The following is a 143,692-nucleotide window of genomic DNA, read 5'->3' as shown; positions in this document are numbered from 1 at the left end:
TTTCCACGATGATTACAAGTTGCTAGCTCGACATCATCGTCATCGTTGTTCTTGCTAACAGCTTCGTCTTAGCCGTCATGGACAAAATGAGCATTGGAAAGCAAGCTGACTGCCTTACTTACTGGTTGGACCAAATGGCAAACGGCTAAGGAGATGAGGCCACGAAGACGGATCGTACAGAAACAGGCTCACACGGGAAGACTTGTCAAGGGGACAAAGGATGCGCCAGAAGAGGCCTAGCGAGTCACTAAAGCAATCGTTACACATCAACTTCGTCGTTAGGTGCTGCTGTTACCATTGATGAGAATGCAAGTGGGAAAGATAACTAGCTTAGACATATGGGCTAAGTAAAACCTATCGTTCTTATGAACCTAAACCGTGAAACACTAGAAAGCTACAAAAAAAAATATTAACTAAATGTATGTACCTTTGCCCTGATATATATATATATAGGGCGAATTGGTAGTAGTACATACATATAGAGAAAAACACCAAAAGAATACATCAGTAAGCGGAAGAGAGACAAGACTATTTAACTTCAAAGTCTTAGACTTCTTGAGGTGTCTTAGCTATACTGGCACGTGAATCATGCTCAACTGCGCTGCGTGTACACACAGATCTTTTAGAAACTGAATACATTAATCTGTCCCTTTTCATCGGTCTTTCTGCATTTAGTTAATTCGGTCGTCACCTGCGCTTCGTACTAAACGAGTTCGCCTTGTAGCCAACGTGGCAGCTCATCCTCGGCTTGCCCTTTTGTCGGCGACTGAGCGTAGAAGGGAGCTTTTTTTTAAACTAAATCCCAAATTTAATCAGAGTTCTAAGATGTGATGCGGCCCCGGTGGCTGCAACGAAGACGACTTCGAGAAAAAAGCAGGTGATGCTGCTTACCCGTACGGTTGCTGTTGCTACAGCTGCTTCTGCCGCTGACGGCAAGCCACGAAACCGGAATTGGCACCGCTGCCATTCCGAGTATGTTCGCTTCTCGCCCCTTTCGCAGCTGCTGGACCAGGACACGAGAAGGAGGACGATTTCATAAAATTGTACGCAGGACACCCACGGACTCGAATCCTTTCTCCTTCTCTCTCCGTTCTCGATTGTGTGTAATCCCTTTGCACAAAGGTTTCCGCCCCTCCTATCTCGTTTTTCCTGCGTTTCCTCGGATAACGCTTTTCTTCTGTACGGCCATACCTGCCAACTTTTTCTTCATGGCCCTTACTCATGGTCGCGAGGCCAGGCGTGCAAATGAAGAAAAAGGACGAAAGTTGTCGTCGTTGTCAACGGTGAAAAACGCTACGGCGAAAATGCGTTCGTCCGCCAACCAGCCCAGTCCGCGCTGTTGCCGCGCAAAAGAAGAGATTTCGTCAGCGTCTAGGAGTACTCTATTGAGCAAATCTGGTCAAGAAGAAGGTAACGGGGCTTCGACCAAATGCATCGGCCGGTGTTACGTTTCAGCCTGAAGAGGACTACGATGGCAGTAGAGGGCTCGGGTAGGCGTTTCACTGTCGTCTGACTTGAGAGACGACCCTTGCCGACGCGAGAGGCTCTACAACATGCGTCGACGAAGACTGCTTTATCGAACGGTCGTTCTTCCGTCAACAGGCAGCACCGTAGCGCACCCTTGAGGAAACCCTGCAAGGTGAACCCGAATAGTCCTGCAACGCTTCTCCTCAAGCGAGCCTAGGATTGTATTAAGCCTGTTGTCATCCTATTTTCTATTGGTGTGAATCCCTGAGCTGTCTAAAGAAAGGAGTGTCGACCTATCTAATATAAGGAAGTTAATCAAGCTTTTTCCAGGAGAGAAAATCATTAAAGAAGTGTCACGTTTGTATTATAGATATATTTCATTGTGTAAATCAATAAGGTGTTACATTTGCCAAAAGTCTAAGCCCAGTAAAAGTATGAATGGTGATGTCAAAAATCTGTGAGGCGTTTTGGAAAAAATTAGGTTCACGTTAGCGCGTTGTGACAGTAGCTAAAACCCTATTACGCCATACAGACATGCGTGATAGGCGGTGCACGATATTGTTTTAGAAAGCTTTATTAAACACTTTGATCCCTAAATAGTAGACACTGATACTTGAAATGTCAAAATAATCTCAACAGCATCGCTCTAGAAGATAGTAGTTGTGGGTATTTATCTGTAAGTTAGCCTGTCAAACCCACGATTGCCGTATACATATATATGCTTTGTCTTTGAGTTTTTCCGACGATGGCCGTACTGGCCTTGCAGCCACAGGAAATATTGGCCCACATGTTTTGATAAGTAGACCACCCACCTCTTCGAGGTCAGCCCGTCTGATTTATACCCAACGGTGTTACTTTCCATTCAAAAAAATTAAATTGCATTTTTATGTTCCTTATATACATTTGAATTTCCGTACTATCCGGTCGAGTTTGTTCTAGTGGGTACCTGTTTTTTTTTACATCATGGTCTCACGATAGGCAAGCCAAATTAATTGTGCTGTTGCATTATTATTATGCGTTCCTTATAGAAACGAATCCGCTAACTTGACTGTCGACGCGCTATCGCCAGTTGCTCAACCGGGATTGTTCTATTATACGAATCGTTATGTGTGTCCCGCCTTCTAATCGACAACAACGGCCAGTCGAGAAAAAAGGTCGCAGCCCGTTACGGAAGCCTTGATTCTTACTACATCTCTACGGTTGCCAGCTAAGCGTATGATCCGTGGAAGGCGACAGGGTATGGGCCCGACGAGCAACCCTCGCAGCATACGATTGAATACAACAATCGCCTTGTCCGAAACGGAAATTGGGCCCCCTCCCCACCCCGGTCGGATGAACGTGGATAACGATATCCAAACAGAGACAATCTCCCGCACACAAGGAAAAGAAAAGAAAACTGTCAGGCCCCACCCGAGTACCCCATATTCCTCATCGGCCGAAAAGCTGCTGCCTCTGCGAAGACCTCACAAATAGTAAAAAGACGATAAGTAGGAAACGAAGCAAAGCGAAGTAAGGACACGAAACAAAGAAGCGTACGCGCTGTGTCCAGACTGCAGGCCTTCTCCGGACTTCAATCAGACTACGTCGGCTCGTCCGCTTGCTTGGGCAGCGTGCTGGCCGAGAAGGAAATGCAAAACTAAGAAACACGCTAAAACTGGAAAATAAAGGAATACTGACGGACAGTTGTAACGGTGTTTCAGCCATTCGTCAGCCCCGTCACAGGAGAAATGTAAGAAGGAGGAGACCAGTCGAGACAACTAGCGCTCCTCTAGTAGTCAGTAATATCCGAGGATTTTAGTCTAGGCCAAGCTGAAGACGGCAAAAACGAGTCAGAGGCCGATTCCGGGGGCGCACACAATAGCAATAATAAATAAATCAAGTAACGAGCCAATGGGGGAGAGTGAAAGAAGTTGGGGACATAGCTCGACAGAAGAGAGACAGGAGTAAAGTGTGCGTCTCGGGTGAGAGGAAGATGACGCAAAATGACGCAGTTTGCCTCTTTTTAGAGCAGGGGTATTCTGAGAGCAAGCAGGAGATGCTTTGCGTTGTGGAAGAAAGGCGGAGGAGGGAAGGATGCTTGAAGGATGTGAAAGAAAAACTAAGATTCCCAAAAAGGAGACGTAGAAAAACGAGCCTGAAGGCCAGCGAGGTCGAAAGAGTTCCAGTGCTGGCCAATAACATTGAAAGAGAACGAAACATAAAAGTAGGACAATTACAGTGAAAGAGAAGATCACTCGGAAATCGGACACGCAGAAGAGTCGAGTGGGCTCAGAGCAACGGAATGGGGGTGACGCGAAAGTCGCATACAGAGGGATCATATGTGATCCTGTAGTTGATGACCGTGATGCTTACATGGTGCTCGATATCTGAGCTATGAGACCTACGAATGCTTTAGACTCGTACACTTTAGATATCGAGTATTCGCGCGCTTTATACTAAGTCGCTGCTTACTATTGGTCAAGAATACAAACATTAATGGTTTCGAACATAACGACAAACGTAATTACGTTGTCGCATAAATGTTCTTCAAGCGTTTCAATATAATTGTATGGTCTCTCTGTTTTGTGTATCACGTCTAATATCGGCAATAGGCATTCCATCAGACGGCTCGCTCCCGGTACAAAGCAATGTGTGTCTATGCCGGGATTTGAACCAATCCTATAACGTGTTCCTAAGATTAGCAGGCAAATACGTCACCCATTAAGCCATCATTGGGAAATATTTATATGAGCTGGATTATACGTTTGACCGTTTAACAAGCGGTCTAACTCACTTACAAAATACAGTCACTTTTCGAGATTTGCATCAAAAGGGATTAGGGCATCCCTGAAAACACTCAACTCGAAATACCGTGGTGTACGGGTCGAATTAAATGCTTTGAAAGACCTCCTTTATCTAGGGGCCAGGCGGTAAAAGATCGACTTTCGGTTAAGAAAGAACACGGAACAATGATGTTCTTTCATTGGTTTCGGATCGGAGCTGTTGATGGTCGAATGTTGAAAAGGAGGTAACTTTAAAGTTTCAAAATGATCAGTACGAGTGGTAATAGTGGCCACGGCAAACTGAGAAGCTACGGACAACCACTGCCCAGCGTCCTGGATAAGGAACAGCGGAAAAACACGAGAGGACATCGAACAGCGGCGGGGAGGGGGGAGACAATGTCTATCGGTTGGTGACAAGGGAAATGTGATTTCCGCTAGAGGATTTTCGCGATCTGTTCTGTCTGTTTCAAAGACGGCCAACAAGACGTGGTCACCAAATTTTTCCTCAGGTTGAAATGACGATCGACGACGACAAAAAGTGAAAATCGAAATATCTAAAAATGAAATCTGCACTGCACTACCTTCGCCTACCAAAATTAGTCATCGAGGCACATACGACCTGCCGTCGCTTTAACTTTGTAAACACATTTTTTACGTCTATACGTTTAATGCTTACAAGGGCATAGCGTGTGCCGTCTCTATGTACAAGCAATCCACTTTGTAAACGCCCGACTTGAAATTTCATATTGCGATTAGTTCGCCTATATGTAGTTCTTTTCTCTGTTAAGGAGACCATACTGTTTATACACTTTCCGAACTAACGGCTCCATTAGTTACCCCACACCTGGGTATTTAAAGGAGATTGTCGTTCTGTCGCGCATGTACCAGTTGAATCATCTTTACTGACTTCCTCAACCTTCCCAAGTATTTCATAAATGGGATCATGCGGATCACTAACTCCCGCACATGTAGAAATAGGGTCGGGCACGCTCTGCTGTTTTCCGCTTTAGCCGTGGCGCTTGCGCAAAGTAGCTGAGCGAAGAGGAAACATTATTACGACGGACAAGCCAGACAGAGGAGTTATAGCAAGCATCTGAGAGAGGAAGAAAGAGCTATAGCTACTGCCAATTGTGATCTTTGACGAGGGCCTGGCCCTCTTTACGGATCGGACGTGTGGCAGAAGAAACAGCTTTTATCAAATGGCTATTTAAGTGGCGTCAAAGCAAATCTCACATTAAATCGCTTGAAGTTTACGATACTTGGCGGATTCATGTTACGTGGACAAGAATTAATACTTAGATCATTTTGGTTATATCTAACGTAGAAAATTATAAAAACGTAACATACCACCAGTTACCGTTGAAAACTTGGATTACGTGCTGCTTAAAAATACCGGTAAGAATGTGAATGTTTTTGGCGACAGCATGTTTGACAGGAATCTTGTATGTTTCTACTTATTAAGATCGGATTATTATTATTAAGACGGATGAAGTGAAACGGAAGAAACAATATTTAACCGTACCTTCGAATGATTGTGCTTCACGCTTGTAGGTAATGAAGTTGCACTGAGTTGTGTGCCTTCATCGGTAGCCCAGACACTATCGTTTCCCGTCGAGCTGGAAACTGTCCTTTTCTCTCAAATAAATAATGATACTCTCAAAAAAAAAAAAAAAAACGAATAATAATCTATCTAGAAGCCTAAAACTTACATATGTATTATTTAATATCCGGGCGTGATCCTTTTGATAGGGACGTAATGATACGCTGGCGCGGAAGATGTGTCTTGTGAAGTCTTGAATACTTTCAGTAGTGGCAGTGGTGGAACGTTTCATAGTTTCTAGCCATAAAGAGTTCTAATGAAGATCGCAAGCGACGCTAATCCAGCATGACAAGTCAAGATTGCCGGAACTTCCGCGGGAAGTCGTACGTTTTGTGAGGTCGAAGCAATGAAACAGGCGCCATAAGCAGTACGATTTTAAGTGAGAACTGACCGGTCATGTGTCGAAATTGTAACCAATGCATTAGATCAGTCCTGATATGATTTTTCAAATAATATCCGGCGACAGATGTACGTATCCATGAGAACGATGCCGATAATGTTAAATAAGCAAATTACCCCAAGCGTTGCAATAAAAATATCAAGCTGAACACAATTAGCATCGAATTTAAACTGGAACAATCGGCGCTAAAGGTACATTCATCCAACAAAGGAAATTTCCAGGAATTCTCTTGCGGCACAAGAGAGACTAGTCCGGCAGGTGGTTTGTTACAGGACGTCCATTTTATTGACCCAATTGTCTGTGTGGTAAGGTTAGCAAAATTTTGACCACAGCTTCACTGGGTCGCATTCACATACGTTTACACTGGCTAGCGACAGTTTGTGGGGCGCTAATGAATAAGCGTTTATCACTCAAATTCAGATATGTTAATATTTGCTGATCTACTTCTAGCACGACCTTGACTAACGGGGGGATAGGGACTAGGCTGCTGGTGTCACGGACCCCAGCCTACTGACGTAATCTGTTCTGGGACTTGTAGATCCCCTGGAAACTTCGTCTGTTTACTCTATACATAACGCGACATATGCGCAGTGATAAGGAGGAAGCAATATTCGTTGAATACCATTGCCGTATGCAACGTAGCCACACAGAGCACAGATTGAAACCTACGTACCCTTCCATCTATAGCATGTCTAACGTATGATCGGTTAATTCAAATGACTATCTTAAATGGGATCCCGTTAGGGTGTTTTGATTGCATATCAATATATGCATAAGCGACTTCGTCGGTGAGCTTACATTCAATCACAAAAGGTATATATATGAAGCTCACTCGAATATATTGGTGTTGTCTCCAATAGCACGTGTCTATTATCTGTTATTGTATCGGCCTGGTTTCCGAGAAACAGTGTAGTTCACTGTTTCTGATCCAAATCACATAGTTATCTTAATTTGTTGTTAGAGAGACTGTCGTGAGAGTCACAGCAGGTGGAAGAGCGGGCGTGTGTGGAGTGTCCGAGACGTCTGTTTGTCTACGGAACGCCTAACATCTGTTTCGTATCAGGGACAGAAGTTAGAGGTAGTGTGTGTGATCCGGGAGATGGCGCCGATTTTGTTTGAGGGGTTGATAAGCTAGCGCTCTCAATTTCTCGAGTAGGATGTCTGAGAGCATGTATCTATTGGGGATGAAAGGGGTATTCTCAAACATATATGTGGACAAAAGCTGACGTAGAAAAACAGTTCAGTATCCATGGTCAAAGATCAGATTAACGTAATCGGGTGCTTGTTTGACGCAGATTATGCTAACTGGTAAAAGGTGCCAAAGAACTAAACATGAACACTAGACGGAACAAGAAAATGTATATAGTGGCAGGGATATTCAGAACGTACGCAAAAATGCTACACATATATACACACTTAGATGTATCTAAGTGCTTTGACAATCGTTTGATAAGGATATCAACAAATCTGGCGTTATTGAATTTTTAGCCGCACAGCAATTTTAGGTCGCTCTACGTGTGCAGGCCTTTTTCATTATCACCGCTATCCAACCACTTAGCTTCTATCGTATTCTGATTCGACCATCTGAATGGCAACTCTTCTATTTAAACCGGACAGACCTTGCCTGTTTCTCGTCCCCTCTGCTCCTTCCTAGACAAATCTTTTCAAGCCGGTCGATTGATGAGCTGCCAATGGCGCCTTCAGTTCTTCGCATCAACTATTGGTAGTCCAGGGGCCTCCATCGTCTGGTGCTTCAATGTATCGAATCCAATTGCCTTGGCGTTTCAATGAGCGGGGGCGATTCTCTTTCGACGAACGAGCCGCACCTCCGTAGACTCCCCCACAAACACGTACGCTCACCCAAACGCACACATTCTATCCACGGTCCAGACAGGGATACGCGGGCATACACAGTTAGCTTATGCACTACATGTAACCTTTTCAGGAGTCCGCACCTCCTATTGTTATCCTTCTTGCTGATGCATTATTTCTACTTTATATTTGGGGCTAATACCGGTGACGGTTTGCTTGAACAAGGTTGTCGAATAGTGTTAATAGGAATAATATACGAGAAAGTAACTCAGACGGCTACTGAAAATAATTTAAACCTTGCTATGGGACGCAATGCTTTGTTCTACGCAACGCAAACATCAAAAATACAGCGATCTAACAACGTAAAGGCAACATAACCACACATGGGGCGAATGTTAGGATTTTCAGGAGCAGTATTTTATTATTGCAGTTTTCGTCTAGGCTCCCAATGGAACGTAGCCTTATGTGTATATGACGTATGTATCTAGGCCTTTATATTTCGAGCTCTTTACGTCCGGTATCACCACCAGGGATTGTATCGGACGGCTGGCTCCCAGTGCGGAATTGCCTCGGCCTACAATTACTATACCCCTGTAGTATATGTCGCTTCTATATGAAGACCGTACACGAGGTTAATGAGGAATTAAGCCCGATGGCCAACGAAAACGTGTTCCGAAGCTGACGAGGATCCTAGGACAAAAAATAAAATGCGATAAGCGAGCTACCAAAGAGGGTTGGCGTCTCCAGTAAGAGGAAGCGGTAAATGCAGTGGGATTGTGTGAGCGTATGGGAAAAAAAAGACAAAAAAAGTTTTTGCAAAAGTTTGGGGGAGAAATCGAGGTTGCGTAGGGATAAGAACGGTCCGAGCCCGAAGCGCGTTACAAAACAAATCCTCAAGTCCAGTTGGGGCTGGGCAACTAAGAACCGGTCGACTTAATTGTTTTATTGCTTGATTGACCCTGAACTGCTAGGCTCGGCGGGACAATTTTCTTTTACGAGATGGAACTGTCGTCAGCGGCCAGTCACCAGGGGGAGCGGACATTGGTTGATGGTAAAGGAAGAGCCGGACACCAAGTATCCGAAGGCAGGACTCCACAGTTGTGGACATCACAGACATAAAACGAGCGGACAGGCCAAGCGAAATATCAATTTCGTAGAGGGGAAGAAAGTGACCACTGTTCTAAGGCTACGACGACAAATAACGAATCAGAGGGGTTCAAACGAATCGCCTAGGTAACACCAAACGAGACATGAGGAGTAATTCTGAGAAAGAAAGAGGAGAATGGACGAGAAAAGTTTAATGAAGGGATCGCATGACGGCTAGGATTGTTTATGCTACTTCAACTTTAGTGCTGAAAGTTGGATATTAGCTATCTAGAAAAAGTTTATTGGCTTGTTCTTTTGGAAGAATGCGAAGTTTCTCTGCTAAGAACGTATTAATCTTTGCATTCAAAAGCTTAATAAAATCCTCTACCGGTAGTAGTACAATCTAAAGCTCTGTGAAGTCAAAAAGATTCTACACTATATGAATATCAATGCTCTACTAAATAACATGTGAACCTAGACTACAGACTCACGCTCACAATGACTACATTTTAAGATGGTGGAATTGAGAAAGTGCATTTGAGCTGGTGGTGTAGAACTATACCACGAACGTTGAATCAAAATGTAGGAACTAAGGTATTCGTTGTGCTATGGGGCTTCATCAATCATCGCTCAAGAGCAGTAATTTTGACTCCTTATTTAGGCTTTCAAGCCTATTTAGAGCTGTTCATTTCTCACTAAAATGTACTTTATGATAACGTAAAGGCATTTCGTATCTCTAATTTTACCAACTGGTGTTCCGGGGCTTTTCTGTACGTCAGTATCGTTATCTCCGTTTTGTGCCTGTCTCAACTAAAAGCGAATATTCTATGCTCATCTTTAATAGAATATCAGGTAACGGTAATACACAGGTCGGCCCGAACAGTTTGTGGGGGGTCTCCGTAAAGTGTACGCTTGTCTGGGCAAACAGCTACACAAAAGTGAAAATGTCTTCTTCATGTGGAAACATCATATTATGATGGCAGATTTTAACGCGTCTAAATATGTTTTCCAACTGCGGAATTGACTGACAACAAGGACCGTGAGTTGATTGAACAACAACTTACCATTAACTTATCACCAATAGAAACCGATTGCTTCACAATCGATAATGTTCTGTTAAACAAAAGATTGTTTAACATGTAATAAACATTGAAACGATTTAGGAGTGACATGTAGAATAATAGGGGCAGTCTGCTTGCTTATGGGAACAGACATGCAGAACACATGTGCTCTTTCATGACTGTGCTGTTATGATAAAAAATTATCCACTGATTGATGCTCGGCCTACGATTATTATACGAGCCCTATATGTTTTATGTGAAGGAGTACGATCGAGTACGAATTTTCCGCCTCCTCTAACCCGCTTCTTGGTTTGCAAGCATTTGAATAAAAAGACCCAGATCTTGCTTCCCCATTGTTCTAATACATGTCGGCTGTATTTAGACCGTTGTCACAAGTTGTCACTGGTAACACTCGTCCCTTGCCCTTCTTCGCTGCGTGTAGGTATAAAGGAGTAAGTTTATCCGTTTCCCCTGAAACAGCGCAGTCGATGTCCGCTAGCGTTACACATCAATGGAGAGGCGACGATGAGGACAACGTTCTACGCTCGGGAAAGGACATCGCCAGGACTACGATGCCGTGTGCGTGTGAAATAGCGCTCTAGTCTCCGGAGACGTGGGCGATCTTTGCCACCCCACCAAAGGAAGTCTATTAGGCGAGCCAATGGAGCGTATCCACAGCTTGCTCATGAATTGGCAGAGCTGCGCCACCTACACGGGCAACTTCGCGTCTAACGACAGGCCCAAGGGCGACCGCTCACTCCATTATAGACTACACAACTACATATGCTCACATGCGTCGACATAGACAGCCGGCACTATCACCATTACCAGTATATGCTGGGCTGGTCATAGTTCGTGCATCCCAACTTCAAGATCAAACTACATTTCCTTCGACGTCCTCCTTTTGCCGCTCCCCTACTTTTAGCAACGTGTTTCAAGACACGGCTGGATCAGTCTTGGCAGAAATCGCTAACTGTGATAGACTCTCACCCTTCAAGATTTCGCATCCGCCACATCCTATGTCCACGCGTGCTGCAAGCGGGGTTCAGAGGTCGGCTGGCCGGCTGTTCAAAAGGAATAATCACAGAGACAACTACACACAAGCATGTAGACACAGTCTACACATGCGGGGCGCGCACTCTGATGTACCTCCAGACAAATTTGTATTTCCTCTCGTTTTCGACAAATGTGTGCACAAGCGGTACATCTACTGTACGAAATGTCAGTCTATCTTGCTCGCCTGTCGGGGCGATTCAATTTCTTAGTGAAGAGTATTCTTCACGGGGTCGCTTCGCGTCAAAGCAATTAACGACAGTGGTAATGGTAGTCCCCGGTACCTTCACCCTCTCACTTTACACACACACACACACACACACACACACACACACACAGGAGAAAGCACAACGAAAAAAAAGCAAGGGTGAAAGGCCTATTCCACTGTTCACCGGTTGAAACATCAATCGTTCTACGTTCTATGTCCTTAAGCATGTGCAGCAGTTCACACGTGGAGATGCCGGTAACGACAGCGGCAACATGGACGCCAGTTATAGTCATTGGGTTGGAGTCGAACTGGTAGACGCGTGTCTGGTCGTAGCGTTCACTCGCGGTCCTAGTGATCATTATGCTGTAGTGTTTGTACTTGATCTCTGGGTTGTTTTGGTTGTAACAGTACATTATTACTTCTTCATCGTTACGCCCTAACCCATCCCTATGAAGAAGGTATGTTAAACACATGGACAGTGGTTGCACTGTTGTAGTACGTCGTTCCACTAGACCTCCGTAGACTGCCAGCACATTCAGACACATGCCACACAGCTGATAACCAGCTGCAAAAGATCGCGCAGGAACATTTTCAGAGCACCTCCATTGGTGCCGCTGATGGTGCTTCACGGTGCGACCCGAGTTCGCTCCGATTACCCACAATCACCGCTGAGCGATGCATGCGCTGCTTTCGGTTGCTATTGCTGTCTGCATTTTCTGTCTAACATGCAGCCTAATTTTTCCCTTGCGAGTCACGATACGAGCTCATTTACTGGTCGCGAACGCCCGTTCGACCGCCCGCCCTCCCACGGAGTAACAATCTGCCATTGTTGTTACTCTGCCGCGCACAGAAAGCTAGGGGAGCTGATAGCTATCAGCAACACCATCATTACTACTACAACTGTTACTTCAGTTCAAGTGAGAAACACTGCGGGCTGGCCAACGGGAGACAGGGGAGATAGATAACGGGAGAGGGAAACGCGCACAAGTGATGCCAACAGATGACGAGGCACGAATGAAAGCGCAAAAGAGTGCAGTGTCTTGGATAGTACAAATATGCGTGAGAGGTCACACTAGAGTCTCTGTGAGCAACGGAGTCCCACGCTTGAACTGAATAGGCTTGTGGGGAGCAGTTGGCCACAAGTGAGAGCGACTACTGACGATGGCTACTGTGAATAGATCCGTGAAGTTTGATAGGGTTGCTTGTATTTATGGATTTAAAATCCCGTGCTATCTGTCCATGATATATAGATCTGTACGATCATAAACGTATCGGAGGAACCTCCGTGTGGGTTTTTCAAGTAAATCTTAATTATGTTGAACTGGTCATCGTTCGGAAACAATTTTCATAGTGTTTATATAGGAACGTTTCTGAACTCAAATCAGTAATTGTTTCAAGTTGACATACTGTTTCTCTTCGAACTGAACCGATATTATACATTTGTACATGTTCACGAAGCGGCCAAAACTTGATCTTATTTTCGGTTTCATCAGACTCAAAAGGAAAATTGTCCTAAATGCTTTTGAGTCTTTGGAAGCTTTTCCCATAGGACAAGGCCAGTCTCCGCTGGCGAAAGAACATTGCTTGCCGTATGTTCTGTGGCGACTAACCGAAGCGGCCTGAGTCAGTACGGACCGTGCGTACACGCCTCTGTGGCTCCCAAAAGGTAGCGTGAGCAGAACTCGCTTCATCCACATTGTCGGTCTACCATCCTAGTAGCCTACGAAGGCCATGCCATGCATTAAAGCTGGGATGGAATTTCATGAATATGTAGAGGTGGTTATGATGTGTGCCTGTTCGATGTCGTTCGGCCTAAGAGTGTATGTTGCTATGCTTGAAAGTGTGCGCTCCCCTCGGCAGTCGGAGTGGCTAGATAACGAATGAAGCGAGATTTTCTTCTTCTTCTTCGTGCGTTTCGTCTTCGTGCGTTGTTTTAGACGCACCGACTACGTGGGCCGCAGTAGCACAACAACTTAGTTTGTTTTAAGTGAAAATAGAAACCAACTCCATTTAGGCTACACAGTACAAACGCAGCTGGCAAACGCTTAAGTCGTTGCCCGACAACGTAGACGCATACACACAAATATTGGTAGATAGGTAGGTAGTGTACAACCGGGTCAGCCCATCCGAATCGAAATGGCCATCGAAGACGTGCAAAGAGGAGGCCCCATACGCAGTTGTCTATGTAGCTCTAGGTGGAAAATGTCCTATGGAAGTGATTCGCAGCCTTTCTGTCAGATGTACTCGATGAAGGTTGATCTGAAGATTGAAAGTCTATCACTGAAGCAACACGAACCCACGGAATAGATAGTTCTAGCACAAACAGCTGATACCATCTCTACTAGTAACTTTTATAGGGTTGGCCGCTTAAAAATACTAATGGATTCAGGAGTCTGTGTTGATTTTCGCTGATGTAGATTGAGTAAAAGCAGGCAATCTTGTACGAATAGCTAATATGGCTCGCTTGTTTGAACTCAATCAATTGTAGATAGTAATGGACGGTTTGACCTAATTGAGCCGACAAACGACTCTTGTGCTCATATATTCGTGATTGTCGCCTTCATTTCTCCAAAACTTATATATATATTTTTTTTCTAGGGTTTTCGGTAAGTTTAGTATCGAGAAGCAGGCTACCTGTTGTGCGCGGACTGTGCCTGTATATTGCTTAGCCGGCCTATTTAGCAATCATCATCCTCTTGTACTTTTAGGCACCGCTGATTTTCTATAGTTGATATCCTGTGGCGTTCCGTTCGACAATATTTTAGAATGATATATTGGATTTCAAAGATCTTTCGGATCGTTGTTTAATTAACTTTCCCATCTAACTGCAATGTAATATGATACGAGGAAATTATCAGCCTTGGTATGCAAACTCCTATTATAATTAAGGATATTTTCAAAATAATCTATCCCGTTTGACCCAATGCGGCCAAATAGAAAATAAAATGGCCCTAATTTCATCTACTAATTTCATCCCTAATAACACCATCGCAAGGCGTTTCGTCAAATGGCTGGTTCGTAAGACGCGAAATGAAGAATGTCTACTAAGATCTCTAAGATCGGCAGAAACCTGAACTCAACTTTCGTACTCAATTATTGTTGTAACTAAATCAATCTACTGATAAAGCGACAAGTAGTAGCACACACTATTTCAAACTTGTCCATGACCCCATCACTGTCCCTCTATGTAATGTAATAATAATGTGCCCCGACCCAAATACTCAAACGGTCTACAGTTACTATCTATCTTTCAAGTTTAATAACGCACTCACCTTGGATAATCAGAATCTAACATACGTAGAGGGCACTTCCGATCTCATCCCATACCATATATTCCCGACATTGTTTGCTTGGGTGTCTATTCAAGATTCCAAAATTCCGTGCGTTGGAAAAGATCACAGGTTATACAGTATCATAGCTTATGCTACTTTCTCTCTACAACGATCCTACCTTAGCGCGCTCGGTAGAGTACGAGCGTGCAAAATGTCCTGGTGCAGTTTCAAGAGAGAGAGAGAGAGAGAGAACCATTTTCATTTCTCGGTCATTGCGATGGGAATTTCCTCTTGGCACACGACAAATGCTGACTGCGTACGCCTAAGGGTATTGATGTAACCAATGAACTGAGACATCAAGCTAAGCTACGACGATGCGTTGTCCTCTGCTGTTCGTCAGCGCATACGGTTTCGCCTGACGCTTAATTAGAGGTAAAAAGCTGAAAGCAAGATACCTACATATCCGCATCAGATGCACGATGCGTATGTAAACCTGGATAGCTCGTTTGGCCTTGGTTACCGTACAAGCCCCCGTACACGGCCTGACTGCGCAGCTGTCTGCTGGACAGCCACAGTGGCGCTTGCCGTCTTATCATGCAATCGAAAAATTAGCATTGGCCTACATTTCAAAGAAAACATACATATCCTGATGGTTTACAATACAGATGCTGAGCGGCGTCGGTAAGAATGTTGCGGATAGGGCTGCGAGCAGGTAGGTCGACGGTGTCCAATGGTGAAACAGAACTTACAGTTTTGTATATCAGAGCCAGAGAACGACGAGAAAAAAGAATATTAAGCAGTGCACTGGTAGCTAAGAGATTTTACAGAGAAACTATGGTACGTACATGTGACATCTTTAAACAATGCGTTCAACCATTTTGCTGCAGGATCGTATGCTCATTAATTTTATTCTACTGGAAAAGACGGATATTTACCGCCTCGACTTAAGCCAACGCTTAACGTATTGTGTAGTGTTAATCACTCAAAAGCTACGACGTTCCAGTTTGAATAGGGTACCCCAGGTGAAGAGCTTGAATAGATCAGTCTCTGATGGGTGATGATCAATACATTGATGGAATAACGTATTCGGTCATCGTAGACGCATAAATAGGACAACTATTTCTGCCAAGAAAACGAGCTATTTAAATGGTAAGTAAGAAAGATCCATATGCCAGCCTGTCTTCGAAGACAGGACTAGGCCTTACAGGTATAGACGTTATCTTTTGCACGTTACGGACAGCAGTGGCGTAACCGGTATACTCTTCTTTTGGAACAAGTAATCAGGCAGGTGACAACTAGCACGCCGTGAACAGGACTAAAAAAACTTGTAGTCAAGGGCACCAATACATTAATGCAGCGAGATGTTAAAACTATGGATTACTCAAGTTCATTGAAATCTCGAACATTTGCTTCGTTATCAGCACCTCAGTATTACAGTACTATCAGTATTATCAAACAGGGTGAAGCACATATTTTGGAAATCAATAACCTTTTAGTAATTAAAGCTTTTCGATCAATTATTTAGGTATTTTTGTCATCTTTACCGAAGCCACTTGTCCAAATCTTCACCTTTTTGAGTTTTCTTTCTATCTTCATTTTGAAAAATACGTTTCGCTATTTATACAAAACGGAAAGACTACAGGGTTTACAAATAACGAAAACGAGCAGCATCGTACACTGTCGATGAAAAGGAACTAGTTCTATTACCTTACTATTATTATTTTTCTTCCTAACATCGTGTGGGATTTTTGATCATTCTATGCATCTTCCTTCCCGTTACTGCCGTTTGCTGGCGCATTAAGACTGAACTGAAGATCAAATCAAATGTTTATTTCTTTATCTGTCTCAATCATCCAGACAATTGCCGTTCATCGTTGGGTGGTCGATGCATACCACAAATAACTAGCGATAACATGCACTAGCATTTAATTGGCCCATGCCAGCCAACGTTAAGAAAGATCAGGTTCATTAATGAATCAATCGCCAATGCTTACCTCGAAGGTTTTCTACCCCTGCGCGGCTTATGCCGTCATCCTTAACTACCTAACTTCGCAGGCTTACGGCAGGCCTGTGAAGAAATTACATGGTTACACAGGATATACGATCACCACATGCACGAGAAACAGGTCATCCAATTCGGTCACTGAGCATATCATGTTATTTTATCCTCAAGCGTTTAAGCACAGGCTGCGTTGACAGATCTAAGTCTTAGTTTTTTTTTTTTTATTTCTTAACATTCTCGCATTGCCGCTTATGGAGCTTCTATGTATGGATATCGGCGTCGAAGAGGCACGCCACAACATTGTAAGCTTCATCGACCGTGTCTCTCCCAGCTTCTACCCCACACCCCCACATTAAACACACACCTGGCCATCCGGCCAACCCGACAATCGAGGTAAGTGTTTAAACTTAGCTACTCCCTTTTCAACCACGTACTCCACGCAACTTAGTAATGGCCCGTCGAGCTGCTGTGATGGATTGTGGGAGCTAGTTGCCCGCTCCTCTCTCTCTCTCTCTCTCTCTCTCTCTCTCTCTCTCATTTTTTACAAAAGCCCCTCGTGAGGGAGTTCTACCTATGGATGGCCCGTCAACGCGGTTTTTTCACTAAGTACATGCGAATTGTCTACTTATCTACCTGCCGTTGCTGGATGCTTTTATGAAGAAAATAACAGTGAGTCAGTTGCAATGCCTCTCTTATTGGACGACCTCCTACTGTCAGGAATGACTTGCGAGTTTAGCTAGAGACAAATATGGACGAGTCAAACTCAACAGATATGTGTTACGAGTGTAAAAGTATTTGCCAATGTGTTAAGAGAACTATAACAGTACCATAACACATTCTTCCATTATAGCTTATACCTATGCAAAAACATCCACGAGGGTATTTGGCATCCTATAAAAGACCGTGAACCTAATGTACACTGTGACAGCTTTCTCAGCGTGACAACGATAAATGGACAGAAATTAATCAGCCCAGTATGTTGGGCAACCTTTCTTTAACACGATCGGTTCTACTTATTCGTTTTCTATATAAAGAGTAAATATCTGCCTGACGACACCAATCTTGCCTGTTATCATTAGGTTCATTACAGGTGATGATACGAAAAGGCCGTCTTCAACGGTTTGTTAACATATGCCAACCTGCCAATCGCTGTCGTCTCCTGGCCTGGCGTACGTGTTTCAAGGCTACGTTTGAGAGGCTACTGAAGCTTGCTGTTATTGAGACACATTGACGTTACTATAAACTCGTTCTAGATAACCAGTTACATATGATTGTTCTACCTTCGAACTCACCATCATCAGAAATGATGCCTAGAGACTCCTTCGCCATGACAACTAACAGCACAACGCTAGTAGGCCACATGATGTTGAAATTGTTTGGTAAAAAGCGCATGACAGCGGTGGTAACAAACGACGCTTGAAACCTCAGCTGTGACAAATTCCGGCCGGCCTTCAAGGCACGCTGCGACTTGGCACCTTTTTCTTAAGATATCACAAAACGCCACATGCACAATCACGCAATTATAATCGCCTCAGCCTAGAAGATCAAGTGGTGTTCCAGGTTAATGGACGTTCTGCTGTGACAACAAACGAGCGAGCCGGCGTGACACGACTGGAAATATTGTCACTTTACACTGCATTCGTCATCAACCACATGTTCACATAATATGGTACAAACACCAACGAAGACTAAATGTATGAGGTACTTTGTCACTATTGTTTTCGTTTGTTCGCTGACGTTCTCGTCGGGCGGCCGCCGAGTCATTGCCAAAAACCACCGTTTTAAGCCCTGTGCGTTTGCTTAATCCTGCTCGACAATTTATTCCGTAGTATCCCCCCTGACGGTCCGCAACGCGTTCCGATAAGAGGCAAAATCCTGTGGACTCGAATTCTAGGAGGGGTTCAGTGTCAACGACCGATACATACCGACCAACGTCACTACCAACACGAAATTGCCTAACTCCCAGCACGACGATCGATAGCGATCCGAACAGACGGACAATCAGTTGCGTTCTGCTGTTGACTCTTGCTTTCCTTTCGCGCTACTAACACCACTGGCGCACCACTATAAAGCGCAATCCTCAACGGCGCTAGTTGGTCAGGGGCTAACGCTGACAATCGCCCGCGCACGGTCGTGCACGCCGGCCATTGAAACTCCGCCTTCGTTTGTGCGTCTGCGCATGCGCCACCCAATTTAGGCCACGCCTCCTATCCGTAGGAATGCAGCTAAGAGAAGGTCGGCCCGGAGGTGTGTGGGGTCCGTAACCGCAGGGAGTATAGCCTTGGCAGAGCAAGACACGGCGGACCTGAATTGTGGCACAGGAACGAAGCTTTAGTACTTGGATGAACGGCAATGGCGGAAACGAGCGGTAGTAGCATTCCCGCTGCGTAGACCCTTGCATATAAAGGCCGACTGAGGCGTGCTTGCCATGTGCGCGCACCCATACGTAGAGGGCATATACTCCAATAACCAGATCACATTTAATGCCGCCGCGTTCGGTCTTGTTGAGGAACAGGAGGACAGCGAAGAAGAGGAGCATCCCATGTGCGTTTCGCTACCATTCTTGCGGGTTTCGATGGGGGTTACACCCGCAACTTTGTGGACTAAAGTGGGGTTGAAAGTGGAGAGGGTTTTTGTTTTGGGGAGGAAGCCGAAGGTTGTATCGAAGCATTGAAAAGGCGAGGAACTCAAGAACGGCAAACGACTGAATGCGACTGAAAGGGGGATCATCGACAGCCGATAGGCACTTTGCAAATGTGCGCAGAGACAAAACAGTACCTAAAGATAGGTAAATCAACAGGCGAAAGAAAACATATAAGAGTAAAGTGTTAGGTACGACACCACAAACGAACCCACATGGCTGGCCTACAACTGTAAGCTATGCGTGCTAGTAGTGGAGGATTTCGAGCTTATTTGCGTATATTTTTATCGTACACGCCCCGCAAATGAAGAGGGTTTTAGGGTGAAAGTTAATGGAGACTTCAGAAGCATTTGTGACACTGAGAGGGTCTTGTATTGGCAGAGGAGAACAGGCTTCTGGGGTGTCCTGAGATATCTATATTAAAGAGGACCGCTTGGATTACCCATACACTCCGTTGTTGTCTTCGGTGCCTTATTATTCGTTTCGACTAGAAAATTAATAGTTGTACACTCAAGTAGCCACTACTGCCGTTCTTGTCGGTTAATAGCTTTAGTAACAGTCGTCTCTGTTATGAGCCTGTTGCAGATGAATGGATCGCTCTAATAGTCACCCGATTTGTTGAAGTTGAAGCTGAGCTACGCTGGCTAAATAGTTTTTACGGGCGTTGCGAATAAGAGAATCAATTACAGAATTGAAACCCATTAGAAACAGATGGGCGAGAATCAATTCAAAACGGGATATGCATTTTTTAGGCATCATCTAAGATCCGGCGTCAACGATTCTTGTTACTCAAATCACTTGGATTATTAATTAGTTTCGCGTTCAGCCCTATACCAGTAGAAAACGCTATTAAGTTCGTGTCTGCAAGCGTTACAGTTTTTCTATATTAATATTGCCGCCAAAGGCCTGTTGAAGCCGTCACACTAAGCCTGGTAACAGACTGTAAATACCAAAACCTTTTCATCTATCTAGTAACTTAATTCAAGTGAAGTTTATTCAGTTAGTGTTTAGAAACAAGTTTCTTCTACTTCTTATTACTTGCAGCAATTTTAAAACTGTTTAAGCGTTAGCGTTACCTTGTGCTTTCATGTCGATGCAATCCAGTCGAAGTGTTCTTTCATACGTGTAGACTGCTCAGAAGGCTCAATAGCCCTAACGTTTCATTAAGTATCGATACCTTATGATTTTGCGGAATCTTTTCCTTTAGGAAAACTCTCTTTGACAGGCCGTGTATTCAGACTGTCGTTAAAGTGCGATGGTGCATAGTGGGAACTTGCAAATCTGTTTTCTCGCTTTGCTTTTCTATAAGATTACTGAATATTTGATATGTAATTTGTACCAGTGAATTAATAAAAATTATTATAAAATGCAGTGAGCGTGGCCAAGCTACGTTATCTCGACTGCACAGAGACTCTCAAACTGGTATACTTTACCAAGTAAGTAAGAAGTGTTTTATCTTAACTTTGTTACTTTCTGTTCGCATTAGGTTTTCAGGAAGTGATACTAAATCCAAGGTAGTTTTTAAATCTCAGGCGATCTTTGGTGACTGGTCAGGTCATCTAATGTCATATAAGTCAGAATAATATGTGAGGATTGCATAACAAGTAACGATTGCTTTATGTTAAGTCAATATTTTATTAGAATCACACATTGAAGATGACTAAAGACTGACAGAAGTATTCAACCGACTGAATCACCGCGATTATAAAACCTAGTTACTTGACGAAGGGTATTTACTTCTTCAGTATGCATCTTCACCTATAAAAGGTTGGGTAGAATCTCTGCGCGCGTTTCCGGTGGCATTACTTCATATGTTTCCGTAGCCAGATGTACCTTCTCGAAATAGCCGAGTCCCCGTTCGTCTCATTGAAGTCTCTATTTGGTTGTGATGTTATATACATGGTTTGGTGTTAATAGCGTATCTGCTATAATTGAGATAAGTTATTTTCCAAAGGACTCACTATAGTTATCCTAGATCGCTAATGGCTAATAAGTGGGCCCCACAGACGTAACATAATGAAAGCATATTTTGCACGCAAAAACGTAACAATAGTAGAAGAATCGTTAAAGGTCAAATAAAAAAAAAAGGGCCGACCGCTTAATTCTCTTCCATTCGCTGTTCTCCATCACAATCGAGTCGGATATTTCGGAATATTTCTGCGGACGTTCGCTTTAAGTTCCTAAAGTTGTTCGGTCCAAAAGGCTTCTATTGAAACGGCTGTACAGGTCCTTGGTAAGTGGTGCCGAGTCAGTCGAGAAATATACGAGGCGATTATGGGCCGTTACGTGTAGTCCCAGCGCTTTCTTGAAAAAGAAGTTTTCGACTAGATTTAGATGGTAGAGGTTTTCCGTTGTGAAACCTTTCCAGACTACGCGTATTCTATGCGGTGCGATCGGAACTGTCTAGAGGTCGAGTAAGTTAAGGGCTGTAACGTGATATAGGCGATGAGCCAGTTTACTAATCCGCTAGTTTTGTACATCTATCGAAGACGTGCACGGTTTTGTCATTGACGAAAACAACACCTTATTACCGTGATTAACATAGGCAAGAAAATGCCCCTACGAGATGTCAGTGCTTGCTGTCTTACTTCCCCACCTAAACTTCATTGCCCTCGTCTTCGTGAGGTTCACCGTCGGTCTTAACTTTGTAATTGTCGTAACGAGCCGGACTAGAGCTTTTTAGAGCACCTAGAACCTGCCATGTGACTAAATTGTCGGCATTTGGGAAAAATTGTATGTACAAAAGCCGGGGGAGTTTTGTAAAAAGCGGAGAAACGTTTTTAGAAGCACGTACGCGAAGCTATAATTTTATAACTGGGTGTCGAGGCAAAGACTGTTTTGAGATGATTGTCGAGATGTTGTTGACAGTTGCCATCTATCAGGATCCTGCACATCTTATCTTTGGAATCCATGCCACTCTGTTGGAATAGTATAGACGCCTTCCAAATAGGAGTTCTTAGTCGGCAGGATAAACAGCAACAATAAACGATCATTCACGATTCCCAGACTCAATGACGGCGGTCGAATCTACCTTCTTTTTGAAGACCACTAGTTGCGTTGAGAGTGCTAAAATTGGGATTCATTAAATAGTGCCGTGTACTAAGGAGCCTGTAACGATTGGAGGCCTTCTCATTGCACGGGGTACCGAGGACTTACGTAAGCTCCCGCGTTGTAAATACCTGGCGAAATATACCTCGTTAGTTTGAGATCGCCCTTTCTGACGCTGCGACAAAGAGCGACACTGCGGGAAATATGACGACCCTTGATGCAAACTATTCGAAATTTCGGTTATTAGTTGGGTTATTATTAGTTGGTCAGACAAGCTGTCGAGACGCCCTAATGTGTTTATGACTTCTATGACTATGTCAATGACTATACATTAGCAACCAGACGGATCTCCAGCTGGTCAGAATCATTGGGCCACTACGACTCGCACGGTTCTTGACAGATTATTTTGATAACTTAACGCAATAGGTAGCACACGGGTTACACCTAAGCAAAGTTCTATCTTGGCAAGATGGCAAATATAATAAAGTCACAACCTATACAACTGTTCCTGGCAGGGTGGAAGGGCTGTACGCTGGATTGGAAATTTTTAATTAGATGTTGTGCTATGTTCTGACATTCTACACGGTCAACTGCCGCCTGAAGATCTATGGCTACAAGATATGCATGTTCATATGCTTCCGCCCTGTGAGAGTGACCGATCTTCACTTCGAAACATAACCATATCCCTACGTACGTTCGTTGCAAATATGTCTATAACTAAACCCATGTCTTAAAAATGTTGATGTGGAGGTACCGGTGATTATTTAGAAATCGTAGTCCACGAGCGCGTCTTGAAAGGCCGTAATGTAGCTCGAACTCGCGCCGTCGTGGCGGACGTTGAAATCACCAACAACCTCTGATGTGAAGGATGAGTAAGAGGACCCTGATCTTAGCCAACTGCTTCCGCCAGCACGTACGTTAGTGCTGCATAAACCGGCCGTGTGCAAATTGTTACGAGGTCTAGCCGCTGGCTATGTAAAGCAATTACAACAATTCCTCTAAGCATATTAAATGCGTTGGAAGGGATATTCGTACTCTCTTCCAATCGTCTGCTATTTTTCACTGGAAATCATTAGGACAAAGGATCTATTTTAAAACAAGCATTAGAAAAGAACGGATCTATGGAGAGAAACTAATTAGACTGACATTGAAATTAGGTTGATGCACAGGTGTAAACATTGATTTGAACGCTTGTCATTTGTAGTCTGTGGACACCCTATAATAGGTTGAATTTGACAGTGATCTCGGAGTCCTTGAAACGCAATATGTGAATATCTCCGCAGGTCATATGCCCCTGAGAACTGCATCGATATCCTGCAAGATCGAGTGGGGTTAATTCACGTAGCTTCTGCCCCTGCGAAGTAGGACTTTTAGAATCTACTTCATTCTCAATGGGACAGTGGGAAGATCAAAGCCGTGTCTATTATCACACGCGACTCCATTTAAGAGTTCCCACCTCAGCAGCAATTTTTTTAGTCTGTAAAGGAGGCTTTACTCGAAGCCGAAAGAAGAATATCTGAAGGTAAAGGAGAAAGAAAGCGGCATGAAAATAGTAACGGAGTCTACAGCTTTTCGTTTGCCGTCGCTTATTTCCCTGCACTTTATAATTTCTGCCAATGCGTCTGTTTTGTCTCTAACTCCATTTCTTTGGCAAGGTTTTCTACCAGCTCGCGTGGTTCCCACACTCGCCCGTTGTGGCTTAATGTATGACGCGATAGTGGAGATGAAGGAGGAAAAATAGCGGAGTGGGGTAAGTTAGAGGGGTAAAGGTGCTCAGTGTGGGATTCAATGGGAACGCTCACATCTTTTGTTTTTTTCTCTCTACACCGATTGTACCAGCAGTAATGGCAGCTATGAGCTACTGGCAGGTAAGTACCGGTCCTTCTCCTTGGGTTAGTTGGAAAAGCTAGTGCGCTGTTCCATCTACTTATCTGTAATGAAGAGCTGCAGAAGAAAAAGGAAAGAAGCCCTTAAAAGTGAGTCACGCCAAGACGTCATTAAAGAACGCTTAGCAGGCATGTTACTAGCCAAGCTAGGTCCGGCCAATCCGCCGCGCCACATCGTTGTAACAATAGGTGCTAGGTCCTCCGTAACGCACCAAATAGGGTTGGCCAGGATGGTGGCTACGGTGGCCTACACGGCTACGGTAATGACACAAAACATAAATCGAGACATGGACGTAAACGTGATTAGATGACTAGGGGGACAGGCGGTTTGGGTAGTTCATAAGATGTTGTGTGTACATTTGTTTTTGTGCGTGTGCGACGAAAAGAATAGAAGTCGGCGATTTTGTACAATTGAAGTACGTTCTAGCAGGGACAGCGTCCATGAAATACGGCGGCGGTGAAATAGCTGGTTGTGGATTCAGGCTTCCATCCATTCACCAAATTGCTGATTGCGATTGTATGCAAAACATAGTATAGGGCTGGGAAGGAGCATCTTCACAGTAATTCTAGCGTTTAGGTCTCCTGCGTACAGAAAGCAATAGATGTAGAATACAACATAATTTGAAAAGAGACAATGTGAATATTGTTGGAATCGCTTTTTAACAACCTCTATGTTCAAACAATTTTTACATTAGATTAGTACCGATAATATATAGCAGGGTTTTTGTGTAGCTTGGTGACATATGTGCGTGTCCGCTGCGTTCTTCGTATACGTTTTAGGTGACACCTGAAAGACACTTTAATAAAGTATCATGAACAAGTATGATGATAGAAGTATCCTGTTTGTTTTTTTTTTTTTATAGAAGCGTTATATAGAATCAAGGAAATTACATAGATATGCACACTAATTTTAGCAAAGTCGGCGTCCAACTGACTTTTTATTTGAAGGAATCTTACTGAAGTCAAGAATAGAAAATAGGCATGAGTAATGCATGTAGCATTTCCATGACGCAGTAAGATGACGCAGAGGGAGTAATTGAGTGGATGAAAATTACTGGGCCATACTTAGCTACAAACAACATTAGTGTGCCTTAATCCGACAAATAAGGACCAGCTTGAAAAATAATGTTCGGAAGCCAAACGAATCACGAGCTCTATTTAGCCTTATTTTCACTCTTATCTATCTTAATTTCCTTAAACTAGTCGCATACGTCTTTGGGAGTAAATAGCTAAACTGTAATCATTCTGCCTATTATAGAAATCATATATAGCACGTATTACGTATCAAAAAGGAGCGTGTACTTAATAAAATCAAGACCAAGGGGCTGCCTAACAGGCTTCGGCGACAATAATAATGCACAACGTAAAAGTAAAAAAAAAAAAAAAAAAACTTAAGTCCGAATTAATATCTATACGTAAAGCGGTACAGAAGTTCAGCTGAGTCAAAAATTGGCATGGACTTTTTAAATTTAAAATGAAAATTTGATTAAATGCCTATTACTTCCATTGCAAAAGAACCGTCTACTAATAGAAGTATATGTTACTTAAAAGTAAATGTTACTTAAATGCTAAGTGGATCAACTGTATACCCCCGTCTGTATATATGCAGTAATCAGTACGCAATGATCACTGGCTACCTGTTTGCTACCTGCGAATTGTTATTTCAACTTACCGAAGCTTAAATTATTATTTAACTAAAGCATCTGGGGTCTGACATGTAAGGTGTAGCCTTTCTGTTATCAGCAATTTGAAATCTCATAAAAAAAAAACAGGAAAAAAGATCCAGCAAAAGTATTATCAAATCGGCAATATCCGGCCAAGCTAATAGTTTTGGGAAGGGTCTAATACGAACTTTCCTTTGGGAAAGATGAACAAGATTACATCTGTACGCCGAAGCTGCAATAATAATAATTTTGACAAAAATAGGTTTGTATTTGAAGCTAAGGTGGATAAAAGAAGGTTTGGAAAAAGTAGGCTTAAAAGTTGACGCGGGTATGGGAGACAAGTATTAGTTAGTTATGAACAAGCAATGGGTGTACAACTAATATTCGAATGTCTTTATTGTTGCACAATGATCGCCTTCAGAGTGAGCCGTTGATCATCAAACTTATAATTAATATAAATACATATATTTTACTTATCTAGATAAGTAATATATAAAGTCTGTAATGCAGAAGTTCTTTGGTTTTAACACGGTTCAACTAAGTATACTCTGTTATTGTTACTTGTTTCGTTTTTGAATTTTTTTGTTGCTCAAAAACGGCTTATATCTTGAGGAGCTGAATAGAAGAAAGCTTATTCATATAATTTTTTAAGCATATTCCTCAATCCCCGAACGTCAGGATATTACTAGAATAAGGCAAAATTTTAATACGTATACGACACTGATTCAGTCAGCAAAGAAACAATTTGCTTGTTTAGCTTATGGTAGAGTCGGATTTGAATTTTACACAACAGGCATTAGCAAACAAAGAGGCTACTTAATATGATGACCTATTCTAAGTTCCGGATATTTAAATTGCCGTAGGACAACCGTAGCTGCTGGCAAGCTATATTTGGTCGACGAATAGCTTCAATTATTTCAAGCTTATTCATTGCACAATCGTATTCCTCTGCGGTCACTGAAGTTTCTGCTGCAAGAAAAACTAAAATTGATCAGACTGCCAGCTGTATGCGATATTTTTCCGGGGGAATGGCTTGTTCACAACAACCACCTCTAGATGATCATTTGCACAATTGTCCATCGCTAATGTTTCGTCCTCTTCATTGTATGAAGTTGAAGTACGCGCATTTCTATTGACGATGTCGAGCTGTTCAGCTTTTTTTTTGTCACTCGGCTTGATTCTTCGCGTCAGACTCGCTAACAAATATCACACAATCTAGGTTAATAAATTAAGCTATTTTTCTAAGAGACTTCAGTGACCTCAGTTTAGGTAGGATAGCGAAACGCATAAATCGCTTTCAGTTACGTAAGGTTAGTAGCTTGGGGTTTAAGTAAAATATATCACTGAGTCATTTTCGAAGACTGAAATTTGGGTCCGGCCAGTGCCGTACAGGCCAGGCTTATCGGGTAAGTAATGTTAAAAGTGGTTCTCATTCTGTTTGCTACGTGTAGCCGTAAGTGACAATGGTGCTTCACACCACACTTCATACGACCGTTCAGTGGTGGGGGCTATTGTTTACGCAGCAGTGCAAATATCGCAATTGTTTTGTCTATGCGTAAACAATACTGAAGCGCAATAGATTATAGGCGCTAATTTGGAGATAGTTGACGAAAAGTGAATCAATACCGAAATACCGAATTTATCTAATGTTCGCTAAACTCGAACACTATTATGTTCGAGTTCAAACTATATATAGATATTATATATAATTGTTTATTTGCCAGGTAAAATTTGATTACATAAGTAAAAGAAATAAACTTCGAGCATTGTTTGTGTACTTAAACATATATGCATATATATAAGGACTGACTTCAAAGCGGTAGATCTGCAAAATCGTTAGAAGGACCTTATTCTGGAATAGTATATAGCGCCTTAAAGACGAGTTTCAAGATTTTCTAAATATATCTCGTTTATATAGTTTGATTATAATAAAAGCACTGATGTCACGTCATAATGCGTTTTTGGAAGAGGCGGTCCGAATATAATGTTATCAATAAACGATACTATTTGTGATGATCGACTAATGGTAAGAAAAAAAATCATACAAAAACTGAATGATACCAACACGTAAGTAGCCATAGCATCGTTAAGGGACAGAATTTGTAATCACCGAGCAAAATTAGGCCGTCTGGAAAAGCTGGCTATAAAGAGTACTCCAGTGATTGACGCAAAATGTTACTAATCTGCAAAACTTCACAAGAAAAAAAGACGCACCGAAATTGAGCCTTTCTAAATCAGTCGATCACATACGATAATGTGGGGAAAAGAAGCCTAAAGTGATGCCAAAAAAGGTTGTAACACATTATTGAAAGGAATAAAGCGATATAGACTAGACAGTAGGGGCGACATTTTTTGCTTACATCATACTTATCTACCTGGCACAAATTAAGAGAATCTGGATAGGAAAATTTAATGCATCCGCCCGGGTTTTCGACGATCAGAGTGTTTCGGTTTTTGCCGATCTCTTTTTAATGGATTTCATTCAGTTTCAAGGGAACTATGCGAAAATCTGCACATCACTATTGCAGTGATTAAAAGGTCGTAAGTTATTGCTTTAATTGCAGCGTAGCAAACCGTCGATACTTTTTACCCATGTTTAATAAAGGCTTCCGGATTTTATTCCGGCCGGTCATGGATTGTTGTGAACTGCATTGGTTGACGTATATAGTAGGCGTACCTGATGACTATATCTGCGATTTCGCCTATATCTACTGAATCAGCCCTTCGATAGGGCAATTACAAAATATAGCCATATAGGCCTTACTGAAGTCATTTGGGCTTTTTCAAATAGACCTAGAAAGTTTGCACCAGCTACGGCCGTATGTTCTTCGCTTATTATAGGTGGCCACTTGATATTTGTAATTACACCGCCAGAGGGCTCCATTTCTGACCGAACAAACATCGATGCTTAATTTCATTAGGATGCATGTAAACAAAAGTTAGCCACCGTTCTGCAACTTACTGCGACAGCATACATTGAGTTGAATGATAAACGTAGCGAAGTAACGAGTTTTTACATAAACATTTAAGAGTAATGCGAGTTAGCTCTCTTGTCGTCCTTGTCATTACAACTGGCTGAAGTGACTGCTATTGCAGCAGTAGCAAGGGTTTCTGCTATCCGCGTAAATTTTACGAGAAGAAGCGTACGTACACTTCTGTTGCTCACACTAACGGATACCCCGAATGCAATTGTTGAAATCGTAGCGATGATATCTATTGCTTCCAGCAGCCGCCAGGAAATAGGTCCAGTAGAAACACTACCCAAACATAGACCGGATAACGTAATCCGGCTTTTTCAGGTATCACAGCCACCGAATATGTGCTGGGCAGGTTTATGTTCGTCAGTAGATATTGAAATAACTTGCGAAACATCCCGTCTATCAGCTGTCGATATCGACTTTTAAAGAATCTATAAATTAAGGAAAGGAATTTAAAATTGAATATACATACATGCTAAGAACATGCAATATAATTAAGAACGTTTATCACAGCTCATCACAATGGTCACAATTACACTTGCAGTCTCGAAAGTGCATGAGGATCAAGCCGATTAGTAGGGATAAGACCTGAATTACACGCCAACTTGGCAACATTAATTCGCAAGTGTGAAACAAAGAAAAAACCGCCTTAGAATTTACCAATATACAGTAATCATACCAACGAAGTGTTTCCATTTTGTTTGAAGCCTCCGAACGCCAATACTTCCCCATTTACGGTAGAACCCGGTTTTTAAGAAGCCAAAATTTCCCTGTGATACGAAAAGTTCGCAGCAGCTGCGGCGATCGGAGAGAGGGCGAAGCGAATGAAGCACAACTCCAAAAACGACTTTCCTCATTTTTCGTGCGGATATTTCTAGTCCGACGCAGAGGCACTATTTTCAATAAAAATTAAATATAGCCTTAATAGCAGTTGATATATGATCTCCATATCCGTCGTTAAGCTTTTCCGTACAGTTTCTATAGCTATATCAACGGCTAGTGGTTTTTTGGAAAGCTTTTGTTTAGGAGCAATCGGAGAAGACGCGCTTTCAAAGATTAGTAAATTCCTCCCTTGATTTGTAAATTCAGCCAATTCCACAAAATCATTGAAATTGTTATGTAGTTGATTTGTTATTTGCGAGGCAAGCTCACTACGGCTATCGGCTCACCATGGAGCCAGTTCACCTTTGTCAAACGAACTTCTACTGAAGATACAGCTAAATAGTATAATTCAATCGTCGTATTGACGTCTCGACGAGTTTCAATCGATATTTTCTAGATTACTATGCATGGCTATTAAGGCTTACTGAGGTTTTAGCAAGTCGATGTTCCATTGTACGTCCCAAACGCCATCTTTTGTATTTGCAGCAGTGGAGAACTTCTCATGTCTCACGCCTGCTGTTGTTCTTTCGGTACTTGTTTCGTACACTCGTACCAGATGGATTATGTACACCCTATAGAAATTAGAAACCCGACTAATATCTCTATCCCTGTCAGCCACGGGGTATGGGATGTTCTATGGCAGGTTTATTCAGGCCCAACCAGGGACCAGGTTGCGTCATAACAGGCGCATCAGATAGGAGAATCAGATTCACGGTACAGATTGTGAACAAGTAGAACACAAGACGTGTCTTTTTCATCGCAGTTGCAAGGGCTCGTTCAGAATATGCTTCCTGCATCGGCGGGAGGCATTAAGATTATGTTTTCGCTAATGCGCACCTTATCGCGTGTGCGATACAACCCAGGCAAATATTCCAACCCACAAATCGTTAAAAAGGTACGCATTGAACGGCAAAAATAGGACAAAGGACAATTTGTGTGATGAATTAAAATCAACAATGTAAATGTCTGAAAATGAATCGTCGAATAGAAACGAGCAATACAACCTAATAAAGCATGTAGAAATCTAGAATTATTATGATAATACTCATTTTACTGCTAATGAGGAATGGATTACATATTGTATTCCAGTGATCTTTTTCTAATGAGTCACCATCACTGGGCACAGTTGCAACGCAAACGACGTACGATTTTATTCCTTCGACAGATCAGGCCTCGAAATGATTCCATCAGACGAATGTCAGGTGTTGCTTTTCTGTAGGAGCCGACGTTAGACATTTAACCAGATACCTCACTAACGAAAGCTAAACCCATTGCGCTAGTGTTTCTCGTCGCCATCCAGACGTTGATAAGTGTAACAAACACGTTGACAAATACTTCCTGACAGTTATATAATTGACGAGTGCGTCGAAGTTTCACTGCAACGATAAAATGGCCATATAGCACTTTATAGTACTAAGCTTACCTTGCTTACAATCAACTGCCACAATCTCGCAAGAAGCAAAGAAAGAAAAAGGTAAAAGGATGCACCGTGATCTCACTTACATCGTATGCTGCCTACAAATGCAACCTTCTTTTTAATAGATTTTTTTTTATGTTACCTCACGGCAAATGTGACCGTTAACGGCATTCGTGGCTTCTCTTTGAGAATATTTTCCCTTAGCTTTCATGGCTGTCTGATTGTGCACAGATGTTTGATCTATATACAGATAGAGAATTGCGTTCTTTACGACAGGGTATCGTAATTGAACTTTGAACAATTTAACCAGTGGTACAGTTTCTGAAGTGTTTACCTTTGCCTACTATAAGTGTCTAGTATGCGTTGGCCAATATCTAATACAAAACGCCGAATATGCCCAGTAGAGCTAATCTTTAGAAGAGTCTAATAGAGAGTAATAATCTAAAGGACACATACTCAAAGTTATGTCGACGACTTGTTTTGAAGGCAAAGTGGTAATGTAGGTGCCGTTGCTCCCCATAACTTCGATCAATGCGTAGTGAAGAGCAACACACGACGTACGAGGTGGTATAAGCTTCATAGGGTACGTCCACGCCGCAATAACCACAAGGGGGTACATGTAACGAGGAAGAATACCACCGTCGTCCTCTTTGTATCTCAGCACTTGCTGAAAAAAAACATAAAATCTTCTATTTTATTTATTCACATATAAAATAAAGTATAATATTGATAATAGAACTTGAACCAAATTATTCTAGTTTCAACAGCGCCGAAGGTGCTGCCACCCAAGCGTCACAAATTATATAGTGACTACTATTATACATAATAATCCTGTTCCATATTCATATATGCGCAATGTAAAGAACCGCACGCGTATATTGACCCTTTTCTGAGATTAGTGTGCGCGATTAGTACGCGTACACTATAGTGTGATACCTGCATCACATCGAATCGTAAAGGATAATTCCCGCAGACTAAACCGCATTTGGGATTGTACACATTTGTACATAGAGAAATCGTTTTATAAATCAGTTTTTTTAAGATGATCATCGAAAACCTTGCCATCAAAAGCTTCTTAAGCCAACAGACCCCTATAAACCGCGCAGAAATACAGAAAAGTAAGCATATTTACGGAGGTCCTACTAGTATAGAAAACAATAGGTAATTTCAATATCTAGGGAAAAAGATGTTCAGTCTTAAAAAACCGATAACAGAAGATCAGATTTATCAATGGCTGACCGCGTAGCGCAGTAACTCCTCTATCGCGCGTAGACAATTAATAAATAAATAAATAAATAAATCCACCTTATAAATCTCCCTATACATAGGAAACAAGAGAATCTAGAAATATCTAAGTATATACGGACAGTATAGAGAAAAAATGCTGGAACTATTGACAGCATAAAATGCATCCTCTGAGCGATTGCACGAATTTAGGAAAATCTTGATAAGTTTAAATGTTTAGGGAGCGTATCGAATAGGTTAGCAAAGGTATTCTTAATAAGTTCAAGAAGCGCATAATATTACTCTACTGTCAACTAAGAGCGAAAGTTAGCGCTAACTTAACGCAACAATAAAAGCAGCTTTCATTGTAGCTGCATAGCTTCCGATTACGGCGCAGAAGATAATTCATCAATTTACATATGTATTGCTATCTGTACCTTATATACTATATACGTGATTTATATGGCGATTTAACTTAACGTTACCAGAACTAGATTAGCTCTCCGAAGGAGTCTCTGCGGTTCAGTTTTTGCATCGCCATTAAGCGCTGTATCGGCCTGTTGCACATAGACGGCGGCTTCCAATGAACAGTTTGACACTGTCGGAACACTTGAACTGAAACACGTACTCGCCATTTAAGTTCTCTGAATCCGACCATTTATCTGATCAGAAAGAGTGCGAATATATTTGATTTTTCCGCTAAATCTAATTTTTCCTCACTAGTTTTCTATAGCCACCGTTGAGCGCCAACAGTTGCTTTAACTTAACGGAAAACAACTTACTTGTCTATTATTTCTTTTATTACTGTAGTTGAAATGATTCCTGAAAGGTTGACCCCTGGACAAAGCCACTCAATCGTATGTTTGTCGTCTAGCGTCTTGTCAAAAGAAATCACATGACGAGTAACGACCGGTACGAACGCTATGCAAAAAGTTTCAAAATTTATCTGGCGTATCTCCACATATGGTGGATGTAATGCATATGTTTTGATGAGGTATATCGATTTAACAAAAAGATCTTGAAGGGATAATGTGTCCATGACGGTCGAGTTCGTCAGTGGAACCCTGCGACTTTTGTTAAGACCTTCAAATATGGAGTCGCACAAGAACACCGAGCCGTTGAAGAGGTTATAATCGAGACCCAAACGAACACGCTCTACGAATGGCTGTTCAAGGTCAGTGAATACTTCGCCCAAGCGCTGTTTGACCGAATCATTTTTTGTAATCTCATCAAAGAACCGGTACATGTCGAACCGCCATAGCAGGACCGAGTCATTTGCAGAAATTACGCACAGATTAGCGAATCGCGTTGTTATTGGATAATTTTCATCCTGGAGAGTATCAAAAACTTTTGCCACAATGTACCTTATACCCGCCTCGGTTTTTGGCGAGAATGTATACGTGCCTAGGTAAAAGCTAATGACCATCACAATGTAGAAGGCTGTAACAGCACCAGCGTGATAACTGTAATGTACGATGTCATGTCGAATATGGCGTATAAGCTCGAGACAAACGGAACCGCGAGGCTTCGCGCAGAAGGGCGATAGCATCAAGCCAGGTTGAACCTTAATATTTGACAAATCCTGATTGTCGGTGCGACTTCGACTGGGCGTTAAGGTATCACTACTTGATGATCCACGATCATTTTCGACTTCGTTTTTCATTCTAAATCACATCGGCGGGATGTCACCGAACGCTTTGAAAACTAGTCGTGTGACTATTGGCGCTAGTTTAACTTTTAAACAATAAACCCACTCGCAGATAGAATGTAGGGTCTGCTTCCGTTCTGATAAGCTCGGCTCAAATCGATACGATTCACTGTGGCTGTGCTTCTATATTGTACTCTATCGTACACCCAGTAACCATGAATGCTTCGAACTAAAGTGCTAACTCTGCCTAGCCCCTAGATCGCTAGCTTTCACAGCTAGCTCCACAGGGGTTTTGGACGAAATACAAAAAGCTACCTTGTTGCAGGTTTGCGGTCGATCGAAGCAGTAGATTTTTAATGGAAACATGCGGTGTATTGATATTAGCACAAACTGAATAGTCTAGCTTCAAATGCTAGGCTCATCCCAGACCAGTTTCAGACGACTATTCTAGACGTAGGTGAGCACGAGAATTAATTATCGTTGAACATTTTGGATAAAACACGGAACGTTTCAAAGACTCCTAATATGTTTTTTATTCAAATCAAAATCTATTCTTCGATAACAACCAAAACAGCTTGCAGTGCTGATGTAATATATCTCAAATCGACATTGGACTTATGGCTATTTTCACGTTGACTTCTAGGTCACCGTCATCACTAGTAGCAGCCTATAAGAAATCCTTATTTTTAAACTGGTCGAGCCAACGTCTCTGTTGTCCCAGGACATCTGCAATATACATTTCGAGACAAAAAAAACAGTTAGGTATTTGTCAACGATCGCCGTTCCTTTGAGTTAATAATCGGTGCTACTTGGGTAAAACCAGAAACATTGTATTATCGAACTTATCCTACATAATAGGAAATAGATAAGAAGATAGTAAAATATTCATAATGAAGGGTGGACAAGCAGCTTTTCTCGCAAATAATCGAATCATTTTTTCACAATAAAATTTTTCACAAAAAAAATTACCAATGTATACATTCGTTTAGGAGCGATTTATAGCGTCATTATTGTCTCTAAGGTATCAAACAAAACATCGCAAAATGGAGATAAGCTCTGAATGTCATTTCACACGTTCAGTATGGCCATCAGCGTCACATACAACTCGTGTTGGACCGTTCTGTGTATGATCTTAACTTTCCCAACGGGTAATTCTGCCCTCAAGATTAGAAGATGCTGATCAGAAGATTCGAGTGGCACACGACACGATTGAGATAAAGAGCTAGGTTGATATCACTGAAATGGTACGCCAATATACCTAGCATATCATTAGAGCGCAAATTTTTTTTTTTAATCAATTCGTATTCATTCTACATTTGTAATTCGTTCAGATCAGGGCAACTCTAAATACCCTAAGTGGGGTATTTGTTAGCCTTTTAACGACCTGAAACGGTATTAGATTTGTTTTAGTCTTTTAATGTAGGGTTCCTATGATTGCAGAAGCACTAATTTGAGAGCACCGATACGTTGAGGATGAACGGCATAAAATGATAATTTTTCATCTCATCAAATGTAACGAGTGCACGCACGTAAGAGAAAACTATTTGATTTTCATCGCGTTTAGTGTGACATACGGTGGAACGGATAGATAGGCATAATGCAGACGCCACTCAAAATTCGGCTGTCAACGTTTCCATCTTGCCTTCAATCGTCAACCGTATTATCTTACAAACGACTCACATTTTTGTATTCTACGTACACACATCCGTAAATCAATACACTCGTGTCTTGATTTTTCTCGGTGAGAACATGCACAACATACATGTGCGTGTTTACGTTTGAGCTCAATCCTTAGAAGTTTCGCGCCTGGATTGCCACTTCCTTGATCGACATTTGCTATTTCCATGTTTGGGAAAACAAGCCAAGTGGTACAGTAGCTAGTAGAATTCAGAAACACCAAAAAAAAAAAAAAGAAAAATTAGCGTACGCTGGATCTCTCTAAAAAAACGACTAGATCCACGATTCAAGTGCAATGTCATGGACAGTCATGGTCCTTCGAAGCTCCACTCACCCAAATCTCATACTATGCTGTAAATGGAAGCCAAATTGGACCCGTGTTCTACAACAGTAGCAATAGAGATGAACGCTCCCCGAGTAAATGTTCGTTCTATTATAGTATAGAAATATTTTGGACACCGATTACCATATACCAAATACGGTTAATATGAAGGACAACTAAATTTTAAATGGTTCGAGTCAAATAGATGGATTTTGAAAGCCTAACATAGTTCTACTGACAGCTAACTAAAATATCCAAACCAATTTACCTTAACAGTCTTTACTGGTGTGATTGGTACATGTGATCAAACGTGGCCACAACCATAACGAAAACGATTCGAATATTTCGGTTTCCTTAAAAAGGCTAGCAAATCACTAAATAACGACAAAGTACAGTATGCCTTGTGGCTTTCTCTCGTCGCAAGGACTGAACTGAATCTGAAGTTGTGTTGCTTTGTCGCCATTTGTCGAAAGGTGGGGCCTGGGTCCGACCGTGTCCACCATCGGCTCTTCTCGTTTCTCGGATTGGGCAAACACTTGAATGGCCTCATGGACCCCTTTCACGTCGACCTTTAATCTTACCCCCCTCATCGTGAATCAAGAATCTGTACACAGTACATCGTTCCCCTCAACGAATCTTCGCTACGGCAGAAGTCGCGTTACCAATGTGAGTAAACTACATGTAATCTACGTGCGTAATTTACTTTTGTGTATGTCTGTGAACGTACATTGTATGTGCACGCAAGATTCGAAAGTTCAGTAATGTGAAAAAGTACTTAGATCTCCCGTAATCTTCACCGTTCAGTATTAGCATATAGGGCTGCCTCGTGCCTGTGCGAGACGATTTTTCTCAAACTAGTTAAAGGGATAACACAAATGAGTAGTTGCTTTTCGAGCACTGAACTTACTGCGGATTAGTAAAACTGTCACGTAGCTGGGCTTTCATTGTATAAATTGAGTCTTTTACTATTAATAAATCACTGGGGAGTAGTATAGTGGTACGTACATCGAACGAACAATCGAGCATATAATAAGCACACACATAGTAAAACTTTAGTAAAGCCAATTACTAGCATGAAGTCTGTTAGGTCAGGTTTACAAGATCTCTAATAGGCCCGCTCTGCGCACGTTCACGTCTCTAGGTGACTGAACCGAAGGTCGTCGCGCAGTGTGTTCATATGGTGCCTGCGGGATCGGATCTAGTGCCCGGAGAAGGGCTCGTGTGGACTGGCCGAAATTTCAAGGGTAATCCATGTTTCGGCTTAGCCAGAACGCGAGGCGGTTACCCAGGAGGATGGACGCCGCTGAACTCTTCATTTCAGCTCGTTCATTTGCTAAACACGCCTGATAGGTGTGTCTCCATGACCTGTTGGCAAAGGGACGCCCTGTTAATTACCTCTAATTTGAACGCGTCAGAAGACGGAGCTAATGTTTCATTCGAGCGTCCCGGACAATTGACTTCGTCCGATAGGGGTGCAGGTGATGCACCTTAAAAAATACTCCGACAGAACGGAACCGTACGAGACCCCTCTAGGTGGTTAAATCTTTCATTGAATAAGTTATAGCTACAGGTTATGCGTTTCCGTTTGGTATACGTTCAGTTGCTAATATCATTGTTATTATCATATTACTACCACGTTTGTTGCCGCGAACGAATGAAGTATCAAGCCGTTGCAAAACACAAAATTAATTGAATTGATGCGGTTCTCGTGAGCACGGTAATCGGAAGTGGCAGTGACATTCAATAAAGAGTCCTGTTCTTACAAATTCTAGTATCTTGTGTATGTTATCGTTCGTGTGGTACTACGATTTACCTCGAGACGCAGGGAGAAACACCCCTTCGGCTGCAAAAAACTGAAAACATCATTCGATCTATGTAAAAACAGTATCGAATGTGAAGTTAGACATTTTCACAATCTTAATCTTGTCACAAAAAAGAACTAGCTTGATTTATGTAATTCAAGTTAATTCTTACACAACACTAAGCATCACAGGTTCAAAAGTGAAGACACCGCATAGTAGAAAACGTTTCATATCATCTTATGCAAAGTATGATTGCTTTCATAGGGAGCGGATAGCGAACAAATAGGTAACACAATCTGACCCTCGTCACGAGCAATTTAAGAAAAAGGCTATCATAGTCGACTAAGTACTCATGAGACGCTTTATGTTGTATGTGTGATCAGGTACACAATCCATTGCCTAAATGCTGGTTAGCGCTAATGGAAATCGAAGGCACGCATCGGAAGCCGCCTATAAACGACGATCGAGACAAAAGCGGTCGGAATCTATGATTTTATTGAGATTCAATGAAGCGGCAGATGTTGAATCCATTCAACGGAAGATAACACGAACGTAAAATGTAAACTTGTACATGAGCAGAACGTATTTGTGAGAAAATTATTATACTACTTAAGGACACGCTCAAGGACTGAAGACAAATCAAGGCGCACCTCAAAGCCGAGTTCACTTGAGCTTGTTCTAACGGACCTTCTATCAGAAACGCGGTCCTTGGAAGTTCTTTATAGATGCTTTACTAATTGTACTTGCATGATATATTTGTGAAGATTATTTGGATCCCCATTGTGTTTCAGGATACTACGGTTTCTGACGTGCTATTTTATTGAAATCCGGATAAGAAGCTCGAAATCGCAAAACAACTTCCATCTTCTAACGTTGCCCGAAATTGCGTCCAAGAGATCTATTATATAATATTGATGTTTAAACTACTGGAACACTTTGGCGATTCCTCAACTAGAGTGGGCAATAGCAAGCCCAAATAAGTATGATCTTCCATATTAAATCTATAATAGCTCAACAAAAGCAGGCTTAGCAAAATGTCTATCTGTATATGCATATCAGTATTTTCGAACTGTTTGTTTACAATGGAGTTACAATGGTTTCGACGCTGTAGCAGAACTTGTTGAACATTTTGACATGGTTAACAACAATGTAAGGAAAGCTGAGTTCTTCCTTGCAGGGATTTCGTAATGACTGCAGAATATTTTTCTCTCATTTGTCCTTGGCATTGATCCTTTGTACGTAATCTACCTCAAGCTCCACTACTTAGCTCTAAACTAATATTAACCAATAAAATCACACTTCGTAGGTGTACAGTATTTAATAAAGGAACTTGATATTAGAAATTAGAAGCAACTACCTTCATTAGTCGTATATAGATTTTCGTGTGACATACACGCCAAAACAACAGGTTAAGGTTTAATGAGCAAAAACTACTAGATCAAAAATATGATAAATTCGCTTAGGTAAGTTGTGTTTTACAAGTTTACATACACGTGCTAACGCTTGAGCTGAGTACAGATGAGACAAAGATGAGGCGAACTTTCGCCGGTCGATATAAGTTAGATTAATGGTGACAATTGATTTGTATTTTATATATTGTATTTTTTTCGGGCAGCTTTTGTGCTAGAGCGTCAATCGGTACGCACTGTTGTCATTACAGTATCAGTATTATATGTAACATAAACAGCACGATCGAACCCATAACCAGCGTAGCCACCTACTATCATTCGGTATTAAGATAAACAAATTGACTGCATACGCCATGACGATTTCATCTAATTCGAGTGATATGATGACCTACAATCTATATTACATTCATTACTTAAACTTTTTTCAGAAAAACATATCATTTCACCGGAGTTTGGCAAAATATATGATTGCTGTCTACTAGAAATAGGTATCCTCCGGATGCTATTGCAAAGCAGAAATTAGAACTGTACAGGTAGCCTATCAGGTAAAAACAAGCTACAAATAACGTCTTCAACAGTAAGACGTACACCACAACGTACGTTTGACTAATATCTATAATTTTAAACTGTCTAAAATCGTTTAGCTAACTTCCTGTCTTTATTGTGATGTCTTATCGGTGCGACAAACGATGATACCTACAATGAGGAACTCAATTTTTCTCCTGTATCATCCGGTTGGTTAGCTATTTTGACATTGCAGTCGATACTGTGGCGATAGAAAAACTTGTCCATCGCTTAAATTAGCTGAACCGGCTTTGATACAGATCTGCTAAATGGTAAGTCTTGTTAGAGAGTCTCTATTGATTCCGTATCACGGCATTTATATGGTATCATACAGCATAAGATTGTTTAGGAGAGGACCACTTGAAACGCTATCTATCTGCATAAGTAAAGTTAATAATATAGTAAATAAATTAAATGACGACAAAAGTGACTCAGACCGTTTCGATTTGCGAACGTCTTCGACGAAAGGACTCAAACCTACCGGCCCTTCTTTAAATTGATATACGATGTTATATCCGTGGGCTTTCGTAAAACTGCTTTCTGGTTTATGTAGCTTATATATCATTTTTTACACGGGAGTGAAATTTCCCCTACAGCGTTGCTTTTCTGTGGTGGTCGTTTGCAGTATCTCGGATGATTACCTTCAAATAGCCGTTATCGGCGCTCTTTACCTCAGACTTAAGTTCGTTTTACCCTGTCGCAGGTTCTCGTTTTGCTGTTCACTTTTTTTTTGCTACACTCAAGCACAGTCTGTTGACATAGATGTTGCTGGATTGGTGTTCCGATATGGTATATGTATTGCTGATTAAAAAAGCTCATTTAAGATTCAGGACTCCACACATCTACTTGAAATGAAAGGCACTCTTACAGTAAATGCATGTAATTATTTTTCCTATCACCAACGGTTGGCTTTAAAACGTCTGCATTTCTGGAGTGTCCTGGAAGATATTAGGCAAACCTAAGCTTTGACAAAGACTTCGTCGTTTCCTTTTCCAGTGTCCTTGGCAGTCATAGTCCTTAAAAGTTTTAGCAGGAGTTTTCCCGCAGTGCTCCCCCTACGTGAATCTAGGGCCCCAATGCGGAACTTTTCGATTCGCACTATGATAACAATAGAGTTCACGGTCCTCAGGCTCAGGCTAAAGCTGACTTCTATTTGCATCGTTCTAGGAATCATAGTTGTTTATCAACGATGCTGTGTTATGCAAAGTGGTCAAAATGGTACTCTTACTGATTCAGTGTACCACCGAACTGTCAACGAAGATGGCTTCACAAAATTCATACAACACGCTCACCAGTTGTAAACACTTCACTTTATCTTCTATAGTATGCATTGATAGGCCTAAATATGAATCATGAGTACGAGGCGAAGTTCGGATGATGCCTTTAACAGCAGTAATAACATACACAATACTGAATCGATTTTTCTTTGTTAAGCTTACTGGTTTAATAAGGTTTCTTTTTTTTTTTACCAGAGTGTAAGAATCTCAATAGCAAAGCTCGTATTGAGCAGCTTTCATAAGTTAGAAAGAATTACGCCAATCAGATAATGCAGGCCAAGAAAAATATTTTGCAAATGTAAAATTTACAGATTCACATCTTAGTAACTAGTCCATTAAACAAGATAACTTACATCGATCTTCTAGCAAGGCAAATATTGGAGATGCAATTTAACCAGTAGGACAGTTCGCTTTTATATTGTTTTTAACGTTGTTGTCAACGTTTTTCGAGTGCAGCCCCTAATGATCATTTCAATATCGTTCCATATACATTATTAACATGAAATTTTTCACCAAAGACTCAACATAAGATCATGATACAATCGACATACTAGTGCGTAATAAATATCACAAGACTATCTAACATCCTTTTTTTTGCCACTATGTCAGTGTCTAAAAGAACTGCTTGTCTACATATCAGCGAATGCTGAAACGGATTAAAATATTGCCGAACATAGCACGGCCACCGACAGGATACCGAAGCATCAGCAGAGCGGATGTACATACTTATACTAACAGCGCCAAACATTTGCCCAGTCGTTTATTGTTTTGTAAGTATCGATACGTTATTACGACCGCGCACAGATTCGAACAAACGGACCGTGTCAAACTGAACGATGAGTGAAAATGTATTCTCGTTTAGAAATTAGGATCGATTCTGCGATATATATCTCAAAGCAACATAAAACAGCTGGTTCTGTACGTTCGGCTATACTCAGTCAAACCTTAGCCGATTCTATAAAGTCGTTATGACTCTGCTATACGTTTGTGACACTTAGTAGACCTTTCCGAGCTATAATAATTTTATTTAAGAGATACAAGTTAATCGTCTGTGAATAAATAAATTTTATTCGATGTGGGCCGTATGCAGTCGATAGGTAGTAATTTTGTGATAGATCGAAGTGTCTCGACTACGTCTGTCCATTTTAGACGAACGGCCACCTCCTTTTTGGTAAGTAAGCCAGCGCATGCCATACACTGCTTTATTTACGGTGTGCCCCGTGATCATTTCAGGACATGCATATTTTGAGAACAGAACTATACCTAGCTTGTATTATTGCTGAAAATATCTAGTTTACTCTGGATAGACGGAGACATCCCTTGGGACTTTCTTGCCTGAATGTCTTGAAGAGGTCTTTGCTATTCGAATACACGAAGTAGCGCCTTCATTCGTTTGTTACGAGATGACTCGTTTTTGTCCTATTTTTCCAGCACCAGCTACGATTGATTCTGCTTTTCATTGCTCTGCTTCGAGTTTGGGGTTCTGTTGCAACTATGTATGCCTGTTGCTGAATTGATTAAAAAAAATTAATATCAGTAGGACGTAACACAGCACGTTTTTATAACCAAAAAAAAAGGCTGTCATTGGCGCCTTTCGAAAATATCAACATCTGTGAAATAGAAGGGACAGACTGCTAGACATGTAAATATAAAATTGTTCTATTATTATCATTCTGACTATATATATATATATATATATGTGTGTGTATTTATAGTCATCATCTAACGTACCGAAGCTTGATTCTCATAACCATAGACAAAACGGGTGCGATAAGAACCGAAAACGTGAGCGCTTTGTTGCCCTAAGCCTATTTATACATTAATCAAGGTGTACAGACCCCCAACGAATATTTTTGGTTCGATTTACTCGACTGATATCAGCAGTGCAGCTCTGCACTGAACTGCGATAACAGTTATCAATTCTAACTAAAAAAATACTGGTTTTCGGGTTGTTGTTTCATAGCTATCGTGTGGCTAGTGGTACAAACATAGACCTCTGTACACATCTGTATGTTGGAAGTAATTTTTTTTTAGTTAGGATAGACTTACGTCGAAAAAAAGCAAGCGAACGAAGCATCGAGACAAGGTCCTGAAGCTTCTAAGCCTCTCGCTTCTAATGATTTATTTAACACGATGTGATTGGTCGCATCCGAAGTTTGTTGGCTATTTAAAAGAATATCAAGAAATCCAAAAAGGGAAGAAGCTAAACGTATTATTTCCTGAAATAGATGGTAAAGTAGTTGTTGAGCCTCAAATCTGAATCTTCTCCCATCATATACGTATACGATAAGGAAATGTAGTTTCATATAGACCACTAGCAACGACATATATATTGAGACTTAATTAGCGTAACAAAAGGCCAACGTATGGCTGATAATGATAACAAGAGAAAAGGAAAAAAACGGACGCTATTCATCTAGTACCTTCGGCGATAAATCTGCTTTTCAGAATTTGGCAAATTTTGAGATTTCGCTGGTGAAGTTCTATCGGAATCTTTCAGCGTAATAGACGCCATTAAAATTTTTGTCTGTCGTGGCCGAACAGATAGGTCGAGCATGCAGTACGCAGAACTCTTTCAAATTCGTTTCTGTGTGTAGTTCAGTTATTTTCGGCCAGGTGTATCATTTCTTTTTTTCTATATAGGCGTTTCACGGTCTTCAGACATTTAGACCGTAGCGAGCCTATTCACTCAGTGGCTAATTTTTTACTGTCTAAAACATTTTTCTAACGAGAGCAAACAGTACACATGACCGAGACACCTTGCAACAGGAATGGACATATAAAACACTGTAAATATGTAAGTAAAAACCACACGTTTACGGAAGCTCTATAAATTATTGGTGGCTTTTAATTCGTTTCATTTCCAAAATTATGTACCTGAAAAAACTAAGAAAAATCAGGTAAAGTTGTAGCTTTGTTAATGGGCCCATGCATATCTGCTGTGATATTGTAAGATCCTAGTGGTGTTTTTTCAAAACCAAACATTTCCGTGTTATTTGATTTATAGACAGTTGATCGAAATATCGAATACTACGTCTCACAGAAACTTTCGATGTGAACTCAGTACCTAATATGACCTGCAGTATCTCTCTATCTCTAGCCGACCCGATAGGAGTACGTTTTACAAACAATTTCGCCGAGCTTAACAATTAAAATATTCATTCGTAGGAAGCTCCCCTGACGGCTACTCACTCATCGTTGCATGTAAGGATCGACATCTATAAGGCGAATCCTATAACGATCACAGATAACTTTAATTAATATGCTAACTTTCCAATTGAAATTTCGTGTACACGTTGCGGAAAAACGTGATATCGATTATCATAAAATGATTTCGAACACAATTGCAACCGCTCTTTGTAAATAAAGCTACGTACAAGCAACACGGCGTATCTCGAGCGCATCGAGATATGACAAACTCCTTAGTATTCCTATATTGAAGCGGTGTGGAATCGTGTAAATTTAGATGGTACTCAACTTATAGACAGTTTTGGCGTTTTGCTCGTACTACTTTACATGCAGATCAGTCATTTTCCAGGTCGGAGCACCTGAGAGAACACATTCAAGTTAAAACCATCCTTCAGCAACCGAGCGTTCCGGCTGTCTCTACATATAAGCGTCATCGTTAGCATAGTCACCGTTACATGTACCATGCGTATAATATAATAGATGTGTACAAAACTTGATGTGCACATTAATCATACATGGTGTCACACAAATACTTCAGTACAACTAAACTGAATGATGGTTGAACTCGTGAAGATTGTGTTTAGGCGTACCGGCTGACCGGCTGTCTGCTTTGTCCTTCTTTGTAAATACTGCAGAGACACGTGCGACTAGAGGAAAGAACAAACAAATGGCACTGATAGTTAAACTATTTTGAGTGATGGATATTTTGCTGCATGGGCAAATTACTGGGGCTGCTCTGCTTTATGTTGCCTACCTTGAAGAAAACTATGGCCTCTGAAACTATCACTTACCAATGAGAACAAGCAGCCCATAGTTACGTGGGCACCGTCACGCACTGCTGTGGGTTACCGATTACAATTGTTTTAGCTTATGCACTAGTTTCTTTAGTGATATTCGGCTGTAGCAAGTAGCGAATATTCGACGTAAAAGGGACAATAATCAAGCTAGTAACCGGCTCTTCCAATCGATCACCGACTAATGTCGACCTATTTGATACCAATCAGCGTACCACCAGTGCGTAACGGTGCTAAGCGGTTTGTGAAAATTGTTCGTTCGTCTGGCTACCGTTAGGCGAAGCACGCAATATCAAAATATTTGAACAGTTACATCATTATGGAAGTATAATAATACAGTAAGCAAAATTAAGAAACTTCAAACGATTCCATCATAAATACATGTGCATATATATATATATATATATATATATAGGTAATAACAGTCCTTAAACATATTCATTAACTGAAAACAATCACCTGCGCATGGCTTACGCAATATCAGGAAAGCTGTATTTATACCTGAATGTTGTTCTACGTAAAAATAATATTCCAAGTTGCACGGTAGTTAAACAGGGTTTCTAACCGGTTACGACGCTTAAGTATCGTCGCTACATTATCCCTGTTCCCAACTAGGGAAACGCCGTTGACTTCATATTCACATTCAGACGCATCAATCCATACACAGATTAGGTAATGTTGTACATTATGAAAAGCAGACTCTAGATAAGGAAAAAATGTATTATTTGATAGGTTCGTGTCATGTTCGGATGAAACTGAGGGGTCCGTTAGCTAAGACGCGCCAAGTTTATACGCATTGAACACAGTGCAGATTTCGTTCATTCACGTAGCGATCTATAGGTCTTCTGGCAATAGTCGGTGATAAATCGTAGCAACGTTCGATACAACGCTTCAAAGGTCTTTCCAGACTTCTACTACTCTCATTCTAATTTCGTTGAAGAGGTTTCGCGCCCTACCAAATTTGAATATCCGTGAGGAGGGAAAGAGCGGGGTTTTCGGACTCTGTGATATCGTTCTCACAGACTCAGCTTGCCCACGGTGGGTGGCCCGAATGATATATGGGCTTCATTCACTTCCCCATTCCTAGCAGCCGAACCCGGGTATCCGCACAGGGTAGAATCACCAAACACCGATCGCGTTGAGTGAGGTTGAAGTCTACCAGTGTTTAGGTTCTGCGAGAACTCTTTCGTTAGAATTAAACTCCGATATTATCGAGTCTCTCGCTCGTTCGCTCTCTCGCTCGCTCTCTCTTTTTCTGTTTCTCTGTTTCACCTGCACCCCCCAGCTGTCATTAACCAGCGAACTAGTATGTGGTGGGTCAGACACGCCGTTTTTTCTTTACATTGTGCATCCAAATAACCGATTATATTTGGGGCAATAGATCGAGTGATCGCTGAGAGTACCGTCCGTCATCCGAGGTCTGCTCTCCGTTTCAAGCAAAACCTGTACGAAACTGCTGCGGCTGACATCGGACAGCTGGTACGACTCTACTGTGCTATCACGACGCAGAGGGAAGAGCCAAAAATGAAGTTGCACTGGCGCAGACGCTACCAGCGGAACACCTCTAGAGCATATACAGTTTATTAGATAATGTCTCTGTTCGGTTTCGGTGTGACAGCCTCGAAGCTTTTAAGGTGTTCTCAATTATATAAGTGTTCCTGGTAGAAGATACATCCCTTGAGTAGCATCATCCACTAGGAAGATCGCGCTTAAGCCGTCGTTCATTATAGAGCAGGCGGCAACTCGTTAAATGCACTTCGGTGTGAAAAAAAAACGACGATGCAAATCACCGACTTACACGCGTGTTTTCTAACGCACGTTATCAAAATGCTTAACGACGATCAGAAGTCAATAAGTGGATCCATTTTGAACGTTCCAACGATTCAGTCAGCCGACATTAAGCAACTGGTGTCTATTTAGTGCGAAAAGCTTTCATTCGTACTATCTCATCGTGTTCTCGATTGCTCCACTCCCGAATTAGGCCAGCGTTCAATTAGGAACCTTTGTAGTACGCTGCTTAATAATGGTATCGATGTAAGGCAAGATAACAACAAAAGAAGAGCTTGGAGCAGCGGAACTCAGGATGAGCCTACTTGTAAGATACGAATATTTGTGAGTGTGCAGTGCTGTGAAATTTCACAAGTGAGACCGCGCCTGTTTTTTGCGGTGTACGTCTACGTAGATCATGTATAAACATAAAGTGAGAAACGAATAAAAACGGCATCGTTGTCGCCGTAAATGGAACCCCATTAAAGGAGCTACGTAAATAGAGGCTATTTAGCCAAACCGTTAAACAGAGTCGAAACTCAGACGTAATCGATGAACTAGACGCAACATGGCTCGATCTGATGTGCAGTGAAATCTTTAACGTAAAATGTGAACACATTTGGGAATAAGAAATGAAGCATCGGAGCCGGCCAACTGCAGTGCCCGAGATAAATCGCTAAGTCATACACCTTTGACACAACTCTTTAGCTAATTGACATCTAAAGAACTAAACGAGTATTTAACACTGTTGTTTGGTAACTGTGCCGTGAACTGTGTTGGCTAGTTGTTTTTTTGTTTAGAAAAAAAAAAGTTACCGTTACATGTTATAGTCGGAATGACCGTTTGCATATTCAAAAATAATCAAATCCACCATCAACAGATACAAGTGGATTAGAGATCTTTTATTACCTTTCTTATTATCTATACTTATTTATGTTTATTATCGAAATGCGCGCACTTCTGACCGATGTTGGACCACGGTTGCCATACGCAAACACAACGTTGTAGTTCTCCGGGTACAGGGTAGATATACAGTCGATTTCGTTCCATCCGTAAATTTTATCGATGCATAAACGTAAGAAAATCGGCGCTCATGCCGTTGACAATATGCCTCTTTACCTTAAGGCTTTAAAACTCATTTAAAAAGTTACAGATAAGTTAGAAAAACACTTATAAATTCCTTCACGTGCGCGTTCAATGACGAATATGTCCCGTTACTTTTCGGTCATGCCGCACTTGTAGTACGTATAGGTTGGAATAGTTTTGCTGGTGATATCTTTCATTGCAAGTAGACTTTCCTTAAATTGCATGCGTGATCTTTCCCACAGATGTTATGGTGTTCCATTTTTCCACTACAAATATAGAAAATAAAATCATAGGGATTATTCAAAAAAAAACGCTGAACTCATATTAGTTTTTGTGACCGCGTCGAAAGCGAGTTAAAGCTAGATAGAACGCTCAGGGGCATTGTCATTCCGCCGTTGTGCTCACTTGGCATTAGCACAAAAAGAGAAACTTAACTTTAAAGAGAGACGTACAAAAGAAATTGTTCTAATTGGCCTAGAATTTCCTATAAACGTTGTACGTCGCGGCAAGTTCTTGCTTTTTGTGTGAAGAGTCCATTTCGCAGCCGAACATTAAACTTCATTAATTTACTTAGTCAGTGCATAATTATCATGTTTGCGTTAGGTTGCCGGATCCGTGGATAACTTGATTGCACCAACTTTTTTTTAAGTTTGTCTTTGCACAAACAAGCTTTACTTAGGTCGAAGGGAATTAACGAGACGTCACAAATGAAAATTATCGAAAAAAAAAAAAGGAATAATGGATCATTTTGAATACATTGCATCTTATCATCTTAGTAGCGTGACTTTACCTTGAGTTAAGTTCTGTTAGACGTTGACAGAACTCATCGCCCAAAATTAATTGGGTCTCTATGCTAATTTCTTAATGGTCAACTCAGCCTTAATTTTTGTATTCCGTCCGTCCTGCGCTATTTCTTTAATGAGCTTGTCTTTGTAATTTGCCTCCCTACGTAAAACCGAGTTTCCATTCTATTTCGGTGGTTGTCAGTTTACATCTGACAACAAAGGAAATTTGTTGCTTTGAGCTACGGTTTTTGGTTGCTCTTTTGAATTAAAGATACCATGATATAAAAAGTGAAGGTTCGCTCATCAGGAGTGCATGCCATTATGCCCCCTAACTGTGTTATTTAATTTTGATCAGATAATGGTAGCATGCTCTAAACAGTTCGTCAGGCACATCGTATATCTTAATTCATAGAGATATTGAAAAGTCTCGAAATTGTATAGTACCTAGCGTTTTACGAAGGAGCTGAGATGAAAGATGGGTCAAGTCCTGTTATGGACTGCGCTAGCGCCAGGCAGTGTTACATAATGTCGTGGCTACAAAGCCGTTACTAACTTGCAACAGTCTGCTAGATGGTCGATACGGAACTAAAATGAATATAAACTTTAGCCATGTTGTCGTACATTTGTCAACTACCACTAATGGTATCACAAAAATCGTCTACATGCGAGTTAGCCAAAGAGAGAGGTAAATATCAGTTATTACTAAACGTAACAGACATGTTAAGAAATGTTAACACGGGCTTATTCTTGCAGGTTTCCACGATTTCAGCGTTGGGCTGTGAGGTGCTCATCGCAAATACAAACTGCATATTCGAATTATTGTCTGGGTAGAGTCAACACTTAATATAATAAATATAGTATGCTGTAAATAGACACCCGACATTTTGTCTTTGCTACGATATACTTTCGAGATAGCTACCTAAATGTGCCACCTTGAATGCTCCAAACCTTAATTCCGACTTTTTTTTAGGTCGTATGCATATGAATAGCAGTGAAAATTATACATTTCACGAGAAAACATAGGACAGCTATGTCGAGTGCATGCTTTCAGTTCTAGCTAACTTTACTTTGGAATGAACTTTAAGAACTTGTTTTCTAAAACAGCATAGTACAATAGGTATATAGAAGAAGTGCACGATTTACGTACGAATGAATTATAGAATACTCGCCTATTTCAAATGAAACCACATCTTTGCAAGCACAATTCGACAAAAAATAATATGTGAATAATATCTGTTTGCGGGCAATAGTTCGTGGATGCCATCCTTTGCCTAGCAATATAACGAAGACAATTACAGTATATATCCTCTTCTGTGTATGTTTAGGGCGTGCGTGTTTTCTTTTTAGTCAAGTTAATCAAATTCTAACGAATTTTTATATATTCACTGTATATATGTAGAATTCTAAAAGTATATATATTCAGTAATCAATGGCGAAGAAATTAATTGCCACAGGAGAAGCTAGTTCAACAGCATAGTAATGTTTTTGGCCATCTGCATGTACGCAATTTTGTGCAAAACGGCACGTAAAGGATTTGAGGGTATAACCGAGTTGCGGTGGAACGCTTTGTCACCGAATCGTTTTCAGTGAGGAGCCTTCTATATGGCTTAAATTACCAAAGCTGACTTATTTCGTAACTTATTTATCGGGACCAAAAATGAGGCCTTGAAGTTTCTTCTTTCGTTTAGGAAAGCTAAAAAAGACTTATAGATTGATATTTCTCTGCCGCATGTAGTTGGAAGGTTTATGGAAAGGTTTGAGTTCGATAATTAAAAACCAGCATTGTTTTTTTAGACATCTTTATGCGAAATAAGTGGTTCAAGCAATGAATTACAGTTTGGCCCGACTTCGCCGTAAAGAATTCTCTATATACGCACTCACCCAACACTTTAACTCATGACACATAGTTTTGGGACAGACGATTTCTTTCGTAGCAGAAAAGCACTAATCGCCATATGAAAAATTTAGAAAAAATTCTGTATTTATGCGTGTACGACAGTTGTTTTTCTGCATCCCATGTGACGTTATTCATTAATGAAAAACATTAATGGCGACGGCGTACAAAGCTCATACGGACGCGCGTGATTTGCATCGGGCGTATAATGAAATATCGTTGTGAAAATATCTATTCCCAAGATCATTCCTGTGCGATTCCTCGTCACGTTTGTCAGTCCGGATCCTAAAGAGAAGCACAATACAATAGGTGATTTAACAACGACTAACAAACAAATTGATTGAAATGAAATAACTAAATTACTTTACCTACTACTCTATATAAAACCACCGATCCGCCATTAACGACCAAAATTCAATATTGTTCGCTTCATCTGTAAACACTAAAGAGTAGCTGTTATTACGTTTCTACACAAGAATAGGTGATGTATGAGCAATTCGAGTGTCACTCACGTGTGTCTTTTGAATTTCTAATTAAAACCGAAGAAAAAACTATATGTATGTAAGCCGTATTGAATCTTATGGATGAATCTGATATGCAAAACTATGCATCCGTTTACCCTCTTAGGCCTTTACAGCTTAATGCTAATTTCCTATCGCCATTCGATTGTATAAAACAGCAGCTACCCAGAGGCGACGACGTTATACGATGTTTGGTCATACCTGCAACAAGTGATGCCAATGTGGACATGATGTATCGACTCTAATATTCATTTGTAATAATATGAGGTAAAAAATGATACGGATATAAATTGCCAGTGAATTTTTTCTATCTCAACAAAATACGTAGTTGTAAGTCGATCTGGGTCGATGGTAGTTTACAGTTTAGAACATTATAAGTAACTGAAATTAATTGTCAGGTTCTCTAAGGATGACCAAAGGAGCTAAGATCAGTTTGAATACCATATGTTGTATACACAATGTGTATTTTCTAACGAAGCGCGTCCTCTATGTGGTGAGCAAGTAGCTTTGACGATTTCGTATGTGCAAAATCGCCTTTATCTTTTTCAGGACTAGTTATTGACTTTCGAGAAAAAAATGGTTCATTAATTGTTAGAGAAATGTACATCGGAAGTTTAGAACGTGGTACTAGTTGATGTAATCACACGGCTTCACGTTGTTTCAATTAACAGTCAGTTGCCAAGTCTCATTTTTTAAAATTCACGGCTTTGCCTGTATGCGAACTTTATTATCTCAGTCTACTCCCGTTTTTTAAAGAGTTCGCGTATTTCTATTTGTTATCAATTCTTGCATGGAAGGTCAAAGACCATAGAAGTTGCCTTGTTTTTCCGAAGTGAATTTTTTCTTCCCTTTTATTTGACACTTTATTCTAACGTTTTGAGGTCGTTACTCCCTTTCCCTTTCGTCTGCTTCTTCTACGACAAACATCTACATGCTTTGTACACGCTATGAAATCAATGTGAATTTGCCATGGCCGGGACTACATCCAGAAATTGAATCAAGCACCGTCTTCTGTTCGGGGGATGTCGATGCTCTACTGGCCGGTAGTATTCCGCCGATGCCCAGTTTTCCGCCGACGACAAACGTTCGACGATACAATTGTTCCTACTGTGACTACTCGTCGGTATTTCGCTCGAACCTCGATAAGCATATCCGTAAGCATACGGGCGATAAACCGTTCAAGTGTGCCATCAGTGGCTGTGTCTTCCGAACGGCAAACAAAAGTAATCTCAATCAACACCACAAAGCTGTACACGGGATCGTATCATTACGAAGGTAGAAACCAGACACTGAGAGAAAGAGCACAAAACGGGATGGGCGCGAGAGAGGAAATTGCGAATGGATGAATCGAAAGAAGGACGGGCGCGAAAAAAGAATACGCGCTCAAAACCGCGCGAGAGCCGACCGCGTATAGAGTCCTATAGTCGAGAAAACGAAACATCAAGACGTGTGTATATTTATTTGTAGATGAAACATTGCAATCGGCATTAAAAACGTAAGGCATGCGTGGTGGAAAGCTGAGTAACTGACACATAAGAAAAAATATTGCAGAACAAAATCGTAGCGCGTTGATTTTCTAATAGCACTTAACCGATGATGACTGGATGAGAAGCAGTTTTGAGTGCCTACAGATGTCCAATCTTCTTCTTGGTAGGTGATTTCATGAATTAATGAGAGGTGGGGATACTATACAAAAACGCGCTTAAAGCAGCCGTGGGGTTCCTGGTTATGATCATTTTCACGTCTATTTTTGAGTTAATTTGTTTTTCTGGACTTGATACAACGAAATACGTATTTGTAAAGTGTATGTATACCCTTGGTGAACCTAGTGTACTTTTATTGTCTTATTATCTCCGGTTAGTCATGGCATACTTTAACAGTTCCGATCCAGGCTATTAAAACACGCTACAGGATCTTGGAATTAGCAATAACTGTACGATGTGCTTCTTAACGAAATAAGGAACTTTATGTGGCCCAAAATCCAAGGCTTCGCTTGCACGTGATATACAACATTACCTTGATGGCATGGTTTGTATACTGTTTAGGATGCTGTCCTATTCCGCTGGCTTTGGTCAATAAGTTGTTTAAAGGACATTGAATCGGGTTTGAGACAGTGAAATTGAAAATTAACTTGGGTAGTATAATAACAGCTATACAGAAGTTGCAGAAATTCGTCAAGGACTTCAATTTTTTTTACCTTGGTTAAAAATATTGCAATCGAATAACTGTATAGCTTATGCGGACGCGACGCGACGCAACGCAACGCTAGAGAGCACTTGAATGCCTCACACGTTCTATATATGAAGATAGAGATAGAAAGGAAGCAGGGAGCAAGACGCATGCGCGGAGCAAACTCAACAATGTACAATGTATTTCCGATTTTTTCCCCGGCTTCATTATATTACCTATGTGATAGATTTAATATTTACTCATGTGTAGAAAGCGTTTTATTTTCAAATCTATGTATACTCATAGTGCATACATATTTAACAGTAATATATCATGGACGTAACGCTCGCGGCTGCATAATTTAAACGTAGAAGGACATCGAGAAAATACTCATGTATAAATTTTAGCATTCGTGCCCTGCATGTTGTTCAGGATGTTTCTAGTCAATCAGTGATCTAGTCAGATACCCGTGCTAAATATATTGTGTATCAACACATCACCAAGCTTGTACAGAGTGCACTAATACATTATACATGTGACGTAATATGAAGGGACATCTAAAAAACACCGGAATAAGTATTGATGTAAATATGAAATACACATAACTATATATGCTATATACGTTCGCACGTGCGAGGAGTATTTTATGTAAATTCGTAGAGTATATATGTATATATATATATATTAGTGGCACATCTATGGGATACAGTTTTATTTCTGTATTATTCTTGCGTGATATCTGACGGTCATCCTTGTTCAACATAACCATTAGTGATTGCGAGAACAGCTTCAATTCAGATCCTAAAGCACTCAGAGGTTTGTTCCAAAGGTTACCTTTGCAGTGATGCTAACGCCTTATTGACAGTGGCACGTGTAAGCAAATTAACAATATCATGCGAAGACTTCCTCTCTCATTATATCGTTTACTCTCGTTTAATCACGCTTCTTACATAATAACCAGATGGGTTCAAATCCGGGACATTTGCCGGCTACATGCTAATTCTAAAGTATTCTAAAGCGACCAATGGTAGTGTAGGTCAGTGCGTTACAGAAGCTTTAGCTATTCACGGTTACGTGGCAGTTTGTAAAACATGCCGATAAGTTTCTTTCTTAATATATTCACCTTTTTTTAATAACTATAATGGAATGACATCTTCACTAGACTTTCACTAGATTTTTCATATTCAGAAAAAAACTTCGGCTGCAAACTCGTTTCTAGCCACAATAGTTACATCCTATGGGTCGTGAGCACGCGAACAATATTCTCTACAATTTATCTTTGCATCGAGGATGAAACATTATTAGAAAATGAAGACAATCCGTTTCTTGATTCTTAACAGAATTAATTAAAAAATAACACCGAAAAAATCTTTCGGCCTTCTTGTCCTCAGAAACCAAGCGACTGACCATTATGACATACGACATGTACCTGATACACATCAAATCGAAAAGACACTTCCGGGCGGCATAGATCATCTTTGAAATTGGCGCTATTCTTGTTCTGTTGTGGACTTTTTCTTGTCCTATGTTGAAGTCTGGTTCTGCCAATAGCAGCCATACTGATCTGCGACATTTTGCACGGTCGATTAACAGTAACCGAGCCGTGACCGGGTAAAGTTTATAATCATGCTGACCCTTCTTTCAGTGCATAGGAATTGCATAAGGCTAAAAACGACGCATTGTTGCTCGCCTGGACGATTTTAATGGAAAAAAAATGGTCTTAGGCTGGTGCCAGGAGCAGCGGATGAACGCAGGCACGTTATGACAAACAATTTACTTAAGTTTCCCAGTTTGAAAGCGCCACTCATATATATATATATATATATATATATATATATATATATGACGATGTATTTACGCAATGTGAACTTAGTAGCGAATATAGAAGTTGTATATTGTAAGAGTATTTAGGTAGACTGTAATGAATTAATTCTGTCAGCAGGAAGCTCTAGATACAACGAAACGAAGGTAGGGCTCTATGCAAGAAATCGAATGCAAAAATTGTGACACCGCAATTCCATGTGAGCTTGCAATGCGCATTATTTACGATATTCTATAAATGATTGAAGCGGTAAAATTGGTTTCGTTAGAGAAGTGTCATAATAGAGGAACTCTAGAAATAAGCATAAGACCAATGCAAATTACTGGACATTTTTCAAAAATTATTAAGAATTACTTGCAAGTCGGCAGTTATTGTTCAAAGAATAGCTGTAACGTAAGCTAAATGTAATACGTCTATATAAAATAAATGGTACAAATTATCTCTAATTTGACACAAACGAGTGTTATTGCCCCTCTCATTAATGTTATAATTGTTTGTACGTGCATGCCTCTGTAAACTATCGATTATAGTTTCTATTGTGGTTAAGGCAGAGAATACTTGTTTTTTTGTGCACAGTCTCTAGATTTGAAAAAACGGGAAGGATTCTAGAAAACGTATTCACAGTATACGATATGTTTCGCTATAATTAGGCTTCGTTACTTATATTGTACTATATTAATCATATTAGTTATATGCCGCTATGTATAGTTCATAGCTAGGTTGCCGAAACTACTCATATTAAAATTCGAATTTTTCTGCCAAGGGATGAATGAAAGTGATAGTCGGCATCAGCAGTTCTTTAGCATCTATCACAATACGATTAAAGTCATTTTCCTCCAGCGAGGAGTGCAGTTTGCTTAATATGATGCTTGCGTGTATATATATGGCTATTTCCATTATTTGTTGATTTTTTAGCATATGTAACTTATATCAACAATGATTATATCTACCGCGCTAAATGTTCTACATTTAGTACGGCCATCAGAGGGCGATCCGTAACTGTGCGACCAGGCTAAAATTAGGTTGATATTAAATAAAATAATCATTCATTCTTGCATGTGTCAAGTTGTCTTTTTTTAATTATCAATAAGTAACAGCGACAGCCGTTACGATAATTATATTTTAGATGAGTACTGTTTTAAATGTTCGCAAATTCATTTGTTCCTGCTAAATGAGTTTGCTAATTTTTGGTGAAGTAATTTGGCGTAGATTATCACTTTACAAATCATTTACATATATCCTATCTTTTTGTAGGAAACGATGTCTATCGACGTGGATCTTCATAACGATGGATGATCAACTATTAGTCCAGATGTACGATAAATAAAGCTGCCCATGAACTTGTACGCTTACCACTGGTTTTCTATGAATTCTATTCATACTGTTGATTTGAAGCACTGACTAGGAGACTCAAAGTTAATACGAACAGCCATTTGCACGAGTAAGCCAATTTATATTATAGAATATTTATACATTTTCAATACAATGTTCGATGACACTTGTCTTGTATGTGCCTTTTGCTGTCGAGAGTCGTTAGGAGTCATTGAGGAATAGCGCAATGGCTTGGGTAGTGATTTTCTACGAGGCCCAAGATAGCTCATCTGAACAGCGTCGTTGTCCTAAAAGTAGCAAAAAAATAGGCAATTGCTGTATGTAGCCCAATTCTTTGTTCTCGAAACTCTACCGGTAGTATAATCAAGATTCCGCTGACAATCTCTTACTTTAGTTTTTGTTAAAGGTGATTAGTTAAGGTTTTTGTGAATTCTAGAAATCTCTACCTGTGAAGCTCGCTAAGACTATATATATATATATATAAATATTGAGTGTATATATGCACCCAGACACATTAATTTGGAGTTCCGAAAATCACAGGTCTTTGTCCAAGGTAAAATTATATTCCTCGGTTATATTTTATAATTACTTAGGGAAACATCATAAATAGACACGTTACCTAAGCAGGCCTACTGTAAGAGTAGGTCCACAGTCCGGTGATACGCCTTGTACGATATATAAAGTGATTGAGTTCAATTTATTTTTAAATGAAATGGAGATAGAACTCCCTGCCTTCATATATGGACTTCATTACCGCATGAATCGTTTATCTTATCTTTACGACCACTTCAACCGAATCCATAATCCGTAAGTAGTTAGTTCTCCTATAGAAAACTACAATTCAAGTGTTGTTAATCATAATTTACCGAGAGAAAAATATTCTCGATATAACTTCAGCTAGTGAAATCGATTATTGATGTCTCTTTTGTTTGTACTCGCATAATGTCCAGTTGTGCGTACTATCCATACAGGACCACATATCAAGTCATCATTTTGCCGACCGAGAAATGGACAAATAATTTCCCTTAGTCAATCAGTCGATAACTGTTGGCGCCAATTGGAATACACCATAATCTCTGCTACTACTATGCGTATATCCAGCACCGTAGTATGTACGCGCGTGGAGGGCCATTTTAGCTAGTGCGATCAAAGAGGCATTCTAACTTCCGCTCAGTGCCTATTTAGGAGAGCTGTAAAAATCTAAAGATGCCTAAGTGATTTTTATCGTTTCAGCTATTTTTCCAGCAATTTTGCATAGGCATCCTTTTTTCAGCTGTTTAAATTGAATTTCTGACATCGACTACGGCTACTCTGGCACTGGCCTCTCCAACCCGCTACGATACACGAGAGGACCTGACATTCTCTCAATTTACTTAATTTCGTCGATTTCGACTTTATAATTAGTCAGAATAAAAACACTTGCCCAAGGTGTATACAGCAAACCACACTTATAAATAATCTGGCCTGTAAAAAGAGCAACATGTTATAGCGTGTTTATAACGAGAAACTTGTTCGCTGCCATTATTCGCATGAACAACGGTAGCGACGAAAGCAGAACGGACACGCAAAAAACGCATACGTAGACAAGCGGCTACGTTATTGTGTGGGTTGATACTGACGTCGTCGTCTGTCACGTCGTTTCCAATAAGCCATAACCATTTCGATGACCATGTTAGTCAAATGATATGATCAAACAGACCGATGTGATAAAGAATGCCTTTTACTAAATTGGGTGCATGAAATCTTCTGTTGAATTAGCAGAGAGCAGTTTTCAACTGTACAGAGTTTTGATGATTCCTGGGTCGGTTCGTGCGAAAACTTCTGTTTGATAAATATTAGTTGGCTCTTTATCGGAGATTGTATTCTTCTATGTAGGCCTTTTATTGTAGTGAAAAATGGTTGCACCCCCAGTACAGTACCCTGTACGGTCATCCGATTATTATCTGCTGTACTTTTTTTCGCAAGGGAAGTCCAGGAACGCGTACTCAGCATGAAGAACATCTTTGGATAAGTAAAATTAGACAAAATACATTTCTTTTTAGAAAAAAAGCCGGACCGTTGCTACTAGCTTGATTGGAACAGCTCACACTTTCTAGTTGTACCTACATTTCGATTTTCAATAGTCATATCGTATTACTAGTTGTAAGAAAATAAATGTAAAACGATGGAAATGTTTTTTTGTTTGTCACTCTCAACCCAGGAGCTTATATTAACCTTCGTTGCTAACTTCTAACTTGACACTGTCCCAGTTATTTTGGATTTTTTAATAACTTAGTAAATAAACAAACGTTGTTTGCTGGGGAAGCTATGTCATTATATTTATATTATATACCTACATACGAAGTCCTTTATTTAATTGTCATTAAATTTTATTTTTATAAGTGTATCCTTAAAAAAAAATCATCCTCATAATAGAGATACAACGTGAGTACCAGTACCGGTTAACATATTCTTGTAATTACAGGCGATATATGTTTATATTTATAGATGGTAGCATTTCTTGGTAACAACGAGTAATTTCGGTAGTGGTCGCGTCGGCGTAACTTCAAACTCGACGGTGCGCCTGCAAATTGCTGATCACGTAGTGGTAACTTTATTTGAAAACAGCGCCGTTGGCTACCAGTTACAGCAGAGGAAGATTTGTATTATTTGACTTGCCGGTTGTGTAAGTAAAGTGAATAAAGTTAAATAAGCTTTCTATCCGATTTTACTTTTTTAGTCTCTCTCTCTCTCTTTCTCTCTCTCTCTTAGTAAATTAGAGCTTAATCGCTTCTTGCCTAGCAAAAGCAGATCTTGCTTTATACGCAATATTTAAGTAATCTCTCTTATTTTTACGCTAGCGCGGTTACATTAATGCGGTAAGTGTTAGTCACATAATATAAACGGTTCGTTTATTAACAAAATATAATTTAACTCAAACGGGATGGCCACGCTTACTTCTGTAGCAGCCCATATACCTATATCTTTGATGTGACGATCCAACTAAAGTAATATTGAAGCCTACCATCTAGAACCAGGCTACAGTCAACAGCACCTATCTGTCTACAGAAGTAAGTATCAAATGGATTATTTTTTGCCCACTACAGAAATTCGATCACGTATGGTAATTGTTTTCGGTAGGATTTTTTGACGATGAATACTTGTTTTACAAATATTTTCTTCTTCTAATGTATGAGGACCACTAATCGATAAATACAGCAGGTCTTGGAGTCGCGCTGCTGTTACAGAGTTACCTTCGGAAGGCATGTGGCTGCGGTGTTGGATCTATGTTATGCTCCAGAAGCGTCGGTCGCGTTCCAGTAGATGGCGCTGTTTACTGTTATTAGAACACTAGATCTGGAACAGCTGATCATCAGAATCTGTATATTCTGTGAGCGATGTTTACGCTATGCCGTGACATGGGCGAAAGAATGTTATTGTGTAAATAAGTCGCTAAATTATGTCAAATTTTGTTATTTGAAGTGTTTCTGTAGGTAGGCAAAACACTATGTGAACTGTGCCTACTGAAGAATACTGATGAATCACGTGCCTGATTATCACAAAAACTGTGAAATTATTTTAAGAGTGGCTTTAAAGTCAGCAGTCGAGAATATTATCTTGTTTAACTAAAGAATCAGGGTAAACAAGCCATGCATAACTATGCAATATTCTTTTGTTATGTATATCGTTGTAAGAAGCATTTGTGGGAAAACCTACTGAAAAATCTTCGAAATTGAACATTGTAGGGAGCTTCTATATAGACAAGATTAATACATAAGGGTACGTGTTTTATAGGTACAGGTGTTTCTGTTCGGTTTAACCGATTCTATTTGATTTATTATCGTGTCACCTGAAAGGGAGAATCATTTCAACTCATAACTATTATCACGCAGTTTAGACATTAACCGCTAAGCCAGTTTGGAAGAAGTTTCGAAGCGCTGATGCATAGACCGAATCGCTTATACATGATCTTATACAGTTTGACGATGTCCTTGTGGGAAAAACGGTACATCGTCTACGTTTTATTTTTTATCAAAAGATTTAAATGTTTTCCTCGAGAACTGTCGAATTTATGACATGACAACTATTTATCATCCTGCTTAACTGGTCCCTTTCGCAAAAAATAAAAAATTTTTGAGCTAATAGAGACCTTTAAAAGGACATCGTAGTAGATGTTTTTCTGCTTACTGATGTTGTATCCAATAATCAAAGGGGCGGCAAAGGGTTCACATTTTTTGGTGAACACTATGTTGCCTTCTTTGACAATAATTTCGATAATTCCGTAAAATTCAATTCAACCTTAATGGTTGCTCTTATTATGAGGTTTTTCTTATGAATGTGGCGCTGCAAAACTGCTTAGAGTAAATTAAGCACAGTTTGTTTATTGCCAGTTAGTACATATATGGCAAATTCAGATCTCCAGTTAATTTCTATGACTAATAATTTGTTTTAATTAACGAAATGTTAATTAGCAGTTCGATAGATGAGTTCAATTACGAATACACGACCGGTTGCTGAGAGTAAAAGCTACGAATACTCGATTGATGAATACTTCGATTTGAAGTTCGTTTCGCCGAATTACGTTTACAATCTAACTACGTATATCTTAGGCAACCGTAAATGTTCAGGGCACGGAACTGTTTGTGGATCGTTACAAGAATGCCTAAACTCTAGAAAAATAGCTAGCGTAGTATGAGTTCAAGGATTTGAAATAAAGGTTAAGGGGTTCTAACCAAGAGTTTCGTCTGAGCATAAAAGCTGGCCACTGCTCTGTAAAATTTATTGCAAGGTAAAAAATTGTGTGATCTTTGCTGCGAGAGTTTGGCCATTATTGACGTAATGTCTGGTACAATATTTTTTCGACACGTGCCTAAAATTTTGAAAAAAAAGCCTTTTTCACATGTTCTATAGATGCTGTTCATTGAGCTAATTGTATAATTTTATTTCAGAAGCTAAACAGAGCATCGCGAGCTGCGACAAAAATAGTCTGCAGGCCTTTCTATTAAATCATTGACACCGGAACACCGCCTCTTCAGTGATTCACTTCACCAAACGTTTTTGATACAACAACAATATAGATTTCAGCATCTGTTTCAGAATTAGGTAAACAGATGTCGCAAAAGCCCCTAAAGTTTCTCACATTAAATTTTGTAAATAAATATAACATAAAATATACACTTGAATAAAAATTGTGTTGCAAAGTGAATTTTTGTTTGTTTCTTTATTGAAAATATTTATGCTAACCTTACGCATATGACAAAATTACTGTAAATAATTTTCCATAATAATTGTTGGATTGAATTTTATATTATAAGCAATTGATGAAAGCTAAGAATTATAATAATACAAAGTTACTACGTTGCAATTTTTATCAAATGTCTAATCTTCATTTAAACATTTTTTTTGTACAGTTGTTCTCTCTATACCGGCGGCTGAAGCGGACAATCCCGTTGTCGAAGATTTATCCCAGGCTAAACGATTTCGTTGCGAATTCTGCCCTTACAACTCACCTTTCAAGTGCAACCTCGATAAACATGTCCGACGGCATAAGGGCGAAAAGCCGTATGCGTATGTTTAAAATCAACAACTTATTTAAATTAGTCGAACGCGAAAGTTTACTGTTGACGAATCGCAAACTAAAGCTTGAGGATCATTCACTGCAACGCATGATGATACAATACTTCCAGCAGCATATTAATATTCTTCCGGACTGCCTTTTCTAATCCTTTGACCCTATATATTATACAATGATAATAATAGTAATAAAATACTCTTAACTGAAGTACGAATGTTTCTATGCAGAAGACAATCGTAACAATTATTGTATGTTGGGTTGGTTTGGTTTGACAAAAAAGTGCAATAGCTGGTATGTTTTGCTAAAAATTCTGCTATTCGTAGAAATATAAAGGTCTTTCATGTTAAAGATTAGGAAGTAAATTTTGCGGCGCTTTAGAATATGTAAAATGTCGTCACTTAGTTTTAGTCAAGGTCAACACAACAGACACAAAATATAATTTTTAAGAAAACAAATATATTTCTTTATTTTTCTTTTGTATCGTACAATTGTTCTTCCTTTGGAAGTGATTGAACATTTCTAAAAACTATCAGCATACTTCCTTCTTTGGTTTCTTGATTAGCCTGACATAGCGTTTCGAAGAGTAGTTTTCACTTAAAATGGCTAGATAACGGGCCAACGGAAGTACAACGGGTAGCAATAATAAGGTTAATGCAGCGAATAATTCGAACAACGCCACAAATTCACCTTGTATACTTCATTATATACATGATAATATAGATCTGAACGCGTGTGCTGAAATTAATGACAAATTTAGTCGAAATTTCATTTTGTCCCTTTCCTCGTTTTATTATGGCACATATCTCGTTTTAAATGTATAAAGTTAACCGATACAAAATACTCACTTAATTGACTGGTGCTTCTAGGTGTTCTCAATGCAACTACACAGCAGCCTGTCCGAGTAATTTGTCTGCGCATTTTCGGCGAAGACACGACAAAAGTAATGGCCTCTGCAGCTAGGCCTTCTGGTGAGGTACCATCGAGGCATATTGGAAACTTGAGCCACCGCCAACGATTCTTCTCGCCGATCGCGCCCTCTGTTGAGGGACAATCTAGGCCTGTAGAAAGTTTAGAAAATCTCCAGCCATCTTTGAACTCTTGTACTGAAAGTCAGTCGAGGCAAATCGAGAGTTAGGGAATCTTCAACGTCTTCAGCCTCTAGTAAACCTACCTGTTGAAGACCAGTCGAGACACCCGGAGGGTTTCGAGCACTTTCAACGCCTCAGGCTTTCGTACTCGGCTACATTACCTTCGTGTCCTTAAATGGTTCGTTGGCGCTAAATACTGCAGTCGTAGTTGCGCTAAATTTGCCCGACTCGAAACGCGAGGAGATCAATAATCTTGTTAGAAAATCTATAGAAGATATATTCTTAAGCGGTTTTATGTCCGAATTCGGGATTCTGCCGATAAACCACCGCTGATTGAATAACTCTGGAGTTACAGGGCAGCGTATTTATCGTCCTTTGGCTTTGTATATATAGATCTATGTTGGAATAATTACATAAATCTAACGTTAATTATGAATATTAATTTTAAATCGAAAGACCAATGTCCGCAGTCAAATGTATAATGTAGATCAGGAGAGACAGCTCTGTCCGCAGATCGTATTCACTGTACTCAAATGAAATGAGCTTGCTCAGTACCTTCGTCATATGGATCTACTTTTATAATGAGATAAAAGTATACATACTAAGAGAGGAGCAAATATTCGAAATCGACCTGAAATAACGTAAAGTTAGGTCTTAAGTCAAATACTTCTGGAGTTGTTCCTTGCCTTAAGGAAGAGAGCTTTTTTGACTAAAAAAACGAACAAATCACTGGTTTGTAAAAGTTCAACGCTGCCCGATTTCAAACGATATGTTCCATTGCATCTAATCATCGCATAATATTACCAACAGGCCAGTTTAAGTCCAGTTCTAACTGCTTTTCCATAACCCGAGCTAACAGTGTATTAAAAACGCTGTTTCAATAAAGGAACAACAGAATACAAACGTCTATTCTTTATTTAAAAAAAAAAGAGGCATATTTGCCCAGCGTCTAATAGTGAAAATAAATAATTTTTTTGCTTTATATACAAATTGGCGTTTGGGACGTTTCACTGGTCTGATAATTATCTAAGGATATTTGCAACGTCACATTGAGGCTTTAAAAAACTATTTATTAGGGCAAATAACAAAAAACAATCATTCATTAAAGAGAACAAATCGTGATCTTCGATGTGAATATGTCTACTTACATACAAAAGCTTGTTTATTTAGAACTAACGAACGCATATAACGAAATATATGTATATACAATGGGTGCTTTCGCATCAAAATGAATTAATGCAAAAATGACATATCGAACTAATGACAGATAGAAATGTCAGAGTTCGCAACATTCAACAACCATAAGAAAAAAAAACAGTAATCTATTATTATATAAAGGAGCGATATTTTTGTAATTCAATTGTACTTGCATTTTACAAATATTAATATATCCTGCACTTTATGAAGAAATAAAAGCTAACGGTATAACTCTTTCGTAGTTTAGTCCGATGTTCTAGTTGTCAGTATGTTTCATTCTGTGTAAAAAAGTGCAGTATGAGTTGTTTGCTATCAATAAAGGTAATGCTCTAATCCAAACATCTTCTTCCAGATATGCTCACGGTAATTTTCGTTGGTTCTTCGTTGTAGCTTAGTAATTAGCAAATGCGCAGAAGAAACGGTTGAGCGTTCCCCTCACGATTTAATCGATCCCTCAGCGAGGAAAGCGTGGAATCATTATTGATTAAGTTGAACCAGATAAGACTTTTTGTTCTGGCCTACATTAAATGGTCAAAAAATAGATGCACATGGTTTTTTAGCTTAAAAATAAAGATCATTGAAGAATATAAAAATGTCGATAGATTAATAAACAAAGGTAGTATTAGGTGTGGGCAAACCCGATTAATTTGGCTACCTTGTGCGATTGCGTTTTTCAGTTCTACTTTCGATACCGCCCGTGGATATCCAGAATTTTGAGGATTCGTCGCAGGTGAAGCGGTTTCAGTGCGAACTATGTCCGTACACGACAGCTTTCAAATGTAACCTTGACAAGCACATTCGACGTCACCGTGGCGAAAAGCCTTACGGGTAATATATATAGTAATTGGTTAGTTAGTTGGTAATTAAGTAGTGAAACTTCGCTTGGTAATTAGTTTTATATATAAGGTGTATCTTTAATGCAGTCGATAACTATGATAACACCGTAGGCACACAACTGAATTTTAGCGCCTTCAGTACAATACACTCACCCGCTAAATTCCAAATTAACAATTTTTATCTATTTTATTTGGGTGTTGTCTGCCTATAGATGTACGATTTGCGATTATGCCACCGCTTGCCAGAGCCATCTCGCGGCCCATGTACGAAGCTGTCTACGAAGAAGGGCGATTTCGGTCGATGTCAATTCGACGGCAATGGGACCTGTGTAACTCTACCACTTGAGTCTGTACCGCAAATCCCGAGATCATGGTAGCTGTACGGCCACACATGAAGATCATGGAAAAAGGATATTCATCAACAACTGGCCATCTGCTTACCACTAGTTTATCATTGAACGCATTTGAGAACAATGTTAAAGTCAATTTGACAAGGGGCTTTCTAAATGTCTGCCCACCTCAATAATACGTACAGTCGTTTCTCATTGTCGAGAGAAATACAGTAGAGAATAGAAAATGAGTCAAGTTTTATGGTCTGTTAGGTTTGAGGTTCTGCTACACGAAATCTATATATAACCTAGTTGACTGTGAGATCATTTATTTGCACTAGTTTTGCGGGTTAGTACAATTTGCCTTTTCTTTCCTGCCCGCCTATTGTTGAGATCCTTATGTATTTTTACTACCGTCATTACACTGTTGTTTCAGTGAATTCCACGCACAGACGATAGTAGGTCATGAAAATAAAGTGTTAGGTCCTGAATTTGCTACGAATTTCCGTTATTTTAGGAGGCACCTTATTTGTTGATGTCTTTATTATTACTTAAAATATTGTGTTATATTGGATTCTTTTTTCATACAGGAGTTTCTCATTTTAACTTCATAACCATACCTAAAACTCACATTGGCTTGAATAGACTACTATGGCCTTATAACATAGTATTTTAACTCTCTATATCATACGCAAATAAATTTTTCCCTATGACGTTCCTTGACATTTTCTTTGAAAACCTTTGATTACGCTACCCGTCAGAATAAAATTTCGAGGAAAGTTCAAGTTACCTGGTTACTTTTTTCGGGACGATTGCATTATATGTACAGTGGGCCCTATCGATGCAACGAAAATACCGGCTACATTAGCTAATTAATCAATCAGCCTATGTTCAAGCACAAAAAAATCATTATGCTGTTGACGCTGATGATGACGACGACTCTCAGTTTCAATTTTGCAAGTTAAAGTTAGAAAAGAGATGTGGAACAATAAATAAACGAACACTTCTCAGTGGCATGTCGACTTTTCTCCTAAATGTAAACCTATGCTTTCCAAGCTGTACATTTAAGCCTGACTCTATATCGAGTCTGTTCTTCCTCTTCACCATTTGAACCAGCTGTTATCTTATGGAGGCTGTCATACACTAAACTGGATTCTGTAGAAGATACGGCCGGATGTATTCTAATTCATACTAGCACCTTTCGATCTCGTATTAATCCATTTTCGATCGCGGGGAATAATCAAGTGATTTTTTGGTATGATTACAGTCGTATAGGTATGGTTACAGGTAGAAGATTCAAGCAGGAGTATACCAGTTGGTCTGCCGACGACGCCGTCTGGTATAACCGGTAGTTCCTACCAGTAATTTTTTACCGTATGCGCCGCAAACAGGATATGCATACCTGCGTAGGGGTGGAAGTCTTGTAGATTTTCTGGGGTAGTTTTCCCTAAAAACGTCTTATGATGTCAATCGCTTAAACAGTCAATTGAAATTTATAAGCTTGCTGGTGAAAATGTTAATGGCCACAAATGATCATAGCTCTAACGCTATCGTAGAACACAGTCGGGCACGCGTAACGTGTGATAAATTTGGCTTGCAGTGAAAATGATTTAATTAATTTAATCGAGGGCAGTACATGGACCAGTTACTCAGTAGGAACTTTTCTGACCATGAAAAAAAATCCTAAAAAGAAGAAAGACAAACTATTGCCAATAGCGCTAGATTACGTTTGGCAGAACAGAGCCGAGCATCCAATCGCTGTCATCGCTAAAATGGATATTTAAAAGAATACAGAGTCAGCGACGAATTGTCTCGCACGTTCGTTTACTGAATACTTAAAACTACAACGTTGGCTACAACCGTCTAATTCCCACAAAAGTCGTCAAGACATACCAGTTGGGTCCCGGAATAATAGGGTAATGAAGATATCTACAAAAGAGTATTTGGCACATCGCCGGTTGCTTCTACCGGTGGCCTAACCTAAAGCGCTATAGACAACGAAACAACTTTAATCTTTCATTTCCACCTTTATTCCTTTGTTTCATTATTAATCTTGGTCTACAATTTATAATTTAAATTATGTTTAAATATGAACTGTGTGCTATGAAGCGGAAAGTTACAATGGTAGGGGCAAGATGTTCAAACATGGTCATCTACAACCTAAGATCAGATAAGGATATATTTAATATGTACAGAATATTTGCACGGATAATAATCTAAAGCATGTGAAATACCGTGATACAATATAAAATTACCTAATATTGTGTTGCGGCGTTTTATTAGGAAACTTCCGCTTTTTCGAGGCCATATTACAAGAAAAATGATGAATTGAAATAATTTATCTATAACCGAGTAATAATGCTATATAGACTGCGGCAAGAAGGAATCGTATAGGCACTATGCCTAAGAAATAAGCACTGATACAATGCCCGATACGAAAAAAAGAGTTACAATACCAAATGAAACCTTCCGAAAGGAATAAAATGGCTATAAATGAGGTTCTAATATCGGAAATATTACCTATCAAAATTTCAAGACAAGCTAGATGCAGCCATAGGTTTTTATCGAATATGTATTATAGAATGTTTATAGTACACCATCAGTGAGATTACATAGTCCACTGTTGATCTTTGAAAAGTTGAAACAAAATGAGTTTTGTTTCAAATAGTAGCGGATAACGATGTCGAGTATCAGAGGTCTCGTAGTGTTGTACGCAAATCCATCATGCTTAGAGTATCTAGTATATCATTATGCAAACAAGGTACCGGTCGATAAATTTTTGATGGACGCACCAGACATCCCTTTGTCTCATTAGGCATAATGACTTGTAACTTCAGTTCAACTCAATATAACCCAATAAATAGATCTCTACTAATAATTTACAAATAAGAAGTCACCGCAGTGTGCACTATGATTGTTATGACTGTTACAGCTGCAAACCACCCAGTGTTCTTTCATTAGACAACTACGTATAAACTATTCTATAGTTATGCATCTGGTTTCACGTCAATAATCTTTCACAATGTGTTCCCAAAACAATGAGATAAACTCATCGTTCCAAATGTGCTTTATAAATATGAAGAAAAAATCAAACTTTACGAAAAATTCGCGAATTAAGATTAAGAACGAGCAACTAATCTCCTTTTAAACCGCTATGGTTCAAGTATTATAAGAGTATTTTGATAGTAGAACTACATTATAAGCAGCATTACAAAACGCGATTCATCGTTAAATACTAAAGTAAGTAATAATACTCAAGTGACTTAAGAGGAAATATCATGGTAGAAAGAAAGTATCTTGATATAAAAATCTGCAAAGCACGTATAACTTGGGCTTCAACAAAAAAAAAACAAAGGAAAAACGAAATGATTATGAATTTGAATTGTTCGTGTTTCATTCTTTAATTTTCAACCAAGAAATGAATGGGGCTAGCGAAATCTTAGAGGAACTGGATAAGTAGACCGTTTCTTTACTGGTATATATACTGACATCACATTAAGTTCTCAAAGTAGTAACAGCGAGAAAAAATCAAATCAAAATACATTGGTGTTTTTTAGGCTTGTTTTTAGTTGATTTTTAATTTGGAAAGTTAGTATCGGGAATAATAATGTAAGGGAATTTGGAAATGATGATGACTAAATAATACATTGGCGCCTCAACGAAGCTATGAATACTTAATCTACTACGGAATTCTAATCGATCAATAAAATAAGATGCTGAGGGATTTGCAGTGATTTAAGCAGCATCTTTGTGTCAAGTTACTAACAAGGTGATGCAACGTTGCCAGCTTCTTGCTGAGTGACATCAATGAAGTGATAAAATTATCGGAAGATTGCTGTGCATTTAGGGAGACTCGCGTGTGTACGTGCACCTAAGTTGTTCTGTACATTAAGCGACGTTAATGATGATCGGACCGCGCAATGAGAGAAACGACTGGTCTCGACGTAAAGAGCAATATCTGTATTCCGCCGCGTGCTTAGTGCTTGTGGAAAAAACGTCTGCTAACGGTTTTCTTATGTTTCATAGAAGAATAGATGTAAAGAATCATTTTATTAGTTTTTCTTTGTACGGACAGCGGTTAGTGTGCGATTTAGATATTGGCGTATATGATTAGCTAATAAAACGTGTTATTTTGCGGCTCGCTTGCTCGCCTTAGAAGAAGCATACTACGATTATCCATGTTCGTTTAGTCATAATTTGTTTAGGTTAATCTCAAAGTAAGTGTGTGTATTAATGTTAACAGAGGTAACCGTCAGTGGCGAATCCTAACAAGCTCAAATTTAGGTCCAAGCCACGACAAATGTGCAAAATATGTTTAAGTCATTGTTTGCTAAAAAGTAGTTCATCAAAGCTAATAAGTTTACGAAGCCCAAAGTTCTGTTAAATAAAATTTTTATGATATTTAAGAATAGGAACAACATAATTTCCTCTTTGACGTAAAAAAGCGTAATTTCTTTCCTATAACATTAATATAATAGAGAATACCCAAAAGCATTAATTTGAAATATTCTTGCTGTACAAATACTGATTTAATTACAAACGACAGGTTACTGAAGAGTTGGACTGGAATCCGATGTTAGGGAGTGTACAAGGGGCTGTGAAGCTCAAGGACTGATATTGAGAGAATACTTTTATCCGGCAATATATAATGTTGAGTAAGTTAATATATGTATACAAAAAGAGAATCGGCTTTACATGCGCAAAAAATAAAAATGCGAGAAGAATGAAAAGTCCATGCTAACCAGCGTGAATCAATTTCAAACGAAGAGTGTGCTATCGGTAGCTCTGTATTGTAATTTCCAATTTTAGATTCCTGTGGTATCGCCAAGGAAGCGTTGTATGTGCTCTACAATGAGGAAGCTTTGTTTGAGTAAAGCATGCGAAGACGTACTTTCTTTTTAATTACGGATAGGACCTATTAGAAAATAAAACAAACTGACGCTCGCATTTGTTAGGGCTGAGGCTTTGCAAATTCAGTATCCCTGCTGAAAGTCTATGGATTACCTATACTCTATGTGTCAACATGAAGGCTTGGAGCCTCAATCTCCAGTTGAAAGGCTATAGGCTAGTCTAGCCTAGCCCTGTTTCGATCCTCGCCAAAGACACAAATACTGCAGAATTTTCGTGTGAATAAGAAAAGCTACATCTTCTGCGTCATTGAGGACTGTGTATATTGCTGCGGCTATTTTCAATATTGATATCCCTTAAAGATCTGTCCTGAATCTTTGTGCAAAGCTGTAGAATTGCTTTTGGAGAGTGAAGCTCAACGATTATTTCATTAACGCGGTAGGAAGCATATTTTGAGCCGAAGATGAATTCTGATGATTTATATCCTCGCTGTAACGCGTCTGCTTTGTAACATGCCATACTTGCAACTTGACCACCCTATTTCATATTTTCACACGAGTAAGCACCTATTTTTACCACGATTGATAGCATCTATTCTCCTTCTCGGAAAAACAAATTGTTTTAATGAACTTCTGTCAAGTGCAGTGTTGATTTAAATAACCCCTGGTACCCAACGACTGGTAAAAGGAGAAGGAGGGATTGTACTGTTCTAACACACAAATGCTGCTTCACATAGCTGTTTGGTCAGTGGCACATTCAACAACAGAAATAATGTACAGAGCGTGCCCATGATAAAACCTACGAATCTTACCGATCGCGGGTAAGCAGTCAAAAACGGGTTTTGTCTCAAGTTCGTATGCTTGAGGTAAGCTTGTCAGTCAGGTTTTTTTGCTTATTTCAGCAGTTTACATAGAATGTACTATGTTAATACAAGTTGTTCGTATCCTAGTACGATCGTTTCAACGTTATGGATCTCTATCTGTAGTATGTATAGATTCACCCACTTCTAGGATGCGCAATGGAAGTGCACTAGATGAATATAGTAATACGGACCTATTAAACATTAAGTATAACGATTTCTGTTTGTTCGATTAGATTTTGTTGCAATTCTCCGAAAGCTCAGGCGATTTATGGACTGACAGCTCTGTCAGTCGTCGTTGCAACCGATGGCATTGGTGCTTGGCGTTTGCACTAGAGCACGTGAAGGCGGCAGCGTCAAACAACGGGCAAACCTGATTTCGTGCCGTGTAAGATAGTTTCGATTCGACCGTCCGCTATTGGTCCGTAACTACAATCAGCTAACGTATTATTGGGGCAGGAACATACAAAGCATGAGGAAGAAAATCTACGAGAAGCACGCCCGTCCACAGTCGCTTTTCTCACTGGCAGCATTTTAGCCTGGATTATTTTCAGCAAAATATCCCTGAATGCCCGATATTTATTGTTCCACAAAGAGCTACTGATGCTACAACAGCTCAAGGGGACACTGGGACTTGTCGTCCAATGTGCCCTGACAAAGCAATAGCGTCTAGAACAGCCTACTAATATGCGTACTCACGTCTTTTGGACCATATGCGTAATACTCACTAGAGAATATCAGACCCGTTTACAACAGATATATCTATCTACGAGAGAGTTGTTTTGTGAGTTCATATGGCATGTGATTTTTGGCACATCGTGATTCGATCTTATAGCCCTACAAGTGTATCCCAAAGAACGACTGCACAACTTCGCAGAAGTCAAAATAGAGGTCGATGTATACTGTTCCTATTTTCTGTTTGTTCTAACGTGACAACATAGCTAAACTGATAGCTAGATTTCGTTTGTAAAGTACCGTACTGGCACAGTTCAGGAATGCCAAATCGAAGCAGAATCGAGTGCATTATAAAGTAAATATTCTAAAAAACACCACTGCTTAAGTATGTACTCATTGTATTATCATCTAAAATGCAGAGTTTAGAAAAGCAGCTGTATCGACAATTGCCCTGAATATGGAATTCTGGGGCCCTTTGTAGTGTGAGTCACGCCCAGGATAGAAGGATCTCTGACAAAACAAAATAAGAACAGGTGAATTAAGAATACTAATATATAGCCCGTAAACTAAAAAGTAATCCTCTATGTATTAATATCATGCATTAATATATAATATAATGTTTATGGTTGCTGCTTGACTTGCTCCCCCGAAATGGCCTACAAGGAATAATTGCTTTAATCTGAATTTTGTGGGTCGATCGTTTCATCCTGGGCTGTCGTTGTCCTTAATTTTGCTAATCGACGAAATCTTTTTCAATATATACAATTTTGCTAATCTAAAACGAGGCGATCTGTTTTTCAAGCGTTGACAATTCCTTAAATCTTTATTTTGAAAAATAGGTTCGTAAAATCAGGATAAGGTTTAATTTTTAGACGGAACATCGAAGCAATTTCTTCTACTATTACGGCGAAAATGAAAGGTTGTGTTTCTTGCGAAAATTATCAGACAATTATAAATACCGTGGAAATGAAACTCAATAGGAAATAGAGATATCGCACGGGAGAGCTATTCAAATGCAATAGGCTACTATTATAATTTCGAGGATATTTTAGCGGAATAGAAAGATAACTAGATTGTGGCAAGCCAATAATAGATTAAACGTAACAAAGTAACCACGATTCCAAGGCTATTATAGCTTTGTTTACGTGTATTCTTTTGATGAAGAAATTATATCTGTTAGTACATGTATATGCGCTTACTTACGAAACAGTTCCGACTATGACAGACAAGTCCTACCATTAATGTTAAATACGTGCTTGTTTTACAGCGTGTCTCTGAACCCTGATAAGATTGCGACTTACTTCCGCATAAAATACGAACGCTGAAGAATCGTTTGCGACTACTTCTGTAAAGCGTAACCGGATTTTCTCGCAGTGATCTCTGACGTAAGACACGCAAACACGTTCGAGTTATAACAAAGGAACCAAATCAATATTCGGATTTATTCGACAGTGTTAAGTAAATTGTTAAGATATCGTTTGACAGTAGAACTCAAATAATCTATACATATATACGTTCTAATATGAATCGCCAATGATGGTAGTAAGTAAAGTTAAGTAAGGTTGTTTCTGGCTATCCATTTAGAAAAAGCTAGCCAAGGCCATGAGGCAAATATTAAGGTAACTATATTGTTGTTACCTAGTAAATAGAAAATGTAAAATCAGATATATCAGATTATCAGATAGCAACGGTTAATTAATCAGCCATTAATAAATATTTTCCCTTACATAGGTAGCTTTCTCTAATAATACGGTAATACAATACCGTCGTACACTAGTGAATAGGGTCCGCTTAGACGTTAGACGACGAATTAAAAACATATACAGAGCATGCTTATAATTATATTAGAATATGAATCAAATATAGCAACGTATTTGTATAACGCTAGTGTAAAGTAGGCGACAACAACAACGACAACGTAAGTTGTCGAAGACCTAGAACGTACCTTAATCACAAAAAAATAGGAATATTCAAACACTCATGTGTTAATTCAACAATGTCTTATGCATAAAACATTTTCGATAATGTTTTGCATAGATTTTAGATATGTTGGAGGAAAAACATTTGTTGAAAAATTAACTTAAGGAATATTTTGTAGCTTTTTTTTGTAGCTCAGTGGTGTGACATTAGCGCCAGAGTCATGAAGCCACTTTCAGATTAAGAAGCTTCTTATAGACACAATCGTACACGCAGCCCTTTCGTGTGTGTACACAAATCGTGCCAAGCCCCCTCAAACAATTAATCTACAGAATGGAATTACAGGCAAACGTCTCTTGCCGCAGACATCATAAGTGCATAACACTACAGAGCTGTAAAGTCGTCTAGATCGCCCCATGGCTTTTGCCATGTCATGAAAAAGGCTATGCAAAAAGCGTTTTGTTCTTGGGAAGTTAGGCACACAGTAAAAACTGCTCCCTATATCCATTGAGTGATAGATCGTTCAAGTATCGTATGGCTCTAGAATCGGCGTATATGTGCTGGTATCGGCTCAACGAATCATTAGCTATAATAATAAGGTAGACTTCTATTGGAGTTATCTTAATGCCAATAATGCTCTAACAATACTAAAAAAAAAGGCTTCTCCGAATTTTTGGCTTTCGTATTTAAATAATACATTGGTATACAAATAGTGGCTGTTCCTTGAATGGCCTGCTTTCTCTAATACGCGGTCAGCTGATGGTCAGTTGTCACATACCGTTGTTAAGCTACCCGCTTTTTCTGGACAACTTGATTGTTATTAGAGTTCAGGCTTCAAACGGTTTCAACAGTTGGAACAGATTGAAAATAGCATTTTCTTCTTCAGCGTCTTCTACCAAATAAAAAAGGCGCTGAAGCGAACCGGGATGAAAATGCTTACCTGGGTCAAAAAATGGTATCTTCGACCTAATAAACGCATTTCCCCTCCTATTATTATACTTAGACGTGAATCGTCTTGATTTTTGAAGAACAACAGCGATTATTTAGCGAGGATAATAAGCCTAGATATGCTGAGTCATTTTTAAAAAAAGATAGTAATATAACTGCTAATCAATGAAGACGGTAAACCTACGGCCTGTTAGGTATAGGTGCATCGAAATAGGCGAAAGAAATATCCCGCGCTTTCTTGATATAGGACAAAACGTGATGCAAAGATTATCTTGTACGTAGAATTTTTTCAGAACTCGAGGAAAATTCGATAATCTACACAAGACCGCAACAATGGCTTTATTGAGCCGATTGGTAGAGGCTTCCTAACGGTATAGAACACTAAACACTAAATTGGAATTTACCGTATTTCAGTTACGATACAAGGGAAGCCGTAAACATTACTGATGGATGAACGTACAATTGAATTAATTTAAGCTCAATTCGCTGGTGGCATTTATTACAAGCTTCAATAGATATTAATTGTAGCTTAAACAGCATAATGAACCCAAGCGTTATTTTTTTGATATTCTTTTTGATACAAGAGTGGCTGCGCCTGTCTCGGTAGAGCTTGAAGGTTCACAAATCTGCCAGAGTGATAGGCTTGAATTATATATACTGTAGGGTAATGGGCTGATGAAGAACTTCTACGAGTTAGTGAACATAAAGCGTCTCAGCCTTAGCTAATCAGTATGGGAACTATTGGTTCTGAATTGTTTCAGTGTGGCCACTTCTCCTCTGAGAAATAGACAGGGTCTTTATAATAACAGAAATATACTCGTTGGAAGTACTCTATTTACACATTATACGGCATGAAACTAGCAAGTTTTGCACTAAAGGCACTTGATAAATTATATAAAGTCCTACTAACACAAAGATTTATCTAAACAGATTCAGCCGCACCGCAGCTGAAGCACCACTCACCCGCATTGACAATTACCTCTTTGCTGGTAAAGCACGACCGGCTTTCTGTACAAAAGTAGTCAATTGCTCGTAACTAATAGACTCGCTAGAAAAGGAATCATATCATACTTTTAATATGCCGCCTTCGGCGCAATAATGTTAACCTAGAACAATCTGAAATGAAAGCAATAAGCATTTAGGAAAGACATCTTTTTAAGACGTTCTGTACTCGAAAGTTACTTTACTTAATCCAATAACTGTTTATTGGCTCTCGCTTTCAGGCACACTTATTGCTATGATGACGTCTATGAAACATCAAATGGCCGGTTCAATTTTTCACCAAGCTCTTCCTAAACAAAATCTGATATTTCGTTAAGGCATAATTATTAACCTTGCTATCAAAGCAAATACGTGCTATTTGCTTATTTGAGTTAATTACCTATAATAATAATAATATAGAATTTAGTTGTCGCGTCAAGCTGACGGCAAAGTGTCGGCCCAAAAAGGGTCCTCATTAGTGCCCACGGGGTCAACGTGCCACGACAGTTCTTCCCAACTTCAGGACGCGGTAGCTAGCAAACGTAATCAATGACTATAAGCAGTTCAGTCAACATCAGCTTCTTGATAAAAAGAAAACTTCGCTACGGTTAGGCACGTTAAGATTATCCTGGATACTTTAGTTAAAGCTTGGAAAAAAAAAGCATCGCGTTTTTGAGGCAACAGCAAGTGCCACAGCGGCCCTATATTCTCTCTATTCTGTGCCAATACTATCGCCAAAATCGTTAAAAAAAAAAGGCCATGTCACTCTGTCATAGAAAACCTAGGGCAAAAAGCAAGACAGTTTGAGAAAACCTAAAAGCTATAACTTTCCGAAAGACACATATTTGCGGGTTTGCGAATAGATGCATCATTTTAATCGAAATAAGGCACGACTATAGTTTTTAGAAAACATCACTTTTACGTTTAGTAAGCATTTTTTTTACCTGATTACGTCGCCTTTTCTGACTTACGCCCTCACGTGCGCGCGATAAAAATCATAAAACTTATACAGCAGACGCTGAGCGTTTATTCTCGTATGTTCACTGTTATCGTACGGTTACTTAGCCGTTTACTATATCTATTATATGTCCTATGGGATTGTTTACGTATCGCATTCCATATGTTCCAGCGGTCGACAGCTGCGATGGCGACTGACATCCGTTGGGCCATTGATTGCTACTAGCAGCAATAGGAACAGTTCGCCCTGGACCAGAGCGATACGAGGAAGCCTCCACTTTGCATTGTTGCAAGCGAATTAGAAGGATCAAACGTTAGACCCTATAAAGAGCGAAAACAACGCACTTCAATATATGTGTATAGTTGGCGGGATAGCTTGTCACCCCAGTAGCAGCAGCAAGTTATATCGTTACCAAATGTTGACGGCAACGTTAGCGTAGAAGTATAGGCACACTATCCTACTATTGTAATAGTAATAACAAATCCATTACCAATTATATATATATATATATATATATCGTACAAAGGAAGACACACGCTAGATGAAACGTGCTTTCCGGTGCAGCAATCTATAAATGTATCCACGTAATTTTTATGTAAGTTCGTCGTGTGCGTGTGTGTCTGTGGGATATGCAAATAAAAGCAGATAACACATTTACGCGCCGTGATCGGATCTTCATTATACAACAGTTAATTACGTACCGTATCATACCAACATTAGTAATACTAGTGCAGTAAAACATTTTATGCGCAGGCATATATTCACAGTGTTGATGCAGTGATTTACCAAAACGTTAAAAGCCTTAAGGTTCCATTTTTAAATTGATTGAATTTGACCCGAACAATAAGGCAACCGAAGGAAGCGAGGGTCAAAATGGCGCTTCCATAAAAGTTCGTATACGAATTAGAGTAGATGTGAAGCTTGCGCCGCATCACTTCAACCGAACGGATACTTTACGTTCAATCCACTTGGCATTGAACAGAGTAATGACGATTTAACGAGATCAAACAAAAGATAAAATACTGTTGGTCACTGACGCGCCCTGGTGGTTGCCAATTAGGCGATTGTCAATAAGCGAGCCCTTATTTTTTTGTTAAGGTATTATCATATCCATGAATTGATGGTTTCGTGAATCGAAATTTTCCACCATGTGCGAGTTTTACCAAACATATGCCATGTTGCACCTGTCCATAAATAGCATTAATCCCACTTTGGTCATCCTAGTAATATTTAATAATCGTTCATTATATGAATTGTGAGCTCTTTTCATGTACATTGCAACATTGTTGCAATCTGCTTAAGTCACAATACATTGTGAGTACAAGCTGCGACAGTACAAAGGGGTACTATCATACGGGTTGTAAGAGATCCTTTGATTGTGTTCGTATCGCAGGCGGCTGGAAGACGATTAAAGTCCGTTCCGAGCAAGTGCGTCAACCGAATCGATTACGTATATAGTTTGTGTTTTGACTACGGTGAATACAAACAAATAATTAGTTCTATGACCTACAAATCATCGACAAGATGATCTGTTACGTTTAACAGGTGACTACCACGTGGCAGTTGTACCGAGCGGCTGTAGCCTTATATCGTTTCAGACGGAATCTAAACGTATTTGTACGTATTTTGATATCATCAACCTGGAAATACTGGCTCGAAAAAGTGTTGACCGTCTTTCTTCCTAGATGCCCTTAAGGTTACATATCTTAGGTCAGATGCGTTGCGTCAAGTTATCCTTTGAAGGCTGAGATTTGGCAGTGAACTTGTTGGAACGCCTTCATCCAGATCTAATGTAGAGTGCCTCGAAGATGAGTGACATGTCGGCGAAAATTGAGTCTATTTTGCAATTTTATTATGTCAACGGCACAACTACTGACTGGGTCCGTAGAAACACATGTGTACTGTTTATGGTCAAGATGCGTTATCGGAAGAAACAGTCCAATTATGGTTCTTACGCCTTCTTTCCGGAAATTTCGATTTGGAAAATGCCCCTCATGGTCGAGCAGCGACGCAAAAGTTTCTAAAGAGAAGGATCACCGGTAATGAAAAATAAACCACATACGACAATAATGTGCAAATGAAAAAATATACTTGGAAATTCGTGGTAAAAAAAGTGATGGCATGTGTTTGGTGGAGTCGGAAATGAATCGTGCATTATGAGTTTCTGCCGTGAGGCAAAAAGATTGATTCGGACCTCTGCTGTCAATAACTATTAAGATTAAATCGGGCAAAATCGGCCAGAAACAATGAACAGAGAAGACGTTGCTTTCCACCGTAACAATGCCGGACCACGTACACATTAAGCTACTCGGCAAGAACTGAGAGAACTTCGATGGGAAATTTCAACGTATCCGCCGTATACTCCGGATTTTTTTATTATCCGACTATGATCAGTTTTGGTCTTTGGAAAACTCCTTTAATGGAGTTAATTTGATTTGAATGGAGGACCGTAAAAATCACTTGTCACTATAGAAGTGACCGAATTTCTAGAGTGATGGTAGTATGATACTAGAAAAATGGCAGAAGGTCACTCACTAAAACAGCGCATATTTATTTAATAATATTATTTTACATTATACAACGTTCGGCATAATTTTGAAGCCAGTACTTCTTTGACAACCCAAAATTCGCTTTCATAAAATACCTTTAGAAAGAAAATTTTAAATAAATAGAAAATTTTTAAAAAAGGCAGCTTGATTAACTAATGACCACTATGGCAGAACAAATTTGATGAAGCACTGAGCATCGTCTGAGTTCATAAACCGATATTTGTTGATGGAACTTTCACTATTCAAATCGAGGAGACTCCTTCAGTTAGTATCATTTCACCGAAATATGATTTTATTGCTAATTAGTAATAGGGGTATCTGATATTTACTTGTGTCATTTTTACCGTACAACTTAGGCCAGCCATACATTTCGATATAAACTCAATAAACGTAAAGACAATCTTCGAATGTTAGTTGACACTCACCTGTCGAACCATTCAATAAACGAAGCCAGAATATATATATATATACGTATATCCAATAAAGCTGCTATAGCCCACACTGGTGGGTTTCAGCATGCCCAGACTTGTTCTTAGTTAATAAATGAATGTATACAAATCATCAGTTCATAAACATAATTAAAGTGGTATGAACGTTCTGTGCTAGTAACATAATACGATTCTTGATTTAATTTACTTTGGTACGATGAAATATAAACACAATATCATGTTGTATCTAATTAGCAATACTAGTCCCAGCAATAGAAAATGCGGCACATGATTGTGATCGTTGATGACGACACTCGCGATGGAAACATTAAGTCAAACGTGCACCCAAAAGAGTTCACCCATAAGCACGCACCTTGTAAATTGCTGAATTATCGAGTGAGTGTACGTTACGGTTAATAATAATATACCACATATAAAAAAAATTGGCGATTTTCATCGCAATAGAGGGAAAAAAAACGAATCGTATAAAACAGTTACTTCTATGATATCATCCTGCGAGTGTTCATATCGGACTCAAGATCTGTTCCAGTTCATTACGAGATACGGTGACGCATGTAGCTAGTTTTAAATTACTGTTAATCTCTACAACGAACAAAAATATGGTCCTGTACATTGGAAATGCCCAGTTTGCCATCGGCAATTGATCACCGGGTATCGACTCAAATACACGAAAATCGTCTAGTACTTAGTAAACTTTTTCATTCATCTTCAATTCATGTTTATTCAAAAACAAACAATACGCTTACGCGGACAAAAGGGTGATTGTATGGCTCGCTTCTAGCCGTTCTCCACCGTAAATTAGGTCGCGAATGCCGTCTAAAAGAGCATCGGAACGCACCAGACGTGCATCCTACTTCGTTAACTTAATGTCGTACGTTTACCTTGAAGGTAAGGCTGACACGAGGTCTCCGTTCGAGTTGACCGCTGGATCTCCAAAACAGAATTAGGTTACAATCGTTGGAGTAGGACGCATTTTAGAGAATATATTAAGTGATTTGCACAGCCCAAAAGAAGATTGGGCAACTAAGAGTTGCCTCGGACCTTGGAACCTAAGCTGGTACAATGACAAATTTCTGACGCGTTTGCCCTTTTCAACTCAAAGCGGACACTATTTGTTCAATACTATACCACCACTGCTGTGAATACCGCACAGCCCCAGGAGCTCTAGACAAAAACTTAGAACTGAATGGTCCAGTGCTCTAATGCTTCTACAATTCATCTTTGTCGTTAATCCATGCAGTGTTCTACCTCTGCCAACCGGTTTTTCTGCAAGAAATATTACATGAAGATGTTCCCGTTAGCAAAGTGATACAACACAGCGTCCATTTTGATCACAATTATTGTATGGCAATGAGATTCTTGTAAAATATAACTATGGATAGGTATGAAACGATGGTGGCAAATCGCAACATTATGGTTTATAACATAAATGAAAAGCTAAACTATCGTACCCTCAACAGACGGTTACTGAATATGATTTAGCATTGCCTTTTAATCGATTTCAGTGTTGTAGCAAATTGTCATTACCGCCATTTATGCACGTCTACCATTGATTTAGCGCCTTAAGTATTTCTTGTGTTGACGCTTGTTTTACAGTTCTCAGCGTCATTTTATTCCAAATTTTAATTGCGTTTTATCAGTTCTTCATAGGAAACGCGTCGATGTTTTGCTAGCGGCATGGATTATTCAATGGCCCTTAAATGTTATTTCTCCAAGGTGTTTCAATGCAATAGTTAGCTGGTTGTTTTTAAATTAACAGATTTTATGCATACAATTTTATCATTTTTTCCCACCATCTTCAATGCCACTGAACAGATAGCTGACCCGTGCTGTCTTTTATGGTTTTTGCCTATGAAGCTTAACAGATAAAATTTGTTTAAGGCGATATTATCGATTTAAAGAAAATCATATAAACATCATTTAGAATATATATGATAATGCTGAAGTATAACGAGAGAGCAGAAATATCCGTTCAATCTATCGTTCATCATACGTCACACCAAGTCAACGGAAATAAGACTGATTCCTTCTTAAGACAAGTTTGATTCGTGCTTGAGGCGGAACACTTTTCCAATAGTAGCGACCTAAAATTATTATATACAATTGACTTTTTAAAAAGATAGATGATAAGCAGTAGTTCTGGAACTTGGATTAATAGAAATTTTACTTGCTTCGTGCTCTTTTTCTCTTTCGGGAGCGGATCAGAGCTCAACTTCTGGGGGTCTGATTTCAATGGAGATTCGATTAGTCATAATCTACTGGTTTGCTTTCAGTCTTTTTGAAATTCACCGCGCTAATTGGATTGTGTAGTCCATCTTACCGTTTCTTCCATCTGAATGTAGTATTTTGACTAAACGTAGATGCCTTTATCAAATCGAATATTTGCAGCAACTGACAGGATATTCAATACTGTACTATCTATGATATCGTTCATCACACATTCCTGTATAATATTATATTTATAGTGCCGCACACGCGGTACATCATGGTCAGTCGGCACCGATGAATCTCATAAGACATTTGCGTAAATCTAATGCTCGCAGAACAAGTTCCGTTTGCAACGTCACAACGATCCAGGCAGAAGATACCCGCTAATTCTCATTGGCTCACTGTGCTCCAGAAATACAAACCGTCTCCCTTTTTATTCAGTGTTGTTTTTTGTTCTCGTTTTGGACTGCCCAATTATAGTCCATGACTCACTCGCATGCGTTATTAAATAATTTTTAATAACTTATGAGGTACAACCTGCGTGAATTTATTCTTCAAATTAGTTAAATAGTGATGTGTCTTGATCTAGGTAATTGTGACGCGCCGCCTGAGACGTACAAATCAGAGTGCAATAAACATGATTAGTTATTATGAGTGCGGGCTTTGTACGGTACCAGCCCTGTGTTGTCTTTTTAGCCGCGACAATATGGGACAACAACCCCACTGTGAATACTTGGGGGGTGCCACCTCAACAAGAGCATTACTAAGAAATTCTGCTTTTGTTGGGAGAGGGCACTACCACTGCTCTTTCCGGGATCTCTTAACATTTGGATGTACAATTGGTTAACACCATTCAAAAAGAGCTCATTGGTTTGTTTTCAGCGATTGGGAGTCGTGTCGTGTACGATCAATATGGTGAAAGTTTTGAAAGCGAGATCGCAAAAAGCGCTAGGCAAGCTGCATAGGGACATCTCAACGAGCAATTCTGCGTTGACTCAGACTAGGCTTCAATTTAAGCCAGTAATTAAATTTGAAATTGAGGATAGTAAGCGATCTAGTGTTCTCATAGACTGTTTGCCACGAATTCATCATCATTCGCGAGTGAAGTCTGATTTGGAGACGCTGACCGCTGATCTGATTGTAAATGCAATTGCTGAAAACGAAGAAGTGCAAAAGCTAACATCCAGTTTGGCGGCAGCCTCCGGCAACTCTCAGAAGGATGTGATCAGCAGGGTTAAAAAGGAGGTGTCTGAAGTAGCTGTGGAAGACCTGATAAGTGTCAAGCTTGAAAAAGAAGATTTAGAAGATCTCGACCCTACGAAGCAGCTGAAAAATGCTACAAGGCAAACGAGCGAACTAGCAGGCGAGAAGCGTCATCGAGCAGCAAGATCGAATGTGGAGCGACCCTTTGAATGCAGTTTCTGTGAGAAAGCGTTCAAGCGTCGAGCGCATCTACAGACGCATGAAAACGCTCACCGTGGAATCAAGCCATTTAAATGTAAGCACTGTGACCGAGCGTTTACCGATCGTAATGCCCAGGTTTGTCATGAACGCCTGCACGATGGCATCAAGCCGTACGCGTGTGAAGAATGCGGCCGAAAATTTACTCAGCGATCGGACTACGTTAAACATTCACGCACGCATACGGGGGAGCGGACGCATCAGTGCCGCTACTGCGATGCCAAATTCATTGGCAGCAGTAACTTAATCGTTCATGAGCGTGGACACACGGGCGAACGACCACACAAATGCGATAAGTGTAAGGCGACATTCAGTAAACACGGCGACCTGACCAGGCATCAGCGGATCCATACAGGTGAACGTCCTTACGAATGCAAATATTGTACCGACCGTTTCACACAACCAGCGCACAGACGAGTCCATGAAATGGCCCATCTAAAAGTCAAACCCCATAAATGCCGCTACTGTAGCACCTCGTTTCTACGGATCGGTGATCTCAATAGGCACGAAAAACGACACCCCCAATTTACAGGGACCCTTAAGAGGCGGAACGAGATTAGTCGTGTGAACAAAACAGAAATCGAATCAGACAGAGCAGAAAGCCAATTAGAAAAGGTGATTTTGGACGAAGATAGTAACTCGGAGGAGCCCAGTTCAGACTGAATGCTTCGTATTTGGTCCTATGGCCCTGATTACCAAAAACAGTGGCACAATTTCTGCGATAATATGCGATGCATGCCCGTAGAGATAATGCAACTACTGATTTGTACTAACCGCTGACGCACAATTATTTTTGCTCTGATATTTAATGCAATAAATGTATTATATGTATTGAAAAAATATTCAGCATATTGATCCAAATGTATGTTAGCCGTAGCCGTACAGGTAGGGTAACTACTATTAGTCGAACATGGATACTATTTTATGATAGTATTAATTTTTTTCAGGTAGTATCTGATATTCTTGTGAAAGCAATTTACCTAACACGGCGCATAGAGCTTTTAGCTTTCATATAAACAAGGCTAGGTCCTGATTATTGACATCGCAGACTCTTTAAAAAAGCTCTATTGGGAAACGTTGCGTGTGGATGAGCTGCTCGTAATAGATACACAAAACGTACCAGGATTTCAGAGAAAATTGTATTCGAATCGATACGGATAGGGTATTATAGATGTTTAAAGTTTAGTAAGAGTCATTTTACATAGTCACCCGCCGGCCAATCCATGCGGGAAACTTAATGTCGACTATCTCGTGCAAACCGCATAATAAGTACAAGCGCCTCGTGAAGAAAAACAGTGCAGCGACATCTATCTAATCATACATGCGTCTTGTATGTAGACCCGTTGGCCCTAGAACAGTGCCGAGATCAACCAGCATTTGTCCTATGCATGAGTGACAACATTCATCGAAGTGCAATCCGGGTCACTAGTGTTAGTTCAAATAATGCCTGATATTTCTTCTCTTGTTTTCTCTCGTTTACGTATATAATTTTTTGATGATTTCTAACACAAAGTTTTCGTAAATTTCGCAAGCCAATTTAAGCGAGCTTTTTGAAAAACTATATAATAAGACCCAGAGACTCTGGGAGAGTAAATGACAAGCAGTTACTTAGCCTACTATAAGCTCATTATGTTTATAAAAAAAAGGAATTCAAAATTGATATTTGAAGACGAATGGGATATTTACAGGTATAGGCAATCAATGTTTGCCCACGACAGCAAACTCCCTTGGGACTCTACTTTAATAAGCTAAAGGAGGCATTTATTTTCTAATGCCGGAATCGGTGATATTGAAAAGCCTAGCATTTCTTAATGTATATTGCGAGTAAAGGGCAAGACAGTTTCTTCATGTATTGATCTGCATTTATCATGCCCACTACCAGCACATAATTCTATATATAATGATATGTGAATTCAAATTTTGAATGATCCATTTTGTCAACGTCTATCTTTGTGGTCAAAGTCTATCCGATCCATGTTATCAGGATTAAATATAGTTTCAAGCAGACGCGAATAACATTTGCTGACGCTGTCACATCAGCAGTGCAGTCGAATTCAATCAAGAGCAGAATTTGATCGTAAAACACCACATCTGGCCATCGTATTACGTCAAATAGATCATATCTATCTCCTATGATTTTGTGGTCTTAGCAGACGGGACGTGCCGGCTGCTCACTCGGCAGTAATTCGAATCCAGTTAAATGCGGGATTAGGCGGGCACGTTTGGCGTGGCCAGTGAAGCGCGATTTTATTGAAATCGATGAATTACTCGGAAGACGACGTTTGTTTACGTAGATATATGCAGGGAGCACAGAAAGCGGCTACTGGCAACCGTGAGCGCCAGTCTGTCCTTGCGTGTCTGAAGTAAAATTGAGTAGGAAGAGGTGAAATAGGACAAGGCATGTAAATACGTCTCGCACGATCTCGTGCCGACGACAGTGGTACCGTAGCTGCACCATTCCTCTAGTTTTAGTTGCTTCTACCATTACGTGGCTATCTAAAGTAACCCACAGAGTCGAAAGAGACAACAAATTCATCACATTAAAGATAATAGCAAATAGGGTATTTTTGCGTCTAACTAGATGAACGCGAGAATGCTTTCGTGACAACAAGATAGATCGCCAGCGCTAGACATAATGGACACACAGGTATTAATATTCACAGTTATGGCGATTCGCTTGACTTCTCTGGTAAAACGTGCTCCTTTAGTGCTCGATTCAGACCTGGACTAATACAATTATCTCTGTTCATCAACATACCTGATGAATCTACAGTAGATAGATCGGGTCGCTCACATTTCCTCTGCCAAAACAACATCAAATCGTCTGACGCGATATAAACGCTGTAAGTGGCGATAAGTATATTGAAACATCGATACATTGTGTACCATGGCAGTTCGTAACTTGTGCGCTTTTCAGTTGGTTCGGTTTACGTTGCTGTTACGGCTGCTTTTGATGCTGTCACCATTTGTATGCATTGTACAAAAACATTGGACATTGTTGGCACGACTGTTACTGCAGATCCGTCACGGACCTACAATTGAAACGCGACTCGGCGGCTCTGCTAATATTGTAGCAGGCCATTAGGGTAACCCTCATTAAATTGCAACTGCCTTATTTCCGGTTGATTTAGCTGCCGCTGCATTTTCATCGGTATCGCGATCCGTTTTCGCTGTTATATACATATATGGGATATAGCGAGTGAGTTCGTAGGCGCTTCCCCGACATTGATGGTATATGAACAGAACCGGCAAAATTGAGTGATTTTTTTACTGCTGAATTTAGAGCCGCAACAGCAGCAGCCGTACTCCTTGACTATCGGCGATTTGGAAGCGATACTTTGAAGAGGCATCTGATTGGATCAATTTTTTTTGTTGGTTACAAGTCGGTTTTTCAGTCTGGTTGCGATTTTTCGAGTACTATTAACAGGAGAAGATGCACGGGGCTTGCTAGTTGGGAAATGATGTGGGTTGTAACGTGTGCGGGAACACAGGGCACTCGTCGTGATCAGCAAAGGAGTGATAAAATACTGGTATACTATCCAGACGCTACATGCCATTCGTTTTACATTTGCTAACTGACGACCTGTCAGAAAGAAACGAGACGAAAACAATATCAGCATCCAAGTCTCCACAGGCACACATATACACAGTCAAAGACACAGCTAGTGTAGAAATCAAGCGCGCGGTCAGCGGTGGCAACCGCGGCCGTACCAGCGACTGCGGCGCCCCATACGACAAGAGCTACGACGTTGAAGCGGGGTCGTAATGGCTTTTCTTTTTCAGTCATTCGCTCGTCGATAAGAAGTGACCAGCGCCGGGCACTCACGCGGCCGCTGCTAACGCCGCAGCTGCGGTTTTGGTGTTCCGTTTCGTCCCCTTGTAGTGTTTTGTTCATGTGTCGTGTGTTTTGATTAGTATTATTATTTTTTTCTTTTAGAGTGCTGTCTACGTCTGTTACATCTTTAAAGTCGAGCGTGACCCAAAAGTTATCTCTATCGGTGTTAATCTGTGCTCACCCTGAGTTCCGTAAGAAGTTACAAGAAATTCGTCACATTGCCCGTATCTGTGGAATACGCATCGGTGGATAGTACTGAAATCGTTTTGCTACAGCATCCTTATTCACGAATGGTGCAGTTTTTTTTGTTTGTTATTGATCGTCGAGTCGCATTATCAGTAGCAGCGGTGTACTATAGAGGCTGCTTGTGTAATAATCATACTGGCCCAGAATAGGATACTGGCCCAGAATTGGGGTGGAAGCAACACTTGTAAGAGTGTGCTCGAGAATCTTCTTGGAAATTAACACATACACAATTAGCCCCGTAATGCGTCCTCTACCGCGTGTTTTAATCTGTTCAGTGCCATCGATCTTCTGTTACATTTATGTAGCATCTTTCCTTCTGGGTCCATCACATCAAAGCGGGCTTTTCAAAATTTATCTACTGAGTAAACTCGTTCTGAAGAAAGGACCAACACTTCTACCAATTCCGATACCTATCAAGATTCTACAAGAACCGAAAATTGTAAAGGTGCCAGTTATGCACACCTCCCAGCACGTGCATATTCACTACCACAATCCGCCGCCTCATCAAACATCGATCTATCATTACGTGCCGCAGGCTGAAACCGTTCACAGCGAACTAATCAAAGAAGGTTTCTCAACTACAGACAGTATCGACCACGATCATATAACAAAAACTCATGTTGAGCATGACTATACGGGACACTCGATATATCAATACGACGCTGAAGATCTACATGGAGGCACGCAACCTTTGAGCTGGCCTCACGCTTCAACTTATTTTTCACCGGAAACTCGTCAAGTACTAGCCTGACCTTAGCTTTACAATATGAAACACAGTACGAAAACACTTGCACGTCGCTGTACAATTAGAAAATGGGTTACTTAACATATGCGAAAATCGTATGGCCCTGGATAACAATTACTTAGAGAATTTTTTTGCTTCTGCAGGTCAGAGCACGGGAAACGATTCCATGCCCTGCCACAATAATTACCCTAGATTAATTAAGGCATTCTGTGCCTTTGTTTTCACATCAATTATTGGTCAAATTACATCAGTTATTGAAAAAATCACATCAATTATTGATGTGCCTCGTAGCTAGTTATTAGGTATAGCAACGAGATTTTTTTCGAAACTTTTTTTTCGAAACTAGAACCCTTTACAGCTATGTAAATGGCAAACCTGCCTAATCCATGGTTCTGGTCAAAAATATCAATTAGTGGTTTCGAAACGTGATCACCTTATTGGCAGCTGTAGCAGTTGAATGATTTTCAAAAAGCAGAGACAATATTGATACGGCATTGACCAAGAACGACGTTATTGAGTCTCAGGGCAGTAAAATTACTGAAAAAATCTATGTGCAATCGATGAAAGTTTGCCTGTTGAAACAGGAGCACTCACAGTATATCTTTGGACGGGTCGTGTAGGGCATAAATAAATGGCCGAAAGGATTTGGGTAGACGTCGGCAAATGCGCACAAAGTATCTGTTGAGAAATGGACATGTGCGATATAAAAACCTAGAAAGTTTTATTTAGAAGCTAAATCTAACTGCTCTTCCAGATATATCCTACATAACATCCTGTTGCAAAGTTCCGTTACTTCATTGTGACATATTGCGTACATATGCGCAAGCTGGGTAATTACCAAATCGGGCTAGCTAAGCGGTAGCTCTTTGACTTAGTCATTTCAAGCAAATGAAACGTTACCATTGTGTACTGCACATGTTTTTCCGGTGTTTTTTTTAATTAATATTTAGTAGTCGAAATTGTCCTGCTTGGTAGGTACCGATATGAATGTGGTGCTTTTATTAAATGGACTAAATAGTAAAATAGCTCTCTATAAATTAAAGGTGTATTATTTTACTCTTATATGTACTGTTCGTACGATTCATGTTCTATGACAAAGTCTGAATCACGTTCCTAGTTATCGTGGAAAACAGCACCAGTGAATATACTTGCACATTTTTTCTTTTCATGTAGCATAGCGTAGGATATGTATAAATATCATCAAATGGGCTGGACCCGGCTAGTTCTAAAAGTCCAATTCGCAGTAACTGCCTACTTGTAATACTTCGTTACACATGTGGGCAGAATTCGTTGTTGAAATCGTAGCGGTAAGAGTAGTGATAATATACCTGGGGTCAGCAGGTGATCTTTATCCATTACGTCGAGAGAAGACGAGAGAAATTGAGCAGATCCATCATTAAATAGGGTGATAATGGTAATAATGACGTCTGTACAAACTAATACATTTTGCTAACGACACACTTACCAAGCCAGCTTCACATTGTCAATGTCAAGCGCTTTGGGTGTACGCAAACAGCATTGGGCCTCATGCGCATACACATCCGGATGCCACTATCTACCCGACTATATGATATATATTGGGTGCGAAACAACTCTAGCGATGTCTGCTAAAGCGCTCAGCTCGGACAAATCGGCACGATTTTCGTCGGAATGACAACTGCTGCGCGTGTCTTCATTGTATATGCTATATATATATATATATATATATATATATATATATATATATATAGGCATCATCGGCCAAGGTCAAAATAGAGCAATAAATATGGAAGTTGTCATACACTGATGTGTAGTCGCTGCTACCGGTCCTGTTATTACATTACGCCCATTCATTTTATACTTTTCGTAAAATATGTTCTTTTTGATGTAGAATATTTTTATTTCGTTTTGAGCACTCGATATCAATGAAGTTCGCAGTATGTAGCCAAGCCTGGGTTCCGCTATGCAGTTCTCTTTAATTATCATATTTAATAATAGTTACTAAATGTATTACAAGAGCGGTGCTGTAGGAAGCCTCACTTTACGTTGTCATTTGAGATACTTAATTGATCTAATGGCTTGGACACTTGAAACCTTAAAAAAGATATATAGTACATTTATTTACGGGTCTTTAAGTTATACTTTCGGTTTAGCAAATGACCAGATTTGAAAAGAAATCCTTGGTTTAGAACAATTTATAATTTGTCCTTCTTCTTGCTGTCGATATACGTATTCATGTTGTTATGCAAGGCATATCGCATAGAATCTTGATACTGATTGGCTCTATAAAATTTCATTCAAGTTCGTCGTCGGATAACGATGGTCGTTTTTGTTGTTACTTTTATTACCGCATACGAAAACATTTCTACGACAGCTTTTCAATTGGATATGATTTTTTGCGCAGTTGATCGATCACTTGATTGTAACGAACGGCCACGTTCTATGTAAATTTGTAATGATATGTAAATCTGAATGATAATTATCAACAGGCAAATGTAATCACGCTCATTGTGTCATTGATACCGCTTCGTTTGGTGTGATTTTTTGTCTACTATACCTGTTATGAAACGCCGAGCTTGTTTGGAACTCGACCAGTCATTTATGTGAAATACCTGCAATTATGGGAGCATTTCGCGTAAAGAAGTATTTGTCGAAAGAAGAGCCATAGAACTCTATGTACCTGTAACGTATAGTGTTTTAAAAAATAACGCAAAGCCACAAAACGTTGCTAGAAAAGTAATTCACCGCTTTATAGATGTTTGAAGATCACGACCAAAAAAAATCAGCGTTGTCCGCTCATTTTTAACTAGGCACAACCGCTATTATTACGCGCTCACTTAGTTGATTCGCCACAATTGATAGTAAGGTAATTTACAAAACATGTTAAAAAATACACGTAGGTATGTTACTGGTAGCAACTACAACGTTACTGTAATTCCTGAGAGCTGTAGCCTTGTTGCGAGTGCTCTTGCACTGGATGACTTAACTACAGAAACGATAATTAATTATAGAATTAAATTATTAGTTCAACTGTAATAAGGTTTCAATTCACAATCGATCTTTTCTTGCTAACACATTACACTTGTCTAACTTCTTAATTAGTAGAAAAATATCGTCACTATAGTAAAGCAAATCCATAACAACTTACATGAATAATACGCTCTAAACTAACGAGAACCATAGTACAGATTCAACTTGTGACATTGGCAGATAGGACAGCTTTCTGCCGCCGGATGCTGATATGTGTTAAGACCAACTTGCTCACCGACATTGTAATAGGTATAATGTGGATTCTGTACTCACCAACAATCGGTTGTGTGAATTATATATTGATAAATTAAAAAAAAAAAAAAGGATTGATCACTTGTCATATTTTATATCCGTTTCACCAGTTTTTCGCAGTTTTTGTCTTTGCAGATACTAAAAATTGATTGATTTTCATTTTTATAAATTTAGTTCAATGCTGTAGTTACGATCACGACAATCGTGCATTTTGGGATAAAACAAGAACTAACCGGAAGCCCTCGTTTTCTTAGCATCGGTTGTTATAGTCTGTATAGAAAAGAGTTAAAAACAAGTTTATGCAATGAGTTTAAATGAAAATTATCATTACCGGTTCGATCAAGCCAATCGAATATTAAATTAATTACTCGAGCAGCAAAGACAGTCTGTAATAAAGAGGACAAGACGGTAAAATGAAGCATGCTGGCGACGGAACGCACGCTTTATAATATATACATATCGAATAAAACATCAAATCGTAGACACTATACTATTAGATATTCCATAATGGATGCTAAAATATAAGTAAGCAATTAGTTAATTGGAAAAACGTTTGCTTATCCTAAGAGCTAGCGGACGCCGACAGCACTCGTCTAATATTACTTCGTTTAGACCGCTAGCTGTTAAAATAGCTGGTTAAAAAAATATGGCGAGTTTGATCTAAAAAATAAAAAAACACTTTTCTATTCAAATTGTGGCAAAAAGTAGTTTCCAAAACCATCACTCTATACGACATTCTCTTGTTTCTCAATCGAATTATCTAATCCGTCTAGTTAAAATTTTTGACTCTTGTATTGTTTAACTAATTTTCGAGACCTATTCAGTTGCCAGGTGGTGAGTTTCATGAAAAAATTATTGGGTAAGACGGAAGTACATCACGAAGGATCTCAAGAATATTGTAACTGCAAAAGTATCTCCGACTTTATCTCTTGCAAGGCAGCTTGAAGAGGTTTTGCCATCTGTGGTCTCTATTGCTCTGCATGACTTGCCTCGTCGATCAGGTCTTTTTTGTTGGATAGTCTCGTTTACTCAATGTATTTCGGCCATATACAGATCCCGATTAACCCGAATTTACCAGTATTGAAGACAATTACCACACAATTAGATTATAGCGGATTTGTAGCGGCGATCGCGCGCTTCAGATTGATATATCATACCTAAACACTGGAGAGGCAAAGGGGCAAGCCAGTATCTAAATAGTGCGAACATTACTTTTTAAACAATCCAATACCTAATAGTTAGTCAAACAGCTGTTCGTAGATTGCATCGGTATTCCGATGCTTTCGATGATTGCACTGTGAAATCTATGTAAATCTCTATGTAATATAAAATCTCATAGAAAAAGGTGGGTTGATATTAAAATTCAGTTTACCGCAAAACCACTGAATGGGACAGTTTACTTCGGTAAATCTCGATTGACTACTGTTTGTGAGCGGAATCGACTAAACATTTTATTTCAGGTACTTTGTTATTAGCGTATCAGGTTGCTGGACGTTTTGTTAATTTGCTATTGCTGACAATTGGCTTTTCTCTCTATAAGTGTCTAAGCTTTCATTGGTGACAATTTTAATACCTTTTTACATTTAATAGTTATATTTAATAGCCAGTAAGTGAATCGTCTGTGTTATGATTTACACGTTAAAAATACATTTGAAAGGAAAATATATAGGGAGTGCAGTATTTTTTTCTCGTTTTTTTTTAAGCCGTTCAAATAATGATTGAATGTACTATTTTTAGCCATCATTATAGTATATCTAGGCCAAATACTCATGTGAGATATTTTGTAGAGATCTTATGAACAAACCTTCCGTGAATTATCCTTGTATTCTCTTTCTTTGTAATGATTAAATGGTATTTGAAAATTACAGGAAGTAACATGGGTTGCTGTTAATGTCAATAATATAAAGCTACTCTGATGCACATAAGTTAGGGCGATATAAATCTGTGAATTTATGCTAAAAATCGCTATTACGAACAGATTCAATGTTTTCGTTAGAAATTCTGAATCCTATCTACTCTTCCAAGAATTTGATTTTATTGATCAACAGAATCGCGAGTAGGTGGGCCCACATTATAGATGCGGCATCTTGGCTGATCGATGTAGCTGCATCCTAATTATGGAAACAATACTGTAATCATTGATGCTTTTGATGATAATCGGCAGCGCTGATCGGGTTTATGGTTGTTGAACTCCGGCTGTTAGAAAACCACTGAGGAAAAATCTTGTTTGAAAATCTTGAAAAAAAGTTTAGGCTGTTCCGCCGCTTATGTTTGTAGAGGGAACAAAGTCGATTTGAGTCATGCTATGTTTGAGTGAAGCAACATAATGCTCTCAAGCTAGCCATATTTGTTTACTCTGTGAATTCAGTTACGGCAGATAAAAGCCTCGGGGTATTTTACTTGGACAGTTGTGGCCATTTAATCATGATAGAAAGTCCCCGTAATAACGCAAAGATAGCGTATTTACCAACTAAATTTTGGAACACTCAGGTTTGTGATCGAATTCGAGCTTAATTACACTTCGACTCGTGCTGCGAGTCAGCGGTCTAAAGAAATGTCTGCAATTTCGAGTAATTTATCTGAAACATCTATGAAAAACATTTATCTGAACATGATGATTCTAAATCGAAAAGTGACTACCGCTACACTGTGATATATAGCGGTCCATAATGTTACCTCTAAACTAGATATTCCCTAAAATAATTTCTCAGTGTATTTTAAGTGGTTTAATTTCTTTGAAAGCCTCAAGCAATTCTTCAGCATACGAAGCGTAGCTGACCCGGCATCTTATTCCATGTATAAAATAAATGAAGAATCCCAATGTGCATAATTCAATATTGTAGTAAGAACGTTTGCTTTTATGTGCAAATTTAAATAGTAAGTTAATTGTTCAGTACTTTATCCCTTTGAGAGATAGTTCTTGCCCTGCAAAGGATTTAGGAAGAAGCACAAATAAGGAGCTCTGCACTTGCTGAGAATACGGTCGAACCTTCTGTGTACGATCGATAGAACTACTTTGGGAAAGGGAAGTTTGTTTATGATTTTCACTACTTGTGAGCCTTGCACGTGCCAATATGTGATACACGGCTAATTTTTTGAATATACAGGTTTTAGCTTAATGAATCGAATTTTTTTTCGATAACATTATTTGTCAGCACGATATCCATCACAACAGGACTTCTACATAGATATTATGAGTGAACCGCTTTCCGAGTTTGGCGAAGTTGAGAAACCCGTATAAATAGTTAGTTGGGATGTTAATAAACATTTTTTGCAATTGTGTTCAAAATTGTATGATATAAAGATCGGTTGTTTTATCCAGACGTACCGTGACATTGTTTCAAGAAGTACTGAGACGCCACAATATGTCGTCGAGCATCTTGAGCCAACTGTGTATGGGCATTTCGCTTAAAAGAAAAGTGCCAGAATCAGAAAGCCAGCCAAGGAAGCCTGTCGAAGTCTGTACAAATACCAAAGAGTTGGACCCTCGTAGGCTAAAAGCGAAACCCGAAAAAGTTCAAAACAGGTAAGCCAAGATAGTATGCTTGTTTACTGATTTCGGCTGATCAGTGAAATTGCCGATTGAACTCTTAGCAATTGTTACTCCAAATAAAACTTCTGACGTGTACTACTAAAACTTTTAAAACTAGTTAGTTTTTTTTATTTTCTTTTAAATTTTTTTTCGTAGAAAGACGAAGCGCCGGATCATCAGAATTAACTAATCAAAGTTCTGTTTTGATATTTAAAATACGGAGAACAGCGGCATTTTCAATTAGTGTTTGGCTCATTTAAGGAAACAGATAATTGCAAAGATATGTTTGGTTTCAGTTGAGCAGCGCATGATACAAGCATGTCCTCACTGAGGAATCAAGCACCAATATGCTATTAGAAATATATTTACAACATAGTTATACACTTCGAAGCAGCTTATAGAAACATTTCTACCGAGTAGATATTCACATCCGCAAGATAGCTTATAGTATACATTTTCTATTTAAAAAAAAACACATCTGAAAAATCCTAAGTTAATTGAAATCAATGTTTCGGAGTAAATTTTATCTATTTTTCATTTTTTGCATGGATTTAACGGCTTAGGGTTGTCACAAAAAAAAACTGTTACGAATCAGTGTCAGTTTTTATCGAGGTATCCATCTGTGTTATATAATCTTTTTTGATTGCTCAGATAATGCGTAGAGTCCATGGCAGGATTGAACAAGCAACTTGTTGAATTCGGAATCCGTATCTACTTACCGATATCTGAACTCTGTAGGCTTGTATGATTTCAGATTGCGTACACATTATGGCATTGGTGTTTGGGGCGACGATATTCCTGCTCTGCTAACAGAGTTTGCCGAGTTACGAACTCGGTATGGCTGTTCTAAACAGCTATTGGATAACGTGGCTGCCTGTGGCTATGATCGTCCGACATCTGTACAGATGGCCATTATTCCCGCCATGCTCGAGCGACGAGAGGTGAGATGATCAAGGCAAGCTATGGCGATTTCATCATTTCTAAATGAGGGACCCTGTTATTCAAGTTTAATCGATCACGGTTCTAGTGGCATTTATGCATATAAAGGTCACTTCTGATGACGGATGGGTCCGAAATGAATTATTGTCTTGCCAGTCTTGTCTGGGTAACGTTCGGGTCAATAAACTAAGTGACCAGTAACACACCTGAAAAATGTTCGAACCTCTTGTTCATATAGAAGAGTGTGATAGAGAAGTTGTATGTCTATAGTAGAACATGTAGTATATATAATAAACACTGAGAAACACACCAATCTAAATATTTCAAACGTATTTTTTATGTTAGAAAATAACATATTGTCCATCCAGAAACTTATTTGCTAATTGCCATTTTTCTGAGTGCAGGTTCTCGCTTGTGCCCCGACAGGTTCGGGCAAAACTGCGTCTTTCTTAATACCACTCATACATTTGCTACGCGAACCATCGACAGAAGGCTTTCGAGCCATCATCGTCTGTCCAACAAGAGAATTAGCTAAGCAAACCTATAGTGAAGCCATGCGATTGGCAGAGGGCTCCGGCCTTCGTATCTATGTGCTTTCAAAGACATCAAATGCTCAGAGAAGGTACATTTTTTTCTCAGATGCATTGTTCTACTTAATTAAAGTGAATAAGATTTTATATTTGCCCGTTTTCCTTGGAAGTACAGATACATAAAATCAAGTCATAGTTGTCATATATGCGCTCAGTTGCTTGACAAAGCTTACCTTTGTGCAGAGCTATGATGGTGTATGACCGTGTTTATTTATCTGGAAGGTTCTCTTCAAAAATGTATGCAAGCTTGGATATAATGGTGACAACTCCCAATCGGCTGGTATGGATCTTACGTGAAACGGACCTATCACTCGCTCGAATACAATATCTTGTTATTGACGAGAGCGATCGACTTTTTGAAACTGGTAAAACGGGTTTTCGGGATCAACTTGAGAAGATTTACGCTGCTTGCATAAGTGGACAGCTTCGAAGGGCATTTTTCTCAGCTACAGCCAGCAAGGACCTTGATAGGTTAGTAGTTGGTCTGTAGCAGAATAATTCCAAATCACTATCATTTTACCACCTTTGAAATATTTACGTTCGTAGAGACGGGTTTACCACTGACACTAAATAAGCGTATCCAAACGAAAAAAATAAAGGGCTCGCGTAATATTTTTTTTAAATAATAGAATCGTCTTAATTCTAGTTGTGATCGGTTTAAAACGTTTTGCACTTACGTAACGTATCTTGCAGGTGGTGTCGCCTTCATCTGGATTCGCCAATCGCGGTGGCGATTGGCGCGAAGAACTCTGCCACAAAGCAGGTCGATCAGAAGCTCGTTTTTGTTGGAAACGATAACGGCAAGCTCTTTGAGTTGAGGTATACATTCTAAAATACTTTGTCTGTTTTTCATATGAATAGAATAGATATTCACTCATGTGCATCGTCTGATGCAAAAACAATCAAGCCAAATTTTGGAAAATGAAATTGAAGTAAGTATCGGCCGACTTTAAGCTAAGCGCCCAGGAAGTCCGACTTTCGATTACTTTTCGAGAAAAACAGTTTTTCATTGATAACTAATTGATATATATTTCTTTAAAATTTTGGTTTTGGCATTTCTGAATTTACGCGCAAATTGCAGACAGATCATCCGGAGCGGTGTGAAACTCCCAGTATTGGTATTTACTGAAACGAAAACAGCTGCCCAGCAATTATACGAGCATTTGGCATTGGATGGTTTAAGTGTTGATGTGTTACACGCGGGAAGAACACCTAGTGATCGAGATCGTATTATCGACAATTTCCGACTTGGTAAAATCTGGGTGCTCGTCTGTAGGTAAGTATTCCGTAGTCTGGAACGGATGGCGATCATATATTGTTATTCTGAAGAATAGTTGTGTGATTTAGTAATCGGACCCTCAAACTTGTGTCGTGAGCGCTATTTTTTCCGATTAGAAAATAACTTATCAGCATTCAAAAACCGATTATTTGTTGTTATTTTACATCGTTCCAGTGAACTTGCGGGCCGTGGAATTGATTTCAAAGGTGTTGAATTAGTTATAAATTACGATTTTCCTCAAACTACAGCAGCGTACATTCATCGCGTTGGCCGGACAGGACGAGCAGGTTGCACTGGTCGTGCCCTCACTTTTTTCACCGAATATGATGCACCTAAACTTCGTGAAATTATTCAGGCAAGGTTTTTACGATAATACAATCCTTATCCGTGTTGTTAATGGCTTTTTATGTATACCCATGAACAATATGTTGCAATATGTTAGTCGCAATAGCTTTTTCGGGCTAGCAGAGACTGTCGTGTGTTAATCTATTTCTAATAAATTTCTAAGGAAGTCATTTAGTTGAACGATATAATAATATTAGTTAATTCAACAAGTGCTAAATAAGTGCTAAATAAATAAACAGTATTGTTTGCTTGAGCGTCATAATGTTATCATGTAATTACTGGTTCTCATGTTGTACTTTTTTCATACGAGAGCAGTTTTTATGAAAGCTAAACAGTTGAGAAAGAACTATCTTGAGACGAGTACTTTAAAAAAAATAGCCTTCGCTATCGATCCCCAAACTGTTACCAAAGCAGTAGATCCGGGTTGAATTGGTTAGGAATCAAGAGTTCTTCACAATGATGCGAAGAATTATTGTAGTACGCAGTTAGTATTTACGCGATGGGTTGTTAAAAGATGACCTTGAATCTCAACCAAATTCTTATTCAATTCGAGTAACTTTCTGTAGGTGGTGCGAAAGGCCGGCTGTGAAGTGCCTGAATATATGTTGAAACTTAACACTAAACGATTGAAAAATAAGCTCAAGGTTAAGCGTGAGAAACGACAAAAAATGAAAAAGAAGACGTCCGAGAAGAATCTCGACGAAAAATTCGCTGAGAAGAAAAGGCAAAACCGTAAGCTGAAAAGGCTTCAAACCGGCCCCAAGAAAGACCGGGCTTTGGAATCATCTATGGATAACGTGAGTGCCTCAAATAGAAACTGCGAACAGGGCAAGCCATCAAAAAAATCCTTTCAAGAATGGAAAACAAAAGCAGGTGGTGAATACAAGTGTACACAGAAGCACCCTGGTCAAAAGCAAGAAAGTCTATTCCTTGATAGGATTGCTCAATCAAACGAATAGTAGCAAACCTGTATATTTTCATAAGCAGCGATAGCGTTTATTTTGTACATATAGTACATGTATAAAGCATAAATAAAGATGAAACGTGTCGGACTGCCATCCGTTTTTGTAAGTACATAATTGGGAAATGACGTACGTTTCCAAATAAGAGGCAATATATTTGCAAAATATACTAATGTATCTGCTTAGTCGAAAACCTTTAATCGAAATTTTGAAGACCTCATAGGGTTTTGCGTAACCGTATGGCAAATTTGAAGGCGAGTCAAAGGATACAAATATTATCGGTTGTGGTTTGGATTTATATGTGACCCGAGCGACACATGTACTGTCATTCAAGTGTTTTGCTAATGTTACCATAGAATGAACCTCGCCAAGGTCCTTTCGATCATTCGCGTATAAATCTGTTTGTGGAATTGAATAGTGCCGTTCGTGTGGGCAAGCGAATACTTGATGAATGTTACGTAATAATACTCTATCCTATTATGTCTGCAATACGCTTATTGTTATATATATTCGTTCAAATACAAATTTGAGTACGAGCCTTTCATCCTATTCCCTATCTGTCTAATATTGTGTACAAACCGTCGGTAAGTTTTGCGAATCGAAGATTGTAAAATAAGCCAAATAGTGCGTTTTTGAAATGACCAATTTTATATATCATCAAAGGTGGTGTTAAACAAACATTAATGAAATATGTCCGTTATTTTTTGGGGGGTTTCAAATCTTTATTTCCAAACACTTATAGAATATGTATTATTACTGGTATGCGTAAAAAAATTATGTCCTAACGCAGTTTCTAATCTTAATAATGGTTTAGATAAAGCAGTTTTTTCTGATCATTTTAGCATTTCGGTGCAAAGCAATAATGTGCCCTGTGCTTTATGCTTCCATTTGCCCTGCCTTAGAAGAAAGGATGAAATTAGACAAAGTAACTCTGCGTGGCTGTCGAGAAATGAGACGCTCTTGTTTTCCAAGCACTTTTTTATACTAAACGCAACGTTAAGCTTTTTCTGTCCCTGTCTCAATAGTGTAGGCAGTCGATAACGGCATTGTGCGTCACATGTATCACAGAGGAGAAACTCTTCTGAAGATACCTAGGTTACTTGTCGCTTTGTAACGATAAGATGAATTTTAAATTCATATCAAATCTGACTTTTCAAGCTGCATGATTGAGAAGAGTTTTTTTTAACTCGGTGGCATTGCTCATTCCATAACCAAGAAATATCATGTGGTATTTGCATTTGATGCCGCTGGTCGTGATCACCGCAAATTATATGCAATGGTCGATACTGACGCGATATCGGTGATAGGGCAACTACAAACATATTTCTATAAAATACGTAATGGTGACTATACTGCTATATACATAAGGATTATCTGGACACCGGGCTTTCATAAATCAGAACGCACGACATTTACCCGAGCTTAACATGGCACCTAAATGTTCAGGGTGTTCTACAGTGCCATATCTCATTATCCGAAATGAGCTTAACAAATTTCAGATCTATTATTATTATTATGGCCATTATTTTCTAACATTAACCGAGTTTTCAATAAACATACGTAGTTACCTCACCTACACACGTTCTACAGAGCGAAGGTAACTGCAGAGGGGATCCTGTATAAAATTATTAACTGAGCAGCCCAAAGCTAACCAACGCTGTGCAGGCACCTAAAAATTAAGCGTATGAGATATGCACAACAATAACAAGTTTATCGTGAGGCTTCATGAACCTGATGCTTACCAGGTATACCCATCCGATGTTATACTGTATAATTATGTATAAAAATAATTTCTAATGATGGTTTGGATTTGAGTACATGCAGCTCATGTACAGGATACGCAAGATATTCTATTATGTATGTATATGCATTACCATGGCCGGTTCAAACGACAGTCATATGTGTGCTTAAACCATCGATTGGTGCTCGTTTGTATGTATCTAAGGCCCAAACACAGGCAAGAGACTTGGGCCGCATAGGCTTGTTGCACTCACAAAGGGTGATAGCGGTCAGAGACATCCGAGCTTAAACCGTTGTGTGGACTGCTTTATGGGCATTTTTAAATAAGTAAAGTCTCTAAATTCGTCTCTAGAAGCTTTTAATTAACATACCTTTCTTTACTCGTGCTAGTAAGCGTTTTCGAAGGAGTTGAACTCAGCATCGCCTTGTATTACACGGAAACCAACTAAATTTTCACCTCGTATCTAACAAACTCAACATCTCTCAAATGTCTGCCTTCAGTTGTTGTTTCCTTTAAACCTGCCAACCTTGGAGGTGCAACAATGTAAAACTTGCAAATGATTTAAGCATGCGTCGAAATTAAGGGCAGCTTTTGCACTCGTGTTTGGAAACTCTAAAGATCATTTGGAATATGGGAAAGTGGCTTCTGAAGCACATCAACTACCTCCAGCAGTTTTATCTCCCAATTATGACTGTTCCTATAAGAACTCCTGATGGTGCGTTTTTTCTTTGAGTACAACAGCCTAACTAATTTCGCGTGCATTTATCCTGGCTAGTACATAACGTTCGTTGGCTTAAAGTGGGCCTCCGCACTTAGCCAAAGCAGATATCAGGCCTTTGAATGTTCGTGCCATTGGGTGGAAACATCCAAACCCTGGGTCCTCGGTCGTCCAATCTGAAAAACTTCTTAACGCGGCTGTGCAAGCTGCTGGGTGAGCAGAGTTGAGCAAATTAAAAATTGTCATTGTTTCCTGCGTTTTCTCATGATATCGAACGAGCTAGCGATCCTATGGTCATAGACGCCACGGATGCCGTGCAATATACTTGTAAAAGGGAGCTACTTAATTCAACCTTTTGAGTACCGAAGGACACGAACGTTTTTTTAAACCGGAAGCGGCAATAAACGAAATATATGATTACTATGCTACAACAAAACTATGACGAGCTGACGAGCTCAGTCCCTCAACTACAAAAACTGATTCATTAATTCAATCGCTCAATAATTTGTCTTTAGGAAACTGCAATTTTAGTATACAAGAAACCAACTAACCTTAAACACTTCTCTGTCGCGCTCACGGCGGGGTCAATATGGCTGATGGAGTAGAGCTACCACGGCAGTACGCAAAAATTCACCTGCGGTGCAAAAAGTGAGTTTTGGGAAGCTCTGAGCTGCTGCAAGTTTACTTATCTTGCACATTTTAAAGCTGATTAATACATGCATGTATTACTTACCTCGTATTTTTTAATCCTTAGATGTTTAAGAAAAATTAGAACAATAACCTAATAATTACTGCGATGTTCCAAAGGCGTCCTAAGATAGATTTCAATATATCGGTAAGTACCTTCAATAGATCACACTATGCTGCAAGTATTCTCCAAAAAACGTTTGGATAAACGTTTCTTCAAACAGAGTAATCTATCTCTCCTTCATTTATAACTCTAAAAATATTTCACTAATTCACTAAAAAGTGAAGAAGAATATACCTATGACGGTGATTCAACTCCGTAATCGATGTTTGATGAAGGCGTGCTCGACTAATCTGAAGCTATAGCATGACTATTATGGGCGATCTCATATTGATTAAAGTGAATATTGATCCAAAATCGAAGTTACTTTAATCCCATATGTCTATGTAATTCGCTCACACAAGTTTAGCTTTTTAAAAAGTCCTTTTCCTTTAGTTAGAAACCGCACTATTGAAAAAACTTTTTTCTAAATAACAGCATCCGAATATGTTATCCTTTTATTAAAGTTATAATTAGTAAGCTCATTCGATAAAGTATTATTGCTGCTTGATTTCCTTCAAAATTTACTTCTTAATCAAATACCATGTATTTGTTTGTGCACATCTGTAAACGATACTGAATCGATGGTTCTCGAAACAAGTACGAGGAACTAAGTGCTTAGAAGTCGATGTATGCCTTGCAGAGAAGCTTATTAGGTGATAACTGTTAAATTAGCAAGTCACTTAATCTCAGAAATTTGCAGCATTCTCACTGTTTTAGCTTACTCTCTTGCTTACTTCAAAGCCATTTAATCTAATTAGCAATCTGACGAGTTAATAAAATGAGAAACTTACAAAAAGCTTGAAAAATAGCTTGCTGTTGTATTGCCATAGCTGTATATATGATCACGAATTTAGGCAGTTAATAAGATTCGACATAAATTAAGTGACAACGGAATGAGCAATCCTTACTCGGAAGTAGCGATTAAGCGAATTTTAAACAGACAGATATTTTTGATATTTGATTGATAATTGATGACAGTTCCACCGGAAGCAAACAATATATGAAAATTACCATCCAGCGTAATCTCTAATAGATGCATCATCAAAGATTCAAATCGCGGATGAAGAGCTGATAGTTATGATGAAATCGTCTTTGAAATCGGTAGACATTATTGCGTGACTATTCTGCCAGTCGTGTCCTTGTACTCGGAAAAGTGCACACAGAATTGGGACGAAAGTATACAGCTAACACGCTTGAATGAATATAAGTTTAAGAAGTTAGTTTATAAGCAACTTCTAGTAACTGTGGAGACTAAATAATATAAGAGAATAAATAACACAATTAGAGCTGGCTGGTCAGTAAGATTTGAACTGTTCGACGAAAGTAAAGGGTTAGCAAGAGACATTTACGAATATCAATTCGAATTTTTGAAGTGGCATCGTTTTTGCATAGGATCAAGTTGAGCCTATTACAGAATACTTTTTCCGACCATTAAGCTTCGTCTTTCTATGAATCCTGATTCTTTTATTATTTATTTTATTTTAGTCACTAATAGTTTTCAAACGCTTCCCTGGCCAGATGCACCGTACTCGCTGCATTATTTCGTTAGCCGTGGAGAGCCCTTGCAAAACACATGAAAAAGTTTATTATTCAGACATCGCATAGTTGCTCGGCAGTGACTGTGTCTTAGAACGTTCAAAACACTGCATCGTAACCATTTCGAGGTACCGCATTCGTTACTAAATGTGAAATTTGTATCCGAAATATATTCAGTCAGTTTTGCATGCGGCAAAGCATTAACTTGGCCTAGTCATTTCCGTTCTTAATGCTTAATTAAATACCCGAAATAAACGATTTGTCCAATCGTCTAAAAACGGCATACGAAGGCTGCAAAGGAGAGGTTTTATTCGGTACACTTTGCTAATGTTCTTGAAAATTTACCACACCACTTTCAATCTAATCGTTAACAGAAAGAAGCATTACGACAGTTCCTTAGTCAACCGATGCTAAAGTACTAAACTTCATTTGGCTCAGCAGAACGTCGTGAAGAGAGGGTCACTTTGGCGGCGTGAAGCTAATGTTCAGGATTGACTATACTAGAAAAACATCAACGGTGGCATTAGTAAAATGGTGTGGAAGGCCAGGCGTGACTATATGGTAAGCTAGCGCAACGCTTGACTATTTGAAAGTGTCGCCTTGCGAAGTTTGAGGAAACTGTTTCTACGAGAGGGTGCAGGGAAGGTAACCATAGCAAAAAACAAGGTATCAGCTTTGTGAACATGGACTTCACCCTGTTTGAATTTTTTCAGCAGTATTGCGAAAACCCATACTGTTGAACATGCTACTACGAAGAATCCACAAATACACTAAGACAAAATCATTTTCGTTGACGAATAAAGCTATAACAAAGCAATAACACCGTTTTTTTTTTATATATTTTCAAATTTACGCATATCAACCATGTTGCCATTCCCAACAGTCATGCGCTGTACAGGTAGTTCTATCTGCGAAAAGCTGTATATCATATTCGATAATTGCAATCTCCGCGACAATGAGATGGGTTTGAGCTGAACAGAATAGACCTCCGCGGTCGGCATTATAAGAAGATCCGCTCCTTTAAACTAACAGCGACTAAGATAGCAGCAACAACGGAAGATTAAAAACCACAAAAACATGCGTTGCATTTTAGTAGCGTGAGTACCAAAGAGGCTAGCACGCTCTCAGACAAATCAGGCCAGATCATGGGATCTCGCGACACCTCAACCAGAAGCTGAACACGAAACGATATAGGCAGCCATACATACTTTAACAGCTCTCTCTGTACTGATGCCTGAGACCAAAACAATCAGAGAAATCGTACTAGGCAGTGCAAAATCCGATGTGCATTACGATGTTCACCACCTTTCTTGCAGTTTTAAATCGTAACGTGTTTAAGAATCGTCGGGTTCATGAGCCTCCAGGATCGGGGGCTAAATAAACAAATACATAACGACAAATGTTTATACGTCAGCTAGAAATGGACTGGTTTCAATCGAATCACTGGTATTATTCGAGATTATCAGTAGCATATCTCGTATCACCAAAAAACCGCCAACATATAAAAATGTTATAAAAAAAATCATACTATCTTATGCTCATCACACTCTTAAAGAAGCGCCATACGACTAATATTTTTACAGGCAATCATTATTACCATTTTTGCATTGGTCTCTTAATACTATTCGTACCTCGAGAGTTAAGACTACAGTTTTCAATTAAGTAAAATAATAAAAAGTCGATAATTTGACCACGTTTGACTAAAATAAACGGCATTCTACTCTGTACTTCTGATATGGCTATTACAAGCAAATGTAGGGGACTTTAAAATTGAACGGCTTTTGAACGGCGTGCTGCTAGTAGACGAAATTTGGCAGATAAATACTCCACTCTTCTGAAAAATTGCGAGTGAAGGCATCGAAGCTCCTCGAAGGCCATAGCTCTGCGGAAACTCATCGAAAGTTGGCGAAGATATTAGATAAGCAGGTCTTAAGCGAAACATAAACCAAATACTAGAAATGCGGAAACTAAGTAAAGAATGGGTCCCCAGTGAATTGAGTCTAGGTCAGTTAGAAATGTGTGTATTCTACATGCAACCTACAATCACTTAATCGACAAAGGTTCGCTGGGAGCCGTCTTAAATGAAGCATAGTTCAATCATTACCGCCAGCCGAAGGGGGACCAGACTAGCCAGACCCCATCGCCACGTTTCAGTTACTTCTTGGATTATGCAAAGGAATGTCGCCTGTTGGTTTTAACTCGCTTATTTTCCTAATCTGTGTCTATGTTATTATGAGGCCCTAAAAAGACAATTAATGGATAAGTATGTTTTACGATTGAGTTTACAAGCCATAGATTGAGAAATCACATATGGGAAAGCCCATCATATGTATATCATTGTGCAGAAGACTACAGAGCGATAGGACACATATGTAAGAAACAAAAGAGAGTTTCTCTAACATGTATTAAAAATAATCACTCCCAACTGGTTCAAAAGTCTGAAATGGGCCTACGGCGTCACGTGTTGTAAACATTTAGCAAGACTATTGAAACGAAATGTTTCAAGTCTTGTGTCTGGCATCACTGTTAAGCATTTTATGAGAACGCCGGCTTCCAGTACGAAACGGAACGTGTGTCTATGCCCGGATTCAAACCTAGACCACGACGTGTCTCTAAAGTTAGCAGGCAAATACGTTATCCTATAAGCTACCATAGAGAAAAAAACAATTGACGCTGAGACGTTTGGACCTGATCCAAGAAAAACGAATGTCCGATTTGTCTAATATGTACACCGCATCTTGTAGAATTGCATTGCGCCCGTATCATATCAGGAAACGGATGCTCATCGAAAAGCAGGCACTAAAGAACAGACGTTAGTAGGACAGCATAACCATGTTTCAGATTCAGATCGCTAACTCCTCTTTTCATTCGATAGCCTTCCACCGTAGTTTTGAATGTCAAGTATGTATCGCTTTTGGTAAAGCAGGCGGCTGAAATACGTCTTTATGGGGCCGTAATCAGATCGGATTGATTTTCTGGTACGATAATCATCTGCAACAATGTATCGATGCCGGCATCAGATGAGCTCCACAGTCAAAGCACGATGCTCACAAAACATGTGAACAGCAAACAGCAGAGTACAGTCAGCGTTTGCCAAAGAACGTATTGCAATGGGACTATGAGAGCGAAACAGAATGGTCGGATTACAGATACAATACTTTGATTTCGTCGTCGGCTGTGTGTTTTCATAAATTTTGAATCAGACTGTAAGTACCTAAACGACAAAACCCAGCGGACAAATTATTGGTAATGCGCGTCAGCTCAGCTCGTGTGATTGAACTGGTGTTTAAGGTCTTGTATTTGTATATGAATTTTCTTAAGGAGTATCGGTCATTCACTTCGTTATTACCTGTTCACGTAAGCAGGAACCTGCACATATGAATGATTATGTCGAAGCAATTTCCTTGATATCGCTATGCTAACACCAATAGTGACGACCATGACGTAAATTTAGTTTGGCCATAAACTCGACCGGGTCTCCTTTTACTGAAGTAAACCCTGATGTAAGCAGCTGTCGTTACGGGCCACCTCACTAGCACCCCATATTTTTCGACTTGATAGCGTTCCAGATGTACTACAGTGTCTTTTAGCATTAAATATAGCATTTCTATTTTATACAAATCGTATATCCGTAGATTAAGATCGATTTATAGAGACACATATCAGTGTGCAGATGCTATATCGAAGTTGCATTGATTACTAAAAAAAAGTATGAAGTTATCTCTGCAAAAGAGATCTTGTTCGAAAGTCTAATAAAGGCAAAATTATAGTGAAATTTTCCATCATTTAGTTACCTATTAAATCTACAATTTAGGGCTAAACAAATTTACTCCATCTAAACCAGCTGTTATAAAAAAAACGGCAACATAGGTATTATATCTATCACTACTTGTATAGCAAATTTTTGTCGTGTAGATCATCATAACGTGGCCTTGAAACAACTCCTAATTTAGTAAGGGCAGCTAATTAAGATTGATCGCATCATATGGATATTCCCGTCGAAAAGACTAAAGATGTTTTGGACTCTTTATTTTTGCTCTAACTTTTTAAATAACCTCACATATTAGAAACTATACTAATTTTGTGGTACCTTTAAGGCAAGACCGGAGGTTAAGCACAAACGTAATTATATTTATTTCGTAGTTGCATTGTGCAACATTTGTGTCCGGTAAGCATATTAGTAATCTTCTTCGTGCCTTATTGTACTCAAAAAGAAATTACGTTGCTTTGTCATCTATATTATTATAGTTACGTAAATACAGTTTTATTGTGATTTGACCTCATACTGGTTTTAATTTCTTAAATACATTTGTGATAACGTGCTTGGTGCCAAGTTGTCATGCATACTTTCGCCCTTCAGTGGCGCTTGCGCTCCCCTTCGCTGTTGTTTTTTAAAGCAGACGACAGCGTGAGGATGTTCGACTGTGCGAAAAGTATAAACAAAAACAAAGTGGGATCTTGTCACATGTGCGGTCCGTAGTATTTTTTTGTTTTGTGTTGCCGTGCTCTTTCACTGGTGTAAATGCGAACGCGAAGGACTAGTTTTATGAATGCAGCACAATGTTAACACAAAAGGTGTTTATACGTAAGACTAAGCGAGGCAATATTCTGAAGATTGTTAGAGAGCACTACCTTCGCGAGGATATTGGCTGCGGTTCGGGAGCATGTTGTAAATGCAACGATAATTGCGCGAAACCTCTGCAAAAAGACTTTAAAAGTGCTAGTGAAGTGGTTAGCTACCCTCATTATGTTGTGCCGGATACGAACATTGTTTTCCATCAGGTAAGCTATTTCTTTTTCAATCAGTTTTCTCAACGGTAAAAGTTAAAGGCAAAAAACAAAGCTCAACGCAAAGCAACTAAGTTATATGACCTTATTCAAGAACTTTAATAGTAAGTAGCTATCTTATATTTATATCGGAAGTTGTATTCAAGAATTATCTTCAATCTACTGCCGGATATATTCCGTAATATCATATTTAAAGACATAATACGTGTATGTGCCTACAAAGCTCAATCTTTTAATGACACAAAATGTATGAAATTTGAAACGTCTTTTTTAATCCGGGTACGTATAGCTTCATTCAAGCAAAATGCTATCTGTATTTAGGCACCAAATAGCCAGTTTGCAGTGCAATAGGGGTATTAATCGTAAATTAATCAGCAATCCTTCATCAGTTTGATTTATCTATTGCCACAAAACTCAATAGCTCTATATGTGAGGTAGTGCAATTCTGACTAATAATTGTTGATTCTATGTTACATTGATCCCAGATGGATGTCCTAAAGGACGATTCTTTCCGCAACGTAATTGTCGCTCAGACGGTGATCCAGGAGTTGCGACATCGTCACGCGCCAGCGTACAATGCCGTCCGAGAAGTCATGGCTAATCAAAGCAGACATTTCCACTGCTTCGTTAATGAACATCATAAGTAAGAACAATTTATACTCTCTGTACTGGGTTGCTGGAAAGATATTGATCATTTCTAAGCCATTGAAGTATTTTTTCGTATTATAAAGTACTACTATGAAACTAAATATGCGTTATGTCATTCGATGACCTAGTACCATTTGTCGAATGACACCATAATCCCATTACAGTAAAACGTCGCCTGTTTCTAGGTGAAAAATTGTGACAGTGATCTTTTACTGTCTAATAAAGTAACTAAATGACTACCATTAAGGGAATTCTGCGGAAATCGAAATAGATTATTGTCTAATTGCAAAACCCGAATATGCGGCGGATGTAATAGAATTTCCTATCCAAGTTCTTTCAATGTTCGCCGGCCAGCTAATATATGTACGTTTTGGCATTCTCATGGTGGAAGGTGACGTCTTATTTATTAACTAGTCTCAACCGATTCTTTTTCAATGCCTTGTTGTAATATTGTTAGTTGTTGACAAGGTCCTAACCAATTTTTTTAGCAGGTGGCAGTACTTCATAATGCACCATTCATTCACAGTTCTGCTAACCCTACAGCCTTACTTCTTTAATTTGCCACAGACTGTAAAACACATTTTTTTAACCTTTATTTGCACGTAATTATTACATATATATATATGCCAAATATAGACTGATAATAAATCAGAGTCAGTACGTTTTCTTTTTAAGCTACATATACTCATTCTCGTGTTTTACCCTCTCTGCCAATTGCGCTCAGGGACACTTACGTGGAACGGCTTCCAGGAGAATCTGCTAATGACCGAAATGATCGAGCCGTCAGGCGTGTTGTCCATTTCCTTCAAAATCATTTCAATGAACAGGGATTGGCCATTAAGGTAGGCATGACCAACGCCGAGATTTGATGTAAGGATGATTTCGTCACGATGTTTTATACTTTGTTTTGCATGAAATATGGAGACTTTTACTGGATGAACGTTGAAGCTGAAAGTAGAGCGTCGTGTATTAACTTTACCTTTTAACGAAGCATTACTAAGCTTAGAACTAGGTCTAAGGAACGTAGAACTATGAAGGTAAAGCATTAATTATAATCAATGTTGTCTTTATTCACGATAGGTCGTCCTTATAACCGATAATCGAGCGTGCTTGGCTTTGGCGAAAAAAGAGGGTTTAACAGCTTTCACCCTCAAGGAGTACGTGGGAGGAATGAATAAGCCGGAACTTTTGGACAAGATTGTTATTGGGCAGGATGGATCCGGAGAGGTACTAATAGTATTGATATAATTGACTGTTTGTCTAGTGCGATAGTTTATTGAGTCCTGCCATTCAATATACAGCGGAGCATTATCTACCATTGTTTAAACAATCTCAACGCGCTAGTAATTCTTTTACAATATCCTCCGCAAGCTGATTATGCACAAGGTAGGCTTACTTGCCAGAGGCCATACGGGTCCTATTTATTGCTGTCACATGAATGCAATTTGCGCTCTTCTTTAACTGATGCGTCAGTTTAATAACTTCTACAAATTACTCACACGGGTTTTAAAGTTAATATCATGTATGGTATTTGTACAGTATACGTTTTATTTTTACCATCTACAGAGCCTTTTCAGCTCTCTCTTAGGGGCCAATAAGATAATTTTTACTATGTTCTAGGGAGATCCTGTAGCCTCAAAGAAGTTTATGTACCCTGAACATCTGACAGCAGCAGCTCTGCAGTCTGGAATAAGAGCTGGACGACTTCGCGCAGGAAAATTCATGGCGTCACGAGAAAATTATCTTGAAGGCTATGTATGTTTTGGAGATGTAGACAATGAAGATGAGGCAGATAGGGTGCTTATACAGGGCCTCATGAATCTTAACAGGTACTTTCTTTAGGTTTTTAGGTTTAGAGATTATTAATGAACATGGTACATTTATTAATGATAATCAAATTTATAATACAGTTGTTACCTCACATGCTTTTAGTACGATTTATTTGTAGTGACAATTGCAATAATTGGAGAATTCGGTAATTTATTAGTTCTTTTATCCACTTCTGCTCCTGATATGGTTTTTCCGCGTCTAAACGATCCAAGTTTTTTATTATTACTTCTATCAATTTCTATATTGATTTTTTTCATGTTTTGTTAGAAAAGGAACAGCAACAATATTATAAGCAAACCGGCAGCAATTTATATAGCAACTGCTTAATGTGATGTAAGAATCTGCTAAAAAGGAAAATAATATAAATCCATTTGGATGTATTAATGCATTATGGATTAATGCATTTTCTTCTACAATACGACAGTTACAATTGTCTTCTATGATTTATTAATATTTTGGGAATTTTCTTATAGGTCCGTACAAGATGACACTGTTGTAGTAGAGTTGCTAGCCGAGTCCGAATGGGCAACTCCCTCATCCGTTGTACTTGAGGATGAAGTCGAGGAGGCAGATAAGGTCGATGAAGAAGACGACGATGGTGATGAAGCTCGTCGAGAAAGAGCTCTTGAACGGGTCCTGAGGGAAAGTAAAACGGAAAAAGGAGTGAAAAAAATGCCGACAGCAAAGGCTAGTGAACAAAAATCTATTGATCACGCTACAACAGCGTTATAGTTTAACATGCTTCTTCTAAAGACAGTCACTTATGAAAGCAAAAAGCTTAAGCGTACGCCTATTTGGATTTGTGCCCAAATGCGTATGTGTTTGATACATACTGAGATTGTAAGAACTTAATATGAAATTCCTATTGAGAGATTGTTCATTTAGCGGAAGTTTATGCCCTGACATCAAACCACTTATTGTGTCCTGTAGTGCGAATATCATGTTAGTCTCTATAGCATATTTAAATAATAACGTCTCTACTCGACGTTTTTATCACAGTGTTTGTATTTATCTTCAGGTGGTCGGAATCTTGCGACGTAAGTGGCGCCCCTACTGTGGAATCCTTGCTCCTAGCGCAATCAAGGAGGCAACTAAGCATCTATTCGTGCCAGCCGAAAAGAAAATCCCAAAGGTAGGTATACATCGAAAATATCCTGCGACAAGTTTTTCGTTATGAGGATAGGATGCGACAGTTCTTATGTTTACGATCAGTTGGTTGTGCCATTTAAATGTTTCAATAGATGAGAAGAAAACGATATGATGTAGTGTTAAAATCTAGTTCAATATCATGTATCTCTCTGAATTTAGATTCGAATCGAAACACGCCAGGCGCCGACTCTCGCAGGCAAAAGAATTGTTGTCGCCATCGACAGTTGGCCTCGTCACTCAAGGTCGGTGACACAACAAATAGCACATTAATATAATAAAAAATATTTATTTGGCATATTGTTCAGGTGTCTCATTAACCACATTTTGATGTCTATAAATAAGGATGTTAGCTGTATAATGCGACTCTTTCTCACTTAAATGTTTAATATTAGAAAACGAAAAGCCAATGCTTTTTACTCAATTTAACTCACCCTCAAATATGTCATGTTGCTTTGTAGATATCCATTGGGCCATTATGTGCGCACGATAGGAGAAATTGGCGATCGACAAACGGAGAATGAAGTCCTTCTGCTTGAACACGACATTCCGCATCAGCCGTTCTCAACAGCTGTTCTTAACTGCTTACCGAAGATGCCTTGGATAGTCACTTCCGAGGTTAAAAAATATACGTAAATTCACGATATTTAGCAAGAGGGAGACTACGTTAATCGTATCTATCTAGACTATCTCTAGTCATCGAAGAAGTAATCGCAACTTGATGGGTGTCTGTTTTATGTTCTTACAGGACGAAAAGCAGCGTGTAAACCTTCGAGACGTGCCAATTTGCTCTGTCGACCCCCCAGGCTGCACAGATATCGACGATGCTTTGCATGCGCGTCATTTGCCGAATGGAAACATCGAAGTTGGAGTTCATATTGCCGACGTATCTCACTTTATTAGACCAGGAACGGCCATTGACAAAGAGGCCGCGGATCGAGGAACCACAGTTTATCTCGTAGATCAGGTAGACTGCTCGTATAAAACTGCTACGTAAATGCGTAATAATAATTACTAATATTTGTTAGTCATTTACTTTTATTATTCATCAATTTCGATATAGAAAAATAACTTGTACTTTTTCTAAGGAAAACAGAGCCTTTTTAGTTACACTAAACATATAACATGCAAAGACAATCGTCTGCAACTTTGCGATGTCTATGGCAACTGTGTTATTCGTTTATGAAACCACCCTTTTAAATTAATTCATATTCATTAAGACAAAATTCATATAAGGAGCTGTCCATATGAGATGGTCGTCAAATAAGGTTAAGATTTATATCTTTGGTATTTTATTCCGGATATTTGGTGACTTGCGAAAGGGCATGGTGGCTATGCTAAGATTTTAGTGGCACAACTTATTTCTAACAAGTTAAGCTCTCTCTTGAGAAGAATCATACTTTTCACATTTTATTTTAGCGCATCGATATGATTCCTGATTTGCTCAGCTCAAATCTATGCTCACTTCGTTCCAAAGTTGATCGTTTTGCTTTTTCGGCGATGTTTGAGATGACGCCTGACGCTAAAATAGTATCAACTCACTACCACAAAAGTATAATTCGAAACAAGGCATCACTCACATATGCTGAGGCTCAAGCAATGATTGACGATAAGGGCCGAAATGATGACGTTACCCAAGGTTAGAAAAATATACAGTATTTTCCCTTACATATTTGATGTTAGTTTGAACATCTGTTAGACGCTATATTTACGGTGCAAGTAGTATGGTGTAAAGGTTTTCCCTTAAGCATGCTATCCTTGTAGCTCTATTTTGACAAGGTCAATATATATAGAATAGTGTATCACATTTTCTTTATGACAAATACATACTAGCACTTCACTACGAAAATAGTTATTTATTAACAGGTTCTGTTAAATGTGTTTAAAATTGCGTTTTTAATAACAACAAGGATTCAACAATTGGTGACGCAGCTTTCATACTGCCCTGCTATTAATATTACTTTCGGCTATGTTTTAGGTCTTCGCTTACTAAACGTGTTGGCGAAAAAGTTAAAATCAGAACGAATCGCCAATGGAGCACTGGGTTTGGCGTCAACTGAAGTTCGGTTTCAAATTGATATGGAAACGCACGATCCCATTGACGTGAAGACTAAAGAACTTCTGTAAGTGCCTATTACATAACTATTAGATATGTCATTCTGGATCGGTTAGATGAATACCTAAATTAATCCATAAACACCATGTTACCTAGTGTTACGCTGATGTCTTATTTTGCTATGTGTGTATTTTCCAGAGAAACTAATTCAATGGTTGAAGAGTTTATGTTATTGGCAAACAAGTCTGTGGCTGAACGAATTTATCGTGAATTATCTCATTGCGCCATTCTGCGACGACATCCGATTCCTCCTGTGGGTAACTTTGATCCTCTCGTAAGAGCTGCCGCCACACGTGGATTTACCGTAAAGGTAAAAACAAATAATTTAATTTTAAGTCTTTTACTTTAAATAAGTTGAGCTTAAAAGAGGCGTTTCATCAGCTCGAAGCTTGTAGATAAAGGCTACAGGGGTTCTTGATAGGTGGTAGAAGTTTTACTACAATGCAGATATTAAATTATTCAATTTGCATCATATTTCTTGATTTCACTACATAATACATGCAGCGTTATTTATTAGAATTGTAAATTTCTTTCAATAAAAATTTAACAGTGAACAAACCTGTAGACTACTCATATATATTCTAAATATCTATTACCTTTATAACTAAACAGATAACGTACATTGGTGTTTATGGAGGCGAGGAAGATAATTGCCCTTGTTTGCAAATTTTGACAGACGAAAAATCAAGCCCATTTTAATTTTGCTGATTGACAAATTTCTCAAAGCCTTTCCTGTTTGGCTGAAACTAAAGGTTTGAATTTTCAGCTGTTAACAACCCTTTTTGTTGATACACTTCGTTACATTGATGAAGCCGTATAATGTAATGCGTCATGCGGTTTTGGACGTATAACTACGAATATCCTCAGGAATACATTTTTGAAGTAAAAGCAGAGTTACTAGCGTTCAAAAGCCAGGTTGTCAATGCTGGCAGTGTAAGCATGAGAAATGTTGTTTATCTCAATTTTATCAATAAATTTAAATTAAAAAAACATTGACTGGCCTTTTTAGGTGACAAGTGGAAAGGAGCTGGCTGACTCACTGGATGCTGCAGACGAGCCGAACGATCCGTTCTTTAACACGATGTTACGAATGGTAGCAACGAGGTGTATGACTCAAGCCATATACTTTTGTGCAGGTACGGTCGCCGAAGCCGATTTCCTGCACTACGGATTGGCGTTGCCGTACTACACGCATTTTACTTCACCAATCCGAAGGTAGGTCCAAGCACATCTTGAAATGTGCTGCATTTGTTTAATTCGTAAGAAATAGAGTTATTCCCGTAGCACATAGGAACTAGCGGCTGATCCACACATACACTAGTAAGCAAGCGGTCTGGGATATTATATATGTGTTTAGAGATAATCGCTGTGTGTAGCCTCGTGATACATTTCCATATTACCCGAGTGGACTCAGTTCTTTGCACGCATATTCCTTTTAGATACGCCGATTTGATGGTACATCGTTTACTCGCCGTAACCATATCCGCTGACGCCACCTATCCTGATCTTCTGGATAAGCATCGCTCACAAGTACTTTGCAACAATCTCAATTACCGTCATAAGATGGCTCAATATGCAGGAAGAGCCTCTATGTCACTGTACACACAGGTGGGAATGCCAAATTGATTGTCGTTGTTGTTAATAACAACTCATGCCTCTCAGGTGTGCTTCTATATTCTTGTCAGGTTGTTCTCCGTTTCACATTTATATATGCTGTCATTTTCAGAGATATTTCCGAGAAAAGTGTGCCTATGAAGAGGGCTACATTCTGTTTGTGCGCGAAAACGCCCTACAGATTCTTCTGCCAAAGTTTGGTATGGAATGCACGCTCTATGTAAAAGACAAGCCAGGTACTGCTCAACCAAGAGTTACGATACCTTTCACCTATGATGAGGAGCGCTGCACGCAAGCCGCTAAGGGAGTTGTTCTCCGCCAATTTGAGCGTGTCACAGTTCGTGTTTCACTCGATCGAAGCAATATACAGCACCAAAAGGTCGTCGTGGACTTAGTCGATCCGTTCGTAAGTATCATTTAAATTTTCTTTAGTTTTTTCTTTTAATTTTACTTGAACAAGGCGTTAGAGATTTCAAGGTCCGTTCAAATGTATGAAATAATAGACCTTCGTATTTTATGGACTTGCAACTGTTTTCTTTGCTAGCTTAATGTTTCGTAGATCACTGCCATTTAAGGTTTTCATTTCTATCAAGCATTTCCAAAGCTCTGAAATGAATTGTTGCTCAAATAACGTTTTAATAAATATTAAAATACACTTATTTTATCTAATGATCTACCTCTTGATTATTTGTAGATTCCAGGGTATAGTATTGAACAGGTGAAGAAAGAAAAAGTTCAGTTTAATGAAGAAAACCCTACTTTGGAAAAGAATCCGGCGAAATCCGAAGCGGCAGCTCGAAAACAGAAGGGAAAAGTCGCAAAAACTAACAAATAATAGCTCAAAAGATCTTCATGGAGAAACGTTTACTATTTCTCCTGTATCTGACTATGTATATACAAGCACACTCGTATTTCTTATACATTTCTATTATATATATCGAAGTAACGATATATACCAATGATGTCATAAGAATAATGTTTGTATTAATACTGCTGTTTTTGTTCTAAGAGCATTTCTATCCCAGTTATGAATTAGAATGGTGCCGATTATCCAATGATCCTCAAAATATGCGACCCATTATTTTTGGACGGTACATATGTCATAGTCGATGATACGATAGTAAAAACGTTAGGTGAGGATACTTATAATTACTGGACTATTTAAGAATTTTATGTTTATGGTTAATGTAAGAATGATGTTTCATTTTGTTTTTGATTATAATAATAACGCAGTCGCAATCCTGGTGTGCTTTATGTGAAGCTTTGTTTGTTCAACAACTGTCACTTAAATATATTTTTTAAATATATTTTGCTTAAAATATATTTTGCTGGAAATGACATACTACTACAATCGAACGGTAGTATTCTGGATTCAGGTCCCAGCTGAGTAAAATGGGATCTTCTCGGGAGAGTGAGTGTGAGTTCAAAAGGTCCTTTTTGTATGCAATTATTTAAGCTCACTATTTGAACGTTTGTAAACGGAAAAATGCTCTATTGCTTATAGGTAAGAACACAAGTGATATGTTCTGCTCTCGTACCTATTTTTGTAATAAATTGAGCTAATTTAAGTCAACGTTTTTTTATTAAAAAAAAACAAGGTTGTGACGCAAGATATGTATAGATAAGCATTAGATTCGTTTATCGCAAAATAAGTCAGATTATATCTAGGAATATTATTAGTGAAAGTGTGACACAGTGTGATTTAAAAAAAAAAACAGCGTAAAAGTGCGATTTCTATAGTAATGTTTTACCGCTTTTACTAAAATGCTGAGTCACCCACGGGAAAATCTGAATGATTAATCACTAATGGAAGAATGATTATGAAATATTTTTTTATTTCTATATGGTGTTTTTGTGGCATTACTTAAGATTACAGGTTTAACTTCTGGATATCAATAGATCGTTAATGTGGTAAGGACAGTGTTGAAAGATATAACGGATAGGACTGATTCATGATTTATGTGTAAACCCGCGTTATGTAGCTTATGTACGCGCTGGTTGCTTGCCAATCACTCTTGCCACATATGTAAACTTATTAGTCCTATACTAAAATCATACGCTGTAAATATAACCTTTCTGCAAATAGTGGGAAAAGAAAAAATAGGATATAATAACTGAACCAGTGGTAATTTTTTAATTATCAATATTTTTAGTACAAGGAAATCTATCGATATTCAATATTAAATCCGGCTCGCCAGAATGAAAAGGGCTAAAAAGCTGATGCGCTAGAGTAGTGTTTTTATTCTTCACACATTTTTATTTTATATACGTGTTTTCGTTCAAAGCACTTATTTTCTAACATATAGCACTTTTCTGCTACGTTCCAGCCGCATCAAGGACCAGCAAAACAATCATTATTTAACCCTCTCCCCTAAATGGACTTACAGTAGACGCTATGTTACTAAACAGACAAACTGATAAATCTTGCTTGGCCGCCGTCGGTACATGATTCCGGCATAATGTACAGTTTGGAGGAAGATGAATAATAATTAAGAAGTTGTTAGTGTCCTCAGTGAGACATCGTTAAAGTACCTTCGTTTGTGAAGGACGTTTTTATGAGAAAAAATAAATAGAAAGACCCTTTGCACAACGTTACTCATCATGGACACATCCGGATGCAAGCATCTGTTTGACGGCACTCGAATGCTCACCTCGTTTCATTAGTTCGGTATAAGCGGACTGCACGAACTACCTTCCAGCTATGTCTGAGGTGATCCACCTTTCTTTTACCTAAAATAAAATCATTTCCGTCTATATTCAAATTGACAGTGAATTTATGAAAGAATGGATTTGCATGCGAGAGCAAACGTCATGAATGGCGTTATTCATTAAACTTAATGATCACATCATCTGTAACTTGTAATTGGCACTGATCTGCTTCAAAACGAGTTCGCAACATCTAATTGGGTGCGAAAGACCTTCGAGCCTTCGTATAGTTTCATAAAATGCCTCATTCGTGGAAGAAACCAAACATAGCTATGTCATTGGGAAAGGCGTTTCACTTTACCCCAGCCGATCTTCCCGATATACAAAAATATTCTAAATTGCTGTGCAGATTCCTTCACGAACATCAGTGGCTAATCGACGCGTTCGTCCTTGATTTTTTTCTGTGCAAGCATTGGCAGTATATTCCCCGCGGATGGAGCTCCCTGCTCGACAAAGTGACTATTCCACAAATTGCTTGCTTTCTTGAGGGTCAACCCAGATTTCCAAGCAAGGTGCCACCGCTTTCGTTTTTCGCGTTTCTGAGATTATGTAAAATACTACCAATGGGCCGTCGATCAGTAGTTTGTTCTACACGGGCTGAAATGGACAACTACGCCTTTGAGGACACTCGCTACTCTCTGACCACTGCCTTTAAGCGCCATATGAAGGGTAAAAAACGCCACGAAATCGGTCGGCTCGCCAAGTTGGCGGCCGGTTTATTCGAATCGCAAGGCAGCACTGACAGTAAAGGCGTCACGCACGTTCTAGATGTTGGCGGCGGTCAGGGCCATCTATCGCGGCTTCTAAGCTTCGGCTATGGGCTGCGTGTGGCCACGCTCGATGCGGAGGGTGCGCTTGTAGACAAGGCGCAGGTGTTCGATGGCAAGGTAACTAGAGATTTGGGACGGGCCAAATATCGAGAACGTCTGCGGCCGGGCTTTGTCACGCAGGAGTTTCTACCACCGGTTCACCTCGAGAGAACAATCGGAGTAACCACAGCTGCCGAGGATGTCGAGTTTGTCACACGCACAGCATGGAAGGATCCGACTGTGCAGTTTGGTTTGATTGGCCTCCACACTTGCGGAGATCTTGGACCCACCATGTTTCGACTGTTTCGCGAAAGTCCTCAAGTAAAAGCACTCGTATCGGTTGGCTGTTGTTATCACAAAATTCATCATCTATATCCGCTAAGTGATACGCTTTGCAGTGAACAGCTAAGCTACGAGGCCAAGGAGGTGGCGTGCCACTCGATTGAGACCTACATTAGAAAGCTACTGGAGGAAGACCCTGAGAAAGGACGTCTTCACTCATTTCGAGGCGCTCTTGAAGTGCTAATCGACCGATACAATCCGGAATTAAAACACACAGCTCTTGCTAATGTTAAGTACACAAGCGGGTTGACGTTTGAAGAGTACGCGGTCAAGGCGCTGAAAAAGGTCAACCACGTAATTCCTCAAGAAGAGTTCAGCTCGGTAGAAATTGCCGGATACCTGGACCAGTGGATGCACGTGGCGACCTTTTTCGCGTTGCGATTATGCATCGCTCCGGCGATCGAAAGCCTGCTACAGATGGATCGAATAATGTATTTGCTCGAAGCTGGTTTCGATGTTGATTACGTGCCACTGTTCGAGCCAACAATATCACCCAGATGCCATGTTATCGCTTCTATAAAGAAGTAAATCTTACTTATCTATATAGAATATGAGCAAAGCTATTTTAATAATCGGATGCCTCAAATTCCCATATATTTTTGTAATAGGACATAATCAGTTTTTAGAGGGTGCTGACGTCACGACCAGAAATCTAGGGAACAATGTGCCTGGTACGAGCTGATTAGCTAATGGGGGGAAGTACGAGCTACGGAGTAGATTTTAATAAATATATGTATACGATATTTATTTAATTAAACGAACGTGGTTAACACCACAGGAATTGTTTCCATATGTAAAAAATGTCTAGTGACTACATTATGTTGAAATAATTGAAAGCTCATGTGTGAGGGTTTGTCTGGCAGTCAGTCTAAGTGGAATTAGTATAACAGGGGTATAACATAATTGAATAAATATTAATGATATTCTTGCATTTTGTGTTGACGTTTGCTATTCAAAAATATTTGTTTGTTGCTCTTCAGTTGTTGTTTCTTTGTAATGTTGTTTTTCACAATATAACTAGTCGTCAGATGCTGAAAAAGAGCGACATCATATTACCATTTCAGTATTAAATTACAAATAAAGCGGAAAGTACAGATTACAAAATTAAAGAGGGTGTATGGCATATATATGCTGTACACAGTACTCAACAATTCTATTGATTTTGTCCTGTTGATTTGCTAATCACTGGTTAGCGCTAAATGATTTCGTACTTACGTAAAACCTCGACTGAACATCATCATATGAAGATAACCTTATATATCTGATTCCAATAAAAATAAAAATGACATTTTCACCAATAAGCTTGCGAGCGTTATTCTTGTTTGGTTTTTGTTCACTCTCTCTTCCTGTTCGAGGTACATCGAACTCTTTGCTGTATACGGATAATGTGATATTCTTGAAGAATTCGGAGCAACGAGCTCGGCTCGGTGCCCTTATCGAGGATCTGACTACGACGGGCCGGAGACAGCTGAACGAAGCCAGCCTCAAAGAGTTAAAGAAGATAGCTCGGTGGGTTTCTAAAAATGTCGGTAGGGTATATGTATATATATATATATATTCTTCTTTTAATAACTTTGAGACCATTGTAGGGCAGTAGGATATCTACAACTGATTTTGTTTTAGCCTTTATCTTGCAATTGCTTATTTTTGATAGCTATATTAGTAGATAATTAAGCGATGGTTGTCATCTCGGGGAAATGAGAATGGAGAACCGTGTCCTAACTTCCATCTCGGTTGTCATTCAGGTTAGGCAACTGCGTTAGCAGACTGCCTAATAGTAATTTTAAACGGTAAACCTAAAACCATAAAGAGTTCCGTTTAATAAAATATAGTTTTATTTTGATTAAAATATCTATCTTGCAGTGCACTTGTTTACAATTCAATGATCTGACTTAGATTTCTTAGTTTCTACTTATGGCAAGCTAACGAGGCGTGGTTAGCACATGCTTCTAAAGATTTAGTCTGCATGACTGTAGCCGGGTAATTAAGCTATACATCATAAAATAAATGTTAGTTTACAATAAGGATCATGGCATTTGGGCTTATTTGTGCAGAACTTCGGATGATCACATCCGACACGTCTTCTATCTGTTAAGCACCCAACTTGAAAAGGATCATGCCGAGATCAGGCTGTCAGCCGTTCAAATCATCGATCAGCTTTTCAGACGGTCCCATCTGTTTCGCACAATTTTACTCGACAAATTTCAGGTATGATAAATCAAGATGATAATATTACATGTACGTAATTGAGGTCGTCTCTGTCAAACCGAACAGCAAAAACCGATGCAATTTAACGCCGCAACTGCAAAACATGCTAGAGCACGTACATGAACTAACAGACCTCTACGTTTCTGTCGTTTTCGTTTGTTCTCTATGGATAAGGTAAAAATAATTTATTTAGTTACAGTCCCAGTACAAAAAAAAACACGCGAAACTCTGACTGAGGCTGGATATCGGCAATGCCTTTCCTCACATATCCCATAGCGCCGACTTCTTATTTAAAAAAAAGTTGGATTGGACTTGAATTATTACCTGCTTGTAGCTAATTTTATGTACTGTGTATTGCTTCTACTAAAGGCACAGACACATAAGCTTCGTGATTAGCTTATTGAAATGTATTATTTTTTGATATGTCGGTTGGCTCACGTCGTGCATCAGATGTTTTTAGAGCAGACCGTGGAGACAGATCGCGACAATCCTCTACCCCCGCCGAAAAGCGCTGCTAAAGAGCTTAAAATGATGACACTTCGTTTGGTGCAAGAGTGGCACAACGAGTTTAAGAGTGGATATAAAAGTCTCACGCTTGCGCTAAATTACCTGGAAAACTGTCAACGCGTTGAATGGAACTTTGTTCAAAGACAGGCTGAGACTGCGGTGACAAGTCAAGCAGACATCACAGGCAGACGCTATCGCGAGAACATTCAGGTGAGGAACAAGCCGCGTTTAATGTAAGATGGGTGTTGCGAGGTCAGGTAAATATAGAATAAATATGACTTGATTGGTTCCATGTTCTGTCCTGTAGAGTATTGTAGACGCAATATCAGTCATACATTTTTTTAAAGTGTAAAATAAACTACAGTAGAATTAGCACATCTAAAAAGCCAGACTATAAAGATGTTTGTTTTTTTTATGTTCTTTTAGGCCGAACGAGCTAGAGTAATATGCGTCGAGGTGGATAATCAAAAAGATGTTCTTGAAGGAAATATCATCGAACTTGAAAACTGTATTCAACTTTTGCTTCCATCAGTTGATGATCCATTTGAGGTTTATATCATATTATGTATTTTACATATTGATCTGTCTGTGAGGTCTCTTCAAAGTAAAAACCTGGTGATTATGAATATCAGATTAGTTTTAGTTTATTTAATAAGCCGCGATTGTGACTTAAATGTATTATTTCCTAAATATTTCAATATTTTGTATTAAGCTTCTTCATTCATAGTTGATAGCTATACCGTACCGGGCTTACGTATGTAAGTCGACCTACGTAATGCGACGTTTAGTATACAAAGTGTTTGTTATACATCGATATATGTAGGTGGCAAAGTAAAAAAGCGTTTGTGGTATTAAAAAAAACACATTGCTCTCTAGGTTGTGTCATCTCAGGCTGACTTAAATAAACCGGGACCCAGTAACGATGCGCCCGGCAGTCGCTCGGACAGACTGCGGTTACGGGGTATACCAGCTAACTTCAACTTGGTCGTTGAAGTGGATCGCACCGTGCGAATAATGGAGGGTCCAGAAAACACCGATATAATAGCCAATCTTAAGGAGTTCAGTCAGATGTTAACGGATAAACATCTACCTCTCGTTCAGAAGTGGTTAAAGGTAATGAACGTTACAATCTTTCTATAACCTCTACTTGCTTAGGCATCTGCATAGATCCATAATCTTGAATGACGTCTGGAGCTAGACGAGCCTGATACGCGTTGTGCGATTAAAGGAATTGAGGAACGACTCCGCCCCTCCTCTTTTTTATATCATTTGTTTTCTATTTTTAAATACTGGCATACATTGACTTAATAAAATATAAGTGCCAATTACGTGAAAGAAGAGCTATTCAGTTGATTTTATTTTGCACCAAAATATGTTGACGATAACAATAGGTTGTTTCTGTTTATGCTGTTGTCGTAGTTACACCTGGTTATGTCTCTAAATCGATAATGTCTATCACAGATTCATAATATATGTGTAGTAACCTAAGATTCGTTGTATTTTTACACTTTGTGTAACTATTCAATCTTCTTTGTGCAATACATATTATGATTTCTTTATTGATACTTGGAACTAAGGTAAAATAATATTTATTTTTATTAAAAAATATGGATCATTGAGTAATATTATAATGGGGCGTTTCCCATGTTATGTGCAGTTATGGCATCGAAGTGTTGTAAGCCTAGACTAGGACATTGATTTACGGGTATTGCCCTGTACGTCATGTCTATCGAACAATAACTAAATTGTAAATTGTAACTATGAAGTATAAAAACACTAATGCAGATTATATAAATATTAGAGTAAACAATAATATAATATTATAATAACAATAATATAATAATAAATAAATAACAAAGTGTTACCATTATATTCGGATATAAATAATGTAAGTTACTGTATGCATCTTTTGGTACTAAGTAACAGTCGAGCAAATCGTCTATATGACGTGGTTAGCATTGCTGTTCTTTTGCTCTTGTAGAATGAAGGTATATTTTCTTGTTCCTTGTTCTTCCAATTTGCTTCTCAGCATGTACATTTGTACATTTGCAACCGTAGTCATCATGAACTTTACAGGCTCAAGGGCACTACTCTCTGTAGAGGATTGGGACAAATTACAATGTCATCATGAGCCCCTGGTTCTATTTCAAATCCTTGCCAATTTATTTTGAACATTAAATATCGTGAGCATACTTACCAGTATAGAAGTGACTTTTACTTTGAAGGTTTCCTGTTTTTATCCAATTGATTTCTCGAGTTCCGTTCAATTCGAGCTATCAACAACTGTATGTGTTGCACTTTGGCAACGTGTGCATTACTCTAACTAGGCAGCGAAGAGAAATCAGCACGGAATGATCTCTGATCGATGGCATATTTGTTATCCGCTTGGCACTCGTAATTTCCTGAGTCCATCTGGCGCGCTGGATCAATTTCTAGTTTGGATTTAATCCTATTCTCTTGCTGTTGCCATTCCGAGATCTGAAAGGTAGACTGTTAGACAAGTGCTTTTATTATCATCATCGCAACAGCAATAGTATTATGACGGTAATAGACAGATCCTTTAATTAGCAACACTCTGAAAGTCGCTTTTCTTCATGTGTTAAGATACCTGAGAATATGGATGCGCTTGCAGTTCCACTCCGTCTTTGAACCAAGTTATTTTCGGTCGCGGCAGACCCTTTGCAACGCACACAAAAACAATCTTGTGCCCCAGGAAAAACTCATAATCGAAGTGAGATGCTTTTTCTATAACCGCTCCCTGTAAATAATGCGATGAGTAATTTTGCAATTATTGTGCACCGGGAAGTTCAATTCAGCTATTCATGTTATAGTCAGACAGGTATATAGCATTTAGCAAGTTACTCATAATCGGGTTAAGGGCCTATCGTAGAACTATGCTCTGTGGTACGCAATTTTTTTTAGCAGAAAACACGAAACTTTTGTGATCTTACATTTGGGTTGTCGTAGTAATCCTTTCTTTTCGTATTCTGGAAGAAGATAAATCTCGAACTTCCCGAGCCTTTCCGAGAACGACCTCTTCCTCGCCCCTTGGCGCTTCCTACAAGTTGAATGGCTGCCAGAAAGATCAGGGCGGTCACAGCCAAACCGTATAACGGGCGCATTATAGCACACTTACAGATATTTAATCACCGTAAAATATGGAGATACCTGGTGCTGAGCATTCACTGTTTCTGCTGAAATGGTCAATAATATTCTTAGAATGCGTTATGCATGCGAAGGCCGAGATTGTAGCTATTCGCAAGTACTGATCTTTGACACCATTCCAAGTACTTAGAATAAGGCGATCATCTCTTCGTTAAGAATACGTCGATATGGGCAGTGCTTGCGTGCCCTCTAGCAATACTTCTTTTGCAATCAACGGTTATACTCCTTACAGCCTGTACACTCTGCGAACGGATTGTCACCCATTAGGAGAGTGTTTTTTGTCGCGTTGACGTACATCTTGATTAGTGCTGCGCCGAACAAAGGTAAACAGCTTCATCTGCGTGCTGACTTGGGTCTTCTTGTCTACGATGGTTAGAAACAGCGAGATATTTTTCTTATACATGCCTTCCGTGGAGGCTGACGGTAGACTGAGGTACCTGTGGCACTTGTGAGACTCGGGAGCAGGTCAGAGGCCTCTTCTTTTGAGACTGTTTCTATTGCCCCAAAATTACTATCACCAGGTGAGAAAAGGTTCGATGAGCTTCTGTATCTCTGGCAGATTCACTGCATGCATGCGATATATTGCCAAATGTTTTAATATCGGTTACATGAAGCAACATGATCGATGTAAATGTGACGTTGAGATTGAAGAAATGAGTACCTTTCACCAAAAGACCGAGACAAATAGTGACAACATACAAAATAAAAATATAATATCTGATAACATGTTTATTATGTATCCACAGTGTAGACCCGATTTCTCTGACATTTTGCGTAATATATTGTACGATTCAAAATCGGCCAGCCGACCTGGAATTAGAATCAAGATCCATTTAGGAATTCACTACCGAAATATGTTAGCTCCAGATCCAAGAGGGCTGGCTGATTGTTGTTGTCGTTGTTTCCCTATGTAATCAACATCAGGTCAGTCTTTTAGCAAGGGATGATGGCAATTTTATAGCCACTGTCGTCACTCTAAAAAGAGATCCTTGTATCCGTTGGGGATTTTTGCAGACGTTGAGCAAGCTCCACGGCGCATCGACTTATCACATAAAGTACTTGATCGATCTCAAAGAGAAAATGGAACGCCTTAAATGTAAACTGAATGATCTAAAAATCGAAACTCCAGTGCGTACAACAGGGCAGGGAGGAGATACCTCAGACGAAGATGATGACTTTGAAGAGGTGGAGCAGAAGGACATCGAGACATTGATTCCATCCCACAGAAGAGAGGAATATGGTTAGTTGTTAGAATCATCATGATTACTTTTTGGACGTTGACGAATAATCCGTATTGACTTGTGTCGGTATATTGCTTTCTGGTGGCTTCAAGACAACAGTAAAACTTAGAAATTCATACACCTAGTGTCTGTCGCTTATTGAACATGTGTTAATATTGATTTGATAACATTTAGGTTACTATTTAATTTAGTATTGATTTCTTAATTGCTTACCGGTAGGTCTCAAGCCAATCTCAGAAAAACCACCACTTCAAGCAAAACGGAATGTTATCGATGAAACTACGGATCCGACCTCAAGGGCAGCCCAATATAAAAAGATCGTGGAGAGGTACTCTCAACAAGCTAAGCGAAAGCGAATTGCAGAATCTAATTCGTTGTTGGAAGCACCAAATCATTATAAAGATAAAGCAGCATCGTCATCACGTCAGGAAAGTAAACCCGTCACAAGCAAATCTGATGCACCGACTGAAGAAAGGTTATCAAAGTTCATGGGAATAACAACCAGTTCTGTTAGTGAAGGTACTAAAGGCAGTACTGCACATAGTTTCAAGAATGATCGACCCAGAGCGAAAGAATTTCCGCCAGAAACGGCTATGGGTGACCAAAATGCCAAAAAGAATAACCGCAAGGATCAACTGCTAAAGAGGGCCCCCAAAGTGAACTTCGACATCGATCTCATTCATTGGGAGGATGAGAAGCTTGAGACCGCTGTTCAGGTTTGTTACAGATTATCCTTGTTTACCCACTAATAAATGCTGATATTATACTATTTCCCTGTTTATTAAACTCATTTAGATCGGATTTATACTATTACTATTTTTTTTTTATAGGTGATTCCGTTTGAATCCCACAATGGCTTTCATAAGCCTCGTGATGACGACCAGATCAGCGCTCTACAGAGGATGGCTGGTGAAGCGAGACTTCGAGAAAGAAAAATTGACTTTAGTGGAACATTTGAACCAGTCCGGTGGAGCTGTAGAGCCCCACTGCCATCAGGGCGGTTGTGCCCTCGGCAGGATCGGTACAAGGTAGACAATATAATTAGGCTACATTTTATTTTACAACGTTGGCATTTTTAACAATATAATAAGACACAACGCCATTATGAAATTCTAGAACCTTTTCTCTTACCTTTATTTTTAGAGGTCAATTTTGTTTGCTCGAATGCATTTAGGTTTAAATAATGTATTCTAAAATCGATGAATATGCTTTGACCTCTCGTTTGTAGTGTCCGTTTCATGGTCCAATTATTGCCCGCGATAAAGTAGGAAAAGCCAGCAATGACGAAGGTGCAGCTGACAGTCCTTCAACTTCTTCAGGTGACATGACGTCACGATCGGGTCTTTTAGATTGGCAAGACCCAGGGTTGCTACGGGATATAGAAGCTCAAACTGGCATTGATCTACGAATGCCTCCAAAAAGGGGGACTGGCCAAAAAAAGAGAAAGGTAGAAAAAGGAGAAAGTAAAAGTATGATACTAAATAGATTATGTAAAGCACTACATGTTTCTAGCATACTAACTTGCACAGATTTATTTTGGTGCATGCATGTAGGGGTGTCTCGCAAAGATGTATACTAGAGTTAAAATAATGATAATAAAATGTGTTATCAATTCACTTGTGCTTTTCAGAAAAAGGGTGGCCTTACAGATGTGAAAAAAGAAGAAAACACCGCCCGGCGAAGATTAGAGAGAAAAGTCTTTAATAAGTAAGTAAAACATCGATTCTGTTATTTCACACGCTCAGAAATATAATTATTATGCAAGCTAACGTCTAATATTAGCTTTGGTTTAGTATCTGCATTTAATTTAAAAATACTATTAACATTAAAGTAAAAAAAATAACTGACAATAAATATGCTGCATGAACCTATGTGCCTTGCTTCAAGTAAGATTGGTTTTTATCGTTATTAATACTTACATAATCTCATTCAGCTGTATATGCTTTATCTCCATCGCTCCCATTGTAAACAATATATATTGTCATATGAAGGCTAATATTTCGCGGTTTGACGTATCGCATTGTTTCAAAAGAAATGGCTGCAATATATGAACAAGTATTGTTTATTAACAGTGAATTCTTTTGTTAATGTTAATATGAATTTTTATGTTAACAGGTCATCAGTGATGCGAGTCGCAGCCACCCTGGATGCATTAGATAGCCGAAAATACGACGATAAATTTGGGGACCAATGGAATTACACTTAAATATAAAACTCACTTCCAAAAAATAAAACTCACTCGCAGTAGATTTTTTGGAAGTTCCTATGTATAAACAATTTATAATTATGGCTTTCATAAAAAACTGATAGTAATTTTAGTAAATCTATGCTCATCCATGTCAGTGTATCAGGTAGAACCCTTGCATGATGATGAGGAATATGATTTCTAGGCAGGCCTATTTGTATTAAGCTAATAAGTACATAGTAGTAATTTCAGCTTATTATTCTTCTTCTTTAGATTTTGTTCATTGACATTCAAGTGTTATATACCGGTCTTTACCTTCTAAGCTCGCCGTCATCGTCTTGTTCGGTTGAAGCGGACCCAAATGTGCTTTAGGATGTTCTTGAATTTATTTTAAAAAGGGGTATATCGGGTAGTGAAAAGCAAAATGTTCGATGTCTCCTATTTGTTTCCGATCCAAGTCAAAAAATTGCAGAAACAACACAGGGTCGACGTCTTCTGCACAAAAAGGATGCTATAGAGGATAATATTGCTCAAAAGTGACTTACTTGACTAATATAGTATTTTCAATCTAGACAATGCGCTTACCTCGATTTTTCAAACTTGTCAACGAGTAATTTGCGCATTTACAAAAAACTCATAAATAATAAACCCAGATAACCACTAAATGTTTTTTAATAAACTTCATATACTAACCATAGACTCAGTTAACCTTTCAATATCAGGGAGAGATTTTAAACAAACCAGGTATCGAAAGTTTTGTGTTTTGTCAGCCATCATACCCATCTTAGATGAAAAGGTTTGTGATTTGGGCAAAACAGTTCTCTAGCATGGATCTTGTAGACCATAGAAAAAAGCTTTTAGAAAGTATAAAACACTTGATAAACAATAAATAAAAAAGCAATTAACAAAAGTAAGCACGTACCAATAAAATATCCACATGTTTATAGACTGTTTTGTTCAGTTCAGTTGTCCACTATTAAAGCCATGGTTGGCCGTTAAATAAATGCATATGGATGTCGCATTTACAGGCATATTTGTATGTTTCGTTATTCGCCTAATTGTAACAAAAGGATTCCATTGTTACTTACGTAAATATGGAGTTTATACGTTATTAATAATCATTGTCCTCAATGCAGCCGACCTTTCGCAAATCCCTTTAAGTAAGCTGGAACGAATATTTTTTCTTTGCTTAAATCGACTGGAGTAGCGTTCGGTAAATTGAGCGTGTAATTTGACATCATAAAAAGGCCTTCGCAATTTTCAAAACGTGTTATTTTTAAGGCAATTTAAACTAGGTCCTGGAGTATAATTCAGTTAGCAAATAGAACAACCACTTAATTTTCTGAAGGCTACCTGTCTGCCTGCTCGACACCAATTCACGATGTAATTTAGTCATCATTTCCAGCATTCTTTGCTACTTCTCTACAATTTTGTGGTAGAGTGCGAACGACTGACTAATTTCTTCTTGCACATTTAGATTTCGTTTATCGTCGATTCTTTAGCAGTAGTCTAGCAGCGAAACTTTACTTATCCGTAATAAAGAGAAATTTCGCTACATGCAAAATAAGATCGTAATTTCTATGAACGCTATGCCTAAGATTGAAAATAAGTAGTGTATTCTGCGAAGTGTTCCGATACTCTCATCTTGATCCTATGTTCTTCGTACATGGAGGCAAATTAGTAATTTTTTTAGGTCCAGCAATACAATTAGTGAATCCTGGATGGAGAAATTTTGTGGATACGTCTTCCTGCGGTTTAATGCATTACACACTACGATCAAAATAAAATACACAAAATGCCGAGTACTTATTTATTTATGCTTGTATTCATAATATATATTAACAAACATCGATCAGATTTTCTTTCAAATTTAAATTACATACTCGTTGTTGCCACTCGTATGTTGTTGTTCAGGCCTATCAAGGCGCATGCATACTAGGTAATGCAATTCAAAAGCAATATCTTGATTGTCGGCCATGGTCCTATAAAAACGCCTAGCTCTATTCGAGGACACTAAATGCATGTTTTAACTTTATAGAAATGCGACTGATAAGCAGCACTCAGCGGGAACGGGGAGCATCACTTTACTATTATGAGTTGTGTATTTACAGCTGCAGTAACAAAATGCTTCTTGTATGTTGATATGAAAGGCATTTGATCACGTAGATAACTTACTAACTCATACCGGATACATCTTGTATGGACCGCTGTATCCGTGCGGAAGATACTCTTAGTTTTGTGACTGGCAAGTGTGTAGATTAGAGATATATTTTATGCTACTGTGGCCAATAGTATAAAATATATATCTGTTTGTCAGTTCTAGCAGTAAATATTTCGCGTCATAATGGATTGAAAAAGCCTCATGATACCATGAATAAATCCTATGTTAAAATACACTGTTAGGTCTGCTTTGGCAACGGCATGACACGCTGAAGGGCTAGTTCCGTTACTGGAATATCTAACTTCCCTTTAATGATCCGACCATACATCCTCATCTCAACAGCATGTAATAAATGCGGTCAGAACGATACGCAATACTAAAAAATAAAAATTAAAAAACGAAAACAGAATAGAATGCGTAAAACTAAAGAATGATTTTAATGACGTTTTCTACAAAAAGCGTTAGCCAACCTTTGTGATAAAACTTCCACCTTCACGGCAAATTGTGTAATTAGCTCTTTCATCATGCGTCAATTTCACTACCATGCCAACGCTATTACCATCGATAATTTTATGTCTTGGTTCCTTTTTCACGTTTTCCCTAATATCATTTTCAAATTAAGCGTAGCATTACCTTAATTAATGATCGTTTTAATCTTGCATATGATATTCATCTACATAACGCAACCTATAATGCCGTATAAAAAATTAAGTGATAAACGAAGAATTCAATCGTCATCTGTCTTGAAGAAGCGACAAAAATATGAAAACAACGTTAGGGCCTCATTCCGTAATAGCTAGCAGTCTCTGCTTCTAGAAGACTACATACGTCCGTATGCAAGGTCTAAAAAGTCGTTACTTTTGTTTATAGTAATGATAAAGTCAAATATCTGTACGCTTACATTCAATGACAAGTAACACTACGGTACGGTTTAATCTTAATACTACTGGTGCATAGGCTTAGTCTGCTATTGCGTCTTTTAAGCAACTTTTCGATTTAGATTGGGTTTTGCCAGATGCTGGTTAGGAGCAACTTTGACGTCCATCATTGTCCACGGTTCAGTTTCATATGGTTTGCTACGTGACCTGCTTCAGCATAAACGCAGGTGTTCTGTTTGCCCGCGGCCAGCCCAGCAAGGACCCACATCTCCTGAGAACTTCACACCGTCACAGCTGATAAGTAAGGAAAAACCGGTAAAAAATATGAGTGAAAATTGCGCAGAACGAACGGGTTCGACAAAAAAGAAGAAGAACAATAACAATTACATACAGTTCATTAAATAGCGTTTATATATTTACTGAGTCAGGCACGCAGCTAGTCATTAACTGAAGCGTGAACTAATTCGCTCTTTAAATGGCACGGTAGAAAGCAAAAATCAGGGCCAGTACCGCAGGCTTACACGTTTATTTATAATCCTGTTTTCTATAATTATTGTTGGGGTAACTCTGCCGAAATAAAAGCTCATTCCATATGCATGGCGTACAAAGCGATCCTATGTAACGAGCGATTTCTGTACCCATATACTATTGCTCTAAAAATGAGTGTGTAAAAGTTACGTAGAATCATAAATGTAGCATGAATCACGATTAAGACAGCAGCAAATGAGTGTTATAAATATGTATCGTGTCCCAAGTGGCACATCGTTGTCACAATAACAGGCCATAATCCATGGCATCGAAAGATATGCGCAGTAAATTTTCTGTATTCGATCTGCGCATCGTCTCCAAATTGGTTAGACAATTACAACGTCAAGTGGGCAATTTTTCTCCTGGCAAAATGTAGGCCAACTTATAATTAAAATTTCACTGGGCTGGAATTGGGCTAATTATTTATATGGGTCTTAGTGCAAAAGCGTCCAATTGCTATGTTACTACGTCGAAAACTGCGGAGGCGACATTTGCCAAATTCAATTAACAGATACAGTTCAGGCCTTTAGTAGGTATGGCATGGATAAATATAATCGATTCAGTTATATATATACATACATACACAAGTAAAATAATCGTTAATCTAAATGCCGTTGTCATCAAATCAAGGAGCGAGTGCTTACTTGTATCGGGCTTGTTGGCATTTTTCTCCACTAGAATCGTCCTGTAGTCATCATCAGGTATTTCTACGAGGTGTTCATGCAGATACTGTAGCAGCATATACGAATACCGAGTGTGAAGTAAGTCGAGCCTCAACTTTGGTGTAGATCTTCAGTTTCTAGCCCACTGGCACCCAAGCACTCATACAAACTGCACTCTGTTTTTTTTCGCAGAAATATTCGCTGGTAGCGTGAATAGCTTATAACGACAATATTACTGTTCGTAAAAAGTAAAAGGAAAAAAGGACATGGCTTTGTTTGAAAACGTCCGTACTGTCGTTTTAACGGTTCAAAAGTTCCTGCTGCGATATTTAGTATGTTATCGGCTTCTCAATTCGAGTATATGTCTCAATGTGCTCATTTCCGTGCAGTCTCTAGATCGCCTCGTACTGCACCTCCTACATGAATTACTATCTTTTCAAGACTTATTAGTATGCTTCTCTATACAAATATTCATAGCAAAATACAATGAAAGATTATTGTTGCTCCCTAGAATATTCGCGGTAGATTTTATGCTCGAGTGATGGCCGAATGCGACGATATTCATCCTTTCAATAGTATTCGCAAGGATTGGGCTATTAGAAGAATGTATGCATTAATATATCTCATCAGTTTGTATGCTAACCTCTAGTCGAAACCAGACACAAACTTCACATGTGATTTTCTGTTTGTGCAAAAATTTTGGGAGGCCGACTACATAAAGCTGAGGCATGGCTTTAACAAATGACTATTCCCCCTGCTTTCCTGCCCTGTTTTCCTCAAAATACTCCTTTACGAAGGGGCTGCACCTTCTAGTCGACTCAATATATAATGGATCAAAGTAGAAGGCCACGGCGGCGTGGAAATTTATCGAAAATTGGTGAAGAGATTAGGCAAGAAGGCCTCGCGTGAAAGTACAGCATCTGGACGTTGCAAAGAATGGAAATTAGAGTGTCAAAAACGAACGAGGGAATGATTAGATCATGAGATCCAAAGGACAAAAATGGACGGGGGAATGTACATTAGAGGCATCTTCTAGTGTAAGATATTCGCCAAAAATAAGTCAATGAACGTAGCCGACCATCGTAAGTGTTTCGAGAGACATATGGACCATTGGCACGCCAACCGAAGTCACCGTTTCCTCTACTATTTCCTGAATTGGACAAAGCTGTTGTCCACCATTGGCTTCAACCCGCTTATTCTATCAATCGAGGACTGCGCGATGGGGCTTTCTACGCCCTAGAAAGATAAAAGAGCATATCTCACTATCGACTTGCTTTGAGAAATCATAAACAGAGGAATTATATATGGGACCGTGAATGGTCGGTACACATATTAAGAAATCACAATTGTAGCCCAATTATGAAGAAAAAATTATTCAGTTTTAAAATCCACCGGATTTTCTTGTAACAGCCTTATATATATATATATATATATATATATATAGAAGTGGATAAATAGTTTCACTTAATGTTTTTCTTATCTAGATGTAAAATTTTTATTTTATATCCGCACATATAAGTAGATACAGCAAATTTAAGTCGAAAAAGATTACGGTACGTTTAAAAATAGAAGATAACACCTGGATAAGATACCGTTCTTTTCTGATTGGGCTCAATAAGCCAAGTGGAACAACAAACCCATGTTCGCAATAACGATAAAGCACTTACATTCATTAGCATTAGCACACGCCTACCCCATAGTACTGTTGTAATTATTTACGTGGAGTTTTGTGACTGGAAATAAAGGACGTGAGAAAAATATGTTAAAATCCAAAGCCGGCAGGCACTGCAGCTGATAAATGTACCAAATGATAGTAGTTTTAGTTCTTTCATGAACAACCAATACATACACTGTTTTCGATTTTTAAAACCACTGATAAGCCACTTAATAGTTGCCAATTAATATTTCGAATATGCAATAAATTTCTTCTATATCAGTCATTGCTAAGAACAGCTGGCCCAAATGAACCGAAAAAAAACAACACTTACTTAACTTATTATGTCGAGAAACTATTAATAAGCGCTAAAGAAATCTGGAAAATATACAGCCAAGCAAATGTGAGCGCATTGTTAAAAGATCACCAACTATGGACCGCAGGCCCACATAGGCAGATGTATACGTCTCGATCTATGTATCGATATATAGATCGAGACGTATACATCTGCCTATTTTTCCTATATTTTCACTGAACCAGCTATTAAATATAATATTTATTCAGGGTTACAGGGGTTTGTATACAATTTGTTCCACACCCTAATTTGTTTGATAACTTTATAATGTTTTATATATTGCATGCGTGTGTTTATACCCTTATACTTGATGTTTTGCAACACATACAACAATAATACAACCATTACGTTTGTTTTTTTATAATCTAATCTTTCTCATTTGCTGTTACGAAAGCGGAACACAACGCCTCGGCATCTTATTCAGCGTGCATCACAATCGCTGGCACGTTAGCCATGGTATTGTTGTATGCACTGTGTGTAATCTTAGAGATGACACGAATGTACTATGTGCGCCATTACGGAGGACAATCAGAATCGCTTACACTCGTCATATTTTTCTATCCAATCACGGTTGATCCTGTTCATCGTCTTGGTCCCGCTTTGCCGTTTTTCTGCAGCGTGATCTTCTCGATCATCATCACCATTAGTATGAACTGCAGTAGCGGCAGCTGTATCACCACAATGGTTAGCATCATCTTGGTTCATTTTTCGTTTCCCTGCAGCAACGTCCCCTCCCCCAGCTGCTTTTCCTCGTGCTGGCCTCTTCCGTCGTCGTTGTCATCGCCTGTCAGAATAGTTCTGGTGATTTCTCTTTCTATTTTTTTCTATCTGCATTTTTTCACCCTCTCTTTCCCTTTCCCTAGCTAATTTTCTTTCGAACGCTCGCTATCTCGCCTCATGCGAATTTACTCTTCACGTGCAGTCGTTGACCCGACCCGGGTGATTGGATGGCGGAACAATCACCGTTTTCGGGGTACGTTGTGTTCTGCGCTACGCATTTGGGCGGTTAAAGCCGGACGGACAGGGACGTCCAAGCAGAGATAAGAAATTGATGGTAATGGTTCCGATGAAGATTGCTTGAATTGATATTGTTGACGATGCTGATGATGCCGGCAATACCAGAGGTTAATTTCAGGGTCAGGCATTTATTTAGCTGTTATTGTAGCTCAGAGCTGCCAGCGGAGCAGTAGTTGGAGAAACGAAACGATAGCGGGAGCACGAAAAATTATATTATCATACGTGATATCTATATACAAGAGCCATATTTATTCGATTAAGTGCTCGTCAATCGTTGGGCCGAAGTGTTATACAAACAATTTTTAATGATGATTTAACCTTGTTACTGACGTACACCATCTATATTCGTATGCGTAACATATCCTTTCCTTCCCCCTCGTGTAGACGTAGTGGGTCACGTGGAGAAATTAAGCAGATCAAACAAAGCGTTATATTCATCTTTCCCTATTTATGCACACAATCGAGTATTTAGTACACAATGTAATGTTGACAATGTTAGAATATCTATTATATCCGGTGATAATTGATAGACTATTTTTTTGACAGCTGCGCACTATAAGCGAGTCAGCTATACTAATAGGAGCAGTATCATCAGTAGCAATTTATTATGTATAAACGCATTTTTTTGCGGCCTCATCGTAACGTCTAGTTAAATATGAAATAACGATATAATGGCTTTCGAACGGTTGTTATCGATTATGCTAATCGATAATAACCGTGCGGTTCAACGACTAGAATTCCAAATCGCTTGAAATTGCAGTAATTTGCCTTGCCTCTGTCTGCTTGAGTATAAAGAATTTGCCTCATACTGTAATATGAAGCAGACACTTAGTCCCAATTCGTACGTCGTTCCATATCGTACATAACGACCGTAGGATGGAAACGATACTCACAACAGCTGCACTACGAAAAGTTGCTCCTCGAGATGTTGTCAAGCTTGATTCCATATTTATTTTCGAGGAGAGGTCTATAGGACCTTGAACCACTACTTTGCTATCTGAAAACAAAGGACGGCCCAGGTCGCGTGGACGGCTACGAAACGTTTGCTTGCGCCGCCCACTGTATTTATTACAAGAAGTTTTTCGTCGTAACGAAATTATTAACTATATAGAATATTCGATTCAGTGGTCCTAAATGGCAAGTAAAAGCTGGCACATAACGAAACAAAAATGGTATTTTAAGAAGTAATTTTGGAAGCACTAGTACAGTATTGTAGATATTCCCAATGTCATCTAAATTAATTGAAAAATAGCTGGTCGAAGCGAGATCTGAATATTTCTGCGCGCAGGACTTCGACAGTAAAGCGGCGCCCTGTATGCTATGTGTAATTAAATCACAATGTTTTGAGACCTAGAGTCTGGACCAATAGGTGTAGTAACGACGAATATAGTTATGGGAATTAACACCGTTTTTTATTTCTACCTTTACCGTTTGGCGTGCTTCATTTTTCTTCATCCAATCGTTACTACCATAACAATAGAATAGAAAGCGAGCTTTATCTACATTAAAAACATGCGTGGTAACGACGTTGGTTTGACCATATATATATATAATTTAAAGCTTCAAAATAAAGAGAGGGTAGTGTTGCAGACGACGACGACTGAATTTGCAACGGCGCACAATTTTTGTTGACATCATTGGCGTTGTATAGAAATGCGTTTACTGACTTCAAATACGCACTTCTTCTAGCTATAATATTGAGACTCACAAAAAAAGCACCACGCAATTACTGCACTGAAAAAAGGTAATATTTTTTGCACCCACTTGACAGTCTTTAAGCACCCCTTTAACTAGTTGAACGTATTCTGAAGGGACTAATCTATGGAGCAGCTCATTACAACACGAAATACATATCTACATAGCTATGATTGAAAATTGGGGCCTCCGGAGACCTCTCTCAGACATGAAGGTAAAATGTTTTTCAGTAATAAATATCAGGGTCAGAATGTAAACCATCAGTAATCTTCATAAAAACTGCTTAAGGAATGAATTCTACTGGCCGTCAAAGAAAATTGCTCATATCTCCGTTTATTTCTCGTTTAGTCTACAATAAAATAACAAACATGATGGCGACTCATGTTTAGCTGGGCGTCGCTGCGTCGAATTTCCAGTCAAAATACTGTCTATTTTTGTTTAAATATTCCACATGTTCCGCCCTTATGGTTCGCGTCACCGTCACTGGAGCGATGTTTCCCGTGAAACAGATTCGCTAAATTGGCTCGTACTGCTTTGTAGTCGCGTGAGCGCTAACGACAGTGTTGCTCACATTAGACAGTAAAGCAGTGCACTGGGGCGTTAGAATTCGATGTTTTCGGAATTTATACTTCACGGACGCAACTCACAAAAAGGCAGCATCGTGGTAGACCAAGCGCATGAACGTAGCTTATAATAGATGAAGCTAATGAAGAGTGAAGTCTGCTTAGCAGTCGACGATATTATTTGAGTGCACACGCTTTTTTGACGTGAACAGGAATTAGTTAAACTGTATGACATATTAGATAAGCGAAACTGAAGATGTTGTTTCAGGGTGAGATCAGATACAAACGTGTCATTCGTTTTTCTGGGCGTGGCCGTTTTCTGGGCGCAGACACCAACAAAATTCGTATTGCCTGGCCTAGGTTAAGTGCTTTTTGGGAAAGGTCGGGATTACAGCCAGTTTACTCGAAGATCGAATCCTAAATGATGAGCTTTCTATCCCATAAATGGGACGGCTTGCCTCAGAGACTCAGTCAGCCAGTAATACTGGCATGTCTATAGTCTAATCACATAAGACAGCCAACAAGTAGACATAATTTTTTCAAGAAAAGAAAACATATTATTATCGTTTTTTTTAAATTCAATTGTGAAATAATCTAATAGTAATAAACAATTGTACCATTACATTTAGGCTATAAACAGCCCGATTTTTTAAATTTCTACACACGTTGATGGGCGTACGTGCATATATAAGCGGCTATGCTTCAATCATTTTCAATACATTCGCCACATTTGAATAATAATTGCTCTGTGTACGCATGCATCTCTATCTAAATGTAATACGTTCAATGTAAACGATAGTTAGTGCACTTCAAGTATCAACAGTAGGGGCTGAGGATAGAACAGTCTATCTATCAGCAAATGTAAGTAGCATCACGATGATGGGGTACCCAGAAAAACTGGTCTTACTCACACTGCGGAAGACGGAAGGGAGTTGTTCGTTAACGGAAATGACCCAGTTTCTGTTCAGTACATTTCCAGAAACCATAAAATTCTTTGCATATATATATATATATATATATATATATATATATTTCAAAAAGGTTTTGTTAGTAAAAAAAAAAATGGAGAAAAAAATTATGCCTTTGCAATTTCCTACGCTGAATTTACTCAATAGTAATAATTCGTGGTGTTGCTAATTATTCTTTGAAAAATGATTCTTTAAAAAAGCGAAACACGTAAACTTAGTCTTCTTTCAGTAAACGCCGTCGATAGCACGCTGGTAACCACGATATTCCGGATTTGATCTTTAGCGGGAATACACGACTTTCGTATAATTGTGTGCGTAGTCTTCTCCAAGCAATGATGTTCAGAAAGTATGGAAATAATTATACCGTCGATTCTTAAAGCAAGATTAGCTTATTGTCTATGTATTTATGTATAAATATTTCAGCCGGTGTATGAAATATCACTTCTTTGCTTTTGGCATGCAACGCACAGACATAGACACATACGCGTTCATCTATTATACGCAAACAAATTGGCTAAAAAAGAATTGCCAAGTCAAGTCAGACTGAGTAAGCTTTTAGTCCTAATTAAAAGCCTAGCTCAGGTCACTACGTGCCCTGAACTGGTGTTTATTGCCTCCTTTACTGCATTCAAAGCGCGATTCTAGTTCGATGAGATTTCCCGCTAACTGTTTTTTGAATATTCATTGTAGGTATAGCACGCGTGTTACTCGAATTAATGAAATAGACATATAGTTCTGTGACCAAAAATCCGCCCACTTCTGTTATGATTTGATTGTTCCTATTTTTGCTTAACGCAATACCCATTTTTGATAGTGAGGATAATTTATAATCACCTCCCGCAGCAGATATTATCATTTAATGGTGAGAATTATCAGTTGACACAAACATAAATCGACGATTTACTATATTTTAATCGAGCACGTGCCATTGAAGAGGCAAAAACCGGTTCCTATACATCGCACCGAAACGCACATAACAAAACACGCGTTGCCAGATCTTAACCATTAAATCACAGGAAGCGAAAAAGTACACTCCTGCAGTGTCTTAATTAATTTTACAAAATCTGGCTTATCCCACTTTAATCGTATTGAGAAAGCCAAATTTTCAACCGGTGCCCACGTTTTGGATATTGAACCCGGAGTTACAAAATCTTATACCGTCATACGTTTCTTAAAAAGGTGCATCCATTAGCAAAAAAGTCGTATCAGATGTTCAATAGCAAAAAGTGTACTGAAGCCGCGGACTGCTATTGTGCCGAACGATAGACCATACATCTTTGCGCAGGATGGCATAACGTATGCCGCTAAATTAGCGCAGGGCTGGGTGTCGCCATATTCTGGATCAAGGACCGATGGCCGCCCTACAGCCCAGATTCGTAATCTGTTATATTACGACTGCATAATATAGTAGGACTCGAACATCTCATCAAGAAGCCGCAGCAAATAAAAATGCTTTGATTGGCACGTGCTCGTGAACGTAGAGGATTCGAATTAAAGCCGTAACCTAAGTGAATGACAGTCGTATAGAATGCAAATGTCTATCAGGGATGTTTTTGTCAGCATGTTCGACAATTTGTGTTCGAATAGCTGGTTTCGTGTATATTACATGCACCTTAAAAACAAACGACATCAACTTTGCCCCAATTTTTCGCTGTAAAATATGTGGCTAAAAGCTGAATCGTTATGACTAAGATTTGGCCTTTTTAAAGATCCCTTTTTTCAGCACCCGATATAAAGTCCTCTGAACCAATTCCCATTTCTTCCAGAATTTCAGTAGAAAAAGACTGAATAATATAACTTGCTGTAGGTTCCTAAAAAACTCGTTGCTTCCTTTTTGTATTTTTAATAGTTAGTCGTAATTAGTTGTTTTTAGTTATTTTCATTATGGTACGAAATGACATAGGAGTCATTAGTTTCTGTTTCGAGCTTAGCGTATCTTATAAGGGTGATCATTTTATAATATTTCTAGACAGGAAGCAATCGAAATTTATGTTTTTAAAAGGGAGATGAGCATAACGCAGAAAAAGCTGTTTAAATGTTGTGTTGCATTTCGAGCTTACATCCTGTAACAATCAAGTGGCGATAGAATAACTGACACACGGAGATATTAATGTCTCACAGACTTAAAGCAGATCGTTAGCACAGGGTAAAGGAAAATAAACGTTTGACATAAAATCTTTGACAAGTCCTGGTCCTAGTTGGTCACCCGGACTGTCTGAATGTGCTCACAGACTATACTATCACATTTTCGTAAAATACAAGACTTGGGCAAACTGAAAAAAGGTCCTTGAATAAAACGTAGGCACACTTGAACGCTACGAACGTAAGCTAAAAAAGGTAAAATGCATCTCGCTGTATCGTAGAAAAAGATACCGCCGTCCATAAGAAAAAATGAAACGGTGATCGGCGAGACGACTGCGAGGCAGTATCTGAAAGGGTATTAAACTTACCAAAATCTTTACCTTAAATAGCTGGTGCTTCTAACGAGTTGATTATTTGTTAAATCATAACTCTAGAAAAAGCAGCTAGATGCGTGAATAATCTTGCGGAAGGCCCTATGTGCCCACGTGGCCAACAAAGCACACTGTTCAAAATGAGATATGATGGTGTACATGGACGTTAAGTAAAACAGTTGAGTACACTTCAATAAGAGACTTTTCTTAACTGGCTTTTTCCGCTGTGGTTGCAGACACTAATGCTGCTTAGAGGACAAGTAACTTTAGGCGTAAATAGGATCTGCTCATTCAGCATATCTAATAGAATATTGTCTTCGTAAGGCTGTTCTTTTAGCAAATGGAAACCTTATATATTTGATGGCTATATGAATTGTTCATTGATGTTTTCTTTTGTAGTGCGCTTTAATTTGATTACGTTTTTAAACTTCACTTTGTTCTTCAACATACGACATATCTATTAAGACGAATGAATGATATCTGAAGATGGAGTCGCATTATGAATGGTTCGACCTCGAAGTCTACTCTTTCGAAGTAGTGGTAGTTTCAATTTGCATCACAACCTGTAATAGCTACAGATGCGGCGCTTTAGCTGTGTATAGAGAAAAAGTTATCATTTGAAATGGTTTTTTGTATGCTACTACGTAACCGCGATGTCTTACTCTGTTCTTCTAGTCAACTTCAGTGACTGTTTTGGTTATCAGGTACTTACAAATCGGTGAAGCGGTCGATGACCACCTTTTTCCCGTTTTTCAGTCTCTGTGGCAAAGTTGTTAGTCTGAAACACAACGAGACGAGCAAAGCCACCAATGATGAGATAGACAGCATGTTTAAATTTTAACAGATGGATAATGTAAACGTCCGGATCCTTATCTAGCAAACATTTTAATCTGAGAAATGATTAATAAAACGCGTCAAAGCAGGAAACTGATATTGCCAGTAGAATATTCAATTGGAGTGTTAAGTAAATTTATTCTTGTTGGCGAACGTTGCTTATCCGTGACACCAACAACGTTGTCCATTATGATACGTCGGATCCGGTTGCCCGCAAAAGAGCTTATTAAAAGCGTTAATCACACGTGTGCATGTTTGTCAGTATACTGAGCACCTTTTAGCTCCGAAGTCTTGGGTTTTTCGATGTTCACCTAAAAGTTAAAATATTCTTGTTCAATCTCTCATTCGCATTAGTTGGCAGTTTTTTTTTTTTTTTTTTTTATGATGTATTATTTATAATATAGCAATGGCTAAAATCAACTTATAACTGCATATCCACTACATTGTAGGCGGTCCTAATAAACGTTCATTGCGCCCTCACTCGTTGGGGAACTGTATACTGTGAAATAAGACGTATGCGTGTAAACATGGCAAACTTGTATCCAATCGTCCTTTATGGGGCGAAATGATCTTGCGCTGGTAAAACCAGGTTAGTTTACACGAAGGGAATCATTCACGTTTGAGCGAGGCAGGCTCGATTTCTGGCTATTTAAACAATAGAAATAAAAAACTATTGTATCTTAATTTCTTGTTCGTTTACTTTATATAACATGTTCTTTTGG

General features: G+C 39.1%; 10 protein-coding genes and 6 long non-coding RNA genes across 38 annotated transcripts in view; 10 read left to right on the top strand and 6 right to left on the bottom strand.

Moving 5' to 3' along the window:
* Positions 1-18,394, bottom strand: part of LOC147753894 (lachesin-like) — a 51,730-nt gene extending 33,336 nt beyond the window's left edge. The window contains exon 1 of the mRNA XM_086971399.1: positions 18,016-18,394. Within this exon, the coding sequence (XP_086827525.1) occupies positions 18,016-18,115 (100 nt within the window). The 5' untranslated portion in view covers positions 18,116-18,394. The remainder of the gene's footprint in view (positions 1-18,015) is intronic.
* Positions 18,395-30,948: 12,554 nt separating this feature from the next.
* LOC111267674 (uncharacterized) lies at positions 30,949-34,153 on the bottom strand. Its single transcript, XM_022846066.2, has 4 exons — positions 33,246-34,153; positions 32,949-33,078; positions 31,696-31,906; positions 30,949-31,198 (listed from the first exon to the last, which is right to left on the bottom strand). Exons 1-4 carry the CDS (start codon positions 34,124-34,126, stop codon positions 31,059-31,061), a joined length of 1,362 nt encoding a protein of 453 aa, XP_022701801.1. The 5' UTR covers positions 34,127-34,153; the 3' UTR covers positions 30,949-31,058.
* Positions 34,154-34,619: 466 nt separating this feature from the next.
* LOC111267765 (uncharacterized) lies at positions 34,620-45,419 on the bottom strand. Of its 17 annotated transcripts, none has more exons than XR_015313899.1 (4): positions 44,540-44,966; positions 43,212-43,381; positions 42,498-42,670; positions 34,620-34,837 (listed from the first exon to the last, which is right to left on the bottom strand). XR_015313899.1 is itself a non-coding variant. In XM_086971383.1 (4 exons), exons 1-4 carry the CDS (start codon positions 44,564-44,566, stop codon positions 34,779-34,781), a joined length of 453 nt encoding a protein of 150 aa, XP_086827509.1. In that variant the 5' UTR covers positions 44,567-44,966; the 3' UTR covers positions 34,620-34,778. The 17 variants fall into 17 exon arrangements, 3 of the variants coding, with proteins under 3 accessions (XP_086827509.1, XP_086827511.1, XP_086827513.1); XR_015313904.1 differs by lacking the exon at positions 42,498-42,670 and adding an exon at positions 35,811-35,988; XM_086971383.1 differs by lacking the exon at positions 42,498-42,670 and adding an exon at positions 35,792-35,988.
* On the top strand, positions 36,651-38,200 carry LOC111267753 (uncharacterized). The gene is made up of 2 exons (XM_022846229.2): positions 36,651-36,776; positions 37,252-38,200. The coding sequence occupies exons 1-2, from the start codon at positions 36,651-36,653 to the stop codon at positions 37,600-37,602; spliced, it is 477 nt and encodes a 158-aa protein (XP_022701964.1). The 3' UTR covers positions 37,603-38,200.
* Positions 45,420-45,651: 232 nt separating the features above from the next.
* Positions 45,652-49,663, top strand: LOC111267787 (uncharacterized). Its single transcript, XR_002684822.2, has 2 exons — positions 45,652-47,592; positions 49,537-49,663. It is a non-coding gene; the product is annotated as an uncharacterized LOC111267787 (long non-coding RNA).
* A 902-nt stretch (positions 49,664-50,565) lies between these two features.
* Positions 50,566-52,134, bottom strand: LOC111267783 (uncharacterized). The gene is made up of 2 exons (XR_002684819.2): positions 51,297-52,134; positions 50,566-50,962 (listed from the first exon to the last, which is right to left on the bottom strand). It is a non-coding gene; the product is annotated as an uncharacterized LOC111267783 (long non-coding RNA).
* Positions 52,135-52,860: 726 nt separating this feature from the next.
* On the top strand, positions 52,861-56,541 carry LOC147753893 (uncharacterized). The gene is made up of 2 exons (XR_015313913.1): positions 52,861-55,121; positions 56,444-56,541. It is a non-coding gene; the product is annotated as an uncharacterized LOC147753893 (long non-coding RNA).
* Positions 56,542-59,866: 3,325 nt separating this feature from the next.
* On the top strand, positions 59,867-61,706 carry LOC111267774 (uncharacterized). The gene is made up of 2 exons (XR_002684814.2): positions 59,867-60,280; positions 61,450-61,706. It is a non-coding gene; the product is annotated as an uncharacterized LOC111267774 (long non-coding RNA).
* A 30-nt stretch (positions 61,707-61,736) lies between these two features.
* Positions 61,737-84,220, top strand: LOC111267537 (uncharacterized). The gene is made up of 6 exons (XM_022845816.2): positions 61,737-61,749; positions 61,912-62,068; positions 62,942-63,033; positions 65,038-65,188; positions 65,409-65,525; positions 82,646-84,220. The coding sequence occupies exons 1-6, from the start codon at positions 61,737-61,739 to the stop codon at positions 84,039-84,041; spliced, it is 1,926 nt and encodes a 641-aa protein (XP_022701551.1). The 3' UTR covers positions 84,042-84,220.
* Positions 67,794-77,088, top strand: LOC111267778 (uncharacterized). Of its 3 annotated transcripts, XR_002684817.2 has the most exons (5): positions 67,794-69,602; positions 71,110-71,238; positions 71,469-72,440; positions 73,175-73,292; positions 76,883-77,088. It is a non-coding gene; the product is annotated as an uncharacterized LOC111267778 (long non-coding RNA). The 3 variants fall into 3 exon arrangements; XR_015313918.1 differs by lacking the exon at positions 71,110-71,238 and having other exon boundaries at positions 67,795-69,602; XR_015313915.1 differs by lacking the exon at positions 67,794-69,602 and having other exon boundaries at positions 70,191-71,238.
* A 10,285-nt stretch (positions 84,221-94,505) lies between the features above and the next one.
* Positions 94,506-99,208, top strand: ais (DExD-box helicase 52). 3 transcript variants are annotated; one of them, XM_022846121.2, is made up of 8 exons: positions 94,506-94,991; positions 95,752-95,938; positions 96,341-96,558; positions 96,749-96,997; positions 97,220-97,345; positions 97,608-97,802; positions 97,980-98,160; positions 98,717-99,208. In XM_022846121.2, the coding sequence occupies exons 1-8, from the start codon at positions 94,831-94,833 to the stop codon at positions 99,107-99,109; spliced, it is 1,710 nt and encodes a 569-aa protein (XP_022701856.1). In that variant the 5' UTR covers positions 94,506-94,830; the 3' UTR covers positions 99,110-99,208. The 3 variants fall into 3 exon arrangements, with proteins under 3 accessions (XP_022701856.1, XP_022701866.1, XP_022701875.1); XM_022846131.2 differs by having other exon boundaries at positions 94,857-94,991; positions 95,736-95,938; XM_022846140.2 differs by lacking the exon at positions 94,506-94,991 and having other exon boundaries at positions 95,879-95,952.
* Positions 99,209-108,351: 9,143 nt separating this feature from the next.
* Dis3 (exosome complex exonuclease RRP44-like protein Dis3) lies at positions 108,352-117,607 on the top strand. Its single transcript, XM_022845897.2, has 17 exons — positions 108,352-108,679; positions 109,171-109,328; positions 110,058-110,175; positions 110,414-110,560; positions 110,954-111,162; positions 111,637-111,850; positions 112,182-112,295; positions 112,472-112,554; positions 112,771-112,927; positions 113,058-113,276; positions 113,729-113,948; positions 114,288-114,432; positions 114,564-114,735; positions 115,435-115,640; positions 115,865-116,033; positions 116,152-116,445; positions 116,734-117,607. The coding sequence occupies exons 1-17, from the start codon at positions 108,458-108,460 to the stop codon at positions 116,872-116,874; spliced, it is 2,988 nt and encodes a 995-aa protein (XP_022701632.1). The 5' UTR covers positions 108,352-108,457; the 3' UTR covers positions 116,875-117,607.
* Positions 117,608-118,206: 599 nt separating this feature from the next.
* On the top strand, positions 118,207-130,235 carry LOC111267601 (UV-stimulated scaffold protein A). Of its 2 annotated transcripts, XM_022845905.2 has the most exons (12): positions 118,207-118,749; positions 121,299-121,405; positions 121,951-122,104; positions 122,555-122,821; positions 123,038-123,160; positions 123,488-123,724; positions 126,791-127,016; positions 127,237-127,733; positions 127,848-128,045; positions 128,246-128,464; positions 128,648-128,724; positions 129,133-130,235. In XM_022845905.2, the coding sequence occupies exons 1-12, from the start codon at positions 118,741-118,743 to the stop codon at positions 129,221-129,223; spliced, it is 2,205 nt and encodes a 734-aa protein (XP_022701640.1). In that variant the 5' UTR covers positions 118,207-118,740; the 3' UTR covers positions 129,224-130,235. The 2 variants fall into 2 exon arrangements, with proteins under 2 accessions (XP_022701640.1, XP_086827495.1); XM_086971369.1 differs by lacking the exon at positions 118,207-118,749 and having other exon boundaries at positions 121,179-121,405.
* On the top strand, positions 118,743-121,197 carry LOC111267606 (methyltransferase-like protein 25B). Its single transcript, XM_022845920.2, has one exon. The coding sequence runs from the start codon at positions 118,985-118,987 to the stop codon at positions 120,422-120,424; it is 1,440 nt and encodes a 479-aa protein (XP_022701655.1). The 5' UTR covers positions 118,743-118,984; the 3' UTR covers positions 120,425-121,197.
* On the bottom strand, positions 123,937-126,746 carry LOC111267611 (immunoglobulin domain-containing protein oig-4-like). 2 transcript variants are annotated; one of them, XM_022845941.2, is made up of 3 exons: positions 125,563-126,746; positions 125,220-125,369; positions 123,937-125,089 (listed from the first exon to the last, which is right to left on the bottom strand). In XM_022845941.2, exons 1-3 carry the CDS (start codon positions 125,731-125,733, stop codon positions 124,931-124,933), a joined length of 480 nt encoding a protein of 159 aa, XP_022701676.1. In that variant the 5' UTR covers positions 125,734-126,746; the 3' UTR covers positions 123,937-124,930. The 2 variants fall into 2 exon arrangements, with proteins under 2 accessions (XP_022701676.1, XP_022701668.1); XM_022845933.2 differs by having other exon boundaries at positions 123,937-125,101; positions 125,563-126,739.
* A 4,666-nt stretch (positions 130,236-134,901) lies between the features above and the next one.
* Positions 134,902-142,914, bottom strand: LOC147753892 (uncharacterized). Its single transcript, XR_015313818.1, has 2 exons — positions 142,849-142,914; positions 134,902-136,224 (listed from the first exon to the last, which is right to left on the bottom strand). It is a non-coding gene; the product is annotated as an uncharacterized LOC147753892 (long non-coding RNA).
* Positions 142,915-143,692: the final 778 nt, after the last annotated feature.

This window comes from Varroa jacobsoni, unplaced genomic scaffold, assembly GCF_002532875.2.
Source record: "Varroa jacobsoni isolate VJ856 unplaced genomic scaffold, vjacob_1.0 scaffold_126, whole genome shotgun sequence".
In the NCBI taxonomy this organism is placed as follows: Eukaryota; Metazoa; Arthropoda; class Arachnida; order Mesostigmata; family Varroidae; genus Varroa; species Varroa jacobsoni.
Note: the sequence above shows the minus strand (reverse complement) of the source record. Positions and strands in the feature narration are given on the sequence as shown.

Bases quoted from the DNA above. Each gene is read 5' to 3' on its own strand.
- LOC111267606 (XM_022845920.2), top strand. From the start codon at position 118,985: ATGCCTCATTCGTGGAAGAAACCAAACATAGCTATGTCATTGGGAAAG.
- LOC111267753 (XM_022846229.2), top strand. From the start codon at position 36,651: ATGGCCTCATGGACCCCTTTCACGTCGACCTTTAATCTTACCCCCCTC. The intron at 36,777-37,251 runs GTGAGTAAACTA...TCACGTCTCTAG, and splicing joins GCAGAAGTCGCGTTACCAAT to GTGACTGAACCGAAGGTCGT.
- LOC111267537 (XM_022845816.2), top strand. The intron at 62,069-62,941 runs GTATGTTTAAAA...TGGTGCTTCTAG, and splicing joins AAGGGCGAAAAGCCGTATGC to GTGTTCTCAATGCAACTACA. The intron at 65,189-65,408 runs GTAATATATATA...GTCTGCCTATAG, and splicing joins CGTGGCGAAAAGCCTTACGG to ATGTACGATTTGCGATTATG.
- Dis3 (XM_022845897.2), top strand. From the start codon at position 108,458: ATGTTAACACAAAAGGTGTTTATACGTAAGACTAAGCGAGGCAATATT. The intron at 111,163-111,636 runs GTACTTTCTTTA...ATTTTCTTATAG, and splicing joins GGCCTCATGAATCTTAACAG to GTCCGTACAAGATGACACTG. The intron at 112,555-112,770 runs GTCGGTGACACA...GTTGCTTTGTAG, and splicing joins AGTTGGCCTCGTCACTCAAG to ATATCCATTGGGCCATTATG.
- LOC111267765 (XM_086971383.1), bottom strand. From the start codon at position 44,566: ATGCGCTCGAGATACGCCGTGTTGCTT. The intron at 35,989-43,211 runs GTAAGTCTATCC...GAATTCTACTAG, and splicing joins TTCGCTTGCTTTTTTTCGAC to CTACTGTACCACTTGGCTTG. The intron at 34,838-35,791 runs GTGAGTCGTTTG...TGTATATTGCAG, and splicing joins TGTACGTAGAATACAAAAAT to ATGTCCTGGGACAACAGAGA.
- LOC111267611 (XM_022845933.2), bottom strand. From the start codon at position 125,733: ATGCGCCCGTTATACGGTTTGGCTGTGACCGCCCTGATCTTTCTGGCA. The intron at 125,370-125,562 runs GTAAGATCACAA...CATTATTTACAG, and splicing joins ATTACTACGACAACCCAAAT to GGAGCGGTTATAGAAAAAGC. The intron at 125,102-125,219 runs GTATCTTAACAC...CTTGTCTAACAG, and splicing joins AAGCGCATCCATATTCTCAG to TCTACCTTTCAGATCTCGGA.
- LOC111267601 (XM_086971369.1), top strand. From the start codon at position 121,179: ATGACATTTTCACCAATAAGCTTGCGAGCGTTATTCTTGTTTGGTTTT. The intron at 127,017-127,236 runs GTTAGTTGTTAG...GCTTACCGGTAG, and splicing joins CCACAGAAGAGAGGAATATG to GTCTCAAGCCAATCTCAGAA. The intron at 128,465-128,647 runs GTAGAAAAAGGA...TGTGCTTTTCAG, and splicing joins CTGGCCAAAAAAAGAGAAAG to AAAAAGGGTGGCCTTACAGA.
- ais (XM_022846121.2), top strand. From the start codon at position 94,831: ATGTCGTCGAGCATCTTGAGCCAACTGTGTATGGGCATTTCGCTTAAA. The intron at 94,992-95,751 runs GTAAGCCAAGAT...GTATGATTTCAG, and splicing joins CCCGAAAAAGTTCAAAACAG to ATTGCGTACACATTATGGCA. The intron at 96,559-96,748 runs GTACATTTTTTT...TTTATCTGGAAG, and splicing joins ACATCAAATGCTCAGAGAAG to GTTCTCTTCAAAAATGTATG.
- LOC111267674 (XM_022846066.2), bottom strand. From the start codon at position 34,126: ATGAAAAACGAAGTCGAAAATGATCGTGGATCATCAAGTAGTGATACC. The intron at 31,907-32,948 runs GTAACGTTAAGT...GTTTTTTTTCAG, and splicing joins GGAGAGCTAATCTAGTTCTG to CAAGTGCTGAGATACAAAGA. The intron at 31,199-31,695 runs GTATGTGTCCTT...TTATCGTTGCAG, and splicing joins AGTCGTCGACATAACTTTGA to TGAAACTTCGACGCACTCGT.